Source organism: Canis lupus, chromosome 14 (assembly GCF_011100685.1).
Source record: "Canis lupus familiaris isolate Mischka breed German Shepherd chromosome 14, alternate assembly UU_Cfam_GSD_1.0, whole genome shotgun sequence".
NCBI lineage: Eukaryota > Metazoa > Chordata > Mammalia > Carnivora > Canidae > Canis > Canis lupus.
Genome location: NC_049235.1, coordinates 43751558 through 43895054, shown reverse-complemented (window position 1 = coordinate 43895054; position 143497 = coordinate 43751558). Strand labels below are relative to the sequence as shown.

General features: G+C 49.6%; 1 protein-coding gene and 1 long non-coding RNA gene across 9 annotated transcripts; one reads left to right on the top strand and one right to left on the bottom strand.

Annotated features, from left to right (window-relative positions):
- Positions 1 to 39773: 39773 nt before the first annotated feature.
- On the bottom strand, positions 39774 to 98878 carry ADCYAP1R1 (ADCYAP receptor type I). 7 transcript variants are annotated; one of them, XM_038557245.1, is made up of 18 exons: positions 98862 to 98878; positions 87164 to 87303; positions 85540 to 85645; positions 71047 to 71154; positions 68670 to 68690; positions 67652 to 67696; positions 65219 to 65331; positions 64477 to 64574; positions 63887 to 64019; positions 62827 to 62980; positions 62351 to 62411; positions 61709 to 61778; positions 57934 to 58025; positions 54987 to 55070; positions 50638 to 50721; positions 47386 to 47515; positions 46014 to 46055; positions 39774 to 44558 (listed from the first exon to the last, which is right to left on the bottom strand). In XM_038557245.1, exons 2-18 carry the CDS (start codon positions 87212 to 87214, stop codon positions 44370 to 44372), a joined length of 1581 nt encoding a protein of 526 aa, XP_038413173.1. In that variant the 5' UTR covers positions 87215 to 87303; positions 98862 to 98878; the 3' UTR covers positions 39774 to 44369. The 7 variants fall into 7 exon arrangements, with proteins under 7 accessions (XP_038413173.1, XP_038413171.1, XP_038413172.1 ...); XM_038557243.1 differs by lacking the exon at positions 98862 to 98878 and adding an exon at positions 98143 to 98216; XM_038557244.1 differs by lacking the exon at positions 98862 to 98878 and adding an exon at positions 93345 to 93471.
- Positions 98879 to 106606: 7728 nt separating this feature from the next.
- LOC111098817 lies at positions 106607 to 113028 on the top strand. Of its 2 annotated transcripts, XR_005369223.1 has the most exons (3): positions 106628 to 106737; positions 107145 to 107283; positions 110060 to 113028. It is a non-coding gene; the product is annotated as an uncharacterized LOC111098817 (long non-coding RNA). The 2 variants fall into 2 exon arrangements; XR_005369222.1 differs by lacking the exon at positions 107145 to 107283 and having other exon boundaries at positions 106607 to 106737.
- Positions 113029 to 143497: the final 30469 nt, after the last annotated feature.

Here is a 143497-nt window from a genome sequence, read left to right as displayed (position 1 = left end):
CATGACAGGAGGATCTTAGCCAGGTTTTGTCTGTTTACTTTAAAGGCTTGTTGATAAATTAACAAGTGCAGATTTACTGGGCCCTAGGCAGACATCTAAGAACTCAGACAGTATCGGGAAAGTCCCTGTACTCAGGCAGGCAGGAGAGCTGCTCCAGCATCTTGGCCTGGCATCCTGATGGAGGTACACTGGGAGAAATGGCAGTGTCTTCTGGTGCCAAGCCTGCCAGAGGCACTCAAAGACATCTGGTCACTCTTTTGAGAAGGCAGAGACTCAAAACAGCAGGGAAAATTAATTTAAAGGAGCAGGATGAGCAGCTCCATGCTGCTGATGGTTGATCTCAGCAGAATGCGTGTGTCCTCAAAGACAGGCAGAGTGCACCAAGAAATGGATCCAAGCTTCCTGTCAAACCATGATTCTGCATCTGGAGCAGACTGAAGAGTAAGCCTTTGGGGTCTGCTGGGAAGTCGCCAAAAGGGGAAGGAAACACACAGCAGTGTACCTAGTGGCGATGATCAATCGTACCAGTAGGAGCCAGTGTGGCCTCTGCCATCTTGGCTGCGCTCTGTGCAATCTTATCCCAGAGATCTGCGAGAGAGGGCTCCTGCCGCAGTGACCCCATCCATGTGCAGAGAGGCAACATGAGACCGAGGTTAGCACATTGTGCCATGCGAGAATTTGGTCCTAAAGTTAGAGTGGAGGTTGATCAATCTACATTATAGATGACTGACCCCACTCATCTGTCCACGTTCTGGGCCAGCCACTTGCTAAAAACTCTAGAGACAAGGAATAAAGAAGACTTAGCTCCCTGCCCCTGATGACTTGATGATGCAATGAACGGAACAAACGGATAAACACTTATTTACAATAGGTGGCATGTCTTATTTACAACAGAAGCATGAAAGAAAGTGCTATGGGAACTTAGAGGAGAAAGCAACTAACCATCTGTGGGGAAGCAACGATCAGGAAGGCTGCACAATGGAAGCGACAACTGAGTGGACTCCACATGAGATCAGTTCACCAGGTTGGGAGCAGTGTCACCCCCAGGAGTAGGAACAGCATATGCAAAGGCACAGCAAGTTTGGTAACAGGAGGAGGAGCCTTCAGCCTCTTGCTATGGTTTCAGAACTTTCCATATCAGGTGACCCACAGCTTTGATTATTGTTCCTCCCAAATGCATGATTTAGGTCACTCACAAGATTTGTTCTGTTAGTGCTGACTCTTATAATTGCTCATTTATGGGTCAGTGATGGAAATGAGCATGACAGTAGAAAAATAAAGTTTCTCTTGAACCTACAAAAGTACAAGGAAATCAACTTTCAAGATACAGAGCTAAAGTAGCCACTATTTAAAAAGCCCCTTCCACTCAACCCTTAGACACGTTAGAACTTAGGAAGTGTCTGTAGCCAAGCACAGGCCTGCTGACCGTCTCTCTTAGCACTACAAGAGCAAGGAGGTTATCAATAGCTAGGATTTTCTAGTTCCCCGTACAAATTTCCGGTCACCTTGGACAACCACCTTGGATTGTTTTGTCATGTCATTTTTCAGAAAAGGCTCACTGCTTGCTTATCCCTTCTTGAAATGAAAGGTGTTATGTTCCCTGCAAAATTCTATTTTTATTTTAAATGCTCAGTTGGGAACTTTAAACTTTGTTTTGCTAACTCATTTTTAACTGAAGCTGAACAATAGTGTATGATTCGAATTCTATAAATTTTTCTCTTAGCTTCAAAGACTTCCACCCCCAAGAGCTTGAACTCTGGCGCTTTATACATCCACGTGGTGTGAACGTGTTAGAGGGCTGATGGTAGACCTTGCCATCAGGACAGCATTTGCAGCTAAAATAATCCCACAGTCGCAACCGGGGCATCCGTGCCCTTCTGTCAGCACTTTTGCTGCCCTCACCAGCCATTCTGTTTCTCATGGTGACTCCACTAGGAAAGGAACTAACCATAGAAGTAGGAAACAGAAAGAGAGGCTCCCTGTGATATAAAAATACAATGAAGTTCCCCCTTGTGATGTCCCTGCATAAAGAATGCCAAATAATAGGGACTCCTGGGTGGCTCAGTGGTTGAGCATCTATCTTTGGCTCAGGGGGTGATCCTGGAGTTCTGAGATCGAGTCCCACATCGGGCTCCCTGCATGGAGCCTGCTTCTCCCTCTGCCTGTGTCTCTGCCTTTCTCTGTGTGTCTCTTGCGAATAAATAAAATAAAATAAAATAAAATAAAATAAAATAAAATAAAAGAATGGCAAAGAATAACATCTTTGCATATCCAGTGTGCCAAGTGCTAGGAATATCATGACAAAAAGACAAAGTCTGGGCCTCATGGAACATGCATTCCTATGGGGAAGACCCAAAACATATATCATCATGCCAGGCGCTTATAGGCAGACATGTCAACCTGGCTTCAAAGGCAGAGAAGGATGATGTAGGAGGGGCCTGTTCTTGCTCAGATGATCAGGGAAGGCTTCTTTTAGGAGATGATACTTGAGCAGAGATCTGTCTGGAAGGAAGAAGAATCCAGCAGAATATCCACAGGGAGTTGCAGCAAGGCAGCTGGAGTGGGAGGGTGAAGGTGAACTCCAGTTGCCATTAGCAATGGGTCCAGGCATCGCAAGCAGGTGTGGTGTGCCTGGTGGTCTCCTGACTGGGAGAACCCTCTGTCTATACCCCAGAAGTCCTTTGGCTGTAACAGTGGCTCCAGGAGCACTCAAAACACCAAAGGGAAAGGACCAAATCTGAGATCCTCATCCCAATACTCCAGGCAATGAAAGAAGAATCTACTCAAATTCAAAAGGGCCACATGAAGAATTTCTTTCCACACCAATGGATTTGAATTCATTTATTTCTATCAATATGTATAAAACATCTATATGGAAGTTGTATTGGTCAAATATTGTACTTCTCAGGATAAGTGGCTTCGTTTATATAAAGTTTTCTCTCTCTTCGTTTTTTATTTTCATGTTGGGGGAAATTTCTCCAACTTTATCTTTCAATTCTTTTGAAATTTTAGTTTTGGGAAATAAATGCTTAATTTCCAAGAGCACCTTCCTTTTTTAAAAAAAAAGATTTTATTTATTTATTCATAAGAGACAGAGAGAGAGAGAGAAAGAGAGAGAGAGAGAGAGAAGCAGGCTCCGCACAAGGAGCCCGATGTGGGACTCGATCCCAGGACCCCAGGATCATGCCCTGGGCCGAAGGTAGGTGCTAAACTGCCGAGCCACCTGGGGATCCCCCCAAGAGCACCTTCTTACTCCATCATTGTTCCTTTTTTCATAGCATACTGTACTAATTTTATGAATACAGAACCTTCTTGAACCTCTCCGAGGACATCAAGCAGAAGATTTCTCTTAATTTCTTGTGTTCTCTGGTTTAACCATTTTCTTCTAGGAGAATTATCCTATTTGATCTATTATGTTATTTATTTCCATGCTTGCTGGTTTTCTTTATACCCAGTGATAGCTGTTGGTAAACTGGGTGATGCTTTTTTTTTTTTTTTTGCTGCTGCTGCTGCTGTATATGTACATCTCCCTACCCACTCTGCCACTACTAGGTCTTTTCCAAGAATAGAAAAATCTGACTAAATTTTATATATAGGTGTAAGGCTTGTTGCTGGCAGATTTTTATTATCCCGAGAAGGTACCAAGCTGGTACTGGCATCCACATCGCAACCTTGATTCTCAGAGATTTTTACCCAATTTCTTGAGAGAGACATCTGATATGTAGGGATGGAGGGAGGGAAAAACCTAGACTATTTGTCTTCTGTGCAGAAGGAAAAAGGGGGTGTGGAACCATTCCAGGCATTCCTTCCAGTGTTTCTTAAATGCAAGCAGCACGCCCTTTTATTTAGAAACAACTGGATGCATTTGTCGTTGTGCTACTAACTAAGGGATCATTAGTACTAGCATTTATGGGGAGGAGCCAGGGACACCAAATGAACCACAGTACACAGGACTGTCCCATTTGATAAAATTTGATCAGCACAACATGTCAATAGTACTTCCAGGGAGAAAACATTAGACAGACTTTCTGTTAAATCCCCCCTCTCCTCAGCACCATTACCAGCTTTCCTTCGCACTCACGTCAACTCTTGTACTTGTTCATCATCACCTGATCCTGGAGGGTCTCCAGGTCTGTGGCCTGCAGACTGAAGCTCTCCGGTGTTATGGGCCCCCTTCTGGAAATTCTGAGCTATAGCACTCTTGCTCTAACCATCAAAGGGCTCCCGTATCTTCAGTATTCACAAATTTACTAAGACCACTTTTTGCTGCTAATCTTTTTCCTCTTTGCTATTATGGGGTTATTCCTATATTACCACTTCAATGAGTCCTCAAGAAAGGGAGAGAGAATGACTAGGCTTCCATTCAACATCATGCCTATTTTTTTGTTCTGTCAACATGAGTATCTTAATTCTCTTCTAAATATGAAAAGGATATTGGCACACTTCCCATTCGTTCTAACATCTTCCCTTCGCACCTTCTACCCTATAACTTGCACTTGACGGTCCTACTTTCATTACCATTTACGTTAATTTCTGCAACTGCAAACATCATCCATTCTTTGTCCATAAATTCTAAAAGTTGAAAATCAATAACTTTTCTTTAAATTTAAATATTATTTACAGCTGGCCTGCATATTATGTTTAATTCTATTTCCTATAGGCCCAATGTCCTAACCTTTGGACTTTCAACAACCTTTCTAGAAAAGAACTGAATGCATTACCCACCCCCTCACCCCCATTTTCTCTCTTTCTGATAGTTAATTTTATGTGTCACCTTGACTAGGCCATGGGAGTCCCAAATATTTGGTTATAAAAACTAGGGACACCTGGGTGGCTCAGCAGTTGAGCTTCTGCCTTTGGCTCGGGGCATGATCCTGGAGTTCCGGGATCAAGTCCTGCATCCGGCTCCCTGCAACCTGCTTCTCCCTCTGCCTGTGTCTCTACCTCTGTGTGTGTGTGTGTGTGTGTGTGTGTGTGTGTGTGTGTGTCTCATGAATAAATAAATAAAATCTTTAAAAAAAATTTTTTTAACTATTGTAGGTATGTCTATGAAGGTATTTCCAGGTGAATTTAGTATTTGAGTCAGTAGACTGAATAAAGTAGATCACTGTTCCCAGTATGGGGGGCCTCATCCAATCCCCTGGAAGCCTGAATAGAACAAAAGACAGGGTAAAGGAGAATATGTAGATAGATTTTAAAATTAATATTGAGTGCAAATAAAGTAAGAAAAAAGTTTTAAAAAGTAAAACATAATATTTCTAGCATATAATACTATAATAGAAATATTTTAATGGATGGGTAAAAACGGGTGAAGGTGAGTAGGCTTCCAGTTATGGATGAATAAGGCACAAGGAGGAAAGGTACAGCATAGACAATAGAGTCACTGATACTGCAATAGTGTTGCATGGTGACAGGTGGTAGCTATACTTGTGGTGAGCACAGAATAACATATAGAGCAGCTGAATCACCATGTTGTGCCCCTGAAACTAATGTAATGCTGTGTGTCAACTACACTCAAATAATAAGAAAAAAAAGTGAATAAAAAATAAAACAAAATGACAAACTCAAAACAACACTGCAGTAAATGGGAGTGTCAGGAAAGTAGATGGAAAGGACTCTGCTTGAACATACCAGAGTGGGTGCATACGGAGCAAGGAGAATGGGACTGGGGAGAAGGATGAATGGGTGGAAAACACAAAATCGGGGCAACTGAGTGGCTCAGTGCTGGAGCCTCTGCCTTTGGCTCAGGTCGTGATCCCGGGTTCCCAGGATCAAGTCCTACATTCAGCTCCCCACAGGGAGCCTGCTTTTCCCTCTGCCTATGTCTCTCTCTCTTTCTCTGTCTCTCATGACTAAATAAATAAATCCTAAAAAAAAAAAAAAAAAAAAAAGGAAAACACATAATGAAATGAAACAAGAGATGGATTGCATGGACCAATGACATTCATTGGCAGGAACTTAGGAGAATGATTAAGTCAATTCTGTTCACCTGAGGCTCTTACTTCCCATCTCTGCAGAGAGAACACAGGATGGGAGGGTGGGCAATTGTCGCCAACTCTTTCCCTCCAGGCCTCACCAGCCCCACTCATCAGTGCCCGCCCCCCCTTCAGGATCAGCTTGATCTATCCCCAGGGGAAGGCATTCCTCCTCCACCCTAGCCCCCAGAGCACACTCTCTGCCACACTTGCATTATCAGTCCTTATCACAGCATGTGTGACTGTCTGCAGCATCCTACACCCACCTGGCGTGGGGCTGCCCTGGGAGTCTCAGATTCCACTTAGGAATTTCCCAGAGACTTTCTAACATTTCTCGGTGGACTGGGAACTGTAATATTGCTTCCTTGAGCATCTGCACAATGCCTGACACATCTGTAGCTATAACTGAATTTGGGGTTTGTAGAGTAATTCAAAATACGTATCTTGGAAGGACAGATTAGTAATACTGTAGAGAAATGAAAATATATCTTTCTCTTAAAACTTTGACGCCAATGTGTTTAATAACTTTTGGAAAGTGATCTTTGAGAGGAAAGAGACAGATTTCCCATACAAAAGAATTCAAATAGTTTATGTAGAGACTCTGCCCAGAAGGAGTGGGAAAATAGCTCCCTATTTCTTCAGTGTGGGCTGCACATAGTGAGTTTGAGGAAAAGTAATTCTCCAGGAGTGAAATCTGACAGACACCACATCATCCAGGTGATCCAGGTCAACATCAACAGTCAGAAATTGTGTCGATAGTATGTACCTTTGAAATGATGTAATGAAGATGGCACTTTACTTCCGTGATCTTCCTCCCAAATCACCATAACTCCCATCTAATCATGAAAAAAAAAACATCAGATAAAGTCCAATAGCGGGCATCCACAAAAACACCTGACAACTACTCTTCAAAACTGCCAAGTCATCAAAAACAAAGAAAGTCAGAGAAATTGTCACACGAAAGAGGAGCCTAAAGAGATGTGATAACTAAATGTAATATGGTACCCTGGGTGGAATCCTGGAATAGAGAAAGGACAGTAAGTAAAAATGAAGGAAATATGAATAAATTGGGGACTTTAGTTAATAATAACATACCATTATTGGTTCATTCCTTATAACAAATATAACAACCTGATTTAAGATGTTAGTAATAGGGGAAACTAGGTGTGGGGTATATGGGAACTCTGTACTATATTGGTAATGTTTTCATTCCTCTAAAGCTGTTCTAAAAAATACAGTCTATTAAAAAGAAATCAGATTTGTAAAGAAAAGTAATTGCCAATACTGTTAAGAGCAGTGGCTTATGTGCTTTCCATTATTGTTAGCATTGCTGGCCCACAGAGCAAACCATAAGCTACTCCCTCCCCACCAACACCCCCCTCATCAAACTAGTTAAGCCCACATTTAATGAATATGACCACTCATCTGCAAAACAGACACAACCTAAAAAAAAAAAGAGTCAAGAGGAGATGAGTTAACCCTCTGGCTCATAGAAAGTAAAGCAGGATCAAGACTTGGAATTCTTCCCATCTCCAGTGAGTGTATGGGATGACTCTCTTCTCAGTGAAAAAGTCCTGGCTACTTTATTGTGCTAGTAGCAAAAAAGATATGGTCTTCAAGACAGAGAAATGATAGAGATAGACATGAGACACAGACACGACGTATTGTCAGGGATCTCCAGAGACAGTCATCTAATGTAATATTTTTCTAGGAAAATACGATTTTTTTCCAAGATAACATGTTTCAATAAAGTTAGAAGAGATCTGCCTATGAAAGCGGTTTATAAACTGTGACACTGTTCATATATCAATTATATTATTCCACCTTATTAACACCTTGATGTCATCAACGGAACCAATATATACTGATTTTCAGCCTCATGGCTAACAAATCCAGAGCTATCGCTGATAACAACTAAGAAATCTTAATGTGCAAAAACTGTACAGGGAAGCCCAAGGCAGGGTATATAGGAAGGGAGATGTCAGCAAGTTAATGGAGAGTGGTGCTGGACACTTAGGCAAAGGGGCCGTCCTTCCAAAGCAGATGTGAGAATTAAGCAAGAAAAGAAAAGCAGCTAAGTCAAAACAGAAGTGATCTTTTTCACTTGTTAAAAGTATTTGATTTTCTTTCTTTCTTTCTTTCTTTTTCTGGGTCATTTCCTGCAAGAGAATGGACTGTTAACACATGACTAGTGGTATTGATATTTTATGTCATCTCAATAGAAATACAGGGCTCTAATCATTAAATGCTTAATATAAGACTAGTGAATATAAGCAAAAACCTCTCTTCTCCCAATAGCTTTTGCAGAAGTTTTCTGCCAAAGAACAATCTTCACAGATAGCACGAACGAGCACGCAGTTCTTATGCAAGGGGAGTTTTATTCCGGCATCAAAAGCATTCAGCAAGAATGTTGAGAGCATCTTTGGATGCTCAGAAACAGAGATGAATTTTCTACTTGGAAATCTGACTGCTTTTGATCTACCCAGTTTCTACTTTGTTGTCTTTGTTTTCACTGCCGTGCGATGCTTGATGGTGTCGGGCAAGGATCGAAGGTGGGAGAAATGAAGTTTCGTGGAAACAAAATGATCATTCAGAGACTCTACTGTTGAATATTGCAAAACCCTCGGGGAAGGGTGCTGAAGGAAAGCCAGTGAGCAATCCTCATTTCCCCAGCCCGGTTAGTTCCTGTGTTCTTCTAGCACTCCCAACTTCCTTTAGGGAAAAAGCAGCATCCACTAAATGCCTCCTCACAGAGTCTGAAAGACCTAGTAAAGCGAATCCCAAAAGGTTAAATCTAGATGATTCCTACAATCAGAATGAATTGGTTTAATAACTTCAATTGCTGGGGTTTTGTCTTGTTTTTCTTTTTTTTTGAGCTAGCTGATTCCTTTTGTGAATGAAAAAGTCCATATCTGGACAGACTCTCTCTTCTCTCCACAGAGCCTTAGATCAGTTATTTCTTAAACTTTTGTGAGGCCAGGGGTCATCCCTTTAAGAATGTAATTAAAGCTACAGATGTCTTCACAGAGTGATGTGTGTACACATACATACACACTCACGCACACACAAATGTCAGGTAAGAACACCTGCTCTGAATAATTTTGCACGGCTCCTCACATTCCCACGGTTTTATACATGGAGTGCCTTCACAGGAGCTTCTGCAAGTTGTAGGAAAATTAAATGCATCCCCCAGAATCCTTGAAGGTATCATTCCTGGCAGGCACACAAGTGCAGGTTTGAGTCAAGGAATGATGCAAGGCATGAGCAAGCAAGGCAGCACAGCCTGGAGGGCAGAGCATGCCCCTCCATTCCCATGCTGGGTGACAGGATGTGGCTCTTTGAGCAAGTTACTTCAGCAGCTGGGAAAAGAAGATAAAATGGTACTACCTCATGGGATAGGTGCTGCCCACCACTGCCAAGGATTTGGCAAACTCTCAATAGAAGTAAGCTATGATTACTTATGCTTTATAACTCAAGCTATGCTCCCTTTATTACTTGCCTACTCTCTAGCCTCTTTCCTTTCTCAAATATTATGATGCAAAACCACAGAAAATTCATGAGAAGTAGAAGGGAATAAAGAATCCCATCCAAGAATAGCCCTGTCATAGATGGTCATCCTATATAATAGGATGTAGATGTAGATGTAGAGATGTAGATGTAGATGTAGGGATGTAGATGTAAATGTAGGATGTAGATGGTCCCTATAGGAATCTAGAGGACATCTACAATTCCTTGTCATCTAAACTACGGTGAACGGCCACAACAGGAAGTCTTGCTGTCTCATAAGCAGCCCCTCTACCTTGGGACAGGCCTGTTTATAAAGATACTTTCCCTTTTATGAAACTGAAATCTTGTCTTAAAGCTGTCAGAATCTCAGTATCCTTTTCCCTTCTACATGAGAAGTGTCCAGAAGGCAGGACATATTCATACATCTTCTACACATCCCGTATTCCATGCCCAGTGCCCAGCCCCCAAATGCTGCTCAGTTTTTAATTTAATTCATTGAGACTTTAAATATTTGGAAGCAGCTAACAAGGTACCTCCACCAGCCTGAAATGTCCCTTCTTGAAAGCTAAATTTCCCCAGTTTCTTTGAAATTCCTCATAGTACGTGGTCCCCACACTGTCATCATCTCAGTGGTCCTTCAGTTTAAGCACAATGTCCCAGGTGCAGTCTGACTAGGTCAGAGAGGAATATCACCATCCTTGTTCCATTCCCTTTATTCATTCATTCCTTCATTAACTCATTCATCAACCAATGCCTTTGATTCTTGTTCCTAGAAAATTCTTGGAGATTAAAAAGGGGAACTGTACCTAATACACAGCTCTAAACACTTGACCATTGATGGAGTACTGTATTTCCCTCTAGGAAAAAGCCATGTGAGTCCTTTCGAAATCTGTTTTGGCACTAATGTCAGCTCATGTGAACCATTTGCTGCTTCTTACTTTGTATACTGAGCTTTTTTAACATTCCTGATTGACCTAATCTTTCTCCAAAATTAATTCTTAAAAAGTTTTCTTTCTTCTCTCAGTTTTAAGTTTCTTATTCCTTCTGGCATAGCTTCCTGTTACTGTTAATCTTCCTGTTTCTTCTTTCCACTCAGGGACCAACATACATCTTTTCTTCCCTTTTGACCTATGTAGTTGCAGAACATGTCAATCACCACCAGAGGAACTTGGTTTGGTCTTCAGATACCAATAGCCAGCAACCACAAGGGTAGAGGAAATAAAAGAAGAAATATGTTTCCAAGTAGAGATTCAAAAAAACTACTTTCATACTTCTGCAAGCAAGTCAGCTACAAATGTCTGAAACTCTGTGATTCTCCCAAGGAACAGCCGACAGGTTTAATTTTAGCACAACCCTTGAAAGAGCTCAGGGAGCCCAGGATAACTAACTGGTTGTACTGTAAATCCATGATACAACAGGACAGGAGGAGTATGTGTCCCCTAATAAATATTGATATTAGCTCTCAGATTTTCATGTGATGACTATTTTCAAAGGAAAAGTCTTTTATCTGAAGGATCGGATTGACAGGTAATGATTTTGGAGGCTCTTTTATCAACAAAATGGGTGGAGAAACACTGGCATAATTAACTTTTTTAGCTGCTGATTTTTTTTTTTTTTTTAGGCCCGTATTCCACAACTGTCAATTCACTATTCTCTTTCTGAAGTAAGTTCCAATTCCCAAGAGGCCGAGGAAGGTTTACCAACTTCTAAAAGGTCAAACTGCTGACCAGTGGCAGATCCGAAGTCAGGCCTCCTGGGTAATCATGGCTGCATCAGAAAGATGCACAGGGTGTGGTGAGAGTGACCCTCTATGAGTTGGGGGAAGATCTATAAGGGGCAGAAGAAGGGGCCCATGTGAATACCCCAAAGAGATGAAAATGTCCTGTGACAGCATAACCACCTCTGAAGGAAAAGCCACCAAAGTTCTTCAAACCCTCAACCTGTTCCCACTTAAATGATTTCACAGAAAACAAATACAAAGCTGGGAGAAAAAAGGGTTTGCAACCAGGCTACCTGCATAGAAGAAAAGAGAGTTCAGGTAGTATTTCAACTCTTCTTCCTTAGAAAGTTTTGCCTGTAGAAGAGAAAGGAGGCTGGGGGAAGTGCCCAACCGGACTGGATTCTTAAGGTACATTTACCAATGCCAAGATGACTACTGGTATGAGGCAGTTTACCAAGGCAAACTGAGGAGATGCTTGGGCAAGAGACTTCTGAATGGAGCAAGAGAGCTCTAACCTGGGCACAAGAGAAAACCGCCCACATACAATAGTAAAAACAGAGGATGGTGGAAGACAAATCAAGATTAATATATAAAAAATGACATCTGGCAACTCTAGACAGCACATAAAAAATTCTAAATTCTTAATGTGATTATTCTTATGAAATCTTTGTGTAAACAACTAAGAGCATGAAATTCTCTCTTGAATTGAACAATGCAACAGTATACATTATCCCTTTAAAACGAAGTTTATTTTACTTTAACTGGCCCAAGCGAGATAATGCATACAAGTGCCTGTTGGTTAAAACTCTGTTCATTCACTTATTGATTCTATGAAGACCGACTGCTTAGCAACTATAGGCACTCTTGTGCTATAGGCGTGTAAGTAAACAGAACTACTTCTTGTTCTTGAAAAGCTTATTAGCTAGTGAGTTCCCCATAGTACATGCCATCAGAAAAAGATATAATTGAAGTCAAAGAGGAGAAAAGGATCACATGGAGAAAAGATCACAACAGAGCCAATATGAGAAAGACTGCAAGTCAGCCAAGCAAGAATTAAATGCAGTTCAGCGCAATAAAAATGGTTTTTGTTACCTAGTAGACCTTCTGGAAAAATTATTTAATCTGTGTGCCTCATTTTCATTCCCTGCAAAATAGGAATGATAATGCTTGTTCATAGAGTTGCTGCAAGCAATGAGTGAGGATATATATATATAAAGTATATGGGACATCATTAGTGCCCAACAAATGGTGATTTTTTTTAAATGAAAGAAACTTTCACATTCTGTCATATGTATCTATATTATTTGCATTTTGTAATAAGTATTATGAAAATAATCAAAAAGAAGGGGGGGAAAGGAAATGCTAAAATACATGTAGGAATTAATCAACAATAGAGTTGATTAAAAAGAAAAAAAAAAGAAATATGTAGCTGAACTGCTGATCCCAAACACTAGTACAGAATTAGAATTATCCAAGGCCATATTATTTTTCCTGGAGGTCACACACTATGGATTCAAGCTCCCACCCAATCAGGATGATTACTTATAGTGGAGTACAATGCGTGCTGGAACCCAGCACTCTGGCATGGTTGCCTGCCCCACCATGTACCTTAAGAATCCAGTCCAGCTGGCCACTTCCCCCAGCCTCCTTTCTTTTCTACAGGTAAAACTTTCTAGGGAAGAAGAGTTGAAACACTACCTGAACTCTCTTTTCTTCTACGCAGGGAGCCTGCCAATGTCAGATACTGAGAAGGGAAATCCAGGCCTACTTCGAGGGGATGGGGGGCAGCAAAACAGGAGTTCTCTGGGAAATCAAGCTGCATGAAGATCTTTCACACAGGAACCACATTGGATAAGAAATGTTCCCTTTTGTGATATCCACAGAAGTGGGCATTACGGGATGCCTGCGCCACATAAAGAGGAACAAGCTTCAGAAAACAGCCCTTCATCTCAACCAGTACAGATTGGCCCATGGGAGTCATTCAGACCTTTAGACATTTTGTACAAGCTGTGTGTTAGAGTTTTCCAAGTACTCTGTGCTCTGTAGTGGAAAGATCAGGTCTTGGGTTCAGACAGAGCTGACTTACTATCCTCCTTCTATCACTTATTAGTATGTAGTCAGTTGTAGCTTCCTTAATTACCCGCCTCTATATGACCTACTATAAAAATAAGGAGAATATTACTTGCCTTGCAAACATCTCGTAAACATCTCGTAATAAATAAGCGATCTTTCAGTCTGTGAAATCTCCTAATCTAATATCACTTAAATAGTAAATGCTTAATAAATGATGGCTATTACTAACTGGATTTCTGGATTATTACTTGATAAGTCAAGTTAATTAAAAATCTGCCCGGTCTTTACTTAAGTTTGTGTGGACTAAGAGGAAAATGGTATTTTGAAAAAATTTTATATGTGGTTATTTCATGGCCACAGAATAATAACCACTGACTATTACGAACTGCGGGCCTAACTTGTTTAGACTTCTTTATACAGATCTTATTCGTATTTCTTTTTTCACAAGGGCAAATAAATAAGTAGTAGCTCCCAAACAGTTCTTATGCATTTTATACTCTCAAAAGTTTGGGCAAATATAAATAAAAAAATAATGCAATACACTTATAGACAGATACAGTGCAAATGTAGTAATCTTGACAACTGGTAAATATTGAAGTGTATATGGATGTTTGCATTGATATTCTTTTAATTTTTCTGGACACTAAAAATTTTTTAAATAAAAAATTGGAGAAAACCTTACTGAAACATTAAAATTAATTTAGTTAAACTTTAAAATGTAATTTTCCATATTGAAAGGACATACTAAATGTTGGAAATATTTGCCCCGAATGTCCAAACCAAGGCATACTCTAAGAGCTTTACCAAAATTTTAACAAAAATAAAAGAAAACATCTTTTGGATATTCAAATAAAAAGACCAAGTCCCTGAAGGGAGAAAGAATAAAATTGTTATGTATGTTTATCAGTAATGTGACATGCCAGGAAATAATAGAGTAACAGTTTACATACTTAAAAAAATAAAGTATGAGCCAAAGATTTTGTATCTGGCCAAACTGACCTCAAGAATAGAAGACACAGGGTCCTGCTCCTGGCTAGCTCAGTTGGTAGAGCATGCAACTCTTTATCTTGATCTCGGGGTGTTAAGTTCAAGCCCTGTGTACGGCTTACTTTGTAAAAAAAAAAAAATAGAGGACATAGAAATTTTAACTTTTTATTTTGAAATCACTTCAGAGTTTCAGAAAAGTTGCAAAAAAATAGTACCAAGTTCTTGTACATTGTTCACCCAGGTTACTCTAATAGAATATGACTGTGTCCTTAGACACCAGAGAGGCACATGCACAGAGAAAAGGCCATGTGAAGACATAGCACGAGGCAACCATCTGCAAGCCTATGAGAGGTTTCTGGAGAAACCAATCCTGCTAGTACCCTAATCTTGAACTTCCAGCCTCCAGATCTCTGGGAAAATAAGGTCTTGTTTTTTGAGTCCATCCCACCTAGTATTTTGTTATGGCAGTCCTATCAGATAAATAGTGACATGGTCCAACTTCCAATTTTTCTATAGCCAGTCCTTTCTTCCAGCTTTTCCTTCAACTTAAGATATTTTACTATCTATCTGCCAGAATGTTCACCTCTTACATCCAAGGCTCTTGGGTTCCTTGGAATGGCCCACACACGAATTATTTGTTGTCTTTTTTCAATCCAGTATTTAAATCTTACATAAATTCCTTCATGTTTCTGACATGGAGAAGCATCTTCTCCAATTTCCAGTACTGCTGTATTTTTGCCCTATTTTATATTCAAATAGACATTTCGCTGAGAATCTGCAAATATGCTATTACCTAAACACACTTCCTTCTACAGCTCTCCAGGAAATCTGATGAACAGTCTTCCTAAGTGAATATTGGTTACAGTAACAGATTTGTTAAAGATTTCTTGATGTAGCAAGGTTATGCATTTAATAGTCTTTCTAGTTTATGAAAATCTTCTAACCTACCTGGTAATGAAGCAGCAGACAAACAACATCTGGGCAGATATTTATCTTGTTAAGTTAAACATGCACCTGGCCCCTTAATTATCAACTATAATTGACAACTTCATCATTGCAGAGCACTTTTCTGTCCATGCCACAGTGGTGCAAGTAATTAGGTAATAATTAATGATTCTTTAAGTGCATTATTTCCTAAGAGTTCAATTCGCACTGTATGTATATTTAAAGAGCAACAACTCTGTTTGTTTTGTCCATATAGACAAATGTTGGAATAAATGAGAATTGCCATGCTTATCATGGGTAACTCAAAGTATCATCTATAATCATTCCTAACCTTTTTTCTACTCCATAGAGTGCTTATTTTATTTTCATTGAGCCTTACCAAATAACCATAAAGTTTTAGAGCTAATTATAGAATCCAAATGAATACACATTCACAAAGATACTCATCCCCATGTTACACATAATAAGGAAACATGTAAATATATAAATGGCCAAAAGGATTAGTAAACTATGGTACATGAACTAAACAAAATATTACGCTAAATTTGAAAATAATAATTTTGAACATTATAAAAATGTGAAAAGTTATATTTTAAAATAACATAAAATTCTCTAATTACTAAATACTAGAAGGTAATAGGTACAATAAGAAGGCCCACAAGTGAAGATTCTCCCATTAAAGTAAATTTTTCTTCTGAAAAATATTTTATTTCCATTATTGACTAGGTAACACATGCCCATAGTACAATATTCAAAAGATAAAGAAGAATATTCATTGAAACGTTAATGTCTGTCTGAGACTTGTCTTCCATTCCTTACGAGTAATTTTTTCTAGGAAGTATTAAATTTTTCTAGTTTTTGTATATTATTCCAAAGACACTTTTTATAAGTGAACTTACTCACTTAGAAAAAAATGTAAATACATTTTTTCCCACACAAATAGTAGCAGTAATAGCACACACATTGTTCCACATCCTGCTTTTCTCTCTCAATATCTCTTGGAATAGTTCCATATCATTACATAGAAAGCTACCTAATTATTTTTAATGGTTATATTTCATTATATGAATTTATCACAATTTATTTAACCATCTTGTATTCATACGTTTAAGTTCATGCTAATCTTTTACTATTTGAAATAATGTTCTAGACAATAACCAGAGTGATACGCTTAAAATGAAAATGAGATCAGACTTCCAATTTGAAGATAGCAATATAAAATTTGAATTTTTTTCTTTCATTTCCTTGGAAGTCTTTGTAAAGTAAAAGAAGAATGAGAAACATAAACACAGAAACCATAAACATGTTCTTTGTAGTGAAGAAAAAGAAAAATCCCATACATGTTTATCCAGTTCATAGAAAGGAAATAAAAATCAAGTGAACTTATATACCAAACCCTATATCATAAGAAACACCTCACCTAGCATCACACTATTCTACCTCTTATAAAAGTGCTTCTGGGAAAATTGTACATATTTTAAAGATAAGCAATCACAGATGAATCCTTTTGGTAATGACAGAGTAGATGGTTTCAGATCAACTGTCCCACTAATACCACCTAGAAATACTCAAGAATATGTTTTTAAAATATGTATTTGAAGACACTAGAGAACTACAAAGGCACTGAGGACTTAAAGAAACGAGAAGGAATTTACAAAGAGGTGAGTTGGCATTAATTTCAAACTGCTTTTCTGATCAAGGAATGTGATGATTCACAAGTGGTTATGAAGAGACCATATGAGTAAGGATTTCCTGCATTCTTATGAGTCTTAAGGGAAATAATTGGAGGAGGAGCTCTAGTAAACATCCAAGGATTTCCTTTGAGAGCCCTAAAGGAACTAAACAGCAGGAATAGGGATGAACCAAAAGTAAAACATCCCTTATGAGACTGAAGCCCAGCTTCAAATTAATTCAATATCTGGATGGATTAAAATGATTGTATCCTACTCTAACTTCATACCAGAGATTTAATAAATGCTCTCTAGGCCTAGATAACATCATCCAGAGCATCTCCAAAGTGTTTTGTGTTCAATAAAGGAATTTAAGCTATTATCAAAAATTGTTAGATTTTTGAAATAAAATTAGATCAGGAAATAAAACTGATGGTTTCAAGCATGACAAAGAAAGAAACAAAGAGATATCAGCTCCAGAGCCACAGGTGATTCAATATTGTTTTTATCAGATATGGTCTTTAAAATAAGTGATTAGTAATGTTCAAGGAACTAGATGACAAGATAGTAAATTTCATTAGAGAATACAAACTGCACAATAAAAAATTTGAATTTAAAATGCAAAACTAAATGAATAAATAAATAAAAGAAAAGAAAAACTAAAATTAAAAACTCAACTGATGTGTCTAACAGCAATATATGCATATATATTATGTACATATATAAAACTCTAGATCTATAGCTAAAATAGATGGAGATAGAGATGGGGAGGGAGAGAAAAATTATTAACTGGCAGAAGATAAGAAGGAAATATCAAAAGTGAAGCCTGAAAAAGAAGGAAGGATGGAAGAAGAAAGATGTAAGACATGGCAAAAAAATATGTAGTATTGTAGTCCAGGAGGGAATGTAGAGAATAAATGGGATTGAAGCAATATTTGAAGTAATACCAGATAGAAATTCTCTACAACTGATGGACATCATGCTACAGGTTTGAGAAATATTATGAGCCACAAGCAAGAAAATATAAAGAAAAAACACACCTAGACTTACCATAGTAAAACTGCTAAAAATATATATATAAACAAACAAAAAATGTTTTGAAAGTAACTAGAAGAAAACAAAGACATTTCTTTCAAAGAAGCAAAATAAGAATGACAGATTACTTCTTAATTTACATAATGGAATACAGAAGACAATGGAATGACATCTTCAAGTTCTGAAAGAAAATAACTGCTAAATTTGAATTTATCCCCAGAAAAAAGTATCCTCAAAAGATAAAAAAGACAGTTCAAAAAAAAAAAAAAAAGTTCAGATAGTGAAAAACAGATAATTCATCAGCCAGTCTATAATAAACAGAATCCCAAAGATGTAAGGTAAGGAAATTAATCCCAGATTAATCATGGTAATGGAGAAAAAATAAAGAGAAAAAAAAAAAAGTCCATTTGAGAGTGAATCTAAATAAATATTGACTGTATAAAAATAATAATGGTTTATAGAGCTAATATGTATGTAAAGTTAAAATATATAACTCTAAGGTTTTTGCATTAACAGAAGAGTAGTAAATACTAATTTATGTTGCATTCTAATAAATCAGGATTGGCAGATGACATGATTGTGTACAGAAAATTTTTTAAAATACAGATAATATATAATGCTTAATAAATTAAACAAGGTTATTTTATGCAAAAACTCTTTAGATAAGCAAAAAAATGGAAAATAAAAATTTTTAATATTATGCCATTTTCAAAAATAATAAAAAGTTAAACACCAAAAATAATTTTGAGAAAGATGTTAGCTCTTCACAGAAAACTATAAAACATTACTGAAAAATATTTCTTTTTTTTAAGATTTTATTTATTTATTCATGAGAGACACAGAGAGAGCGAGAGAGGCAGAGACACAGGCAGAGGGAGAAGCAAGCTCCATGCAGGGAGCCCGATGTGGGACTCGATCCCGGGTCTCCAGGATCAGGCCCTGGGCTGAAGGCCGCGCTAAACTGCTAAGCCACCGGGCTGCTCCTGAAAAATATTTCTTAAAAAAACAAATGGATGAATATCACCATGTTCATTGACTGGATAACTTGATATTGTTGAAGATGTCATTACCCCCTATATGGATCATAGATGCAAAGGAACTTCAGTCAAAAGAATCCTAACCCGGGATCCCTGGGTGGCGCAGCGGTTTGGCGCCTGCCTTTGGCCCAGGGCGCGATCCTGGAGACCGGGGATCGAATCCCACGTCAGGCTCCCGGTGCATGGAGCCTGCTTCTCCCTCTGCCTATGTCTCTGCCTCTCTCTCTCTCTCTCTCTGTATGACTATCATAAAAAAAAAAAAAAAAAAAAAAAGAATCCTAACCCTGTTTTTGACAAGCTGATTCTAGAATTTATAAAGAAAAGTAAAAGCGGAAAAGAGGTCAAGACAATCCTGGAAAAAATAAAAAGAACAGTCGAAAGACACTACCAGATATCAAGATATAACAAAATCACTTAAAATAAAATCACAGTAATGTGATAACAGCACAAAGGGAGACAAATAGATCAATGAAATGAAACAGAAAGTCCAGACACATATATATGGACACCTGATTTATGATGGTTGGTGACTGTAGTCGGCTAAAATATGACCGCACAAAGATATCAAATCTTAGTCCCTAGAACCTGTGAATGTTATTTTACGTGGTAAAGTTTTTGCAGATGTGGTTAAGAACACTTAACTGAGGAAATGATCCTGATCATCCAGATGGTCCCTAAAAGCCATCATAAGTGTCCTTATAAGAGACAGGCACAGGGAGACTATACACACACACACACACACACACACACACACACACACAGAAGGTCATGTGAAGATGGAGACAAAGACTACGATGATGTGCCCACAAACAGGAATGCTGGCAGCCACCAGAAGCTAGAAAAGGCAAGGAAGGCATTCTCCCTTAGAGCCTCTGGAGGGAATGCCACCCTGCCAACACTTTGATCTCAGCCCAATGATACTGATTTTGAATTTCTGGCCTCCAAAACTGAGAATAAATTTCCCTCTTGGTGCCTGAACTCAACAAGTTTGTGGGAATTTGTTACAGTAACCATAGGAAATGAATACGGTGGTACCATGGAACGTTGGGGAAAGGATAGTCTAGGATGGTCTTGTCCATAAACAGTGCCAGGTCAACTGAATAGCCATATAGAAAAGAAATGAATGCAGCCCTTGACTTCACATAAACCACAAGTATAAACTTGAGACAAATAAAAAATTCAAGCGTAAATTATTTTTAAAAGAACATCAAAAAGATAACATAGGGAAACAGATTCATGAACTTGAGATAGACTAAGATTTCTTAACTAGAACCTCAACAGAACTAACCAAAGGAGAAAAGACTGTAAGCTGGGCTACATTAACACGAAGGACTTCTACTCATGAAATTATGCCACGAGAATGAAATTGGAAATGGGAGATGATATTATCCAATATATATAACTCTCAAGAGATTTGCATACAGAAAATATTTTTAAATCACTTCCAAATCAATAGAAAAAAAAAAAAAAACCTGTCAACTCAATAGGAAAACAGACAAGAGATTTGAGCAGGCGCTTGACAAAAGGGAATATCCAAATGTCCTAGTAAACTGATAAGATGCTCAATGTCATTATTTAACAGAGGAATAAATATTAAAACCATAGTGAAGTACATGGTTACATAGCCATGAGAATAGCTAAAATTTAAAAGATTGATAGCACCCCCTGTTGGTGAGGAAACAAAGCTGTTTTAAATTTCACGTAGTGCTGGGGGAAGTATAAAGTTATACAGGAGGCATCTTTGGAAAAGCATTTGGGGTCACCTCCTAAAGTGTAATATATACAGACCTTATGACCAACTGTCTAGGCACTGTGGTCCAGCCATGCTGACCCGTCAAATTAGTCGTCACTTCCTAACTGTAAAAAATCCTTACATGGGGCACCTGGGTGGCTCAGTCAGTTGAGCATCTGCCTTCCGCTCGGGGGGTGGTCCCAGGGTCCTAGGATCAAGCCCAGCATCAGGCTCTCCGCTCAGTCTGCTTCTCCCTCTGCCTCTCCCCCCTTGCTGGTGTGTGTGCTCTCTCTCTCACTCGCTCTCTCTCTCTTTCTCACTCACCGTTTATCAAAATAAATAATAAAATATGTTTTAAAAATCCTAACTTTTAAAATAAACATATATTAGTTGTGGAATATTATTTGCATTAATCTGCTACTGAATTGTTTACTATTTTGTACACCAATTTTCAAAATAAAGATTGAAATATAATTTTCATTTTTATCTTTGACAGGCTTGATATTAACATTTTTCACATCATAAAACAAACGTGGAAGATTTTCTTGCTTGCAAGTTCATCAAAGATAAGGTAAAATATTTCCATGAACCCATCTGGGTCTGGAGCCTTTTATGGAAAATGACAGTGCCTCTTTGGGAAATTTCTCTATTCCTTCTATTGTACTTGGGCTGTATAATTTCTAACTTTTTCTAGGAGGGGTTTTGTTACTTCATATTTTCCTAGAGTATCAACCAATTTCATGTAACAGCTCAAATGTATTTCCATGATATTGAGCAAAAATATTTGTGTTTTTCTGATTCTTTGAATTTCCTTATCTTTCCTAATATGTGATTTTATGTTTTCCTTCTTTAAAAATCAGAGTATGTAATTTTTCAAATAACAAACCCATGAGTTTATTTAGAATTTCCAAAATTTCGTGTTTTCCAATTTATTAGTTTCTGCTTTTAATTCTTCTTTTCTGTTTTTCTTGGATTTATTTTATGGTTTCCTAACTTTTAATACAATGCTTAATTCATTTGTTTTCATCATTTATTTTTTATGACCACAAGTGTTTGGGGTATGTGGATTTTTTCCCAATTCTTTTAGGATATTATTGGATTATACTATTTAAAAATAAATACACGTATGCAAAGTTTTCCAAGAAAGGGCATGAAATCCATGTTCTAGTTTCAAGGCTACTGGAAATATACAAAAGGTGGATGATTACAGACTTCCCATTACTCTTTGGAAATATGGCAAAGTCGTATAATGACAGTATAGCTTATAGTTAAGAATCTGAGCTGTGTCTTATAGCTCTAGGTTAAAATCTTGACCTTACTACCTACCTGCTATGTGACACTTGGGAGGTGACCTATCCTCTCACCGCTTCTCCGTCCCCATCTGAAAAAAAGCAAGGATTTAAAAACAAAATTTAAAAGGTACCTATTATATAAGGGTGTTGGGAGAACAAAAGGTAAAAAATCTTTATGAACAGCTTCGAAGAGTGCTTTAATATATAAGTTCAATTAATCTGTTCATTTGTTTAGTGAAATAGATGAATTTGGTTACTTCCAGTTAATTTCCGAAGGATCATGGCATACCAATATTTATTCGATAAAGATCTGGATAGGTATGCCCGGTTGACACCAGTGACTGAAATTGTGTCTTTTCATTCACTATTTCCAAGGCTCCAATGGCTCTCAACGACCCTGAGAATCAAGTATACAGTGTGTCCGCCTAAGGACAGAGTCTAAACTGCTGGGTGCAACTCTACACACTCGGGTCTCTAACCACATCTCCCCACCACACCTTCCCACCATAACAAAATCAATCTACTTCCTCAAAAAAACCATGTCCCCTCACCCCTGTGCTGCTTCCTCTGTCCCCTGGGTTTCTCAACCCAGCCCTAGAGCCTTTTGAGGCCTGGATAACCCTTTGCTGTGGGGGCTGTCCTGTGGGTTGTCGGATAGTTCAGCAGCACTCCTGGCCCCTACCCACTGGAGGCCAGTACCACCTACCCCTGATCTAATACCCCCCAAAATGTCTACAGGCCTTGCCAGAAGTCCCCTGTAGGGCAAACTCTAGGGGTGCCTAGTTCTAAGAACTGCTGCTCTATGGAGAATGCTTTTACCCCCATTTACTTGGCTACCTTCAACCCACCCTCCAGATTTCTGGCTAAATGTCCCTGCCGTGTCCCCAGGGTCAGCACCCCTGCTATACCCGGACAGCCGGGGGTGGGGGGTCAAGCAAACAGCCCCCGCGTTCCTTGCACAAAGATGAGAATGGGAAGGCTCGATGGGGGCCCAGCAGTGAGGCCCCATCAGGCAGCAGGTTGGATGGGGCCTGGAGGGGGGGCCCTAGAGTTAGACAGGAAATTGGCCGGCTTTCCAGTGAAATGATTGGGTTAGAAGCCTGGAATGGAGAAGGGGGGGGGGGTGCTCCGAAAAGAAGCATGGATTGGGGTGGACCAGGATGGAGAAGGAACTCATGGGTTCAGAGAGACTCTGACCTGGTGGGGCGGCCAGGTAGGGACGCTGGAGAGGGGACACTCGGAAGCAGTGGCCCTACCTTCTTTCTTGCCCGGAGTTAAATCTATGCCTTTGGAGAGGCCATCCAAAATTCTGGGGGGACCCCCAAATCCCCTCTCCCGCCCCGCTCAGCGCCCCCCCGCCAAACACGTGCGCACCTGCAGGCGCGCTCCTGTCCCCTGCCTGGAAATCACGCGTGCAAAAGCAGCTGCCGGAAGAAAGAATTTTTTTTATTAAGGTGGGGATGGGGTGAGAAGATGGAGAGAGAAGGGGGATCCCGAGGAGGACCGTGGCAGGTAGGAGAAGCCACCTCCAGACCCGGCCTTCTGGGCTGGGACCTGCGGAGCGCAGGCCGGCGCCGTCGTCTGGCGCCATCTAGTGGCTGGTTCTTGTAGCGACAGGAGCTCTGATCGGCGCTGAGGACCCCCGGGGCAGAGGGACTTGGGGAGCCAGAGAGGTAATGACTGGAAGGGCACATAGAAGCTGTTCTTCTGGGACCCAGGAATCATACATCCAGCTTGGAACAGGGCACCTGCACTCCATCCAGGCTGCCCGTGGGCGGCCCTCCTGGGAGGCTGGCTTCTCAGAGCCTGGTCATTCCCCTACAGTCCTCTCCAGATCCCAGGGCACCCCCCCAACACACACCTTTTTTTAATTTTTATTTATTTATTTATTTTTTATTTATTTTTTTGCCTGACCAGAGGATCCCTCACTTCTGGTTGATGACGTCCCTCGCTGATGTTTTTTTTTTTTCTTTTCTTCCCCTCCTAATTATTAGCAGTCTTTATTACTAGTGCCTGGATATAGTATTTCTTATTTGGAAATCCAACAAGCTTTTAATTAGAGAAGCAACAGGAAGAGATATTAAGCTGTATTAATGCATCTGAAAACCCAGCACAGTTAAAAGAAAGACAATCTCATAGATAACAGCACGGTTGAAAATTACAGGAACAGCTTCCAGTAAATAACTAAATGGAAAATCCCAGAGAGGGTCAATTGTTGTTAGTTAATATTTGTAGCAAAGTACGGCACTTAATAATGCGGCCGTTTCTTATCCTTATGGGAGGCAAATAACAAGAATTGGGATTTCCACTTTAGATCGTAATTCTAGCTCATTTTTAAGGGCCCAGATTTTGCAATAATGTATCCAGAGAAGATTTGTCATAGAAATAATCCCTTCATCAGCAATTCTCAGGAGGGTCTCTAAAAATGCTTTTCTTGCCAAGAAATTTCACAAAATGACCTTAGAGCAGGTCATAAAATAGACCTGGACAATAAAATGGGCACAGTCACTGCTCTCCCTGTATTTACTCCTTGAATCTGGGCTGGATTTGACTTGTTTTGTCTAATAAAATGCAGTGGAAAGCACTTAACCAATTCTGAGCCTGGAACTCAAGAGGCTTTGTGTACTTCAGCTCAATCTCTTGGAACCCTGCCAGCTGTCAAGCAAACAACCCCAAACCAGCCTGGTGGAACATGCAAGAACATATGGAGCACAGACAAGCCATTGTAGCAAGGCACTGAGACACGGGGGAGGGCCCAACCAAGATGAGCAAGCCATCCACGGACGCATGAGAGGACCCAGCGGAACCGCAAGAACCGCCCAGCTGATCCCAGCCCAAATTGTCGGTCTTCAGAATCATGTAATACAGCAAGAGATAACTGATATAAGTATTGTGGCTAAATTGCATATAGAGAATTTGTATTTCCCGACTGCATAGGAAATCATGATACAAAAAAAAGAAGAAGAAGAAGAAGAAGAAGAAGAAGAAGAAGAAGAAGAAGAAGAAGAAGAAAAGAAAAGAAGGATAGTGGGAGTACATTTGAGGAATAATCCAGATGGAATTAAGGACTTTGCTCCTTCTCATGTTGCCAGTCAGAGGACTCTTGATTTCCTTCTGGACTATCTAACTCTGACTGAAACTAACTCTATTCCATCATTAGTACATCCTAGTTAAGCAGAGATGGAATTTTAATGAACTCCAATTCCTGTTGTGACCACACTTGCCTAAATCCTCATTTATTTCATACCTAATTTATTGTAACAACTGATTTTTCTTACTCTAAATTTATTTCTACTCCAATTTATATTGTTGTCTACAATCAGACCAAGTGTTTTTTAATGTCTTTTTCTACATGTTGAACCCCTGCTCAAAATGCTTCAAAATCTATTTCCAGGCAGCCCGGGTGGCTTAGCGGTTTAGTGACACCTTCAGCCCAGGGCCTGATCCTGGAGACCCCGGATCGAGTCCCACATCAGGCTCCCTGCATGGAGCCTGCTTCTCCCTCTGCCTGTGTCTCTGCTTCTCTCTCTCTCTCTCTCTCTCTCTCTGTGTCTCTCATGAATAAATAAATAAATAAAATCTTTTAAAAAATCTGTTTCCTATTGCCCCAAAAGGTCTCTGAAAACAAAAGTAACAAAATAAATTTTTAAAACTTGAAAAATGATAAATTGGACTTCATAAAAATTTTTAAAAGTCTGTTCTAATGATGCTGTCAAGAAAATGAAGACAAGCCACAGACAAGGAGAAAATATTTGTAAAATACACATCTGGTTACTGATGTAGCGAAACACCGGGATACCTGCACCCCAATGTTCATAGTAGCAATGTCCACAATAGCCAAACTGTGGAAGGAGCCACCATGTCCTTTGACAGATAAAGGATAAAGAAGATGTGGTCTATACATACAATGGAATATTACTCAGCCATTAGAAAGGATGAATACCCACCATTTGCTTTGACATGGATGGAACTGGAGGGTATTATGCTGAGTGAAATAAGTCCATCGGAGAAGGACAATTATCATATGGTTTCACTCATATGGGAAATATAAGAAATAGTGAGGAATTATGAGGGAAAGGAGGGGAACTAAGTGGGAAAAATTAGAGAGGGAGACAAACCATGAGAGACCCCTGACTCTGTAAAACAAATAAAGGGCTGTGGAAGGGGAAATGGTTGGGGAGATGGGGTAACTGGGTGATGGGCACTGAGGAGGGCACTTCATAGAATGAGCACTGGGCGTTATACTATATCTTGCAATTTGAATTTAAATTAAAAAAAATTTAAAAAACACATATCTCTTTTATGAAGATTTTTTTCAAAAAAATTCCCAGAACTCAGGAGTAAGGAAACAACCCAGTTCTTTCAAAGAACAGGTTATATGAGCAGACATTTAACCAAAGGAATGATATGAGTAGCAAATAAACACATGAAAAGATATTCACCAGCATAATTCATTAAGAAAATACAGAATAGGGGATCCCTGGGTGGCTCAGCGGTTTAGCGCCTGCCTTTGGCCCAGGGCGCGATCCTGGAGACCCGGGATCGAATCCCACGTCGGGCTCCCGGTGCATGGAGCCTGCTTCTCCCTCTGCCTATGTCTCTGCCTCTCTCTGTGTGTGTGTGACTATCATAAATAAATAAAAATTTTAAAAAAAACAAACAAAAAAGAGAAAATACAGAATAAAACTGCAAGGAATATCACTACATGACTATAGAAAGGCTTTAAAAAAAAAAAAAAAAAAAAAAAAACTATCACTGGGCAGCCCAGGTGGCTCAGTGGTTTAGTGCCGCCTTCAGCCCAGGGTGTGATCCTGGAGACCTGGGATCGAGTCCCAAGTTGGACTTCCTGCATGGGGCCTGCTTCTCCCTCTGCATGTGTCTTTGCCTCTCTCTCTCTCTCTCTCTCTCTATGTGTGTTTCTCATGAAAAATAAATAATCTTAAAATAAACTATCACTATCAGGTGCTGATAAGGATGCAGAGCATCCATGTTCCTGCTGGATATGCAAAATGGCACAGTCCCTTTGGAAAACAGTTTGACAATTTCTTACAAATGGTAGGGAGAATTATGACCTAGCTTTCAGCATATTTGCACCTAAAAATTATACACAGCCTTTTAACATAGCTAATCACAAAAGCTAAAGTGAAATATAAAAAATGCTGAAGACAGATTAAGTATAAAACAATCTAGGATAGTATGTATTCACATAAAAGAAGTATAGCTTAAGTTGGATACAGTGAAGAAGCACTGAATTGCTACTATTTACATTTATCATTAATAATAGTGGTAGTTAAGCCTAAATTTACAGATCCTCCCAAATAGGTCTGATCAAATGTATTCAAAGCTACTTACAGCAATGCTTTTCTTTTCTAGTGGTGTTTCATTTTTTTTAACTAAAAAAAAAAAAACAGTTTTATTGAGATGCAATGCACATACCAAGCAATTCACCTATTTAAAGTGTATAATTCAATGATTTTAAGTGTATTCACAGATATTCGCAACTACTACCACAATTTTAGAATATTTTCATCAGGGATCCCTGGGTGGCGCAGCGGTTTGGCGCCTGCCTTTGGCCCAGGGCACGATCCTGGAGACCCGGGATCGAATCCCACATCGGGCTCCCGGTGCATGGAGCCTGCTTCTCCCTCTGCCTATGTCTCTGCCTCTCTCTGTGTGTGTGTGACTATCATAAATAAATAAAAATTAAAAAAAAAAAAGAATATTTTCATCATTTCAAACAAACAACAAACAAAACCCCTCTAAGCCTTTTCATTATTATGTTCACAATCCTCCCCCAGACCTAAGGAAGCATAATCTCCTTTATGTCTCCATGGATTTCCCTGTTCTGGACATTTCATATGAATGGACCCAGGTAATCTGTGGCCTTTTGTGATTGGCTTCTTTTACTTTCCACTGTATGGCTATACCACATTTTGTTTATTTTTTCACTAATTGATGGACATTTGGGTGGTTTCCACCTTCTGGCTGTTGTAGATACTGCTGCTAGAAACATTCATGTAGAAGGTTTTTTTAATATTTATTCTTTCTCAATATAGACATTTATAGCAATCAATTCTTCTCTAAGCCCTGCTTTCACTGCTTAATATCAGTTTTTGGTATCTTGTACCTTCATTTTCATTCATCTCGAAGTAGTTTCTGACTTCTTGTGATTTCTTCTTTGACCCGTAGGTTATGTAGGAGTATGTTGTTGAATTTCCACAAATTTGTGAGTCTCCCAGTTGTTTTCCTGTTACTGATGTCTGATTTCATTCCACTGTGTCTGGAGAACATGCTTCCTATTATTTCTATCCTTCTAAATGTATTGAGGTTTAGTTTATGGCCTAGCATATGGTCTGTCCCGTGTGCTTGAGAGAATTGTATATTCTCCTATGGGGTGCAGGGCTCTATACATGCTAGGTCTAATTTGATTTATACTCTTGTTCAAGGCTTGCTTTTCCTTATTGATCTTTTGTCTCCTTGATCTGTCCATTATTGAAAGTAGGGGTACTGAAGTCTCCAACTATTGCTATTGAACTATTTCTCTCTGCATTTCTCTCAGTTCCACTTCATACACCGTAGTGCTCTACTATTAGATGTGGATACATATATAATCATTATGTCTTCCTGATTGATATACCCTTGATGGATCTTTTTATCATTATAAAATCTTTATGTCTGTTGTCCGGTAGCCGTATAGCCACTCCAGCTTTCCTGTGGTAGCTGTCCACATGATATACTTTTGCTCATCCTTTTATTTCCTATCAATTTGTTGCTTAGAATCTAACAAAAACACATGGTTTTCATAAGTTATAAGGTAAAAACCCTCATAGTTAGCACCAGAACTTTCCTTAGCTGCTTCAGAAGCCCCTCTGTGTGGCATTCCAAACACAGTCTTGTCCTTGCCCCCCAAATTAATGACTATCTTGACTTTTCTAGTAATCTAGAAAATCAGATTAGTAATCTAGTAATTCCTAATTACTAGAAAATCTAGTAATTCTTTGACTTCTTTAAAGTTTTACAACACCAATGTGTAGCCATAGATGCTATGGTTTAGCCTCTCCTGGTTTGTTTTTGTTTTTGTTTTTTAATCTGTTAAGTTTCTTCTTCAAAGCTGTATGGTTTGGTTGAAGCTGGCCTATCTGAAATGAGAATGGAAATAGAATTCAGCCTTGTTTAAGAAGCTCTAGGAAGTCAAGAATCAGAGACTCAAACATCTTGCAGAACTGCAAAAGCATGTCTGCCGCGTGTATCCTAAATCCTGTTTGGACAGAGGCGAGAAGTGGAAATGTGGAACGTAAGATTCAAGGAAGAATCACAGAAATTAGGGACATGAGATTCTCAGTCCCCTCCTGCCCCCTGCTGTCTGCCTGAGGTAAAGCCTGTCGCCATGGGGAAGCACCAGCTGGAAGTGGGATGTGGAGGCTGGAAGATATGGGCTCTACCCTCCCCCACAAAACACAGACATATTGCTTAACCTTCAGAGGCAGAGGTCAAGAAAGTAGCCACCAAGCTGAGACCTAACACAGAGCAAGAGCCTGTGCTAGAAGACAGGAACCGAAGGGCAGGATGCCAAGTCCAGGGCCACTGTACATGATTTAGGACACTGAAGAGCACAGAGTTTCCAAGAATCAGATTGTCAATGAGCCTTTTAGTTAATCTCAAAAACTGGTAAATGGGGGTCAGGGATTACTAATCCCCAAGACCGTCTCCTGTCTCCCAAAACAACACTTACAGGAAATGAGCTGCAGAAGCCTAGCAGCACATGGAGGAGGAGAATCCTCCTGGACCTTGTCCTCCAGTGTAGCTCTGGAAAGCAAGGCAAGTGGGAAATCCCTCCAAGGTGCAGCTGAAGTCAGCTGGGAATGGTGAATTGTGGGTGGGAAGAGGAGGGCACAGAGAACCACAAGAATCTGGAAACACCATCCTTTCTGGGAGCAGCTAAGAACCTGTGCTGCCTTCAGTGGACATGAACAGCTATTTTCACCTGAGCCAGTCCAGCCCAAGTACTACTATCTCCTAAACCAGGTCTGGGCCATTTAACACTAGAAATACTGAGGACGGACTGGAATGGGTTGAAAAGCCCGGAGAGCCTCCTGGGAGGTGAGGAAAAGACTTGTATGATGAACTCTAAAACCAAAAGAAGAAAAGTTTGGGATGTTCCAGAAACACCCATGGCATATGATGGTGCTGGCCAGGAAGGAATGATGTGCCCAGCCCTCTGGGCACCACTGTGCTACCCTATGTCTCAGTCCTAGTGCCGCCATCAGGGACAGAGTCCTGGAGGACCTGGCCCTAAGAACAATCCTTCAGCGTGTGCTAATAAGAAAAACTCAGCTTAACAGAATCGGCTTTGGAAAATCAACTCAACAGAGTCAGGAAGCTGCTCTTGATCTATGCCAGTGCTAGGTGGCATTAGGTAACCTGAAGAAGTGTAGAGCAGCATCCTTCTTCAGAAAGACGGGAGAGCTTTCAAGGAAGGAAAAATCCGGTCTCAAAGTCTACTTTGGAAGTTTTGGGGGGCATTTTTGATAATCACAACAGTGAGAGCTGGAATACAACTGGCATCTATTGGGCAAGGGCCAAGAACAGTGGACATCCTGCGACATACAGGGCAGGTCCACACTCTGAAGAACTGTCCCACAGCCTGCAGTGCTTTATGCCCTAAGAGACCTTTGCGTAGGCAAAACATGCAGGATTTTACTTAAAACCTGGGCCAAAATAGGTTCACATTTAAACCTGGAAGGAGGGATCCCTGGATGGTGCAGCGGTTTGGCGCCTGCCTTTGACCCAGGGCGCGATCCTGGAGACCCGGGATCGAATCCCACGTCGGGCTCCCGGTACATGGAGCCTGCTTCTCCCTCTGCCTGTCTCTGCCTCTCTCTCTCTCTTTGACTATCAAAGATAAAAAAAAAAAAAAACCTGGAAGGAGAACACAACTGCTGTTTATACTTAAATGAAAAGTATTAGGGGAATACGTTGCATTCCTCAGGAAAGCAACTGCCCTGTTAATCAAGGGAGGATTAAACTCTTGTCAAAAACTCTACCAAAATTGGGGCACCTGGGTGGCCCAGTCAGTTAAGTGTCTGACTCTTGATTTCAGCTCAGGTCATGATCTCAGGGTCCTGGGATTGAGCCCCACGTCAGGCTCCACGTTCAGCTGGGAGTCTGCTTGAGGATTTCTCTCCCTCTGCCCCTTCCCCTGCTTATGTTGTCACTCTCTCTCCAGATAGAGAGATAGATAGGTAGGTACCTAGGTAGGTAGATAGATGATAGATAGATAAATAGATAGATAATAGAACAGCAAAAACAAAAAACAAACAATAAAACCTATATGTTCCTAATCTTAGATAATTGTTCCTAGTCTTAGATGATCATATCAATGACAATAGCTCTGCAAATGGCATTTGAGTCTTTGGCACACCTCTAAAAGTCTGTATTTGCAATGGCTGTATTTGTGGTGATATGATGTACAAGGAGAAGAATCTACTTCTTTATGTCTGAGAGCATTTACTTATTGAATATATATCATTAAGTTTAATGCCCCTTTCTTTCTTCTTTATATGGCAGTCAGACCATTATATTGCTTTTTAAACACTTAAGTAAATACATATGTATATACATATAGATACATATGTATACTATGAATTTCATTTTAGGAAAATAAAATGGGTGCATCAATCATAATGAGCTAATTATACCACAGAAATCAACAACCCTGTGTTAATCTCTGTGATTTAAAACAATCAAAATTTATTTCTGCCACAAATGGCATCACCACATTGATCTTCGCTCCAGCAGAGGAAACGAGAACATGACAAATCTCACACGGCTCTTGAATGCTTCAGTAGCAAAGTGGCCCAGTTCACTTCTGCTCACGATTCGTCGGCTAGTGCATGTCACATGGTCATGCCTGACTTCAAGGACTGGGGTGAAAGCCATCCAATTTCTTTCCCATAAAGAGAAGGATCAAAATTTTTAGGAAAGCCCTAATGGCCACCCAAAATTGTGATGAAAAAGGCATGTTGGATTTCATAAGATTAGTAACTGCTGCATTAGGAAGATCTCACCCCATGCAAATTGTAGAAGAAAAGAGAAAAGCTTTGGCTCTAAGGTCAGTCTGCCATCCCAGCGATCATGAGAGCCCTTATGAAAGAGGTGACATTTGGAAGGTGGGTGCCTTTTGGTTCTTGGGAACAGTGGTTAATACTTCAAAAATGGACTGGGAGCTGGAGAAAGAAATATGTTGAGCACCTACTCTGTGCAGGCATAAATTCCCCCCAGGCAGCCATTGAACAGGGGATCAGGAGTAAGGCAAGCAAGTATTAAAAATTTAGAAGTGTCCTCGAAGTCACTTATTTCCACAAATGTCCCTGGTTAACTCCTGTGCAGTAAAATTTGTTTTGTGTCCATCAGGCACAGGAGGATAAATAAAACACACCCCTGCCTGGGAGAGCTTCGACCTCCTAAGGCTACAGGTCTTGGGAGGTCTTATTATTTTTTTTTTTGAAGTCTTATTATTTTAGAACAAAGAACAGTGCAGTCTTAGGACGTTGGCTTGGAGAATAGAACTGGTAGCCAGTAGGGCCTGGGCTCCTTGAGAGGCTCACTTGCCTTGTCCTTGGGGCCATTTGTCAGGGGACCTTAGGTAGTCACCTCCAGCAATGGCAGAAACTTGCCTCCTACTGATTCACACCATCCCTGGTCCTCTAGGGAAACTCTTAGCTCTGAATGCAGAGACTAAATGAAATACTTCAGTGCCTTAAATGTGGAAAACCTAGAGAATATTCCAAGATCCCAAATACAGCATTTGTTTGGAAGTGCTTGGAAAATGCTTGGCAGCCATTGCCATGGTTTCAGATAACCACCCACAGCAGGAGCTGACATTGACTGAGGCTTGAACCATTGTGAGGAATTAGAACATCTGTCCCCATGGTTAAGTTTTGGGAAAATTGTCGGAGAGAGACTTGGTGATGTTGACCGATTAGCATATTTTATTTTCACTATAGAACTTCCCTGAATTTATCTAATTGTCCATCATTTGTTTTCTCATTTCTTTCCCTCCCACTAGAACGTAACAAGCTTTGCCACATTTGCTGCTGTGTCCTCAAGGCCTGGGAGACTGCCCAGTTCAGAAAAGACACTCAGTCGATGTGTTTGTGGAATCAACGATCCTCTCTAACGTGCTCAAATCTAACCTAACCTCCCAGGCACGTTTTCCTGATCCTGAGAACAGACATTGTCTTTCCTGGGCCTCTTTGATGGCACGTGTTTTTGTTTGGATTCTATAGAAGAGCCTGAAATGGAGACTCCTAAGCAATGGAGTCTCCAAATGGAGACTCCTATCTCCTTCTAAGATATTGAGAATCATAAGCAAATAACTTTTCTCCCTTGGGAGAAATTATAGGGGAATGAGGGAAGCCGGAAGGGGCAGGGGGGTGCTAGGCAGAGATGTCATTGCAGCTGAATCTGTCCCCTCCTGCCCCTCCTTGCAGGGAACTGTGGCATGGACACCGCACCATAGAGACTGGCCACCCAGAGACAAGGGCCCGGGCTGTCATACCCCTGCATCAGTTAGTTGCTGGCCACAGGCGGCACCAGATGGGGAATGTGGAGGGAGGGTGGTGTTACCACTTGGGCATCCCTCAGCAATCATTTGGAGAAGGGGACAGGTGGATACCATTAGCAGCCCACACCTGCCGCGGCTGGCCCCAGGTAGGCATCTATAGCATCTGCTAGGGCATATCTCCCTGTGTGCCTTCCTTCGGTGTATTTATTAACTTCCTTATGAGCAGCAAGCTCCTTGAGATCAGAATCCTTATCTCTTTCACCTTCGTGTCCTTGAGGGAGGTCATAGTAAACATCTCAGTGGAAATCTGAGGCCCGAATGAATGAGTAACTGAGTGTATTTGTGTTTACAATTGAGTGTGAAAATCCTTACGCCCATATTCTCTTCCTAAATGACACCAAACATATGTTTCTTATATTTATGTGATCTTCAGAAATAAACTTTCTGTGTGATCGGGGGGGGGGAAAAATGTAAGTTAATGCTTCACAACCGAAAATGTGAAGGGTTAAAACCTGCTGCCAAATCCTCTCTGGGCCACATTCTCTCCACAGGCGATTTAAGATAGAAGTTTTTCCTCTAGATGTTAATTATGGTAAACATTTTAGCTTGCTCTTGCCCCTCATTATTTCATTTATGAGTCATTGTGTGGAAGCAAGCTGGGTTGGATGAAAAATCCGGGCTGGGAAGGGCTCCTGCAACTTCCAGAAGGGAGCGCCGCGCTGCCTTGTTGGTAACTGAGTGACCAGCAGGGGGCAGTGCAGACCCACGCACTGATTTTTCCTCCCAAAGAACCCAAGATCAGAGAGCTTGTCTCTGGATGATTTTGGCGGAATTGGTTCTCAGTGCCTGGGATTTTTCTATTTGCTGTTACCTCACGTGCTCGTTCAGATTAGATGACAGGTTGGGTCATGACCTGTTTTAAGTATGTCCCTGGTCGAGATGCAGATAAATGAGGAGGCAAGGCCATTTACAGAGCCCAGGACACCCATTTTCTGCACTGTCTGTGCTTCCAAACATGTGGACCAGGGCCCAGTCTCAGATCCTATTGGTGTTGAGGGGCTCAGTGCAGCTTGGGTCTTACTCCTTCAGCCTTTCCAATGGTTCTGTGACCCTCTAATGCCCCTATTAAAACTCCTCATACTTGGAATACCCACAATAGCTTCTCTTCTCCTGACTCCTGGCTGATAGTGACATTAAAAGTTGACCCTTGGGTAACAGAACACTTCAAGTCTCCTTCCCAGTCTGCCCACCTGTCTTCTTCGTCTCCATTAATGGCACCCTGCCCCAGCCATTGCTCAACCCAAGAACCTGATCATCATCTTCCCTTAGCATGCCCAACCCAAGAGCAACTCCCGTTGGTTTGACCTCTATATGCCCCCAGTCATATCTCACCATGTCCACTGCTACACCTCCACTCCAAGCTAAATGATCATCCTTCCCATCTGGACAGTGGCAGCAGTCTCCAGATGAGCCTACAGTCCATTCTCTACAAGGTAGCCAGAGTGATTTGAACATACAAACCGCATGACCTAACTCTCCAGCTTAAAACTCTCCCAAGACTTTCCACTGAACTTGAGAAATATTCCAAATTTTTTATCATGGCCTATAAGATGCTACTTAACCTGGTCACTGCCTGCCTCTCAAACATCATGACCCTCCCCATGACTTACTGCACTCATTGTTTTGTCTTTTAAATTTCTCATTTCCATCACCTGGAGATTTCCCTTTCTTGCATTAGTTCTACTAATGCAAGATATATATATATTATGTATTTTTATATTATATATATATATATATATATATATATATATATATATATATCAATTCATCCAGAATTTCTATATATTTGAAATTGAAGTTTGCTTACCAGCCTTGTTGACCAGATATTTCATCCACACTGGTCTTTTTTCTGTTTCTAGAAACACCACTAAATCTGTGCCTACCCTCAGGATCTTTGCACTTTTCAGATCATTATTCTTTTGATCTTTCAATGACTATATCCTTGTCTTTTAGGTCTCAACTCAAGTGTCACCTTCTTGAGAGGCCTGTGTGGAGCACCGTGTTAAAATCTCTACCCCACTACCCTGTTTGGTTTTATATATTTTATTATTCATTTGCCTATATAATTTCTGCTTTTCTGATTAGAATATATTCCCTGCAAGAAAAAAAATCTTTTCCTTCACTCATGGTTTTATCCCAGGCATTTAAAGCACATAGAACTTAATAGATGTGCCATTAATATTTCTTGCATGAGTGTTCAAACTCAGTGTGACTTCAGAACAAAATTGTATGAGAAAATATCAGAGAAGCATTTAACTGGATTTGGAATCATAGGAAGCTTTTCAGAAGAAAGTGAAGAAGTCTTTGATAATACTACTTTCTCTGCTTCTAAAGTTTTGGGTTTGTTTTTTTTTTTTTCCGTCTTCTTGGGTATTTGTTCATTAATACTCAGGCTCAAGAGCAATTCTCTTGAAAAAGTTTACCAAATCCTTCCTCCAGCTATTATCAAGTTCCTCTAACAGTCAAGATACTCTATGTCACAAGAGACTGAAAGCCTGACACCATCTCACATGTTGGGGACTGGTGAACTGACCATGAGCACTTTGGGGATCTTGCTAAAGGGAAGTCAAGTTAAAGATACATTCAGTTCGGGTTACAACTAAGTAGTGTGCTGTTGCTTCATTATGTAATTAGATTATTACTAAGTCATCTAGGAATCCTCTTATATTTCATTGAACATTACATATAAAAACAGAGGACTAGAGATCATAGCATAATATGAAGATGTCTGGCATTGTGATTAGTTGTGAAGAAACAAAGTTTGACATATACGGAGCTAGGCATTTGTCTGTAAAAAATAATCTTCCAATCATCAGATATGTAAAAGTTTAAGTGGGGGATTCTTTTCTCATTGATAATGAGTCCAAGTCATCAGTAATAAAACACATATTTTGATGAATTATGTGACTGAATTATATTTCAGTTATCTGTATGGAGAATGACAGAAAAATAGTTAATCCAGTGAAGATATAATCAAAGATCAAATGGACCAAAAAATAGACAAAAGTGTCATAGAGTAATTAATACAAATATTATATAATTTTTTTTGGATTTTGAAATATTTGTGATAGTTGTCAACTTCTCTCATTCTAAAAGGAAAAATGTTTATATCTAAGTTTGAATTTAAATCTTTGCATTTTTTTTATTAAAGATGACCCAACCCTCCCCCAAATTATATGTGTTTCAGACCTTATAAATCCTAGATCTGTGTTTGTTCAAGTCAGATAAATTGGCCACACAAAGATTTGACTCTCAAGTAGGTGTAGTGTCTTGGAACTGTCTGTGGTGCTGGACCTGAAGTTCACTCAGTTCTCTCCATGGTACTTCTTGCACAAACCCCCACCTATGCCAATAGATTGTGCTTGGAGATGAAGGGTCGGGATTATCAACTGAAGTCATGGTTAATGAATACGAATGAGTGCTTTTGTCCCTGGAGAGAATGTCTAAAAAGAAAAAGGTTGAGAAGAAAACCACAGACGACTCCCAAGTGTCAGGGAAACCCAAAGGACAGGCACACCAAAAGGGTATCATCTCAAGAAAAACATTGAGCACCAAACCATGCCTAAATCTAGATCAAGAGCAGAGAGAGGGAACCCAGGGTAAAGAAAACAAGTAAAGAGAATAGAATAAACTGGGGGTAGGGACTGTCTGGAAAGGGAATAGGAGACAATGACTGAGAGGGGTGGCCTGAGAGAAAGCCCAGAGGGCCACAACAAAGACCCTTTCCATTGAGTTGGTGGGACTTCACTCCCCAGTCTCCATGTGAAAGTCTATATGAGTTGGAATAGATGTAAATGATGGTTTTGTACAAGTCTTCTAGCATCCCTAATATGTGTAGTTGACTCAATATTTTTTTGGTTTGCCTTTGCTTCTGCTTTGGAATGGGCACTCAGTTTCTTTGAAAGCTGGGGTTATTTGAACACTGAGAGGTCAGTGTCTAGCCTTCCTGAATGGGCTTCATCCAGCTTCACCTGCTGAGACTGGGCCCCCTAAGCATTTGGATGCTCCAAATGTGATCTGGAAGGCAACGGAATCTTAGAAGCCAGGCAATTTCCATAGGAAACATGAGAAATGCTCAAAAAAGGACCAGACCAGGGCTGGGTGGGCCAGCACCAATGCATGTTTATTACAGTGGCCTGGGAAGAAAAGCCAATTAAAGCTTATGCTGCTGATGTCTGTGCTTGTCCTCCCCCTCTTAGTAAGTTAATCATTGTCCAGGCCTAAGTTTCACAAAAAGGCACTGTGATGTCTACTCAGTGTCCTCAGTAGAATGTCCGGAACAGTGGTTCCTAAAGTATTGTCTCCAGACCAAAGCAGCTGCCGCAGCAGCAGCACCTGAGAACTTTTTAGAAATGGAAATTATTAGGCAGGCCCTACCTCAGACCTTCTGGATCAGAAATTTGAGTCCAGCAATCCGTGCTTTAATCACCCTCAGGTGATTCTGATGCATGGTAATGCTTGAGAACCACTGGATACCCAAGAGGAACTCCTCACACTATCCATAGCAAAGAGCATCCTCAGGAATAATCAGGGTTGAAGGCCTTCTTTTAAAAGGCTTGGGAGAAAAGAGGGCTGGAATGGTTGACAGATTTGGTGGAATGGATAGGACAGGATTAATAAGCGTTCATAGACTGAGTAGTTTGATGATCTTCACAGTTGCCAAGAAATTCAAGTCTAATACGGAATTCAAGGCTTCAGTTTGCTTTTGGCTCCTTATCTTTGCTTCTTGAATGTGACCTCCTTCTAAGAATGAAACCTATGGAACCTCAATTTATCATGGTCACACCAGTGAGGACACTTTTTCTAGACACTAGTCTTCTGCCCAAGTGATCAGCAGTCAGACATGCAAGATTGATTTTCACCCGTTGAGGGTGAGTTCCATTTTGGAAGCAGCTCAAAATATCTGCTAAGTGGGTCATATGACATAGCTGGTACTATCCTTTAGGGTTCGAACAAGAGGTGGACCTGGAGAGGAAAGAACAGGGGCAATCTTAGGAAGAAGAAACATCTGGGGAACAGCCCCACTAGATACCTGGTGCATTTGGCAAGTGGCCTAGCTGGTTGTAGGGCTCACATGTTTCCAGTTGGGATTGATCTTTTCATTGGCTTGACATCCTCATCGTGGCCCACCCGATCACTGGAGGGAGCTGGCTCTGCTTCAGGTGTAGACATCAGGCCTGCTGTAATGGGCATTTGTTATTCTAGGGCTTTTTAATACTATTGTTAAGTTTAGAAAATCTCCAGATTTAGGATCCTGACTTCCCCAAGAATCCAGAAAAGTCAAATTTCTGGCCTCCTTTGCAACCAAAACACAGCCAACCTAATGGACTCATGTGAGGCTTCGATTCAGAAATGAGAGACTTGAGGAAAGAGGCTGCATGTGGACTGATTTCCTGGTGAAGATGGCAGGCAAAGCTCTTTGCTCTCAAAACCGGTAACTATGAGGGTGGGTCCTTGGCACAGAAGAGACCTCACTGGGCTGGTGGCAGCAGCAGACAACAGCTTCACCACCAGTACTATAGCATGCTCTGCCTTGAGACATCTTTGCTGGTTTCTGCAGCCTCGAGAGAGTTCTAGGAGATGCCCAATATCTTCCCTCTAAACCCCATTTTGGATTTATCAGCCCAAATTATCTTCTGTTGCTAGCAACTGTAAATTCTGACTGCTTACAAATGGGCACTGGAGTTTATGACAGTCAGTAGAAACTCGAGGAAATGGAAGTTACTTGGAATTGGTGAACTGGTCTGGCATGGGCTAATGGCTCTGAATATCCAGGTTAGGGGGTGGGCTCTGGTAGCCAGTGATGCACCTGTGCTTATTTGGAATTATAGGCAAGCTCTAGGGTATCTGGTAGCTGTGCTCATAAAACAACATAAGGCCACAGGGAATCAAAACCATGGGGTGAGTTACTTTCGTTTCTGGGAACTCAAAACATCTAACAGACCTTGATTCCACTCAATTTGCATGATCCTTTCAGGTCCTTTTGAGGTCATGACTTTACTCTTCCAAGCCGGTTCGTTCTAAGCTCATTCATGCTTGTTCTCACACCTGTCCCTTGGAATCCAAAAGGCCACAGGACTGTGGGGACTGGATTACTATGGGTGGTCAGATTTCCTCCCCTTCCACCTCCTCTCCTCCCTGCCCATCACTTCTGCCAAGTTAACAGCCACCAGGAAAAATGGTAAGACATTTATTGAGTCATCTACAGCAGGTTGACATCCTTAAAATCCCGGACAAGGTTGTGAGCACAGCATTAATGGCGGCAGCGGGAGCAGTGAGGTCTTTGGGGTTTATCTTTATTGTGGGAGACGAAACACAGCGGGGAGCCTGGTTCCACAAGCAAGCCTGAAGCCACGTCTGGGATGCTGGAGACTGCCCCACTTCAGCCCTCACGAGGGCAAACCACAGAACACGAACATAAGACAAGACACAAATGACTAAGCACGAACACATCCCAGGACCTCACATTTAGGGAAAGCAGAAAGGGGCACATAGCCCACTTGAGGAATTTCCCAGATCCTTGAAGGATTCCCATGGAGGTGACATGGAAATCACCACCCACATGAAATCCTCCCCATCCTAACCCCAAGAGCAAAGTGAATCAGTTGACAGACATAAATCTGGAATTCCATGTCCATCACAGTCCACTGGCCTCCCCCTCACTCCCAGTGCTGGTGGTTTTACAACTGGAGCATAGGTTAACCCAGGATGGCTCAAAGCAGTTGACAAATAGCACAGAGTCCCTTTCAGAGGTCTTTGCCCCAGTAACCAGCCAATAATATAGTTTCCAAAGCCCTTTTACACACAAGGATGTCTCATTTCAACCTCATCCCTGGCCTATGGGGCAGACTGCAAATCATCTTCTCCCATTTCACAGATTAAGAAACAGAGGCTCCAAGAAGCAGGTGGGAAACCCCAGGCTAGAACACAGTTCGCCCCAAGCCACACTGACTCCATGGCTCTTCCTGTAATTTGGAGTCCTAACAACTTCTGCAGCCAGAGGCCCTTTCTTGTGCAAGAAGACTGTTTCCTGTATGGATGCTTTATTCTGGTTCACGTGCAGGGCTGGGCACATGCTGGCGGGCCCACTGCCTCATTCAGGTTTGTAAAGCACATTGGATCCCAGCACAGTACAGGCACCATGCTGAGTAAGCCTGCTGGTAAGTGAGTTCTCAGCAGCCCAATGGGGAGGTTTGACCTGTCGACCTCTGTTTTTCTTCCCAGATCTAGTGCTTTGTGAGTCTTCCTCAAGATATATGGGGAAGGGGTCAAGGCCAAACAGCAGGTCCCCCGCAAAGTTGGGAGAAGCCCAGGTTCTCCGCTCCGTGCTCAAAGCTTTTTTGACAGGCTTCCATGGTCACTGGGTTCAAGCAGGAATTTATGATGACAAAGCACTCACTGCTTTCACATTGGTGTGGCCTCAAGGGGGTCGAGGGTACTCACAGGATCACAAAGAAAGCCTCTTCTGGCTTTCCTTCCAGGAAGGGAAAGGGTCAAACGAAGGAGGTGAGTCAGCACACTTGGTGGGTGATGGTGTGTATTCCAAGCCTTGGCCCAGCTCCAGCTCCCTGGCCCTACTCCCCAAAGAAACTGGTTTGGGGGAGGCAGGAGAGTAAGAAAACGAATCACTGCACACCACTGGATGTGTCAAGGAGAGTCACAGAACTACCCACCGAGCTATACAATGTGGCCTGGCCTTAGGTATAGTAGGGGGTTAAGCAGTCCCCCCCCCCCCCACCCAGCACTGGGGACCACAAAGAAGCTACAGAACTGCCCGCCCTCCACTCTCCAAATCATACACTCTGTCCTGTCACAGGTTCCCTGACAGCCTCAGCATCCCTGACTTGCAATCCCATTTCCTCCAGGGTTGGAGTTTCTCCCCTAACAGGACCTGTCCCATGATGAGACATTCATAAAAGAGGTTGAAAAATCTCTTCGTTCCAAGAAAAACTCAGCCACTCCAGGTGACTGTTGCCCTTTAGGATTGCATAAAACAATGAAAAAACCCCTTCCTGGTAATGATCCTCTAGAGTCATGGAGTCGGATAACTGCTCCTCTGCAGCCTAACCATTCCCAAAGCCCTCAAACCCCTCCCCGCCCCACACTTCTTATCCTTTCCCAGACAGGCAGATACCACAATCTTTGCCTGGGACCCATGCCCAGTAAGTAGATGGCTGGTGTGTAGACATAGAATTCCAGGGACGCAATGGGCCACACAAATCACCTAGTCTTACTGCCCATTTTACAGATTTGAAAACAAAGACTCAGAGAGGTTGTATCCAGACCTTATGCTATCCCCCTCACTGCCTATGATGCTCAAGGCCAGCTGCCTAACCTTCTGGAACATTCAAAATACATTGGGTACATCTGTTCACAAGACTGGCAATTATTCGTTCAGATAGAAAAACAAACCAACAAACTAACAGGAACCTGGAACCTCTACAAGGATGCAACCCAGGGCTCAGGTGGCAGCACAGCACATGGAAATCAGGGCTGATTATGTTTTTGCTGTTTTGTGATGACATATATATAAAATCAAAGTCTCTTTTTTCCACAGTGAAGCAGATTTGCTGGTGGGGACGGGGATGAAGAAATTAGGTCCACTCGGGGGACTGCTCCTAGGATCTCGGGGTGGCTACTGTCCAAGCAGCCTTGGCACCCTGCCCGGGCTAGGGACACGGCTGGATCTGCACATCACGCCCAAGGCCCCTGTCCAATTGTCCCTGGCATAATCCCTCCCTCCAGCCCACTAGCTTCCACTGTGGTGTCCCAATGGAAGAGACAAGTGTTTCCTTTCTAAGAAAGGGAAAATAAACAACATTCTCCCCTCTCTCCACATATGTACAAATACATGCACTTCAGAACCTTTTAGGTGACACACATGACAATGACGCATGCCCTTTTATCTGCTTAGTTTTGAACTGGAGAATTATTGATGTACAGAGCTTGGAGAAGCTTTTAGAGGTCACTGCATCTCACAAATGAGAAACCGAGGCCCCAAACAGGGAGCTCTGTGTCCACAGTCTCAGCAGTATGAGCCCAACTGGGGCAGATTCTGGGTTTGCCAAAGACCCAAGGGGTCAACAATGCCTCACTGTCCAACAACACAAGGCTCATCCCTAAACCATGCAACCAAGTCCTTCTCCAGTCATCTTGGGGATCTCTCCAAAAACAGACCCCCCAAACCTCCCAGGCCTCTTCCCCTTTATAAAACCAAGCTAAGCAGCATTCCCTCTCCACCCAAGTTCCCCAAGCATTCCAGAATACGATCACGAAGCAAGTCCACAAACACACTTGGACAAGAACAACACCAAAAGTTGACATGGAATGAAGTGGGCCCCACACACGGGCCATGGCACTCTAGCATTTTGCTCCACCATCCCCCAACCTGGTTCTGCCCCATTTTGAATTCTTAGGCTGTGGCCAAGAACTGCGGCTGGAGAACCACGATGGGAGCTGGAGAGCTGCTGTGCCTTCCATCTGCAGCTTCTTCTAACAGGCCTGGTGGGTGTGGTTCCGTCTCCCAACACCCTAGGACACTCTGGCATCTGTGGTGATTCAATGTCAAGAAAACACAGAGGGAAGTCTTTGCAAAGGTCTCAGAGATATTTCAGTAGCTGAGCCAAAGCCCAAGAAGCTGGTGGCTGGGGCTCATTGTCCATGAGGGTGGGGGAAAGGGGAGTCTCATGCCCTGGACTCGGGCACATGGAGGTAAGGTGCTTTGGGATTTAGTGACATCACAGGAAGGCGGCTGGTTCATCCTAATCATGGCTTTGACTTAAGGAGGAACGAGAAGGAGGAGGGCATAGGGCTCCTTGTAGTAGGTATGGGTGGGGAGCAGTCTCTCTGAGGCATGTGTCTCTCACCTCCTGCAGCTGATGCTCGGGGATGGGACGGGTAGAAGGGAGGCTACCAGGTGAATCCCCACCCCCTTGAGTCCGGAGTGAAACAATGGAGCCAGTGAAGGTCTTCTTCCATGGGCCCCAAAACTCTTTCCATCTCCTTTCCAATCACATCCACATTTCTGGATCTTGGTAATTTTTCTTCCACCAGATGAAGAGCACCAGAACATTCCGGGACCCTCAGCCCCACACCCAAAATGAAGTCTCTGATTGGAAGAGCCCTGGAGCTGTCCACTGTCCTGATACCCAGGAGCGGGACATCTGGACACCAAGATGCTGGGTGAGGAGTACGAAGGAGTCTCAGCTCAAGTCTTGCTTCCACTGAAGGAAGCTCTGGGCACCCACACTGGGCCTCTGGCAGACCTCAGGGACCAGGCCAGGCCTGAGGAGGGCCTCAGGTGGCAAGCAGACTCAAGGAGTCCACACTGAAAGTCAGACACTGTGGGGGCTGTCAGGAAGGCCCCACCCCAAGCCTCTCAAAGCAAGGTCGTCAGCCTTAGCCCACAAGGCCTCATTCAGGGGTCAAGAAGATCACTAAGGCTGGTGGAAACAGGGTAGGGTGAAGCTGGGGACTTGCTTGAGGTGAGCAGGGACAGTGGGTAAAGGGGTAGGGATGAGACAACTTCTCAAAATTTGTGGAGTATTTACATGTCTGGGATCAGGGCCAAGAGGCCCATGGTGGGTGGGGCCAGTGCCAAACGGGTAGGGCCAATACCCATCTGCGCCCGGCATCCTTCTCCCACCTCGGGGAGCCCAGCCTTCAGCCCAGGGCCTGCCCGAAGTGAGAAAAGAAGCACAATGTGCGTGGGCTGGCGCCTGCCCGCAGCCCCAGCCTGTGTACGGAGGAGAGGAGGAAGGGAGGGTGGGCTCAGGTGGCCAGGTTGTCAGCCGGGAGGCCCGACATGCGGATCTGGGAGCTGCTCTTGCTCAGGATGGAGAGCTGGGTGCCCCCGTTCACCCCGCTGCTGGCCAGGGATGGGTGTCGGTGCTTGAAGTCCACGGCAAAGTAGCGGTTCACCTTCCAGCTCCTCCACTTACGCTTGATCTCCGCCTGCACCTGCAGGGAGCAACTTAGATGGTCACTTCTAGACAGACATCTTCTGCAACCTCGTCTACCTTGAGGCCCCTCCCAGGCTGGCATCGCCACCTCCTGCACTACCGTCTGACCCAAACGGCAGCTTGGAGCCCTCAGGGCCACCAATGCGAAAGGAACTCCGCTGAGGAGCCGACCGTAGTAGTCCTTCGCCCAAGTCACCGTCTGAGCAAGGCCCTCTCATGGCTTCTTGCTCTCTGTGGGCCTCTGGGCCGGGGCCTTGGAGCTCCACAGTCAGGGACTGGCTCTCAGGCTCTTTCAGGGGATCGTACAAAGCAGGCCCTTGGGGCCGACAGGTCAGGGCAAAGAGCCCATTGTCTCAGACCATTAACAGAGGGCTGCACGGCGGAATAACCTGGAGAGCTCGACAAACCCAGATGCCCAGACATATCGCAGGACAGTTATATCAGAGTCCCTGGGGTAAGGCATCCGTACGTTGTACAGCTTCCCCGGGGGATTCCAATACGCGCCCAGGGTCAGGGCCCACTGAATAATGTGCTCTCTGGGCGAACACACCCCCATGTTGCTCTTAGCACGGGATGTACGGGGCAGGGCTAGTTTCAGGCTCCAGGACACCCCCTCAGGCTGGCATCTCCGTGTGGCGCACCGACTGCACGACCGCGAGTGAGCGGTCCCAGCTTCCAGCCCTCCGGTTCCAGCTCCTGCTTCCCCCGCTCCCCCAGGTCTCTTGGCAAGCTCCACATAACTCCCATTCCCTGCCTCCCCCAGCCACCCCCTGCAGGGCTCTGTTGTTTCTCCTCATCTGACCTTTCTAGAGTTGTCTTGGCGATCTCTAGACCCAGTCTTCTTATTTCTCAGATGCAGAAAGGGAAGGAGTCTGCCAAGGTCATGCAGCTGAGACCCAAGCACGGGTGCGTGATCCCTGCCCACTCTCCATACTGGTCCCACCCAAGGAGCCCCTACCCTGGCCTAGGACCTCTGTTCTGGGCTCTAATCAAGAGCATCACCCTAACACACTGGAGCAGGAGGCCCTAAGACTACAGCTCTGGAAATGGAACACTACGAGAAGGCTCCAGGCCTCTCTGGGAGGGGGCTCTCCAGGTCTACAGGGGATGGGTTTGGGCAGGCCAGCAGGCATGCCGGGGACGGTGCTGACTTTGGGGCAGCTATGTCCCACACTGCAAGCCCTGCCAGGCACAGCTGTGCTCAGCAGGTGATGCCTTTACAGGCACAGTTGATGCCTTGCACAGCAGGCAAAGGGGGACAGATTCTGGCACAGGGTGCAGGCTGCCAGGAGACCCTAGCACCGCTGCCCTCCCCCTCCACTGGGTGCTGGGGGGAGCCTGGCATGGCCCTGGTTCAGAGAATCAGCTCTGGTGGGCAGCAGGCTCCGCCCCTGTCTGCTCCCCAGCAATCCCCACCTCCATTACTAAGAAGCCAGAGGGTCAGGAATCTTACCTCCCCATTCAGAAAACAGTAGAGAACAGCCACCACAAAGCCCTGGGGAGAGAGAGTAAAAATAACCTGAGAGTGCTAGCAAGGGACCTTGTGCACAGGGAGCGGAGGAGGCGGCGGAAATGGGGAATGACACCAGGCGGCAGAAAAATACAATGCCCTGGATGGGGGGCCACCTGCCCGTGGAACCTGTGGTTAAGATGGGAGAAGTTCTGCTGCACCAAGATGGCCACACCCATGAGGCCAAGTGACTGCCCCTGGCTTTGGATCTCACAGTCCCTAGGTCAAATCCTTCCCATTGCCGAAGGCCAGCTCTACCCACCTGCTGCAAGAAGCCTTTCCTGGATGTTCCCAGGGATGTTCTCTGGGCTCCCTAACCAGCTTGCAGGGCCCTGAGGGTGGCACCATTCCAGGACAGAACAGACGTGTGTCTATCCCCACTACCTCCCCCATTGCAGCCTTCCTTGGCCAGATACCCATATACACAGCACGCAAAACACCACATGAGTAATTGCTCGACACAAAGTAGGCAGCTAGCTACTCTACGTGGAGTCTTCACGTGTACTCCTGGCACTTAGAGTTCCTGTGCCGAGACGGGAACGCTGGGCTCTGCCTCCGGGCTGGGGCTGCAGCCACACAACTCCCGGCCACGCCAGGCTAAGAACCCTAACCGGTAAAATGGCCTTGAGTTAGAATGGGGTGGGGAGAGGTTAAGTCAGATACACAGAGTCACCTTCTGACCATCAAGACGCTGGGTCCGACAGCTGGGTTAGAGAGAGGTGCTCTATCAGGGGGACACTCAAGGTTGTCACTGCTACCTTCACGGATCCACTTGTGCAGCCTTCTATTAATTTACTCCAAATCCTTAAAGCAACTCACTCACATCCACTTACGCCTTCAGGCATGGGTGCATGGTCCCCCCTACTTGCTATTTCCTGGATCATTTACATCTCTGCTCATCCACCTGTTCGGCTCTCTGTGGCCAGGTCCGGTGCTGGGGACCCCAATTTGGGTAACACAGAGCTCCAGCGCCCCTAAGAGGCATGGTTCGGCAGGCTGGAGTCGGGATGTGGACACACAGGTCCCTGGAGAGCATCCTGCTCACACCCCAGGCTGAAGGTGAGAGATGGGGAGCCCAGGGGAGGCCTTGCTGAGAACACCCAGGTGCGGCAACAGGCAGATAGCAGTGTGTGTTCTCATAGGAGCCCACAGGGTAGACAGAAGGATCTCTCCCGGCTCCCTTTTCTCCTAGTGCTATTTCAGAGATGGAAACACAAGGCTGGATCTAGGTTAAAGAAGTCAGAACCACCAGCAGGTTAGGGGCCGGGCCCTGGCTCCCCCTGAGTCCCCCACCTGCCATCCCCACCACACGTACCTGGAAGGAGCCCAGCCCCAGCTCAAACACAAGTCTCTCCCTCTTGCTGACATTCTCCGGGGAGAAGGCGAATACCGTGTAGTGGATTCCAAATAGCGGGATGAGCAGCAGAGTAGACCGGGCTAGCCGTCTGTCAGGAGAGAGCAAGATATTGCTCTTGGGGCCGCCAGGTCTTGATGCCGGAGCCTTGGAAGGCAGAGACCCTAGTCCCAGCTCCCCATTCTACCCCAGAGCTGGAGCTCCTGTCCACAGACCCTCTCAGGATCCTCTCCCAGTGCGTGCGGCCCGGAAGAGATGGTGGCAACACAGCAGGGCTTCCAGAACTCCCTGGGAAGTTCTGGGGGGAGAGGGGGACACAGCATCCCTCTAGGCCCTATCCGTATCCTGCACAACCACTAAATATGCACGTGTGAGTGTGTGGTTTACAGACACCCCTCGTGGGTGGGAGGTACAAAACCCTTGGGAAAAGTGAAATCAGGACAAATAGAGGGATGGGATCCGGAAGGTTTGAGTGACATGCTGGGCCCTCAAGCAAAGCAAACCCTCTCTTGCTCTGGATGGAAGTTCCATGTCCCTGTTTCAGGGACACGGAGGCAGTGGGCTTTTCTGAGTCTGGGGTTGCCAGGGACGCTCATGGAGAGTGATGGGGAAGTGCGGGTGAGGGAGAGGTGGGGGGCACAGTGGGTGGACCACAGAAGGAGAGACTCGGGAGGGATCTGGGGAAGGGTTTTCTGACTCTGGGAATCAACAAACACCAGCTAAGCCAGAGGAACCTACTACCTGGGAAAGTCAAGAGAGAGGCGGCAATCTGCTTGGAGCTTGCAGGGCTACGGAGAGACAGGGCCAAAGGGACCTCCATGCCTCCTGAGGCTCCTCTTCTGGGATTCCTCTGCTTGCCCCTGGCTACTAAGCCCAGTGAGGTGGGGCTCTGCTCTGAGGGACCAGGGCACAGAAGCCATGATATGACATCCCAAGGATCCACATGGCATGTACTCATGGGTCCTACTCTATCAGAAGGGGTGTTCCCAGAGGGTCTCCAAGACTGGGACCCCATCTTTGCCCACCCAGCAGACTGGCTCCCTCTGGAGTTCCTGGAAGAGCCAGCCCTGCCCTTGAAGGTATGGTCTGCCCCCTGGGCAATCAGAGTGGGGGTGTGAAGTGGGTTCCCGACTCTCTCAGTTCCTGTCCATGGGGGTGTGGGATGGCTCTGTGATTTAGGACCTTTACACATGTGCCCTGCCCTCTTCTCCACTCCAGCCTTTCGGGGAGACAACATTCTGTTGAATGTAGGGGCCCTGGATTTCAGGAGAAGGTGAATCCATAGAGTCTGAGGGAGGCCCTTGGCATCTCAGCTTCGACAAAGAGAAAAGGAAAGTGAGAGGGGGGAAGGAAGAAAAGCAGAGGAGGAGACACAGAGGAAGGGGGAGGAGTAGCCTGAGAAAACCTTCAGGTGGACCAAGGCTCAGCCCTGGAAGCAAGAAGCTCCACGAGTGCCAGTGCCCGCCCCCTCTGCCCCTGCTCGCAGGCAGCCAGCTGTGCAGGACCCGGGTGCCCTGGACCAGAACTGGCACCAACAGGATGTGAGTTGGTCCCACTCTGCACCCAGGTGTGGTCCTTGAGTGGTCTGTGCCCTGCCAGTCTCTGGCTCCTTGAAGGTGGGCCTGGACTGCCCTTACCAGTTGCCCTCCCTGGCCAGCACACGCCAGGCTGGGAGCTCACACGCAGAAGGTGCCTGCCTGGGAAGGGATAAATGGACACGCGGGCCTGAACGTGCCCCAGGGCCCAGGCCCTGCTCATCTGTGTCCCCCGTGGCCAGCACCAGAGGCAGCAGGGAGTGACAGCTGAAGAACGAAAGTTCAAAAGGCAGCAGAAGCGGCAACTGGCCTAGAAATGCAGGCACGTGGGCACCTGGAGGCCCCTGTAGACCCTGCCCAGAGGGGGTTACCTTACAAGGGTAAGTGAAGGGGATCAGGAGGAAAGGCAGCCCTGGGATGCACCTGTGGCCCCTGCCCTCCTCCCCACTCCCTTCCTCCATGGGCCTGTTTGCAGGACTCATCCCTGCAGTTTGAAAGTTCTCAGAAACCAAAAGGCCAAACCTCTCCAGCTTTCATGGGGCAGTGGATGGATGCGTTCAGTGTGTGAGAAGCAGGGTCCTTCTAGACATGAGCTCAGGCCTTCCCTGTCCCTGGCCAGGTGGCAAATGGCAGCAAGGGCAACACTTTTCACTCATGGATGGCCTTACTGGAGCCCTGGAATGGCTGGGGACTTCGGCCAGGGACCCAGGGCATCCCAGTGACCCCTTTGGTAGATGGGGGTGGGGGGGCACAGATGAGGAGGCCGTGAGGACCCAAAGTTCTGGAACCTCTGTACTTCAGAGCTGACCAGAGGCCATGAAATGGGGACACATGGTGTGTCTTGGAAACCCTTTGAGGACAAAGAATCACCCTATGATCTGATTAGGCCACAGAGACAGCAACACCGGCCTCAGCCTCTGTCCTCTTGCCCCAAGGAGGCATCAATGGGCAGAAGAGTCCTAAAACACCCAAAGGAGAGCTTCCAACAGTCAGTCACCCAAATTATGTTGGGCTCCCCCCTTCAAAGGATTTCCAAATGAAATGAAGACCGATCTTCAGTTAGAGATGCCTTGGGGCCTTAATGCTTAGGTCTCCCTGGGTTCAGTTATGGGACCTTGAGGGAGTACTTCACCTCTCTGTGTTCAGTCTTCTCGTCTGTAAAATGAGGTTATTACAAGGATCCCCCTCACAGGGTCATTGAGGGGATGAAGCCACTTGGCACATGAAGTGTGAGTGAGGTTCCTTAGAGTAAGGGTCCTGTCCCGCGCAGGGGGACAATCTATAGGAACTCAAGTTCTAGGGCTCTTAGAAACAATTGGATAGTTGCAAAGCCTGAAGCCCAGAGAAGTGAGGGATTCAGGGCAAACCACACATCATGGCAGCAGCAAGGATGCTTCCGAGGCTTCCAAGCCTCAGTGCCGGGCAAGCCCTGCTGCTCCCGCCTGGGCCCACAGATCCACCCCACGACCACCCAACTCCCCCCCGATGGCTTCAGGTTGCAGAGAACTCACAAGACACACAGACGTCAACATGCAACAGCACAGAAGGGCTGGGCAGGAGGCACAGGCTTGCTCTCCGCCCTCGTCCAGCCGGGCCAGGGTACGAGCTCCGGGCAGCAGCAGCATGCGGCCCCCTCCCCTCCAGGATTCCCGGCCACAGCCACGCCACGCACACTTACAGAGTTATGGTGGACAGTTCTGACATCTTGCAGGAGTGCTGCTGAGCCCGCTGTGGCTTGCAGTAGCATTTCTGCACGCAGCTGCTGGGTGTGACAAGATCAGCACTTCTGTCAGCTGGGGGCATCGGGCAATGGAGAAACTGAGGTGGACCTAGAGCGACACGGCTCAGGGGAGGAGAGGGGAGCCCCCAGTGTGGAGACAGGGTTGGGGCGGTGACGTGGAAGAGAATGAGGAAGCCAGGGGCCAAGACACGGTCAGCTCTGGACACAGAAACGCATGCCCATACGTGTACAGGTGTGTGCATGGACACACACGCACACAACAAGCACCACACTGGGTCCACAGCAGGTAAGGGGAGATGGAGAGCACATGTGTTCTGAAGGTGGGGGCAGGCCTGGGTCTCAAGCAGGGGCCCGGACGCTGTCTGCTGAGTCAGCTCCAGGCTCAGAGCGTGGGCCTGCCGGAGGTCACTCAGCAAGACGGGCAGCTGGAAACGCACGCCGTGGGCCTCACGCTGCCTACGCCGGGCCGACCCAGCCTGAATCAGGCCAGTTCTGGGCTTGGGCGTCCACCAGCCTTTGTCCTCTATACCTCTCACTCTTCCTGCCTGGACCTCCTCCTCTCTGTGTTCCCAGGCAGCTCCCAGTGGGCACAAAGGGGCGACAGAGGTGGGATGGATGGAACAGAGTGTTACTTAATCTACATCCGCATCACCCCATACGACAGCCACTCCGCATTGGCAGCTGAGTTAAAATGAAATCAAATCAGAAATCCCCTTTCCTCGGTTACCCTAGCCACACTGCAATGGCTCAAGAGCCACATGGAGCCAGTGGTTCCCATACCAGGTGGCACAGCCTCGGGCATGTCCGTCCCTGCTGAGAGTCCTACGGCACAGCGCTGGGCTGGACTTCCTGATAAAGTTCAACAGGCAGGGGCTGCAGGCTGGGAGGGTGCCTTTTGGGCACTGCCCTCGTGCCTGCAGTAACAGGTCATCTTAAAGGAGGCATCCGCAGGTGGGCCCTGGGTGCCAGGCTCCCTCTACATCCCGCTGGGTGAGGAGGCACAGAGCTTCCACCTCGGAGATGTCAGACTAAACGTCCATCTGTTCTAGCTTCTCATGGTCCTGCTTACGCTTGGGTGGGGACAAGCCCACATGTAGGCTTTTCCTTCTCCGATACACATATAGGACCCGGATCAAGAGCCATGTCAGCTCGTCAGACTGCAAAAGAGTGGCCTCCTCCGCGAACCCTCCTCGGGCACCACGTGGCACCGAGCCCCTAGGACCCGCCGATGATCTCTGAGGGGATCCAATGCACATGAGAACAGACACACACGAAAACACCAGACCTTGGGCATTCACTGATTCGTAATTTGTGATTCCACCTCTTTGAAGGTCAGTCTGAAGGTCCTTGACATGTGGAGACAGGTCATTTTGCTGAGGCAAGAATATGAATGACACACTTAAAAAGATGAAGCAAGCTGAGGTCCACCCAGGACCCTTGCCTCTGTCAGGTGCGTGGTTCTCATTTAATAAACCGCACCTCTCGGGACGCCTGGGTGGCTCAGCGGTTGAGCGGCTGCCTTTGGCTCAGGTCGTGATCCTGGGGTCCTGGGATCGGGTCCCGCATCGGGCTCCTCGCAGGGAGCTTGCTTCTCCCTCTGCCTGTGTCCCTGCCTCTCTCTGTGTGTCTCTCATGAATAAATAAATAGAATCTTTTAAGTAAATACATTAATTGATTACAAAACAAAAGGCACCTCTCAGTTCATACCACATGGTGGGGTGGCCGCTACTGGCCCACTTTGCAGATGAGAGGTGTGAGGGGAGAGGTGTGAGGGACAGCATGATGCTCTGCTGCCCAGACCAGCAGCATCAGCACCACCTGTGAGCTTCTTAGAGATGCAGAATCGTAGGCATCACCCCAGCCCTGCTGGCTCACAATCTGCATTTTTACAAGATCCCTACATGATCCACAGACAACTCAGAGCTTGAGAAGCACTGTCGCGAGGAAGTCACGTATTTGAGAAGTTTCTTCATGTGTGCTCAGGGAATGTCAAAGGTCGGTTTCTCATATATATATATGATATATATATATATCTATGATATGATATGATATGATATGATATGATATGATATGATATGATATATATATATATATGAAGAGACAGATGGACACACATAAGTAGGTTTTTCTCACAACTTAAAAGAGCTTAATTGGGTATACAGGAAAGGGAGCCATTCTAGTCTCCAAATTTATCTCTACCTGGCCCAGACTGAAAGGTTGGCTACTTTCTCCTGCAGTCAGGGGCCTGATCCCTCAACTGCGGTGCCCAGGAGCCCGAGAGCCCAAACCTCAGATGCCACCCCCTACGTGCCAGGCTTAAGCCCTCACCCTGAATTCTAAATCCTCAGCTGCTGTCCTCGGAGACCACTCTTCCTTGCGCTTCCAAGTTGTTGTCCCTGCCCTTCCTGGGCCCTGGCCACAGTAAATACTGACTCCTATGATTTCTTCACAGTATGCTAAAGGCCACTTAGTGGCAGGGGAGCTGGGAGGTCAGACCCCTGGGTACAGATGGGGGCAGAACAAAGGGGGGAGGGGGGCTGATGCTGGGGAGGGCTCTCGGGAGAAGGCTCTAGGGACAAAGGTAAGTGCCCTCCTTTCCAGACACTCCACTTCTCCCAATACATCAATGACTCTATGCAAAAGGACCCACTGAAAAGAATACAAGAGGGTAGCAGAAAAGCCAGAGACAGGCATGAGAAAGAAGAGATGCCATAACCTCAAAAAAGACACTACAATTAGTTAAATTTTTAAAAGGGTGGGGGTGGGGGGAATTGAACCAAGAGAAAGACATAACGCCAGACTGGCTGGGGAGCTCAGCTCTGATTTGGATTTAAGGGAAGATAAGAAACTAAGGCAAGGCTGCTGGGTGGGAATGGTTCGGAAGGCTGGAGGTCCCCACAGCAGGTACACGGCCCACACCACCATCTGGACACCGGGGGAGCCCCGGTCCGCAGGCCTGGTTCCGCCAAGGCTTTGCTGGGTATCTGCAGGAAGGTCAAAGCCACGTCCAGGTCTCAGGGCTCTTGTATAACCCAGGGTGGCAGGACATGGTTTCTTCGGCCCTGCTTTGGCCACAGGCTAAATTCCGTGGATGCTTTGGCGCCTTTGGTGTGCAGAGCTGCCTTTGGGCATGTAGAGCCCCAGGGAACATCCAACCCAATGCTAGACAGAGACCCCTGCGGGGGAGCCCTAGGAGGGCAGCACCCATCTATTCCGCCCTGCTCCTAGTGACTTGGTGGCACTGGGTCACTCGGCAGGCCCACAGAAGGTCTCAGCCTGAACTGAACATTCTCCATCCGATCCCTTGTGAAGCTAAGATGCTGTATACCCCCCAGAACCCTGGCCCAGCGCCCAGGGAAGCACTGCACAGCGCACGGCTACTCCAGCCAGAAGCTCAGCTCAGCAGATCTCGGAGCTTCCCTGCCCACTCCTCACCACTGAGGACAAGCTCACCCTCTGTGCCCCGTCCCCAGCCTCTGGGGGTCAGGGCTCGTGAGCTCAAGGCTTTGTCTACACACTGACTTGCTGGCTGGTCTCAGGTGGTACCACTTTCCTTCTCTGAGCCTCAGTTTCACCATCTGCAAAATGGGAGTAACCGTTCCCTGCTGCTGATCCCTAAGAGAAATTGTGAGGACACGGGTGCTGCCAGACAGGGGAGGGGTGCTCTGGAAGTGGAAGATGGAGCCCCGTGGGAGTTGGAAGCTTCCTGACTGCACTTTTGCCACGAAGGAGTCCGTCTTTGGAGGTGGTGCGGTCGCTCAGACACTGGGTGTCACAGCCCTGCCAACATCACAATGTCTGTTCTCTTCTCCCTCTTTTACCCCAAGGGGCCATGCAGATCTGCTCTGCAAGGTCCCCAAGGGCTTCCCTCCCCCACCCCAGACCCGAGAGGCAGCTTCCAAAGCCCATCCTGCAATGCGGAGGCTGCCAGGAGGAAAGCCAGCAACTGAAGGTGGTCTCAGCACAACTGGTGCCCTCGCGGAACCTCACCCTCCCCTTTCTGAGCCAGCTGGCTTGTCACAGAGCTAAGGGCAGGGAAGGGCAGACTAACCCTGGCCCCCCCCTCAGGCTGAGCCCTAACCCCCACCCCAGACCAAATGGAGCCAGAGCACATGCTAAGCCCCGACCCAGGCCCACACTCCACGCCTGGCCATTGCCCAAGTCCTGATGCCAGCTCCTCAGAGTGAGTGTGGGTGGCTCAGGGCCACTGCCCCCTGCAGGGGTCCAAGCCCCAATAGAAGCGATGTCTCAAACCCTTATCATCTGAGCAGCTGGAACCAACCTACAGGAAAGGGAGTGAATGCTGGTCTGAGGGCACAGGCAGGGGGTCCTCTCGGGCTTTCTTGGGGACTCCCAGGCTTAAATTTGTTCTGGAAACAGAGGAAAAAACCAGAAAGCTGTTGTGGGCAGATCGGAAGGGGCTTCTCAGCCCCACATATAACTCTGGTGGCCCAAGGGGACTTGGGCACAGTCCTGAAATCTCTTCTCCCACCAGGTCCTGCCCCTTCCCATCCCCCCCATAATCTCCCCTCCTACAGCAGACACCTCCCTCCCAACCCAAAGCACTCGACAGGGCTGGATCCTATGGGGCCTCTTCTTCCAGGAAGCTTTGTTTATATGCTTATTTAACACCATCTTTCATCTGTAACTTCCTTGGCGACAGGAAAGACGGTGCAGTCAAGCTCAGAGCCAAGGGCCTGCTGTACCGAAGCTATGGCTTCACTAATTCCTCCTGGATTCATTTCACTTCACTGACAACTAGTTCCCTCAGTTGCAAAATGAGGATTATACTGAACAGTTGGTTACTCAGCCCACCAGATTCACTGGATGTTTACGAGCACGAAATGTCTGTGGACTGGGTGGCAAGTGTTGCTAGAAGCTCTGCAGTCCCCAGCAGCACGGTCACTTTGATTATCCCTCACTTCCCACCAACAGGTCGCCCTGACCCTGCAAACGCTCAAATATGTTGCTATGTTTACTGGAATCGAAATGGTCCCGTATCCCGCATCAGCGCTCCCCCTGGCTTACAGACCACATCTGACTTTTTCATCTCTGGGGCTTGAGACTAGCACAGGTTTTCTCTAAGAAGAAGATGTACAGAGGTAGCAAGGGGATTTTTTTTTTATATGACAGAAGCAAACCAACTAGCTGGTTCTTTAAATACTTGTACTTAAATGTATAAAGCACCTTGACAAATAGTCGTCTATGCCTTAGGAAGGCCGGACAGGACTCCAGTCTGTGGTAACTTGAAAGCCCCACCACCTGCTTCCCTCCCGCCAGACCCCAGGGCTTCTTGCTGCCTGGGACAAGATGTCTGAGCTGAAGTGTGTGTCGGGGTCACTGAAGGGGTGGCATCGGGGCCTTTTTTAGGCTGCAGCTGGGTCCCTGTATACATCCCTGCACAGGCCAGGTGAGGGGAAGCAGGGAGAGCCTCCCAGAGAAGAGATCCCAGGAACCACAAAGAAAGAAACACTTCCTACCAGGAAGCAGAGAGAGGGGGTGGGGAGATCCAAGGCATGAGCTTAAAGGAGAGAAGAGGCCACCTTCACTACGGCTAGCTTCAGATCTCTGAAACAACTGTGTGGGAGCCAAAAGGCCTCTGAGCAGTCCACCCTGGGCCAGACACAAGGGCAGGAGTGCTGACGTCAGACAGGGAGGTGAAGGGAGCAGGAAGGCCCTGTTTTGTGGGTCCTGGAGACTAAGGCAGGGATGATCCCTTGAGGGCAGTTAGTTGCAGGGAGCCAACCCCACTGGCCCCCCAGTGCAAGGCCTCAGAGACTTTATGACTTACATGTATGAACAATTTTTGACGACAAAACACATACATACAAACACGGGTTGGTAAAAAACTTGCAAAAACATGGGGGAAAAAAGACAGTAAATGGATAGCAAAAAAATAGGTGGGGGGTCCCTTCCAATGTAATGTAATCCTCTTAAATTCAGGGAAAACAAGGCTGACCATCTCAGGCCCTGTGCAGATCCTCTGCTCCCACAGGAAGGACTTCCACAAGGGGAGGTGCCCAAGTTAACATACAGATCAAGGGCAAACTCCGCCTCCCTGAGGAAGCCCCAAGGAGCAGAAGAATCTCAACTGTCCTGCCTCTCTTTCCACCCAGCACAATGGTCAGGTGGGGAGAACCCTCTGCTGCAGTCTCTCTGCTGTTCCACTTGTCCACTGGCAGCCATCAAGGTTCTGAGCCCTGGGCTGGGGTCTCTGATGAAGGCAGGACCTATCCCCCACTGATGCCATGAGAAGACCTTGGCTCCTTCTAACCTGCCCTCTTCTTAAAAAACTGAGGAGGCAATACATATGGATTCTACTGCCCATGGATAGACCCCAGGGACTGCTCTCCAAAGTCCTATGCCTCTCTAGCCCTTCCAGCCAACCACAGGGGACTCGACCTTCCTCCCCATCATCAGAACACACACCCAGCTGGCCATTCTCCTGATTATGAAGCAAGAGGAGTGAAACAGGAAGTTCTTAGTCTGATTCAGAACAGGTGGAGGACTGGAGGAGGGGTGACAGAGCAAGTGGGACAAGCTGTTAGGGACATGACTGCAAAAACACTTGTAGGAAACAAGCCAAATGGCCATGAAAGTGGAGAAAACCCTATGCTCAATGGTGTAAAGGTTGCCTGCAAATCCCCTCAATCTCAAACATATCACCTGTCCCTCTGCTCAGGGAGAAGGGAATTGCAGGAGGAAGACCAGACCTAGAGATAGAGTGGCCCTGAAAGAAGGTGGAGAAGAGAAATGATTCCCCCCTTCCAATATCCGGACCAGCAAGAATGTCCACCTGGCTCGCTAGTAGGGGCTGAGCAACTTGTACATGCTTGGCTGGTGGTGGGACATCAGGCAACAGTGCATCCAGTGGCATTCACAAACTTCCCACAGAAGCAAGATCCCCCAAGGAAATCCAACTGCTAAACAACTAAGACCCTAATTACTCTAAGGAATCAAGTGTTTCCCATCTTGATTTTCCTAAAGTGACAGAAGATCTGACCATCTCATCTTCTCGCTCTCTTCCCTGACATGTAATCATGCAGATCAGCAACTGGGTTGACTGGAGGATGGGCAGACAACTACATTTTAAAGGCACTTTAATCAGAAAGAAATCTTGCAAATGCCCCTGCTAGTTTACCCTGTCAGCAAAACCTAGGCCCTCTCCTATGACCTGAGTGCAGGGCCCACACAGCTGCTGGAAGTGACTATGGCATTCACAATGGTACTTACAAGTAGATGCTGGACTCATTGCCTCCCATGTCCGGAGACTGAAGTTTCTGCACAAGGATGACAATGATGCCAATGAAGAGCACGAAGTTAACCTGAAGAGCAAAGAAAAAGTAGATAGAAATGATTCTGGGCAAGGACTTTCCATACCCCTGCCTCGGCATAGACTGTTCTTGCCCCAACAGGACCCTCCCCAATCCAGTCCAAATCCCAATAATCCAAGATGGCGGCATCAGAACACTCATTTGCCTCCCCACTTACTATTGCTAGAATGACAGAAAAGATAGAAGAAAAAGAATGTCATAGGGGTACTGAGGAACAGGAAAAATTATCATGAGTGAGCTGGAAAAGTAGGCAATTTCTGTAAGAGCAAATAGGATCAGGGTGTTGGAAAACAATGCCAAACAGATAGAGAAGAGGCTCCTGCAGAGGTGAGAACTGTCCTCTGGAGAAACTCCAAGTTCAGAGTAATGGAACACGGGGAACCAGAATGGACAACCAAAAGCATTATTAATTAAAGGACTGTCTGGGAATGGCAATAACAGCATTTACCTTCAGAGAAAGATCAGGGAACAAAATCTCTCTAAACAGTGAGAAAAGGGGAGGATGGGGAACAAATAAATAGAAACAAGGTGCAAAGAGAAAACCACAGGGCAATACCCTCTGAGTGTAGCCAAAGCAGCGCCTGGAGAAAAAAAAAAATGTAGAGCTTGACACTAACATGTGAAAAAAATACTAAATACTGAAGATAAAATAATTAAGCATTCAAATCAAAAGCTAGGGGGAGAGTACCACAAATTTAACTTACACAAGAAGGAAATTAATAAAGATAAAAATTCATTATAAAGAAATAGAAAAAGTAGACTTGATCAATTAAAAACTTTATTTTGGGGGTCTGGTTTTGTTTGTTTGTTTCCACATGTTCTACAAAGGCAGAGTTCTCTCAGTCTTCTTCTCCAATACAAGCCCAGTGCCTGAACACCACCAGAAATTCTGCACAGTACATACTGCTCACTGTGTAGGTTAGTCGATTCAAAAGGAGAAAATAAAATTAAACATATTTAGGGATACGAAGGAGGACAAGACAACAGATGTACAGGATATTTTAAAACATAAGAGAAAAATCAAACAAAATTGGAAAACAGAAATAAACAAAATCAAATCAAGAAGCCGTAGAAAATCTGAGTAGAGCAACGACCTCAGAAGAAAGTTAAAGAGTTATCAAAGATGTATGCATTAAAAGGCATCAGGCCCAGACAACTTTACAGACCAGTTTCATAACACCTTTAGGGAAGATGTCATTTATAGCCTACTTCATTATTTAAGAGCACGTAAAAAGAAGACCCCACAAATTACTTATTAGGCTAACAAAACTCTGCTACAAATCCCAGACAATAAAAGAAGTATACAAATAGATACACACACACCCAAAAACAGAGAACTTACACAGAACAATGCAAAAACTATAAATAAAATATTAACAAATAGAATTTTTTTAGTACATTAAAAGAACAAACAGGTCATGGCCAAAAAAAAGTTTTATATGAGAAATGAAAACAACAACAACGAACAAAACTTTAAAAAACTCAGATCTGCTAATATTTCTTACATTAACAGATTAAAAAGAATAAGCTGCCCTTATCCCCCATAAGATTGGTGAATAGTTCAATCATCAAAATATCAACAAAGACATGAGAAATGAGCATTATTGTATTCTGCTCATTTGATATCTATGAAAATGTTAAAGGTACATACCCTTTGTCCTGGAAATTCCACTCTTAGAGATTTATTCTAAAGACATATTCATGTGCATGAATATATCTATTATAGCATTGTTCATAAGAAGAAAATTTGGAATATTATAAAAGCTCATCACTAAGGGAAGGGATCATTCCAATAAATGTTTCCAAAACATTTGATTTCATAATTTTGAAAAAATATACACTAAAATGAGCCGAGAATAGAAACTCTCTTAATTTAATGAAGACTAACTAAAACTAAATAGCAAACACCATCCTAGTCAAAATCAAGGAATCAACGGTATAAAGACTGGAAAGAGTGAAACTATTTTCATATAAAGATTATGTCATTTTCTGGGATCCCTGGGTGGCGCAGCGGTTTGGCGCCTGCCTTTGGCCCAGGGCGCGATCCTGGAGACCCGGGATCGAATCCCACGTCAGGCTCCCGGTGCATGGAGCCTGCTTCTCCCTCTGCCTGTGTCTCTGCCTCTCTCTCTCTCTCTGTGACTATCATAAATAAATAAAATTAAAAAAAAAAAGAAAAAAAAAAAAAAGATTATGTCATTTTCTACCTAGAAAACCATAAGAACCAACTGAAAAGCAACAAGAACTACTAAGGGAGTTTAGAAAGGTAACCAAGAAAAAATACACAGAAACGAACAGTTTCCCGAAGCACCAGCCGTAACCCACTAGAACACAGAATGACGGCATGAGTCCCAGACACAATACAAACCCAAACGGAAAATACCCTAAAGGTAAACTGAAGACAACTGAAAAGCTGTACAAAATGACTCTATGGAAAAGGCTGCATAAATGGAGAATCGGGCCATGTTCTTGGAGAGGAAGACTCCATATTTTAAGAAAATCACTTCTCCAAATTAATTCATAAAATTAATGCCATTTCTCTAAAAATCTCAACCACACTTTTTTTTTTTTTTGCAGCCTGATAAGGCTATTTGACAGTTCACCTCAAAGTGTGAATATACAATAAAATCTTGAAGAAAAAAAGAATGAAGAATATTAACATAACAAATACCAAAACCTGCTACCAGGTTATAGCAACCAGCACAAGGGGGCATTCACCGTGGAAACAGTCCAATAGATTAGTAACGTAGCATAGAATACAAGTAGAGTACACAGAATGTTCATGATAAAGTGACATTTCAACATAACTGGGAAACAGTGGTCTATTTAATAAAAAGAACTGGGAGGGTGGAATGTCTATCCACTGGTAGGGAAAAAAAAAAAAACTAAAGAAGATTAGGTAACATTTCAGATCAGACAAAGAAATAAAGCTTTAGCTTTATTCAGATTCAGAACATATATATAATAATCCACCCCATAAAAATGTTATAAAACAACTACAAATACTTAGGATGGGAAAAGGCTTCCATAATAAGAAAGAAATTTCAGAATTTAGGAAGACAAACCGTGACAGTTTGTCAAAAATTATGCAGACTTGGAAATATACTTACAACATGTTTACGAGATAAAGCATTACTACCTTTCAAACAATTAGAAAGACAAGTGAGCAAAGCAAGCAAAAGAGAAAATGAGCGAGAGAAATACAGGTAATGACCAGAATAAAAACAAATTGCCAATAAGTGGGGAAAAAAATACCTCACTGCACTAGCAATATGGAGAAATTCACATTAAAACAATGAGCTACCATTATCCCCTAGGAGCCTGTGCAAAAATTTAAATGATTTACGTTACAAGCACAGACAATGATGAGAGGTACTCTTTCCAACCCAGCAATGCCATTTCTAGAGATTTAGTCTAAAGGAATGCTCGTGCTCAAAATTACACACAGAATTGCTCCTAGTAGCATCCTTTATTACGAGAAAAAAAAAAAGAGAAAATATAAATGTCTAACACTAGTGGACTAGCACACAACTTGTATACCCATGTTGCAGAATATAATGCAGCCACGAAAAAGGTAGAAGCCAGTTTGTGCAGTAACTTCTGAATCTGTTCCCTTTTCCTGCTTTCAGCCCAGGCTCACGTCTCTTTCCCAGCCTTGTCCCAAGGATACTCACCATTATGGAGCCGACCACAGGCCCTTTGATCACCCACCACAGAGCTGTGTTGTCATTCATATCCCAGCAGCTGAAAGACAGACAGACAGAAAGAAGAGAGTTTAAGCTCAGGGCTGGGATGCCTGCAAGCCAATGACCCCGGCCCCATTTGGCACTTTTCCCTTGCAGCTCTCTGAGGAGGGGCTGGCTGGAACAAGAGTTTTCAGGCATCCTGCAGACCCAAGCCCAGTTTCGTTTCTTCTAGTGCCTTGGTCTTTCCCTCTGCTCCCCATCAAGGCAGCAAGTGGAGCCCAAGAGTAAGAATCACCAATGGGCTCCTGAGCAAATGGCCATGTTTCCCCTTCAGGCTTGTGAGGGTGGGGAGGTGACCTCAACCTCAATATTCTTACTCTCTCCCCCAAAAGAAAAAGAGACACTCAGAGCTGAGCCCAGAAGTGGAAAGGGACTCTGAAACCTTGCACGTTGTCACTAAGTTCTGGCTGAGCTGTGACTGGGCGGATCCATGACAGTGGGATCAGGGTGAAGTCAGGACCGAGGATGGGGGTACAGTCTGGCAGTTAATGTGAAGTCAGGGCAGCCACTGAGACCCATCTGTAAGAACCTACTCAGGGCTCTGGCCCTGGCTCTTGAGCATGTACTCACCCTGTGTCATCAAAGTAGAGCCTCAGCATTGCCCACACAGACACACACACAGTTGGGGTCCCTGGGAAGACAAGAAAAGGAGCCTGATGATAACAGGAAAGCCAAGAGGCCCTGGGGTCCCCTCAGATTTGGGGCTCCCAGGGGCCATTATCGCCACTCAAACAGGGGGTCCTAATCATGGGGCAGGTCTCCCTTTCAGACCTGGAGTCTTGGGGACCCTAACTGTCCCTCACAGTGAGGCCTCTGGGGGTCCATGTATCCCCCAGTCCCTTGGCTATCTCACTTCTCGGAAGAACTTCAGCTGATATCACCTTCCAACTTCTATGGGCTTTCTATGGGCAGGAAGAATAAGAAAGGAACCAAGAACCAGACATCAGCTGCAGGGACAATGACAGCACCTCCCTCCTCTGACAGCGGGACCAGAACATACCTGGCCGTGAGGCCTGAGCCTGTCCAGGCCACAGCCAGCGACCTACCCCAGCCTATAATGGTGTACCAGTAGAAGTATCTCCTCTCGGGGAAGAAGGTCTCCACTAGCAGGGTGAAGAGGTACAGACCCTCGATGAACAGCCAGAAGTAGTTCGACACGACACAGTAGTGGAAGAAAACCATGATGGCCTTGCATTCCACCTGCAAAGAGGGTGGGGAGACTGAGGGAAGCATGAAGACCCCTCTGCTGGCCCCTACTCGGCCCTGAAAAATCGAGGCCAGCAGAACCAAGGAGAATCCTGAGGGCCCTTCAGCTCCAGCATGCTTGCGCTCAAACATCCCATGGATTGAAAGACTCAACATTCCTGGATTTGAAGAGTTAAAAACGGCAGCATCCTAGGATTCTGAGTTGCCCATGGAGGCAACTCTACAGTTGTCGGGAAAGGATGGGGGTGGGGTGAGCACAGGGCCCTCTACCTCCCCAGGCTCATTCACCCCCCAGTTTCCTGCTCCTTCTCCAGCCCCTCAGAGAGGGGAGTAAGGGGAGTAGACGACCCCACAGGAGACTCCTTAGTCAAATGAAGGTTTTAGACATCAATGCGGAGATTCCTGGTCCCCAGAAATCTCCAACAGCTCCCCCCGCCCCCACCATGTGTGCCCTCCTGGGTCAAAGTCCTGTGCTCTGGGCTGTTCTTTCCATTTTATTCCATCAAAACCTATCATGTCTGCTTACCTCCAAAGGTCTAAGAACTGGGGAGACGGTCTGGAGAGACCCAAGCCAAGCAGCCCCTCAGCTCTGTCACAGGTTCATTAAATGACCAGGGGCCAGGCAAGCCTCGCTCTAAGCCTAGTTTCCTTTGCAGACAAGCGAGAGAGGCGTTCCCTCTCCACGTTCTGCATCTGCTCTGCCAAGCGCACACACAGACTGAGAGGCAGGAAATGACACCAAGCAATGGTCTCGCTGGTTACTAGCAACCTCATGGCCATTCCTGGATTTCTGCGTTCACTGGGGACAATGCCTTAGCCTGCAGGAAAACACCTGGCTGGCGAGGTGTCACAGCAAGGGACCCCTGGAAGGCCTTTCCTACCGGGGTTCAGCTCACTCACGGTGGAGACAAAGCAGTGGTTGCTGTCCTGCTCCGCGTAGAGGATCCAGTCTTTGATGAAGACAGAGATGGCCCTCAGCATGAAGGACACGAACAGGTTCATGTGGATGAAATTGCGGGTGCAATGTAGCTTCCTAGGCCAGCAGGTGGGGGGCAGGGGGAGGAAGAGGCTTGAGGTGAGGAACCCCACAGCATCCCACCCCTCCTCTCCAAGGGCTGCTCTGGGCCAACTCCAGGCTCTGTCTCGGGTGGGTCCCCACCTTCCCACCTCCTTCCCAGGCCTTTGTTGCCAGACTCCACTATTCCAGGAGGCCAGACTTTCCCTTCCTGTGACCAGGAAGATAGAAGTGGGGAACGGAGGTCTCCTGCCCAGCATCTACCTCACTGCGTGGCCCCGGACATGTCAGGTGCCCTTTCTCAGATCAAGTTCCCCTTCTGTTATTGTAGGGGTGGGTGACATGCCTTCTAAGGGGCCTCCAAGGCTGACATTCAGAGGAGAGGGCAAGGGTAGGTGGGACAGGGCACGGGCTCCAAGCTAGGGTGGGCTGCCTTAGCTCAAATGCTGCTGGTGGGGAAGAGAGGGATCCTTACCGGAAACGACACAGGATGACCATGGCAGTGGTGAGGGTGACAAGGGATGTGCTATAGCCAACTGTGTACAAAGCCTTGACTGACAGGTAGTAATAATCCTGGAGGAAAGCACAAAACATCCAGGGCCCCACATGGGGCTTACCCCAGCCCCCAGCTCCCCGAGGCCAGGGCCTGCCCACCCCAGGGGTCCAGCACCCAGCCCCTCCTTCCTTTCTTCTCCTCTTGCTGATCTCACGTCTTGGTCTTGCTCTCCCTGTCAGTGCCTCTACTACCCTGCTCCCTCCACCCCACCCCCCATGAGCTTCTTACTGCCCCCTCAGTGTCTGTGCTCTGCAGAGGCTTAGTAAATGCTTGCTGAGTGCAGGGGCACTGACCAATCAGGACAGACACCAGCCTCAGCCCGGTGAAGTATCCAGGAGGCCCTCCCTGCTGGGCCTGGCCTCAACTTTCTCATTTCTGGGCCACAGAAAAGACAAGCGTCTTGGAAGGATACCCAGGGAGGTAGGGGACATGTGGTGGGGGCTGGAGGAACTTGGGCAGCAAAGCAGGTGCTTCTTGGCCCAGAATGAGTGAATGAAGTGTGTGTGTCTGGCTTGCCCCCTGTGTGTCTGGCTTGGGTATACAGCAGGTGCTCATTTGCTGCCTAGGATCCTAGAGTCCCAACAGAAGCCAAGGCCTTTGGTGGGGACATGCTGTCACGGGCCTCTTAAGCCTCACCCCCATGGTGGGGGCAGACACTCACCTGGTCCCCAGGCTCATATTCATCGTATTCATCAAACCCACACGCGTCTACATAGTGAGGGAACGGCTCTGACCACCCGTCCTCAGTGCAGTTCCGGCTCACCACCCTCATGTCTGCGGTAGAACAAAATCTCAGTGAGGCACAGGAAAGACTTAAGAGGACCCTGAAACTCTTACTTGAAAATTACTTCTTAAGTGGGAATTGCTAGAAACCCATATGCCCAACTGGGAAGCATAGTGACTACAGGTTCACGAAATTTTCCACTGTCTTAGGGGAAAACAGTCCGTGCCGGTGACCTCAAGCTCAGCCTTTACACAAAGGACACCGGGGAGGACAAGGCACCGCTGATCTCTTAACAAGGGCTGAGGGGACCGAGTCTCCCTCTCTTCTGGAACTGGCAAATGCTCACCAAGGAAAGGCCTGAGCCCCTCCCCTGGCTCTGGCTCTGCACTTGCCAGACGTCAGTGAGCAGAAAAGAATGATGTGAGATCACCACTGCAGACTCCAGCCCCCAGATCCTGGCCCAGGAATCACCTGAGGTGACCACGGAGCAGGAGTGCCCGTCGTCGTACCCCCGGGAGCTCTGCGCCTTCCAGCAGCTGCAAGATCCCCCACCAAGGGGATACATGGCTTGCTTGATTAACAAGGACCAGACCTCCATTAACCTAGCGCCAGATCTTATTAAGATGTGCATTTAGGTTTAAAAAAAAAAAAAAAAACTTTTGTCTTCCCAGGTTTAGAGGTCTGTTTCCTGTCACTAATGTACTTTAATTTCCTTTTGATAGACTTTAAAGGCCATTTTGTAGGACACCAAAGGGGAGGGAGTCCTTTACTGTCTGCAGAGTGGAATCTAGATTGGTTTTTGCCCCGCCTGGGGCCTTTTAGCCTTTAATGATTGCTCATTTCATCTTCCCCTCTCCTGACTGTCTATAAGGGTGAACCACAGACGTCCCGTGGAGGGGAAAGGCAAGCAGCCCCCCTGCCCCCGGCCCAGGCTGACCCCTGTTCGCAGACTGGCTTCCTGGGAGGTCACCTGGCATAGTAGGACATTTGGGAATGGTTCGCTCTTTCTCAGGATTCAGGGCCCAGGAAATTGTGTACAACGGGACACATCTGCAGGAAAGGGGCTCCTCCAGCACCCACGTTGCTGGAAGGTTCCTCTAGCTCCAACCAAGGCCACCTCTGGGGAGGTCAGGAAGGAGGCAAGGGCAGAGGCCAAGACAGGAAACCCTTCTACTTTCCCAATCTTGCATCCTCGCCTTGAGTTGGAAGATCCCAGGCCAATTCTTTTTTACCAAGAGAGTCAGAAACACACTTCCTGGAACTCTGGGAAGAAGCAGAGGGTGAGTGACCCTGCCACAGAAGACAGCTCTGCCCAGAGTGGGAGACTACTGGTCTCCATCACTTCTCCAATTCAGAGTCCTGTGACATAGGACACAGAGGACACCTGGCAGGCCCAGGGAGAGGAGTCGCTTTGTCCCACATTTTGATGCCAAATTCTTCCTGTTTCCAGCAAATCCACATAAGGCTGTTACTGGCACCCTCATTCCAAATCCCTCTGAAAATCTGCATGCCCCAGGGGGAAATCATGGCTTTGGCCAAGACCCTTCCCGTTCCTGAGCCTCATCTCCTCTCTGCTTTGCCCACATCAGAGTGGTGGGAAGAGGAAAGGGAAGCTGCTTTGAAAAGCAATTTTTAAAAAAGGGTCCTAGAGGTGAAAGCCATTTCCTTTCTTTTATTTTCCCCCTTTCTCCGTTTCTTTTTGTAAGACAGAGTGGGCATAGAGGCGTATAAATCTTTTTGTTCAGAACTATTCCACGAATTTGCCACTGTATTGTTCTGATGGAAATCTCCAGAAGATGGAGTACTCTCTAGACTGTCAAAACCTTGCAGTGACTGCGCCCACTTCACTAGACTCTTTTGCCCCAATGATTTCATAGGCGCATAGGATTTTAGGGCACTGGTTCTCAAAACTGGTTCTCCCCCCAGGCTAGCCCATCAGCATCCCTGGGAAGACTGGCTAGACACGCACATTCTCAGGCCCGACCTCAGAGACTCTGGGGGTGGGGTCCAGGAATCCAAGTTTTAACAAGCCCTCTAGGTGACGGTGGTCACAGTGGGAAGCCTGAGAACCACCACTGGCACCCATGGGAGTCCCAAACTATCTGGGACCACCTAACCGAGGGGATCTGTGCTTGGAGCCCACAGTGTGACTTCGGGAGATCTGTGCACACAATATTCTATCTGAACACGTGAGTGCAAGTTTCTGCAGAGAAAATCCTCGGCTCTTCCAGAGAAGGAAAAGGACCTGCCAACGATCACATAGCCACAGAAAGGATGCCAGCCCGGGAACGGGGGTGCTCCCCAACTTCACGTGTCGGTGGATGCCCTCCCTCTGGCCAGCCTGTGGTGGGACCTGGTTTATGCCCTCACCTGAGAGATCCAAGGAGTTAGTGTCAGGGAAATCGAACTCTCGATCTGCAAAGCACAGAAGTGGGCAGGAGTCAGTACACAGCCATCAGCATGCCAGAGCTGTGCAAGGTTTACTCTCTACCCTGGAAGGCCAAGGCCATCCCCGGTCCTGAGGATAGGGGTGGGGGTCTAGGCCAAAAGGCTGCAGCACCCAGGGCAGCCACACACATCTCTGACACACTGTGCCTTCGGGCATCAATCCCTCTTGCTTTGTACTTCTGTGATGCTAATGATGGCCCATGACTCAGTTCTCCCCACTGGGCCACAGGAAGTGGAAATGGGATAGCGTCAGGAAGGTGGAAGGGCCTACGGACAGGAGAGAGGAATGGAAAAAGATGACTAGGCCTTTTCCAGAAAGAGGCAGGAAGAGGAACATGGGTCTTGGACTTGGGTTTCTTCTTGGTCCACACGCCTCCATCTCAGCCCCAAACCTGTCTCATCCAAGGGAGCCCAGGACTTCGTCCGCAGACATTTTTTCCCTCTCTCCTGACTCTTTATTCCGCCTTCATCCTTTTCTTATGATGAGCCCCCTGCTAGCAACGAACCCTCATTTCCTTTCCAGTTCTCAAAATCTTGTTTCCAACACGTAGCTGACATGCCACCTCCCGACCTTTTCATTACCCTGGCTGCACGCTGCAGTTAGGTCTCTCTTGCTCTCAATGCCAAGGCCAAGGCCACTGAGCATGTTGGTATCTATGTGGGTTCACACACACATTCAGGCCTGTATGATGCCCTCCACGGGTGTATCTCATCCTCCCAGATCAGCCCATGAGCACCTCAAGGCCAAGGGCTGTGTCCCCCATCTGCCTGTGTCCCCCACCTCCCCGGATGGCTAAGGGCAGGTGGTAAAGGGAGAATCTGGTCCCGGAGGAGCCTCTCATTCCACCCGCACCATTCCCAGCAGTCAGAACTGGGTTCCCACTGGATGGACACATGGACAGATGATCAGCAGCCTTGTCCTCTCCAAGGTTCCTCTTACCAATGGTTTCTAGCTCCCACACTGAAAAAGAGAAAGAGAGAGAACACAGAGGTGAACGAGGGAGCTAAAGTTGGGTCTGCTCTCACTGGGGCCCCCCACCATTCCCCACTCCCAAACTCTGCTGGGGACCCAGGGGTGTGAGGACTATAGGCTGGGGGTGGACCAGACACCGGAGACTTCTACGTCTCCCTCCAGAATGGGACCCAGTTAAGGAGAGATGAGCCAATGCATCTGCGAGGGGGAGGGCAGATCAACGTCCCTGTGTCTTCAGAAGCCTGCAAAAGCAATGACCGCAGCAAACAGATTCGGCCCCTGGTGCCAGGAAATAGAATGAGAAATGCCATTCTCAACTTTCTAAGTAGGTAAGGTGAATCTCACTAATCCAGCTTTGTGAACACAGATGCTAAAGGGCCTGCCTTAATGAGCCATTAAGAATCAGGTGTAAATAAGCCATTCATGTTCGTGGTGCAGTTGCCAGAGGGAGGGACGGAGTGTGAAGGAAAGCCTTTCTTAAAATCTTAGTTCACTGCTGATTCATTTTGCCTCTTTTTGTTGTTGTTGAAAAGCAGCAGTCTTGCCACGGTACCTGCCCCAAAGCAGACGAGCAAGAAACCTCAGGTAAATGATGAATGAGGGGAGTACATGAATGGAGGAAATGAGGAAGGCGGTTTCCATAGGAATGCGGCAGCGAGGTGGCTGAGTCACCGGCTGCCACCGCACCTGATGCCCTCCATACACACTGTACCCCACACCCCAGCACTTCCCCAGTTCGCCTCCTCTTCCAGATTCACTTCCTGTCTGGCGCTGGGGCACGCCCAGGCCCCCAGGTGTCAGGATGGGAGAGCCTCAAGCCACCCTCCTTTTGGGTTGGCAGGTCCAGTCCAGAGATGGGAGGTGTGGCTAAAAGCCCAGAAGGGGAAGTGAGGGGAGGGGAGACAGGGCAGCTGCTTTCCCTGGTCTTTGCGTAGGGCCATGCACCACCACCCCCCAATACGGCTACTATCCCCTCTGCCAATTCCCACAAGCACCTGCCCCTCCAGGCAGAGTCACGGGTGCTGGGGTTCCAGAAGACAAAGAGAAGGTGTCTCTGTCTCTCTCAGACAAGTGGGAGGATGGAGATAGGCAGGACTCATAGTGGAGTGGAGCTCAGAAGCGCTCCAGTTCCAGAAGGACACTGGCCTAAGGCTTAGGCAGGTGAAATAGGAAGCTGAGGACCAGGTCGCAAGGTGCTGTGTATGACCACACAAGTGAGTCAGATGCCTCTAATCCCCTCAAGAGCCCCTGCCCTCCACCCTCCTCTCAACAAGGCCCCAGCCCAAGGCTCAGCAGTGAGTGGACCAGCTCTTAGGACATCACCTGCCTGGAGCCCAGCCCCACCGAACTTGGTGTCCTGCTTCCCTCAACAGCCACAAGGAGTGGGGTGGAGGAGCAGGAGCTAGCTCTAGACCCTTCCCAGAGGCAGGGCGGATGGGCTGGAGAGCAGCCTTAAGACTCTACAAGGTCCCAGCTGAAAGGTGGGGACTGGCCTAGAGAGCCCAGCAGACTCATACCCAAAGAAGAGATCTGCATGAAGCCCTCTTCCTCAGACCCCTCCCCTTGAAGATGCAGTCACTTAAGACCCTGTCCTTGTCACAGAGCACTGCCCGCCTCCTTCTGGCCCTTCCTCTCCATGTTCCTACATCCTGAGTTAGGAACCTCAGCCACTGCCCACCTCTAGGACTCTCAGATTGTCTGGGGCCCCTGATAATTTCCACAAGCTCAACAATGGCCAAGACCTCAAATACAGACATGTCCGAAACTGAGCTCTTTGTGATACCATACCTAGTATCTAAGTGGGTATGTGGGTATGGACAGGAGTGTCTTGTGTCTAGCTGACTGAGGGCGACTCATTGTGTGTCCATATCTGGGTGTGTCTCTGGCCCTCTGAGCATCCCTGTGTGGTGATAGTGACACCAGCTAACACTATTGACCGTTAGCATGTGCCAAGGCCTGGGCTACCACGTGTGTTCTTCCACTTAATTCCCCAGTCACGATGCCACATTGCCATTTGACAGAGCAGAGAATGCGGGCAAGGGACAGAGGGGGAATTGCCTTGTTCAAGGTCCAGCCTGGGTAAGTGATGGATGTGGACACCTCCAAGAGCACAGCCTGGCCTCACACACAATGACAGCACAATGTGGCACATTTCCACGTCAACCTGTGTGTACTAGGGTCTGTAGCTTCATGCTCTCACTAGCATGGGAACTCTGGAACAGGGAATACTGGCTTGTAGGATGCCCCAGTCCTTGGTACCTGTGTCCCAGAAAAGCCTGGGCCTCAAGCGTAAGGAGCAGGCTAGACCAATCACGGCCTAGGGAGACCCCAGGGAGAAACTCACCTTGGTCTGGGTTGAAGATTCGGAAGAGTTCAGGGCAGCTGACCAGGACCATCTCACCCACGCGGGCAGGCTTCCAACACGTGAGGTTGTCCCACATTCCAGGGCAGCCTGTGCAGAAGAGCACCACCACGGTGAGAGGCGGCCCAGCCCCACACATGCACACACACACCACACACATACCCTTGGGAGCCATGCCCTTGCAGGGGGAGGGAACAGTGTCACGGAGGGAAAGTGAGGCTCACTGTGTGAGGCAGGGCTCAGCCTCATCCCTGGAAGACCCCTCACAGAGGAGCTGAGTCATTCCAGGAGCTCCCAAGGTGGAGAGGGAGCGCTCACCTGATTTTACACCTCACACCACCCCACGGTGCTGGCAGGATTGCAGGGCAGGGAGAAGCAGACCAATATGGGATCACTAAGCATGAGATGCTGGGGGTCTGTGTAGCACCCCACACCAGCTCCCCCTAGTCCTTCCAGCCGCCACCATCACTAAGGGGTCCAGCTTCGACTCGGCCTCCTCGGTGGTCCCTCCCTGTCCCTGAGGGCAGGGCCAGGAGCCGGCTGGCTTAAGGGTGCTGCTCCAGGGCTGCACCTGCCTTCCGGATAGTGAGGTTCTGAGACTTGGGAGAGGAGCGGCCACTGGCCAGCCAGACAGGGAAGAGGGGAAAGCCAGCCAGGCAGAGGCCTGCGCAGCCACGGCCCAGGACTGTGAAGGGACACGGCGCCCAGAGACAGAAAAGGCCAGGGTGGTGGTGGCACAGACCCAGCTCAGGTGAATGCTGAGGGCTGGCTGAGGGGTGGGACAGACGGGGTGGGGGGGGGGGGGGGTGGGACAGACTGGGGGGTCCTTAGGAATCATCAAGACACAGCGCCTTGCTGGACATGCACTGCTGGGAGCAAGAGAAAGATGACAAGCTTGCCGGCCAGGTATTAATTTGGGGGCTCAGCGGAGCCTCCTGTCCCTCTGCCTACCTTCCACTCTCTCCTTCCAGCCCTCGCCAGCTCTCCGGGGAGCTCTCTGTACTCCCCACAGCCACTTCCTCACCTGCCTTCACACCCCACCCCTTCCTCTGACTAGCCCTCCTCTCTGCTGAAATGCCTCTGGCCACCAGCTTTGGCCACCACAAGGCATGTCTTGCCCACCCTGACTAAATGCAGTGCTGGTGGCTGTCCGGCCCCTGGGGCCTCACCCCCTCTCACCTGGGACAAGATCACCGGCTCATGGACTTAGGGACAGAGCTACACTCAGACAACCCCCAATCCTGAGACCCGCACTCCCTGAAAACAGCCTCCCGTGGCTGGAGAGCCCCACATGAAAGGCCCAAGGGAATCCCAACCCAGCCCATCCAGGGCTCAGTTCGGCATCTCTCACTAAAACCTGACTTCCCGTCTCGGCTGGACACTTAGACTTGAAGCCACCACAGCCCCTCTGGCCAACCTAGCAGTCTTGCAGCTTTAGCAAGCACCCTTGGCCCACGTGATTAACTAAACCTTTCTTTGTAGATCTATAGATGATGCATTCTTTCCTCGAAAAGGACACAGCCCCTTCCGCACCAGGCACCAGACCCTCCTGTACCACCTCTGCGCGTCCCAGTAGTGTCTGTAGGTGGCATCTGTAGCGTGCACGTAATCAAGTAATGTTACAGACCACTGCACTCCCTTAACTAACTCACTGCCTACAACCCTTTTAAAAAGTCTCTGGGGCGGGCAGGAACCTCGGACTCGGCCTTGGGGCAAGTTTGCGTTCTCTCTGGGTAGCCAGCCTTCTGAATAAAGCCTGTACTCTTTTCCAAACAAAACTCATCTCTTGGGGTGCCTGGGTGGCTCATTCGGTTAAGGGTCTGCCTTTGGCTCAGGTCATGATCCTGGGGTCCTGGGATGGAGCCCTGTGTTGGGCTCTCTGCTCAGCGGGGAGTCTGCTTGTCCCTGTCCATCTCCCTCTTCTTCAACCCTTCCTCCTCCTTGTACTCTGCCTCTCTCTCTAATTAAGTCTTTATTGTTTATAGAATAAAATATTATAAAAACTTTTGTTTTATTTAGACACTAAATAAAAACAAACATTTGTCCCTGGAGAATTGGCTTTTCAAACAAAGGGCAGCCAAAGTTGGGTTTTGGTAACAGACTGCCCTTACTATGTCTCCTTCTCCTTGTCCATATCCGACTGGTCACTATGTCCTGCTGGTTTGACCTCCAAACACTTGTGGAATCCATGGCCTATTCTCTATCCTCCCACCCCTGTCTAGTTAAGGGGTAAGCCATCCTCTCACCGGGACCATGGTCACCTCACTCAACCCCACAGGCTATGATGATGATCTTTTCAAAAGGAAGATCTGGTCAGGTCATACGGCCCACCCCCAGCAGAGCATATCTGTCAGAGGACCTATCACCTCAAGTCCTTAATGTGGCCCCCAAGACCCAGCCCTGGCCACCCCCCTCCGGCACATGGGGAGGGGATGAGGCCTTGGGACAGCGGTTCCCCCAGGGGAAGGGCATGAAGTGAGAAGGGCATGGAGATGGGAGCCCCAGGGAACCCCACATTTACCAGGTGGGCAGAGGAAGTATACACAGTGAATGTAATTCCTAAGAGGGGGGCAAAGGCTGAGGAGGGAGGCAGCTGTGTGGAGGGTCCAACAGCTGAGTAGTTTCAGGAAAGGCCCCACACCCTGCTGAGGGGTCTGTACGAGGGCTTTGGAGAGGGCTTCCTTACCAGATAAGGGACAGTCAGCGGGTGACCGACACTGTCCCACCTCAGAGCTGTCATGAGGATTAATGAATTCATACACGTAAAGCCCTTGGAACTCCAGGCTCCCTCAATGCATATTCACTGCTGTTATTAGCATTAATTTCATTATTTCAATTAGGTGTCCCTGAGAATCATTCCCCTGAGAGAGGCCCAGGCAAGGAGATGAAGCAGAGCCCTGCAAGGTGAGGACAGATCCAGTGGAGTGCCACCAACAGGTCACAGAGGACGCCTGGGCAGGCGCTAAGCAGGGCCAGAGGACCTAGGGCGGCCTTGTGGGCTCCCAGGCGCTCTGCTGGGGCCCGTGACTGACTAATGGGCCGCGTCTGGACAAGAAGGCATCCAGAGCTTCCAAATGCGGAAGACCCGCTCTCTCAGAATTCAGACCCGGCTATTTTGGAATTCCTACCCAGTCACACCGGCCCAGTCTCCTGGAATGACCAAGTTCCGGAGCTGGAAGCACCACAGTAAACTCTGAGGGTAACACACCAGGAAGATAAGGACACCGGGACCAGAGCCATAGCCCGTCATGGCTGAGTCCCGTTCACCCCACACAGCAGGACTCCAGCGGGCACGTGGCTGCTTATGACAGCACGTCCCTGAAAGAGGCGCAACAGCACACCTTTGGCTGTCATGGTCCACGCTGATCTGATCGTGGGTCTGGCCCAGGCCCTGGAAGCCCCAGCCAACAGACGCTCCCTTCATGTGCAACACTGGGCTCCCGCCAGCTGACATTCCTGAGGTCTCAGGGCCCCTGAGATACAGGGAGCATGGCCAGGAGGGCTGAGGCAGGGATGCCATGAGGGGAGATGGGGCCCCCCGGTTGGAGGTCAGAGGTGTAGAGGCGTGGTGGGGAATCCACTCTCTTGACAACTACTTACTGAACCCCTGCGGCGCCTACCACACCCACCAGGCCCAGGGCCACAATGGTGTAGAAAACAAATCTAAGAAGTTTGCCAGTGAGGGCAGAGGAAGCAGAAGGGCACCTGCATGTCCCTTCAGCACCTGCATGGCAGCCTTAAGCCTTGAATTCTGCGGACTTCTGCCAAGGGCTCACTTCATGACGCTGGTAAGTCTCTACCCACTCCACCCTGACTCCGTTTCCCTGTGTGCACTGTGAGGGCGGGGTGTCTCTGAGGGTATGCTCAACTCTGGGTGACCAGAGCTCCAATTTGGAACAGAGATTCACTCAGGACCTGCGGGTGCCCAGAAGGGTGGCTGGGGAATCTGGGGCTGCCCACCCTGGCCCCAGGGCCAGGACAAACATCTCCCAAGGGCTACCTGCCAAGGTGCCCCACCTTACCCCACCGCCTACCACACTATGGAAGCCCTCCTTAGGTTCCCAGCCTCGTTCCCCTCCAGGGACTAAGGTTCCTAGGGGCAATTCCTACAGCACCAAGGCAGGTGGAAAGACTAGAACTAAAATCCATAACTGGAGGGTCCAATCCCAGGGTCTGGGTTTAGGGGACTGTAATATTAAGATATAATAAGAATTATATATTTGGTCTTAGTCCCAGCTTCCAGGCAACACTCCTAAACTAAACCCATGGAATTTCCTGACAAGGGTGAAGGGAGTGTCTTTAGTTATTCAAAAGCCTCTTTCAATCACACCTGAGTTTATGCTAAGGAGGTGACTCTTGGGTGACCCTGGCTGGTTGCTAGGGGGAACCAACCACATGACTAGAAGGTGGGGACTTTCAACCCCACCCACCAACCTCATGGGAGGGGAGAGGAACTAGAAATTGGGCTAATCACCAATGGCTAATGATTTAGTCAATCATACCTACACAGCAGGATTTCCATAAAAACCCTTAACAGTGGGGTTCAAAGAGCTTCTGGGTTGGCACACACACCCACATGCTAGCAGAGTGGTGCAAAGGGACAGAGGCTCCTGCACTTGGGATCCTTTCAGACCTCACTCCATGAACCCCTTCATCTGGCTGTCATTTATATCCTTTATAGTAAACTGGTAAACTATGGTGTTTTCCAGAGTCCTGTGAGCCATTATAGCAAATCACTGAAACTTAGGAAGAGGGAAGTCATGGGAACCTCCGATTTGTAGTCAAGTCGGACAGAAGTGTGGATAACATAGGGACCCATGATTTGCGATTGGCATGTGGAGTTGGGGAGGTGACAGTCTTCAGACTAAGCTCTTAGCCAGTAGGGTCTGTGCTAACTCCAGGTAGTTAGTGTCAGAAGTGAATTAAATTGTAGGGACACCGATCGGTGTCCACAGAAAACTGGAGAATGGCTTGGTGTGGAAAGCCACACATTCAATGTCAGAAATGCTGTGAGTAGAGACATGGTTTTCCTTTAGGGGACAATGTCCCTGATCCCATCAGGAGCTCACAGCTCTCTGCCCACCCCTCTGGCCTGCATCACTGCGGTCACAAGAGACTCAGGCAGCCACCTCGAGGCTTTCCAGAATGCCCCACTCACACTTGCACAGCTCTCACCTCTCAGCCTGTTCCTGATGGAGGTGGTGTGGGTTCTATCCCCTCTCCCCTCCTCAATGGGGCCTGCTCTGAATCCCTCCAGTAACCCTCTCCGGGCAGATGAGGAGGATACCATCTGGGCTCTAGAAAAAGCCTTGGGTTTCTCTGAGGACAGCAACTCGTTTTCCTTCCACCCCCACAGAACACATCCAGCTTCTCTACCCCCATCTGTTCCAGACTCTAGTCCCAACAAACCTTAGTTCTGTTGGGACTGGAGGATCTCAAGACACCTTTTCTCCTTCTACCCCCCCCCCCTTTTATCTTATTTTTCTTCTCACTCTCCCTTCCCCTCCCTCTTATTCACTCACTTACTCAAGAAGTTCTGTATCTATAATATGAGTCAGATGCTGCTGAGCAATACAGAGTGAATAAGCGGCCCGGTCTCTGCCTGCACAGAGTTTATAGTCTGGTGGTCAAATAAAAGAGTTTGCATTTTATGCTAAATGGTAGGAGCAGCCCTTAGATTAGGAATTGCCTTCCTGTTGCCACTGCAACAAAGCAAACTCAGTGGCTTAAATGTCACAATTTCTTACCTTGCAGATCTGGAGGTCAGAAAGTCCCAGACTGACCACACTGGGCTAAATAAAATCAATACATCTGCAGGGCTGCATTTGTTTTTGTTTTAGTTTTCTTTTTCTGGAGGCTCTAGCGTGAATCCATTTCCTTATCTTTTCCAGATTCAAGACATTCCTTGCCCGGCGGCCCCCTTTCACCATCTTGAGAGACAGTAGATAGCATCCTCAACTCTCTCCTCTGACCCGCCTGCCTTCTTCCTTCCCTTATAAGGACCCTTGTGATTATATTGGATCCACTTGAATAATCTAGGGTACTCTCCCCATCTTAAAATCCTTCACTTAATTACGTCTGCCAAGTACCTTTTGCCATGTAAGGTAACACACTCACAGGCTTTGGGGATTAGGGTGTGGACATCGCTGGCAGGGGCACCCTTTTGCCTCCCATAGATGCGGTTTAAGACAAGGAGTCATATGACCTGATTCAGCTGAGTGGGAAGGTAATCCATTTCAAAAGCAACCAATCGAACACGGGACCTATTAGGATATGGGCCTAAGTCCAGGGGAAGGTGGAGGGACTCTATTTGGAGCCAGGACAGGCAAGATGGAAAGGCATTCTGTGTTGGGGAGTCTGGATGTGGGACTGAAGGGCCTGGTGACAGACCAGCTGTGGCTGGCAAGCTCACCCTTATCACGTGACTGGGTTCTCCCCGAGGGTAAGTGGAGGTGATGAACTGCTCTCAAAGGCATCCCTCACAGGCTCCATGCTCTTTTTCTCTCTCCTCTCTCTGTGGCACCCTTGGAGGCCACATGTTGAGGGTGACAGTGTTTTAAGGCAGAAGGAGCCTGGGGCTCTGAAGGACCCCTGCAGAGTCAAGCTCCGCCTCCTGACTCTGCCAACAGCTGGCCTGTGAGCTGTGCTTGCAATAAAGGCTGTAGCACCCAGGCTCCAAAATGTTAAGGGTTTTGTTGTTGTTGTTACCGCAGTGAAATCTAGGCTACCCTGACTAATGCAGTGGAAGAGCTACCGAAGACGACACCTGGATTTCTAGCTTGGGTGTCTCTATGGCCAGAGGCGTTAGCCATTCTCCACAGTGGAAAGAAATGGATGAGAAGTAAATGGTGGAGGGTATTAGGCAGGCTAGAGCTCAACAGTTTTGTTTGGAGTGTGTTCAGTTTGAGATGGTGCCAAGAGCCAAGTGGAGGCAGATTTCAAGCAGGCGGTCAGATAAAAGTCCAGAGTGCAGACGGGGGAAGTCAGAGCAAGAGAATAAGGAGTGGTCAGCACAGGGTGCTAGGGAGGACCACGGACCTGGGTGATGCGCCTAGTGGGAGGGCGTGCATTAGAGAAGTGAGGAGGGGCATCTGGGTGGCTCAGTGGTTGACCATGTGCCTTCGGCTCAGGTCATGATCCCGGGGTCCTAGGATGGAGTCCCACATTGGGCTCCCCCTGGGGAGCCTGCTTCTCCCTCTGCCTATGTCTCTGCCTCTCTCTCTCTCTCTGTCTCTGTCTCTCATGAATAATAAAACCCATTAAAAAAAAAAAAAAGAGGAAGAAGAAGAGTGGAGTAAGAAGAAGAGTGGAGTAGAGGGCCTGGTCCCAACAGAAGAATAAACGCAGCATTTAGAAGACAGGGTGGCAAAGAAGACTGAGGAGTAGTGGCCAGGAACCCAGGGAAAACCAGGGCAGATTAGCAACAGAGCAACCAGGAAAGCAAGCTTCAAGGAGGCTGTGGTCAAGTGCACCAGCCACCGGTCCCCTCTTCTCCTCCCCCTGGGAGAAAGGTAAAAAATCAGAATGGCTCCTATGCCCTGGGAGAGCTCTCTGCTTTGACACCCCCAAGCCTCCCTATTCACCTCTCCTCCAGTTCTCCAATTCTACACAAAGTCTGCCTGTGCCCTCCTAGCTCAGTCTGCCCCCTGACCCCCACCCCAAGGCTTGAAAGCCTCTAGGGAACCTGGGCAGGGGGCTCCATCACAGCTGGGATCCTGCTCAGGGGAGAGCGCTGTGCACACTCTGGGGGGATCTGGGTTGGGGGGGCTGCTCTCACTAAGACACTAGACACAAAGCAGCCACGGAGACGTGGTGCCTCGTGACAGCAGGAGGGGGAAAGACCACTTGGGCGCACTGAACAGAGAGAGAACACAAGGGCCATTAGCCTCGACTGGAACAAAATAAGGAGCTAATCGCAGGTTGTCATGGTGATGATTTTGTCCAGTTCCACGCAGTGTTCAAAACCCATGAGACCAGGGGCACCAAAGGGACTCAGACAAAGACACAGTGCTCCCTTGGAGGATGCTTGGGTATTGTTAAAACAAGCCCCTCATTTTAGCACACAGTTCCAGGGTAAAAAATGATTCGATTTACCTCACAGCCAATATTTCTGATCCATAAAATGGGGACCAGCTGTGAGCTCAGTGCTGGGAGTGGAGGGGGGAGGAATGAAGATGCAGTCCTCCCCTCTGGAAGTCAGGGGTTCTCAAAGTGGGGACCGCAGGCCAGGGACAGCACAGGAACCTGCCAGAGATGCAGACGCATTCAGGCCCCACCCAGACCCACTGAGTCAGAAACTCTGGGGTTGGGGTCCAGTAATTCTGCGTTTTGACAAGCCTTCCAGGAGGTTCTGATGCAGGCTCGAGTCTGAGAACTATGGGACCAAGGGAAAACCAGTCTGGACAGAAACGGAACCGACTGTCAGAAGTGAGGGTCCCCGCAGACCCCAGCCTTTCCCATGCTGAGCGCCTGTTCAGTCTCAGAGTGGCTGGGAGGTGCTGTCAAGAAGCTGATCTTGCCCTGGGGCTGGGGAGCCAGGGCACCAGCCCTTAGGTGGTGCCCTCCTCCAGGCCTCTCCTCTCGTGGTGAGAGTGGAGGTGGGGCTGGGGCGAAGCGCTCTGCCCCCGACAGGCTTCTGAGGTTGCAGCAGAATAGCAATGAGCAGGCTTCCGCATCTTCCCTCCTGCTCCAGCCAAAGCCACCGCGGGCCTCTTTCATCTTCTCCAAAGCAGGGGGACCCCCAAGGAGGACCACACCCAAGCAGCCCCACTTACATGCAGGGAAGGCCTCCAGGCGGCCGGAAGCCCCGCAGCCCTGCAAAGAGGAGGTGCTGGCCGGACTCGCTCGGGCTGAGCAGAGGACAAAGCAGGCTGTGCCTGTGACCCGGGTGGGCCCGGCAACTCTTTTAAGAGTAGAGCCCCCGTTCCCACGCATTGGAGTCCTTTCTCCTTCTCTCTGGGCACAAGAGCACCGCCACACAAAGGGCAGCCCCCAGTTGGATGGCAGACCTGGGCCCTGTCCCAGAGCTGGCTCCAGCCCTCCATGTGACCCAGCCAGTGACTGCCACCTCTAGCCTCAACCTCTCTCTGTGTCCCATGACAGAGCTGGACTCCATGTGGTCCCAAGTCCCACTGAGCATTCAGGGGTCTGGGACGAGGTACAAAACCACTTAACAGATCTCCTCAAAACAGTCTCAATAAACATCTTTAAAACACCCCGAGGATGTTGTGAACAAAAAACCATGCAGGCAGCTTTCGCTCTTCTGGCCTTGCCTGGCTTCTCTACCCTCTTCAGCTGACTGTGGAACTCTGGTCCCACCCTGTCACCCTCACATCTCTCTGCCCCTTGGCTTCCACTCTGAAGGCTGCTCTGTGCATTACCATCCCAGTTCTCTTTAAGGTGTCCCAGGGACAGAAAAGGGGTTGACAGGAAGCAGGTGCCTTCCAGGGAGCCCCCTACTGCCCCAGACACACACACACACACACACACACACACACACACACACACACTGTAGGATGGACACACCTCATCTCTAGTAGATTAGTATCCTCATTCCAACACACTCGCTTTAGAATTTAAAAGAATGAAGGAAATATACGAAATGCATAGAAATACATTTTTCAAATATAGCAAAGCATGACTGTGAGTTCACAACTCACAGTTACTGGAACAGGGTGACAGATTTTCTTTTTCCATTTTCAAGTACACTTCGGGGCAACAGCTGACCTCTGGCCAGAGTTCTGTGCATGGTGCATATGCTTAGGGACAGAAAGGGGGGAGGTGCAAAGAAGGGGTGCAGTGGGAGGGCTGGCCTCTTGGTTCACCCGAGCACAACACCATGCCAACTGCCAATTCTCCATTACATTCACATTTGGCTCTCGGCTAAGAATGAGCTCCCAGCCTGGCTTAGCTGTGCTCAGGGGGCTGCTCTCTGGTCCAAGAGGGCATGAGCATCCAGTGGATGCGATCCTCTGGCCACAACAACGGCTCTCAAACTTGGATATGCTTTAGAATCATCTGAAGGCTTTTAACACATACCTCCAACAAGCCCCCTACACACACCAAATGCTAATCACGTTGGTGTGAGAAGGGCCTGGCCATCAGCATCTGTTAAGTGCTCCTGGGGGTTCTAATGCCCTGCACAGCGCAAGGAGATCAACTGCTGCCTGGCTTTCTCAAGCAGGTGTAATACGAAGCCAGGAAGCCTAGCTCAACTGCAATGACAAGGTTGCCCCCAGGACCTGAGGCTCGGATACAGCACGTGAGCAAAATTAAGACCCTAGCAAACTCTCCCCATCTGCTGACCGCAAGATCAGTGCTCTACCAGAACTTCAGCATTGGAGAGATGCCCAATGCCCCCCCCGAGGGGTTCTTCCAACCTCAGCTTGTAGGGCAAAGTCCCTGCTGACCAGAGGCCTGAAGTGAGCCAGGCTGGACACTTCTGAGCCTCCCCTTGCCAGGCCCTGTCTCCTTCCACAGCACCGGAGCTGAGGCCTAGAGGGTCACTAGAGGCTGAGGCCTCCTGCTATCCTGGCCCTTAGAAACACTGATGCCCTTTAGCCAAGTGAAGTGCAGGCCTCGGGGGGCACACTGAAGGCTGTCCTCTCCTACTTCTCTCTCCAGCTTCATTCCTCTGCCAAGTGACATTTCACTGCACAAGGGGGGTGGGAGCAGTTTGGCTTATCTCTCGGCTCCTCCTCTGAGCCACAACACAGTGTAGCAGTTAACGGCAAGGACTGCGGAACTGCCAAATGCACATCCTGGCTCCTCCCTCCCTGGCCCTGTGACCTACCAGGTAAGGGGCTAGCAACCTAACTTCTGTGAGTCTGCGTAGCCTCAGCTGTAAAATGGGAGGAAAAACTCTACCCAGCCCATAGGTCGGTGAGGTTACATGCAACTCCGTGTGGGAAGATTCGGAAGCTGTCCTTGGTGTTCAAGTGTGAGCTGTCACAGTCCCCACCCACTGAACTCACTGCTCCCTTCCTATCTTTATCAGGGGTCATCCCCCACCTGGAGCTCTCTCTCCCCTTCCCATGCTTCTCCATCTGCCCTCTGCAGCCTGGATCTGGTTCCCAACCCCTCCTCCGGTCTTCCAGAAAGCCCTTCCAGATTGTTCCAAACTGTACTGATCTGTTTCCTGTAGAGATCTCCACACTTCCACAGAACTCAGATCGAGTAGAAGAGGAGACCCTGGAGGCACTCCATACCAGAAGATGACAACTCTAAGTAACTATCATGTTTTTGTTGAGTACTTAGCAAATGCCACATAGAACCCTTAGCATTTCCCATGATTGGCATTTAATGCAATAATGCTAGGTAGTAGATATCATCTTTTCCTCCATTTTTCAGACAGAAAAATGAAGGCATTAAGTGCCCTTTGCAACATCACATGGCTGGTGAGGGGGGTAGAGCTTTAGTGGATCGTATCCTTTTTCCAAGGCAGCAGATCCCAATGGTTGAGGGCACAGAGTGCCCAACTATAAGTTTCACCTCTGGATCTTACTGGTCTCCAAGCAAGGTACATAATCTCCGTGGGCCTCAGTTTCCTCGCTATAGAATAGGGGTAATAACAGACCCAACCCTCTAAGTTTCTGGAGAAAAAAAGCACTAGCACATTGACTGGCACATGGTAAGTCTATATAAGTACTGGCTACTAACATGATCCATCCCACCTGCTCATTTTAATAGAGAAGGTTCTGAGGCACAGAGAAAGAAAGAGCTGTGGAGGTGGTGATCCAGCTGGGCCCTCAGTCTCTTCTTTGCCACCTGATGGCTGCCTTTTGACTCTACTTAATAACATCTCAGCTTCGTCTATAGAGCCCCATCCTATGACTCATGGCAGGACAATAGGGAGAGGTAAGAGAATCTTGAGGCAGACTGTAGGAGGGTGTAGACTCCTCTCTGCTCTGGTCACTCAGAGTCAGAGGAAAGCTCGCTTCCGGAAGACCCCTCCACACCCTGCCTCTTGCATGCCCAGCCTGAATGCCCCTTCCTCCTTGAAGCCCTCCCTGATCCCACCACCTCCACTCACCCTGCACAGCATAAAGTACTTTCTCCTTCCACTGAATTCCCAAAGCACCAGCTCCACCTCTCCCCCCTGGCATGACCTCTGTGAACTGCATCTGGGCCTATCAGAGTCTCTCTGCAGTCCCCTACCTGTGGCCTTGCCCTACTCAATCCAGGCCAGACACTAAGATTCCAATTTGTCATATGAGTGAGCGAGCGAATGAGTGGGTGAGTGAATGAGTGAGAGTGAATGAATGGGTAAGTGAGTGAATGAGTGAGTGCATGTATGAGTGAATGAATGAATGGGTGAGTGAATAAATGAATGAGTGGGTCCGCAGATGAGGGAATTTCTTCCACAGGCCTGGGATTCCTCACCCAAGTCCAGGTTTGAGGGTGACCTGTGGTCAGCCCTGACTCACAGGGCCCCTGGGACCCTAGGCCAGACCTCTCTGTAGCCCACTCCCACCCACCCTCATTCAGGGTTCCAGATACAGGGAGTTACCCATTCCCCTCCCCCACCTCTTCCTGCTAGGGTTCCTTCAGCTGAGAATGTTCTCCCCACCTCCCCACTCATCCATCCCCCAGCTCTCACCTGCCATCAAGCGCCTGCTTGTCCGTAAGCCTCGCTCAGGGGTTTCAGCCTAGCTTCTCATCGGAATTGCCTGGGGAGCCTTTAAAACTCATGACTACAGCGGACCGCGGTTCTGATTTAATTGGTTTGGATTGTGGCTTGGGTAAATTTTTCTAAAAGCTCCTGATGATTCTGATGTGCAGCCAGGTTTAAGAACCAAGGATCTAGTTTGAATACCACCTTTTCCATGAATCGTTGCCCACCTTCCCCACAGAGAACTCCTTTCTTCCTGTCTGGAGCATCACCTGGGGGTGAGGCCCCCCAACTCAGCACTGGCCTGCCCCCTCCTGGGAGGGTGTGCATCCTGATATCCATCTTGCTCATGCTTCTTTGAGGGCACCCCTGTGGCCAGGCCCTCATGCCCTCCCCCAACCCAGGGTTCCCCAAATCACTGTGCAATTAACCTGCATGCAGCTCACCAGGCCTGGTCCCCACCCCACCTCTACTCTTCCCTCCTGGATGCTTCTCATTGCTCAACACCAAGTACATCAGAGACTTGCAATGCAGGAACAAAAGGAACAATTCCTGGGGCTGGGAGGCAGGACACCTCAGCCTCACGCCCACTCCCACCCCCATGTGGCCTAACAAGTCATTGCCCCCAGGGCTCCCCTTGTCCCATCCCTGAGACCAGATGCTTGGACCAGATATTCTTTTGGTCTCCTGCAACTGTGTACCCACCTGGGCCCCCTGCTTCAGCTGCCCTGGGTGACAGGGCCTAGAATCCACTTTCGGCTTCAGTTAGGGCTGAGCCAGAGCCTGCCCTGGAGGGAAAGGCCAGCCTGGCCAGGAGCAGCTTCATTACCAGTTAATGTTCACTGACTGCACAGGGAGCTCAGCCCGGAGGGACCATTACATTTAACTGGGCTGCCGATTAATCAAGGATTTAAACAGATGGTGCTCAGAAGAGCTCCTCATAAATGAGGAGGATCCAGAGGGAAAAGTAGAGCCCTCTAGTCTGGGCAGAGAGCCCCACCCTCCAGCAACATAGGCACAGGTGAGGCTCCAAAGCCTCCAGGGATGCCCCCAGCCCCGAATCCCCAGGCCCTCTTCTGCCCCGTGGGCCTGCATCCCATCTGCACCACGAGTGCAGAGAGGAGTCGGCAGGAGAGGGCTACACAGACCCCTGGATCCCAGCCAGGAGCCATCCCATGCCCTCGGGACACTTGGAAAAGGTGGGAGGAATTGGGGGTTGTCTCTGGGATTGGGGGTGTTCCAGGCATCTAATGGGGAGAGCTATGACTGCTGAGTGTCCTGCTGTGCATGGCCCCATACAACACCAGGAGGCAGCACCCCCCACTACATCACTGCTAACAGCAGCCCCAGGAAAAGCTCTGTACCCAGCAGGCGTAGGAGTGGGGTTCCTGCTGTAGCCTCATTCCCTGGCTTCTGGCAGAGCGAGTAGAGGAAGAGGGGAATGACCCCACACTGCCTGCTTTGGGTTGACCAGGTGCTCTCCGGCTCGGCCACTGGCAACAGCTGTGTCCCTGCTGCCACCAAGCCCAGGCTGCTTGCTAATAAGCTCACTAACAGCCGCTCCTCAGGGCAGACACCAGCCCGATCCCAGCCCCCGTGGGATCAGAGGCGGCCACATCCAGCCACCCAGAACTGCCTCCTCCAGAGTGAGACATCCTGGGCAGGCTGTCCCCGAGGAAGGCCACCCCGGGGCCACTGCCCAGAGCAGATCCAGGACTCCCATCACCCCAGAGGGTTTTCGGAAGGGCCCAGGCACCTATACCCTCCACCACCCTATACAAAATGGCCAGAGGCTGGGACACCAGTTTCTGAAGGCTGGCCTGGATGTGCTGGGGACGCCATGACCTCCACGCCACCCTACTCACCTGAGAAGGAGTCGTTCAAGCCCAACAGGTCATTGGCCCTCTGGATCTTCTCCAGGCACATGGCTTGCTCCTTCTTGAAGATGCAGTCAGAGTGCATGGTGGTGGCCTGCGAGGGACACACAGGATGGACAGGAGGAGCAAGCAGGAGGCTCACCTGCAAGCCCTGCTACCTAAGCCCCCGGGGAAGTGTGTGGGGGCTTGGGGGGGCAGAAGCGGGAAGAAGATAGTGCCAGAAAGATTTCAGGGCCAGCAGGGGCCCTGACTCCACTTTGCCATGGATACCACAGGGGCTCTTGTCCTTCCCTAGTTCAACGTGCGGCCTTCACTGGATTCCACCCCTCCCTGGGTCTCCGTTTCCACGTGTTTAATAATAGTAGCAAACACACGCACAGCATTGTGCTACTGTGTGCACGCATTACTCTGTCACATACATACACCGTCTAAGAGCTCTAGAAAGTGGGTACTGGGCTCATTCTCCATCTGACAGACGTGAACCTAAACACGGAGACATTAAGTAACTTTCTCAAAGTCACACAGCTTAGAGACTGTACAGCCAGGATCCGAACCTAGGCAGTCTGGCTCTAGAGGCCATGAGGCTACTACTACTGGACTTCGGGGGAGGAGCAAGGAGGGGATGGGAGAGAGAAGGGGCTAGGAGAGCTCATCCTCTCTCTCCTCTGGGGGCTCAGGAAGGAGGTGCACCCCCAGTGGCTGTGGGCAAATGAGCAGTGGTTGCATTCAGTGGGACCTACTACTGCTCCCATTCACTCCTGCCCCCACGTTACAAAAGCGGAAACCAAGACTCATTAAGATCAAATGTTCCTGCCCAAGGTCACACAACCAGTTAGTGGCAGGTGTGGATTTAAGCCCATGTGTTGCTACCATGACAGCTGTGTTCTAATGCTGTCACTTTCAAGTAAAACCCTGGGGCAGGGATGGTTCCTCAAGGGGTGCCCACAAGTACGGAGGCAGGCACAGGCATCTGAGCTGCTAAGGACAGTGCTGAGGGATCCGATCTAGTTTTGACTATTCACAGCTGTGCAGGCTTCCAGGGAGAGGGCTGAGCTTCTCTGGGGTCATGAGTAAGGCCATTATGGAGACAGGACTGGCATCCAGGCCTCTGAAGACAGCTGCATCGACTGCTGGTCTAAATTCCCAGGTTGAGGGGCAGAGGCCAAGGCCTAGGAACCCTCCTCCCCCACCCTTCCCTTCTTAGGGAAGACGCATTAGCAAAGAGCAAGCTTCTGAGCTCTAACCTGGCCGAGACTTATGGGCTAGGGATTGGGATCAAAAAGCTTTCTGCAGCTGTAACTAAGGCCCCTGCATACAGTCGAGCAGGTTGTACACTGCACAACTCTAAAGGTTGCCACATCTGCTTCATCATAATACATTAGTAAATTGTGTCATAATTTCTAGGCAAGTCAGTACAAGATCTTGAAGAAGGGGTACCCTTTGTACCTCACACAAAGGTACTGAATGGCTCGGTGGGGGTTCAGGCAGAGATAACAGCCAGCTGACCCGAGCTTGGCGAAGGACACACAACAGACACAGGTTCTCTGGGGTGTGAGCTCAGGTGAGCCTGGGGCTCCAGTTGGTCATGGAGGGGAGGGTCCTGGGCCCTTACCACAGGCAGCAGGAGGAAAGCAGCCAGGGAGGCCTGCAAGATGCTGGCCATGACGCTTCTCAATCCGGAAGGAGACTCAGGGCAGCACTGCTTGCCTCCCACTCAGAGCAGCCACTGGTTAACCCCAAGGTGTCTACGGCCTAGAGAGAAAGGAAAGCATGAGTCCTGCGGGTCCCGCGGCAGAGGAGGGGCACCTGACACCCTCCTCACCTGCAGCAAGGCTCTGGCCTACAAGGGTAAGCCCCTCCCTGCCGTTGTCTATGCCTTCTTTATTCTTCTATCAAACAGGCATTTCCTGAGCACTTACACAGTGCTGGGCAGTGGGGATGCGGTGGGGAACACACGGGCTCAGGCCCCCATCAGACCACCAGAAGGGTCTGCATGGCTTCTCCTCTGTAGCAAACAACTGTGTCCCCATATCTCCCTCCACTGCCACAGAGTCCTAGCTGGCACAAGCATGCCCACCTCAAGAGGACATTTCTTAGTCCCTTCTGCTCGCAGGTGTGGGCCTGTGATGAAGTTCCCACCTACAGAATATGGGTGGGAGTGACATGCATCACTTCTGTACCATGTGTCCCTCAGGCAGCACACACTCCCCGCTTCTGCTCTTTCACCCTTCCTAAGTGCTAGACCTGGCTGTGACAGTGCCACCAAGGCAACACCCATGGAGTGGAGAGTAACAAACACACCAAAGGGAACCAAATCCCAGTGAGCACCCCACCAGCCTGGAAGGCCTGCCTCGCTCCGGACCACTACATAAGAAAGAACTGCGCTTCTACTACGCGCTCACCACTTCATGCCAGCTGCCGAGCCCCGCCTGCTAACAGACGTAACCTTTCACCCTCTCTCAGGCCACCTGGGCTGCAGGACAAAGCCTCCACCACCGTGACATACAAGACAGTGACTGCCAAAGAGCATGCTCCAAGTGGGGAGGTCCTGGTGGGGACCAGACCGAGTAAAGGGAGCCCAATGGGGAGGATGTGCAAGCCCTGGCACATTCCCAGGGGTAGAGCCTGGTCTGCTTCTAAAATCGATCATTAATGTGTATTCCCTTCAACCCAGCAATTCCACATCTGGGTCTTTATCGAGAAATATTTGCACTGGTCAAGGGGGAAGAAAAAAAAGCATATGCAACCATATTCACTGCAGCATCACCTAAAATAGCATCAACAGCAGAAAATGAAGCAACAAAGCATCCATCAAGCAGGCACTGTTAATAGGCCCCGGCAGCCATGCAAGGAAATACCACACGGTAATTTAAAAAATAGTATTTTTATTACTATTAAATTATTATTAAAACGATTCAGTAGGTCGGTGTCAGGGCCACCACCATAGGTGCCTGATTCAGAGACCCATGGAGGGCTGCATCCCAACCATTAGTCTCTGCATAACCCCCTCGGGGGGCAGAGCTGCCATTACCCTGGTTCCTCTGCGCCCCTGGCTCTCTGCCTACCCACGTGTCCTCCCCCTCTCTCCTAGCTTCTCCAAGCTCAATCTGGTGACAAGCAAGGACCCAAAAAAGAGGGAAAAAAATGTGCCGCAGGAAAGCTCAACAAAAGGGGTCCTATCTTATCCACCTGTTGCTCTATCCACCGAGGGCCCACTCAGAAACACTGAGGGAGGCTTCGGGTATCCCCAAGAAATGCTCGGAGAAGTCCAAGGCGTCCTGAGGATGCCAGTGCAGGATCTCCCCTGTGGGGCAGGAAGGACTGGGCAGGCTGGGGAAACACCCCTAGGACCAGCTGGGCTGGACTCCCAGGCTTTGATTTTTATACCCACTCCCAGGACCCTCCACATGACACCCCACCTGGACTGGTCATGCATGTCTTAGCCAAGAGGGAGGTGACTCCCCATCTCAGCACCCTCCAAGCCAGCAGGACCTGGACAAGAGCCAGAGAAGGGAAATGGGTGCACAGCCTGTGTCACTAAATGGACACAGTGCTCCTTCCTCAGAGGCCACCTCCCTCATACTCCCAGCAAGGCGCCACCATAAACAGGACCAGCTGCTATTTGTCTCTTGGGGGGGGGGGGGCGGGGAGACCTCTGCCCTGGGACACAGAGCAAGGCTCCTGGAGGAGGACACCTGACAAGAGCACTTAGAAATGACATCAAGAGCTCCGGGCTCTCAGCGACACTCTGAGATGGCAACAGCACTACCTGCCTCCCTCAGGACGGGGTCCCCCAAATGGAGACTTGCTGCCCCGTCCCCAAGCCCCAACCCCGGTCCGAAGATGTGCTCTGACCTCTTAGCCCACACTCAGCTCGGACCACCCATCAGAATCACTGAGGGGCATTTAAAAATATCCCTGCCCAACTGAGTCAGTGTCTCCTGGGCTGAGGCCCCGAAGATCAACGCCGGTTCTGGCTCTCCAGGTAACGCTCACATAGGGTAGGATTTTAAGGTGCCTGTTTTGACCTTTATTAGAACTGAGAGGGCTGGACCGGAAGAGCAAGCAACTCCCACAACTCTGGGTGCTCTAGGGGCAAGTGGGCGGCAGCACGCAAGCAGAGAATGGATTTGTGTTTGAGAGCTCGCTGGTTTTTGATGATATCCTCTCTCTCTCTCTCTCTCTCTCTCTCTCTCACACACACACACACACACACACACACACACACACACAGAAGCAGGTCCACAGAGAAGAGCGTAAACACATGTCAACCCCACAGAGACAAAGAGAGACATCCATCCCCAGGGCACCCACTTGAGGCATCAGTACACTGCCATGCACGAGATACCCAAAGGTGAAGATTCCTTCAGGGGCTGACAGGCAACTCTACGTGCATTTGCACACGCACACGCTCTCCCTCGCAGAAATGCAGAAGCACCCCCAGGACACAGCGTAAAGGTAGGTACAGGATGCAAGCACCCAGCAGGGCAGAGGCTCACGTACATTTACCAGATCCTGGATCTACAGGAGTAACACGCACACATGAGTACGCAAAGGCATTCAGATGCACAGAGGCAATTAGATATATTTGGATCCTGGCACAGATGCTCACACACACATACGCACACGCTCGCACACTCCCAGGGGCACGCCGGACTTGCAGGGTGCTCCTGCCCGCTCTCCGCAGGCCAGCGCCTCGGCACTGATTAGAAACCAGCCGGAGCCGAGGCCCCACGGCCCCACCATCCCCCAGCTCTGCTTTGTCACTAGGCTGCTCAGGCAATGATGTGAAGCAGCCCAGTGACGCAGGGTGGAGGGGCTGGGGTGCTCTCATCACAGGGCCTCATCTGGATCTGGACCCGGCTTCCCCATTCCCACTCTCGCCCTCTTTTCTTTTAATTGAGATATAACTGACACACGTAGCATTCTATTAGTCCCAGATACGCGACGTAACGAGTGGATGTTCATCTGTGCCATCGCCACGGTTAAGTCTCGTTCACATCGTCACCACACAGATGTAACATTTCTCTTGTGATGAGAACTCTTAAGATCTAATCGTTCTTAGCCCACTAGTGTCCTCTCCCCACCCCTCCCCAGGCCACCCCCTGCCCAACCGGACTCCCCAGTGAGAGAGAGAGTGTGGGAGAGCTCCAGGGCCTTGATCTCCCCCATGCCCCCCACCCCCAGCTGGGGACCTCAGGGATCATCTTCTCTAGCTTCTCCAAGATGACAGTGTCCCCAGCCCCTTCTGGCATTTCTGCCCCTCATCCGCCCCCCATCCACGCCCTCACACCTCCCTACACCCTTATTGGACTACGCTCAGAGTTTACAGTTGGAGGCCACTTGCCCCAAACCTGCTCCTCTTGTGGGCCACATGCATGGTGCCCCTGCCCCCTGAGATCCCGCCCCCTGAGATGTGTCCCTCCCCGACACCTGCCAGTCCTGTCAGCTGCTCCTCCTCCCCCACCCCATCCTGGCCACCTCCCCTCTGCACTCCCCCAACCTGCCAGGGACCATGGCACAGGACAAGGCTAGGCCTGGCCACTGTGGTCTGGGGTGGGACTCTCCCCTCCCTGAGGATGAACACTGGACTCTTTCGGCCCCGCCACACAGCTGGCTCAGGACAAGCGGGTCACCGATATTCCAGGCTCGCTCTCTCGGGTGCAGGCTCTGCTGGGGCAACTGGCTTCTGCAACTGATCTGAGAACAATTAAACCCTACTCCCTGGCATTTATGGTGGCAGACGTGGGGACCACTTTGCTAGAGTTTTAAGACTTAGGACTTCAGGAAAATCAGGTTTTCTGTGCCTCGATTTGACTGTAAAATGGAAATAATAGTAATACTATCTCAGAAATACTACGGTGAGACACCAAATTCATGTAAGTAAACTACAGAGTCTATCGCATAGCCTGGTTCCAACAGTAGGGCCACACTGGTATTAACCGTCACTAATTTCTTACTACCTGTGTTCAGGTTTTTGCACTTCTCGCTGTCACCTCTATCCCCATAGCCCTGTGTCACTTGCAAAATGGGAGCAGCAGGGCTGCTACACCTTTATTTGCTAATGACTAACATTTATTAAACGCCCAGTATGTGCGAGGGACTCTTCCAAGCAATCAATTTGCATTAACTCATTTCACCTGCCCCAAACCTTAAAGTAGTTGCTAGCATTATCCTTATTCTATAGCTAAGGTGACTAAGGCACAGAGAAACTAAGTGACTTCTCCAAAGTCACACAGCAAATATGCAGTAGAGCTGGGAGGGAACCCAAGCTGGCTGGTTCCAAAGCTCGAACACTCCATCCTACACTCCTGCCATTCTCCGTCTTTGGCAAAGGGAAGATCAGCGCAGAATGCACTGTATGTTGTTCGTGATCCTTCCCACACCTTTAGGGGATTGGTCAGCTCCCCCCTGCACGTATTTCTACATCTGAAATATCTTCCTTAGGAAGAGTTCATTATAGACACACCATTTCACACCAGGAGACGGGCTTTAAAGGCCATCTTTCATTACTACTGTGCTCCCTGTGGGGAAACTGAGCCCAGAGAGGGTGAGATTCTTCCCAAGGTCACACAGCAGAGAGTACTGGAGCCCTGCCTGGCGGGAATGCACGTGTGACAGGTATGTGGTCTACAGGGGAGTCTGCTCCCCCGTCCACACTCGGGAGGCCCTCTTCGGGCCCCACCAGCGTGGTGGACTGACAGCAACCAACGGGAACAGACTGGAGCAGCCGCCGCGTGCTCGGTGAGCCACTGCGCCAAGCACACAGGAAGAGAGTGTCATCAGTCAGCACACGGGAGCCAGCGGTGACTCACCGGGCTCCCCACTTTCCCCATGGGAGTGGGAGGGGACTCAGAGACCCTGCAGCCACTCCCCGCTGCCCCACGACTGCACCTGCAGGACCCTTTCTGCTGCACTCCGGCTGAGGGTGGCCCAGCTCCGGGGACCGGGCGCCCACCCCGCTCAGCGGCTGGCCCAGGGCCCTCAGGGAAAAGCTCTGATTTCCTTCCACCATGTCCTTCGGGGCCAGCCCTTGCCTTCTACACACCCCCACGGTGGGAGGGCAGCACCTCACCCTCCTGCTCCATTGGGCCACACAGATCTAGGCCCTTCTTCTGCCCTCATGGGGCTGGGGCCCATCTGGGCTACCCACTACTGAACTCCCCTGGCTGCTCAGCACCCCTCCCTTCACCTCACCGGGCACTGCCAAGCCTGACACGAGACAGCTGACCCACAGGAAGTGGATCACTGGCCTCCCTTGCTCACCACATACTCCCTTTTTTAGTGCACCTGAGCAGGATCTGCCCCCCACTTCCTTTTCTCCCTCCCAGGGCAGGAAACCAGGAAGGGAAGACCAAAGGATAAAAATGTTACCTACCCCGACACCCTGCCCCCACCCCCCATGCCAAGTTCACCCTTCAAAGGGAGGAAACTACACTCGCTTCTGGAGAAGGAACAGGGAACCTCTAAAGCCTCTTTCCTCCTCAGTAGGGTCAGAGCTGATGAGGGCCACAGCCCGATGCCTGGGTAATGGGCATCCTCTCGATTGCAGGGCATCCTCTCGATTAATCATTACTGTTGATGCTCCTCTGGGTGTTCAAACCTTCCCCTTTCAGAGCCTGGCCTCTGAGGTCCTGTGCACAGTAAGTGACACAACCCAGGTCCCTGGAAGGGTCCCCCACGATCCCACCCACACCCTCCACTTGACACGTGGGAAACCTGGGCTCAGGGCAGGGAAGGGCTGGGCTGGAACGCACACATGCACATTGGGAGTGTTATCCCATCTCACTTACGAGGGTGTGAGGCCCCAAGGAACCAGGAGACTTTCCCAAAGTCACGCTGCAAAGCCCTTCCACACTGAGGAGTCCAGGCACATCTGCTGTCCTGGAAGGGATGCTGGAAGTTCTCTGCCAGGGAGAGACCCACCCCCCACGAAGTGGGATTGAGAGGGGAGGAGAGGGGGAGGAGGAAGCAGAAGATAATAATGGGGGTGGAGGGAGAGTCCGGATAGCAGGCAGGGGCCCGGTGGAAGGCAGTGGGAGGCGTGGAGGGAGAGGGTGGACAGGGAGGGAATGGAAGCCAGGAGCAGACCCCTGTTTGTTGACAGTCCAGGGAGCACCTCCCAGGCAGGGAGGGACTATGAGTGCCTCTCTATCTGCCTTTCCTTGTCACCCCCCCAGGCCCTCCTGAGTGGGCATGAGCCCCTGGAAGGGGGAGCCAGCTCTGATTCGCACATGACCCCAGCATACAGTGGGAGCCCAGAGACCTCCCCAGGGATCTCTGACAAGTGCCTGGAGAATGGGCTTGGGAGGGTGACTGGGGGTGCTCAGGGGCTCAGCAAGATGTCAGGGGGGTGGGAGGTTGATGCCAGTCTGCGGGTGCTGGAGACACTGCAGCCTTGGTCCCTGGGATAAGACAGGCGCACTGAAGGCCCCTAAGCTGGGGAGTGAAGTGAGAAGCTTCCCACTGAGGCAATACTCAGACGGCTGGCAAGCCGAGCAGAAGGGGAAAAACCCACATGGAGGCCATTCTCCGGATTCAGGGTGGAGGTGATGGAGGGGAATCCCTGGGCAGGGAATGGAAGGAAGGGAACAGAATCCAGAGACTCATGGAAAAGGGGAGAGGAAGGACTCCCTGGCCCATCTCGGGGCAAATGGCAGGAAGGAAATGTCAAAAGGGAACAGGAGGGAGGGGAAGAAACCAAAGGCAAGACCTGGTTCACTACACAGCCTTCAATCAGAAGCTGGGCCGCGTGGAGGAGCCTACAAAGGAGCTTTTTTTTTCCTCCGCCAAGCCTTTGCAGTGCCCATTTGTCGGGGGGAGAAGGGGAAGGTTGAGGATGGTGAAGGCAACGTATGGCACTGGATGGAGAGCATCCAGGTATCCTCAAGGTCAAGCCCACCTCCCATCACCACCTCTAGGAAGCCCGCCCTGGCTGCCTCTACCTCCACTGATTTCACCCTTGTCTGAGAACCATCAGCCCTAGATAAGGAGACCCTCCCTCCTGCCTGGGCCATTTCAGGTCTCATCCTGCTCACTGTGAGCTTCAAATCTTGTTGGAAACATGGGGCTTGTCCAGGTGTCACTGCATCTCCCTCCTGGTAGAGGCGGGCAGGGACCCGGACACAGAGGGTCAATGGAAAAGGGGACTCAGGACCTATGTGGTGAGCTAAAGCGACACACCATCATTTCATCTTCATGAATGCTGTCTCCAGGTGTCCTTAGATTTATCACACGTACACAGCAAAGACCTGTCTGGGGTGCGGTGCTGAGGCCGGGCAGGGAGCCTCTCCTGGCACTGACCCATTAAGCAGATGGACACTCGGGGCTCCAGGCAGAGTGGAGGGAAGCATCCACGGCCCCCTAGGGCAGCTCGGCCTCCCAGGACTAAGCCCTTCCTCCTTTAATCTTTTAAATCACTTTTCTTCTCTGACCTTAGGCCAGAGGTTGGCAAACACTTCCAGCAGGTCCGAGCCAGCCTGTCCCCTATTTTTGTACAGCCAGGGAGCCAAGAAGGGTTTGTACATTTTTAAATGGTCAGGAAAAATTAAGACTCACATTTCGTGGCACATAAAAAATTGTATGAAATTCAAATTTCAGCATCCCTAAGCAGAGTTTATCAGAACACAGCCACGCTCATCTGTTTACGTGTCACCTACGGTTGCTTTTCTGCTACAACAGCAGAACGAAGCAGCTGCCACAGGGTGCACGGCCAGCGAAGCCTATTTACTATCTAGCCCCTTCCCGAAAAAGTTTGTCAACCCTCAGTCTAATCTCATGCAACACGTGCACTTTCTCCATTTGATTCCGTGTGCATCCAGACTTTCATTAAGGAAGACTTTTGTGATCTTCCTGTGGCCAATGTCCGAGTCCCCAGGTATGCAAGATCTGTGTGAGACAGTGTGTCCCAAAGTCCATATGTCTTTCTGCTGTTGCATGTCCTGCCCCAGCCCGGTGACAGGTGTCACTGGAAACCTACATGCCTCCTAGGCAGTGTGTCACTACCTCTTTGTGTGTCACTGTGGGGGTGGCTGTCACCATGTGCCTCTGACGGCATCCAGGGCTTAGTACAAATGTCGCCGCCAAGGAGTTTCTAAGCCTGTATGTTGCCAGGCAGCTGGACCACTAGGCCCAGCACGTTCAGTCCCTGGACTCAGATTGCTCTGTCCAGGGGCGGCCAAGGTTTCCCATGCCTTTGGCCCTACCAGGGTAGAGAGCCCCCAACAGCCCTATCTGGGGCATCAGACCTCTGCTCACATACCTCGTAAGACAGAAACTCACTGTCACCCCCAGGTACTGGCTCCATGCTGGGTGGCTCTCAGGGAAGTGAGGCCTTCCTGGCACTGAGCTGGGCTCCCGCTCTGCGCTTGGCACACCTTGGTTCTGCCCTCTGGCAGACAGCACAAAGTGTCCTCCACTTAACTGGTGCCAGCCCTTGGTCAATGAAGACTTCATCCCTGGGAGGATAGAGACCCAGGACACTCAATCTGAGGCCACCTCCCTAGGAAGAAAGCCACCTTGTGGCCTTAGCTCCTGTTTTTCCTAGCCCCTTAGCTGCACATACTGATTTGTAAATACCTTTTTTTTTTTTTTTAATTTATGATAGTCACACAGAGAGAGAGAGAGAGAGGCAGAGACACAGGCAGAGGGTGCAGGCTCCATACACCGGGAGCCCGACGTGGGATTTGATCCCGGGTCTCCAGGATCGTGCCCTGGGCCAAAGGCAGGCGCCAAACCGCTGCGCCACCCAGGGATCCCTGTAAATACCTATTTTATGTGTTTGTGTATTCAACACAAATTGAGGAGTGTCCCAAAGTAGAAGAGTGACAGGGAGGGGTGGCCACATAAAAAAAAGGGGGGGGGGGCGAGGGGGTCCCAAAGTGTTTCTCCAATCAACCTCCTGCCAGCCTGAACTTTACACAAAAGAGGACTTTAATGGATGTTCAGCCTGGTTAGTCCTCAGAATGCAGGGAAGGGTCCCTCGAGAGGCTCCCCACTGACACCTGTCCTCACTGCACACAGGGACAAACAGACTAGAGGGAGCCGGGCCCAGATACAGACCCACCAATGAATCATCCATAGAGGAAGGGACCAGGACTGCATCCCTGGTCACCCTACCCACCTGTTGATGGATTGGTTGGAAGATTTGGCCAAGAGCCCACCCCAGTGTGTTGTTTCCAATGGGTATGTTCCAATTTCGGTTTGTATCCAGACTGGCACCTCTGCTTGCCCTCCCCAAGGTCAGCGGGGAGCAGGAGCCCCAGATTCAGCTGGGGACTCTGCCAACCCCACCCTCAGCCAGCACCGAACTGAGATTGGGGTCTCCTGAGAAAATCTGGGTGCTGCTGCCCACCCCCAAGCTCATAAATAGTTTTTCATCCCATTCACTAGTTCACATCCACTCAAAGCCTCGAGCCTGACCTGATGCTTGTCTCTCTCTGCCTAACAGCAGTCCCAAGGCAAGTGACCCTCCACTGATGGTGTGTAGCCCCATCCCACTCCCCAGGCACCCCACACACTGGGCTGTGCAACAGAAAAGCTAACTGCTGTGTGTTTCCTTCCTTTCTTTCTCTTTTTTTTTTTTTTTTCTCTCTTTTTTAGCGGGGAGAGGGGATGCTTTGTGGGACGCTATAGGGCCAGGGTAAAGTCAGGGACACTGACCACACTAAAAGCATAGAAATGGTCTGGAGAATTCGCAGGGGCCCACCAGCCCTCCCCCAGCGGCTTCCAAAAGGGGCCTGAACTCCTTCCAGTGGTGAGGCTCCACTCCCCAGCTCCGTGTGACATGCAATCAGCTTCTGGCCAGGCTCCCTCCTGAGCGGCTAGCTTCACCCCCCTCCCCGGCCCTGGCCTCTTCGGAGGCCCTCAAAGCGCCAACGTCCCGCCCAGGATGTGGCCCCCGCCTCCCGCAGCTGCAGCAGGAGCCTGTGCCTTTAAGGCGGCCGGCAGGGGTCTCGGGCTGGCCCTCTTGGGCCCAGGGAGGCCGGAGCTCCCCCCCCCCCCCCCCCCCCCCCGGCCCCCCTAGGGCGTCTCCTGCGAGACCACCACCCGCGCCCAGGCGTCAAGACCCCATCCCCTCTGCGCCGCGGGAAACCGAGAGACGACGCTCTTTTGGACAATCCCGAATGTGTCACTATGGGGGGGCCATTCTAGGCTGGCCCCTGCCCCCACCCCCCCTGCACGGCGCCTGCCCACCCCTCAGCCCCCCTGGGGACTGCGGTAGCCAGCAGCCAGGGCCCCTCCAGCGCTGCCTTCCCCATCCGCGTAGGCGCGTCCGTCTGCCTTGGGAGTAGGGAGACGGGTCCCTCTGGGTCCCCCTGGGTCCCTCGGTCTGGGTCCCCCTGGGTCCCCCTGGGTCCCCCCGGCCGCAGTGCCGGTCCTGCCCCAGGTTCTCCCTCTGGCGCGGGGAGGGGCTGCAGGGAGCTGCTGCCCCAGGTACTACCCCAGATAGGGGGGGGGGGGGTCGGGCTGTCGCGCAGGAAGGGAGCAGCAGCGGGAGGGGCCGCGGGGGTCGCCGAGGGGAGGAAGGGGCCGCTGCCCCCCGCGGGGACGAGGGTTCTGCATCGGGAGGGGCGGCCGGGCGGCCCTTACCTGCTCGCACCGGGCCTCGCGGCGGGCTGCGGGCTGCGGGCTGCGGGCTGCGGGCTGCGGGCGGACTCCGGCGGGAGGCCCGGGCTGGAGCGAGGGCGCCGAGGAGCGCGCGCCGAGCCCGGGTCCCCGCGTCCGCGTGTCCGCCGGCGGCCGGTGTCCGGGCCCCTGCGCCGCGGCGTGTGCGTGTGCGTGTGCGCACGCGGGGACCGCGCTCGCCGGAGCTGGAGCCGCCGCCGCCGCCAGTCACCGCCCGGGCCCGGGCGCGGCGCCCCCGCCCGCCCCCCGCGCCCCCCGCGCCCCGCGCCCCGCGCCCCGCGCCCCGCGGGCTCGGTCCTGCGGGAGAGGCGCCGCCAAGCCAGGCCGGGCCGGAGCGAGGCGAGCGACCACCGCCTCCGCCGCGCTCCTCGCAGGGTGGGGTGCGGGTGGGGGTGTGGACCAATGGGCGCCCGGGGGAGGGGTTAGCGGGGGGTGCGGGGGAGCGGGACCCCGCCCGCCGCGCTCCCCCGGCCGCCCCGACACCGCCGAGCTGCGGGCGACCCCGGCGGCGGTGCGGAGGCGAGCGCGCGCCCCAAAGGGTCCGGGCTGGGCCGGGGCTCGCTGCCCCCCTTCCCAGCCTCCCCGAGCCAGAAAGCCCTCCTCTGCCCCCTTCCGCGTCCTCAGGAGTCCCTGCGGGTCCGTGGGTCTAGTCTGCGCTTCCTCCTCCGGGAAGCCTTCCTCACCCGGCAAGTCCCAGAGTCCGCTTGGCTTACTCTGGGCCCCCACAGCCCAGGGCCTGGGAAGATCGGCCAGCTTTGCCTCCCCCCCTCCGGGGATGTCCTCAAATGTGACCCCTGGAGAACACCTCTGTGGCCAGAAAGGAGCGGGGGTGAGGGTGGGGACGGGGGCGGGGGGGGGGGGGGGGTTGCTTACAACTTATCCTGCTCTGAAGTCAGACCGTCTGTGCTCCAGGCCCCGCGGGGTCAGGGCAAGCTCTGGGCCGGTGCGCTTGGGCTGGTGACTTGACCTCTCCGAGCCTCAGCTTCTTAACCCCGTGTGGGTGGAATCATAACGCCCACGCCCTCCCAGTATTAAATAAGAATGGTGCATATCCCCCCTAGTAGGCCTTCGCTGATTTTATTATTTAAGTCGCTAATGAATAAATCGCTATTACTACTGTTACTGCGGTCCGACTCAGCCTCTTCCTAGGACAGGTGGGTAAATTGAAGCTTAATGAGGGGAACCGAGCCGGTCAAGGGCAGGTAGCCAGTCAGTAGTAGAGCCAGAGCCTCACTGAAGACAGTTAGTGCTCCCAGGCAAAGCACTTAACCGCTGCCCACCTACACCCACAACCTCTGCTTCCGCCTGCCCCTGCTCTTGGTTTCTGGTCACACCCCAGACGTGAGCATCCCGAGAGCTCCCTCCAAACCCCGATCCACAGTTCTGCAACCAGGCTGTCCTTCCCCGTTCAAGTAAGCTATTGTCCAGCCTTCTATGGGCCAAGCCTTGGGTGTGGCCACTCTATCAAGGAAGCTTCAAGAAGGAGGAAGGAAGAACAGATGAATCTTTTCTTGGGGATTCCAGTCCAACTGAGAAGAGAAATCCATAATGGAGATTTATAGGAGGTGTCTGAGGCCCCAGAAAGATGCAGGGAGTGCCTAGGTCCACCCAGAGACTTGGTGATGTCTCCTCACTGCACAGCAAACGCTAGCCCCGGCTGGTACACCACACTTGGTCTGCGTGAATCACATTCCTTTCAGTCCAGGAAAACTTCCTGGAGGAGGAGAATGCCAGTCCTTCTCTGTGTCAATAAAGAGTGGGACCTCTCTAGAGAGAAGAGGGCCAGGTGCTGTGCTAGAGTCAGACAGACAGACAGAACCTCCCCGTGGGCCTGGCTACACCCCTGCCTGGCTTGCTCCTCTAACCCTTGGGAGCCTGCTTCCTTCCTCTCCAGTGAAGTTCAAATAAGATGCTGTGTCTGAAAGTGCTCTGTGAACTGTGAAATGTCAGGAGAGGGAAAGGAAGTCTGCTGGGAGTCTCAGAGTCTGGGGAAGCAGGAGGGAAGCAGGACGCTGGGGACCCGGGAGTGTGAGGAAGGGTGGAAACCAAGAGTCACCTATGGCAGCCCAGCTCAGCCTGGAAATGTCAATGGCCAGGGCCCTGGAAGAGGTCCCCTTGGCTCTGAGATCCTTCGTTCTGTTCCAGGTGCATTTGCTTTGTGATCCCTAGTGCTTAGGGTTCTGTACCCCCTGCCATCTATTCTGTGTCCCCACATGTACGTCTTGGTGTGGGCAGTGCACACTTCTGTTCATTGGTCCTAGAGGGGGTATCTCCCTAATTCTCTCCAGAGCGCTGTATGGGCCAGCCAGCCTTGTGGATGGACTCTGATGCCAGCCCTGCCTAGGAGCATCAGCCTGCGTGAGGATCCGGGAGGTTGTCCAGTCCCCTTCCCTGTGAATCAAGTGCCTGACCCCAGAGGGATGAGAGGACTAGGCTGAGGACACACAGGCAACTTTCTCATCAGGTTGGGGACCCAAGCCTGTGTCCCGGTGTTCAGTTTAGTGGTGTTCTACTTGGTGGGCCGCCTCCATCGTGCTGGAGACCCAGGCTGGGCTCTCACAACCTGGGCTCTGCTCCTCCAGGCAGAGGCTCTGGTCTCTCCAAACAAACCTGGTTGTCCTTGAACAGCAGCTACACCAATCCTGTTCCCCCAGAGGGACCTTCCCGAGGACAGACAGGGCCAGAGTCTCCCCCTTCCCCCGAGCCAGCCAGCGCATTCTCATCCTACCTGCCTGCCTTTGGGAAGATCGGAGACTGAGGGCCCACCTTGGGAATGGTCTCCTCCCAAAGGACCCCTTGAGTTGCCTCCTCTCTCCTAGGGAGGGAGGCTGGGGGGGTCTTCCCCACAACCTTTTCCCTACCCTGAGGTGCTCACTGCCTCAGCTCCCTTCCACATTCCAGCCAGCCAGGCGGGCAGCAGCTGAAAAATACAAGTGGTAATTCAATTTTCCGAGACATGGCTGAGGGAGATGGATGCCAGGCTGCCCTACCCGGCATTCATCTCTCCTGAGCAGTGGTGCCCTCCATGACTCCTGGCCCCCCAGCCCAGCCCAGCCCAGCCCAGCCCAGCCCTTCTGCTGCTCAGTCAAGGAGAACAGCACATTGGAGGACACGGAGGCACTTTCGTTAGAGCTGGCTGACATTTGCTGAATGCTCACTTCATTCTTGGGCCAGGGCTTCTCAACTCTCCCTGGGGAGCTTTAAAAATATACCCATGCCCAGGTCTCACCACCCGGAATCACTAGACGGTTGGCCCGTGGTAAGGCCTGGGCAAAATTATTTTCTTTAAAGCCCATTCTAAAGTGTGGTGAAGGTTAAGATCCACCGTCACGGGGCCTCGGCTAAATGCTTTACATGTGAGCGTCCCAAGGTGGCATCCTTGTATGTCCAGAACCGGTTACCTGTGCACTGCAGTACTGTCCCTCGGCCTGCTAGGCAGCCAGCAACTATATAAATACTTTAGTTTTCTACGATCTCTAAGGCATGGAAAGGATGGGGAGTAACTGCCTTATGTGCATTAACCCATTTGACTCGTATGTGGGGAATGGGCCTTGAATGCCCAGCTCTACTAGAGTATGTGTTTCTTTCTCTGGAATAAAAAATGCTGATCCTGGCTCAGTCCTCATTCAGGCCAGTGGGAGCCAGAGGCCCAGATTATACAGCTTTGGGGAAAGTTTGATTCTGAAGGCCCCCAATCAGCTCCTGCTCCTGTGCTGGACCCAGACAGCCCCAGGTGCCCCTAGGGATGCCCAGTGGAAGGCCTGGAAGCACAGCAGGGCAGGGGCAGGGAGGTTTTTGGAGTGCTCAGCCCATGCAAGTGTGCAAGCCACGCCCATTGTCCCATGAAGGTCCCCTCTCCCATGGATACACACATCCTCTCCCATGGATACTCCAGGGACATTGCAGGCATCAGGGCTGGGGCTCCCCTGAGACAGTAGCCATTCCACATGCACATCCCGGAGGTCGATACACTCTCCTCCCCGGCCCTCCCCTCTGAGGTCCACATCCTCATCCATGAATCATGCCATGTTACCCCATGGATGCTGGTCCTCAGGACCCTCTGGATTCTCTGAGAAGCCAAGGCAATGAACACAAGGCTGCCTAGGTCCATGGTTTTCAAACTGTGCTCCAGGAGCTCTGGAAATCCTGCCTCCCCACCAACCTGGAGTACAGGAAGAAAGAAGACTCACCTTCAGAGCTGAGGAGTCCCAAGTTGTTCTGCCCTGCCTCCACACCAGGGCGTGGCAATGGATAAGGATGAGCAAGAAGAGAACTGTCTGGAGTAGGGGCAGGTAGGGCCAGGGGACAACGGGGCCTGGAGCTCTGAATTCTAGGTAGATGTGACTGGTTAGCACCCCATTTCACAGACAGGGTAAATGAGGTTCGGGCAACAGAACGACAGGCTCGTAGTACAAGGCTAACGAGTAGCAGAATTGGGCCTCATCCCAGGTCTCTGGACTACTGTGCTCTCTCCCCTGAACCATAATAACTCTTAGAAAGGGAGTTGGAAAATGTGGGTGTGTTGGAAGACCAGTGGCCAAAGAAGTAATCCCATAAAGCTCAGAGCGAAAGTGAGAGGTAGTCTCCCTCCTCCATGTTCACAAATACTCGAATGCAGCGTAGTGCTCAGATTATGCATACTCCTGAATACTTGTGACACATATGCCTATGCATCTCCTTTTTTTTGGTTTTAAGATTTTATTTATTCATTTACACACAGGCACACAGTGAGAGGCAGAGACAGAGGCAGAGGGAGAAGCAGGCTCCCTGCAGGGAGCCAGATGCAGGACTCAATCCCAGGACCCTGGAATCACGACCTGAGCCCAAGGCACAAGCTCCACCGCTAAGCCACCCAGATGTCCCCACCTATGCATTTCCATCCAAAATCTGTGCCCAGAGGGGCATTCACATGGGGTCCAAGCATGTGCGCACGCACACACAAAGGCCCCATCCACAGATACGTGGTATGAAAGTACATCTTCCCTACCAAGACAGAGATGTTTTCTCTCCTGCAGAATTGCACGCGGGCAGTGGGCCTCTGGGTGGAGGCATAGCTTCTTAGCTGTCAGACGGGGACATCTCTCACTCGCCTTCCCTACTCCCTTCCCTGAGAGCTCAGTTGTTTACCCATGGGAGCTGAATACCCTGCAGGGCACCGGTTGAAGGAGAATAGCACGATCTATTCTCATCTCCAACTCCTCTCTATCCACAGGGCTTTCTTTTCTTATCCCTACACCCATCCCCTCCTCCCTCTTTGGCACAGTCTGGAGTTGGTGTAATATTCTGCAGCAGAAGGGACCCCTCCCGGGCATCCCACAAATGGGCCATACTGCGTGTGTTCCAGAGCCCCATCATGCATGCCCTGCCCTCTCTGATTGCTAGGGGCTCAGGCACTGCCCTCATTCTGGCTCTGGCTCCTCCTGGGATGGATACCCGCTCCCCTCTGCTCGCTCTCCCCACCCCCCTGTAGCTCCCACAGTCAAAGCCAGGTTCTACTTGCACTTGCTCCAGTTTTCTCAGAGCCTGACTTGGCTGCCTTGGAAATCACAGTGCACCCAGCCCGCCACAAGTCCCTGGCTTTAACATGGGGCCTCGGCAAGCACGGAGGTGTGGAAATTACAGATAATTCATGTGGGAGGCAGCAGCAGGCATGAGGCGTGGATACAGCCGTTCCCAGAAAAGCAGCTCAGGATAATAGGGGCCTGCGACAGGCTGAGCCCTGACTCGGTGTTGTGCGAGCAATGCTGATAATTATGTTAAAAGTAGGGCAAATAGAACGTTCTTTGACGACCAACTTTGGGAGCAGGTTGGCAGCTGATGAAACAACCCTTTGCCTTGGCAGATGGGAGCATTGTCTGCAAGGAATTCACTGGAGCCTTGGGGGCTCTAGGCCCTGAGCAGGGACAGGGAAGCTGGCTGCAGGTGGCAGGATGGGGTTGACCCAAGGCTTCGCCTACATTCAAGGGTAGGGTCTGTCTATCAGGCTTCTATTGTCATGTAACAAGTTACCACAAGGGCTTCAAACAAATCACAGTGGTTATCTCAGTTTTCTTGGGGCAGGAACATAGGCAGGATCCTCTGCTTAAGATACCACAAGATTACAGTCAAAGTGTCAGCCAGGCCTGGGGTCTGGTCTGAGGCTCAGCGTCTTCTCCCAAGGTTATAGGCAGTCTGTTCATCATGGCTGTGGGGCAAGGGCCCTCAGCTTCTAGAAGGCTCCCACCATCCCTGCCGTGTAGCCCTCTCTACAACATGGCAGGTTGCTTCTTCCGGCCAACAGGAGAGAGACTCTGCCTCGGTCTTTGACTTCTAGACCCTCTTATAATGGGCTCACATGATTAGCTCAGGCCCTCCCAGGCTAATATCCCTTTTGGCAAATTTAAATTCAACTTATTAGGGGACTTTAACAACCTCAGCAAAATCCCTTCCCCTTTGCCACATAAGTAGCCTAACCAGAAAAATAAAAATTCCATTATATTTATAGGTCCGGCTCACATTCAAGAGGAGGGGTTTGTATGGGCATGTACACAGGAAGCAGAAATCTCAGGGACCTTACAAGTCTGTCTACCATAGTCCCCATGACTTAGAGCCGGAACGTGAGGAATGGGGTCAGAACAGCCCTTGACCAAAGCTCCTTGAGCTCAGAGCCTGTGTCGGTCCTGTTCCATCTCTGGTGCTTGGCATGAAATCAGTACTCAGGAATTTTTTATTTTTTATTTTTTATTTTTTATTTTTTGGTTGGACAAGCAAGTCACCAACTCCTAACTCTGTTGTACAGGTGTGGAAACCAGGGCCCAGAGAGAACAAAGGACTGTTCCAAGTCATCCAAGGCAACAGAGGACGAAGGTGAACCACTGATGAGCACTTCTACTTGTTGAGCATTTACTATATGCCAGGCACCCTGTTCACTTATTTCATTAGCTCTTTGAGTCATCATAAAGCTGAAGGATTAGGGATTAGGATTACCCCAGGATTATAGATGAAGACAACAAGCCTCAGGGAGGCGAAGTAACTTGCTCAAAGACGCTAATAGCATAATCATAAAGCCAGAACTCATGCTCACTTGTCTTGATCCCACTGTCCCTGATGTACCCCTGTCTACACTCCCTAGCCTGTGTCTATAGGCAGGACAGACTGAGAACACCATCAGGAGGCCAGGTGTGCGTGGATGGTCAAGGATGCTTGGCCTCCTCCCCCCACTGACCACTCCTCACCACTCCCCCTTCCTTCTCAGAGGGATTTAGTCCTCACAGTGTCACTCACTTTCACTCTGGGCCACCCACAGCCTGACAAGGTGGTAGGGAGGGTTGCTAATTACTCAGAATTAGCCATGATGATTGGTCCTGTCATGAGAGGATTGTCTCTTTTAGTTCTTTCCTTTGTGTTCAGAGGACACTTCTCTGGAAAGGAAGGGACTCATCTGCATGACCAAGGAGGAGAGGACACAAGGGAATCTGGCCAGGGTGAGCAAAGGGGACTTTTATGGCCGTAGAGACAAGCACCTCCATGAGCCTACCCCCTCCCACCAGGTCCCCCATGAGAAGCCTTTTTCCAGCCTTGGAACATAGAGAACATGGGTCCTCCACATTGCAAGAAGAGACCTGGCTTACTCCCCAGACAGACACATGCATCACCCCCTCGCCTTCCGATAAGTTTCTGGTCAAATGTCCCTGCCCACCCCCCGCTCCCCCTCAGTGTGACAGCACTCTCGTTCCATCACTCTCTACCCTCTTACCCTGCATTACAACACAGTGGATAAGCATAGATTTTTGGAGGCAAACTGCTGGGTTCAAGTCCCAGCTCTGCCACTTGGACAAATTATGCAACCTTCTGTGCCTCAATTCTCTCATCTCTAAAGTGGGACTAAAGAATAGCACCTACTTTTTCACAGTGTTATAAAATCTAAATAAGATATGTCAAGCATTAGGACAGCGTCTAGCACAGGGTAAGTACAATAAAGTATTAATTCTTTGTTTGCTTTCTTTCTTTTTTTTTTTTTTTTTTTTTTTTTGCTTTCTTTCTTTATAGCACTTTGTACAACGTGGTATTATTTGTCTATTTGTTCAATATTTGTCTCCCCCAAGAGAGTGGGAGCTGCTCAAGGGCAGGCTCCTCCTTTGCTCGTTACTCTGTTTCAGCACCTAGAGGGCTTGAAGAGTTGTTTGTGGAATCCAGGAGGGAGTCCCACCTTCCTTCTTCCCAGGCGGCAGTTTCATTGATCTCCATGCTCTTGGAGAATAAAATGCAGCTCCCAGGCCCTCATCATCTTCTAACCTCTGTCACCCTGGCTCATGATCCCACTCTGGCACCACAGAGCCCTCTGTAACACCAAAGCCAAATCCTAGAATACAATTCAGTGGTCTGAGACCGTGTCATAAAATTTTGCAATTCTAGAATTCATAGATTCCTAGAATGGACTCTAGGATTTGGAGAATTCCAGAACGGAGCTCTGGAATCTCAGAATGTCATCTGAGAATGGCTGATAGGACCTAGGAATCTTGGAAAGGAGGGCCAGAATTTCAGAAGAGACTCTTGGAATCGGGTCATTGGGAGAACGTGGTGAGCCCAGCTGGCTTTGCTTCCCTGGCTCCTTTGCAGCGACGAAAACACAAGTGGTGCCGGTGCTCAGAAGAGGAGGGGCAGGGCCAGGGGCCAGGGCGGTGGTGGGAAAGGGCTCCCCTGTGAGGGTTGCTAGGCACTGGCTCTGCTTGAGACAATGAGGCTGGCGGGGTAGGTAGAGCCGAGGGCTGCATCCTAATCAGGATGCAGGGGGGAGAACGGGAGGGAGAGGTTTGGGGCGGAGTATGGGGGGGGGGGCGGGCATGGCCAGCCCTAATCCCATTACAACTGGCCATCCAGCTGCCAGGGCTGGCTAGGCACCAGGCCCGGCTGTGCCCTCTCCTCCAATTGCAGGCTCAGGCTGCGGAGGGCTTTGGATTCAGAATGTTCTCCATCTTTTTCTGCAGTCTATCCCCCAGCGCAGGAGTATGGCTGCATTTTGAGCCCCAGAGGACTAAGAGCTGAAAGGGCAATGGTGGCAAGGGGACTGGAGGGTGCAGGAATCCCTCAAGGAAATGGATTGACCCCGAATAATGGTGGCACTTTGTAAGAAATTTTGCATATAAGAGGTTCAATTAATGGACACCTGATGATCTTCTACCCTGAGAACTGGCTCAGTCCCAGTCAGCACTTTGACCCATCTGGACACTGACCCTTGACCGTGTCTCAAATTAGTCTCTAATCCCAGTCTCAGAGGAAACCTCTGCCCTGACCACAGACTGACTTGTAACCCCTTGCCCTAATCCAAGACCAATCCCTGATCCCCCCTGTGGATTCCTCCTTAATGAGCACACAGATCTCTGAAAATAGGCTTTACCTCAAAGAACCCAAATGACTAGTAGGATTCTTTAAAATGGTAAGATAGAGCCCCCTGAGACACATTGGCTTTTGGAAACTCACAATTATGAAGGCCTGAGCTGAACTCCCGCTCAAAGTCCAGACTCTCGGAAGGGTCTTCTGTCCAGAGGTAGCTCTGCTCCACCCTAGGCTCTTTCCAGTATGAGAAAGAGAATGTGGAAGGAGGCCAATGGACCAGGGTTTAACCTGACCCAGACAGTGAAGATGGAGACACTGACTGTGGCAAGAGAGTTGGGTGGAGTGATGGAGGAGCTGGTCCTGGTGGTGGTGGAGGTAGAGTGGCCATAGGGATGCTGACCTTGATGATGGCCAATATCGGTGAATGTCTGTAAGCCTGGCAGTGGCCACCTACACAAACGGGTCTCCCAACTTCCCTTCCTCAACTGCACTCTTTCCTCTTCTCTGTCACCCCCTGTCTTGTCTTCAGCATGGCTGGTTTTAGCGTCTTGCAAGAGGTCATTGTTTTTCCTTAGAGAGCCTGGCACTTTTCAAGGAGGAACTCTATACCAGCTCAAGTAACAAATAAATTTGAGTCTTTGTTTATTCCCTGCACTTCTTTCAGCATCTCCAAGGTGGAGGAACAACAGTCTTCTTCTAGAAAGAGCCTTCCCCCTTAGGCATATAACTCGTCTCTCTCTCTCTCTCTCTCTCTCACATAGACACACACACACACACACACACACACACACACACACACACCCCGCTCAGTCCCAGGAAGGTCAAGGGAGTCCTGCCTGGAAGAAATGGATGGACCCACAGACCTCTCAACTGCAATCATCTGAACAGAGGAGGGAGAGACTGTAGGCCACAGTGGGGGTGCTGTGCCAGCTACACCTCACAGGGCCAGTGGAGCCAGGATGGCAGGGAAAGATGCTCTACCCCCTCCACAACTTTCCTTGTCCAGTGCTTCATCCAAATCTCCCCCACTGGGACTCATTCTCTTTCAGTGACAGGTGGGAATATGCCCTGCAGAGCACTCTTGACTGATGGGAAGAGGCCTGCCTGCTAATCTGGGTCACAGCACTGCTTCTAACTGACGCTTCAGTCACATAACCCCACATTCATTTCTCAAGGAGGACAATACCGGGGCTTTTTGGTTAGGATATTGCCAGGCTGTTTTTTGCAATGCAAATCATTTGGCGTCTTGAGGCCAGTTCTAAATGCTAAGGGCACTGCCCAGTCATTGTGACGTTAAAAACATTCCTATGTAGGGTGCCTGGGTGGCTCAGTCGGTTAAGAGTCTGCCTTCAGCTCAGGTCATGATCCCAGGGTCCTGGGAACCTGCCTCTCCCTCTCTTGCTGCCCTTCCTTCCTGCTCATGTTCTCTCTCTCTCTCTCTCTCTCTCTCTCTCTCAAATAAAATCTTTATATAAAATTCCTATCCATTTCCAGCACTGCCCACTCTCTACCCCCTTGAGAATCATTTTGGGAAATTGTCTATGCAGGGTTTGCAAGGGGAATGGCCTCAAAACTGTTTTGCCAACATTAGCCCACCACCCACCTCCAGGCTTTCTGAGAGAAGGCAAGAAGTTTCAATGAAAACTACTGAGGATATACGTGGGGGGTGACTGAGTGCTGGTAAGAAGCATTATGTTCGCCAGAAACCCCTTTGTGGGCCTACCCATCCAATAGTAGTGACAATAGCTATCGCCACTATTACAAGGAGATAGTCCCACACCTCTAAGCTTGCTTAAGCAAAGAAGTCTTCTTTTTGCCACTCAGTCGCTGTGGTCTTATTTCTAATTTTTGGTTGCCACAGTTTTCCTAGATGTAAAATGTGAAGAATAGCATATTATTATGCCATAAGGTTGTCCCAAGTATCAAATGTGTTTAAATAGTTGGTGTCCAGGATGGTGTCTGGTGTGAGTGAGTCCTCTGCAAGCACTAGCTAGTACTACTTCTACTTCCCTGCCCCTCCCCAGCACTGTCATTACTGATCCCCATGGGGCCTGGCATTCCGTAGATACTCCATCTGTGTTTGCTGAGCTAGACTGCTTGTGGGTGTGGAGCGGAGCGAGAGGTATACACCATCACCAGGTGGGCGGGCACAGGCTCCAGCTTTCCCATGCTCACCATACATGCTACTCAGAACCTCAGTCTCCTGGACAGGCTAAGGGGCCTCTAAGCAAGCCCTTCTGAGAATATCTGGTAGGGAGAACTAGAGTGGGGAGTTATTCTGGTACTTCCTTCCCATTTTGCCCCACTTAAAGTTGAACATGTTGCCAGGATTCCCCCCCACACACCCCTTGCCCTAAATGGCTGCCTTTCTGGTGGGCTTGACTTATGATAACCTTGGGTCAGGTGGAGAATCCCCCCTCATGTCAATTGACTCAAGTGGGACATCTCCCCAGAGTCCATATCCATATGTCCAATAGCCTACTTGACATCTCAGCCCAGCATTTCCAACACTAAATGCAAGATACTGACCCAGTCTTCACCCCTTCCTGGTGCCCTATCTCCACAGATGGTGCCACATTCATCTCCTTGATAAGCCAAAAACCTGGGAATCACTCTTCATACTTCTACAATCCTCAATGTTCACCAGAGCAACCACCATTTAGGAAAGATATCCTGTGGGCTAGGCACCATGCCAGGCACCGTACAGGCAGTGCAATGGTCCTAACTTCTTGGAGCCTACAGTCAGCTGGGTACACACAACCTAAGCAATGATCACACTAACAATATAATACAACCTGCAATGCCAAAATAAAAGAATAGGGTGCCCTAAGCCTAGGGACTGGGTGATCTGATCTCATTCAAGGGGTCAGGGGAGTTTTTCAGGGCAACTGTCAGTTTTTCTTCCATCTGCGGGACAAATACAGGGAAACAGGAGAAGGTAGGAGGTGATGGGAAGGGGAGAATGCTGCAGCAGTGAAAGTAGCAAAGGCCATGAGTAGAGATGAAGCTGTCTGTGCTCAACCCCCGGGACTTGGACCAGTGTGGCTGGAGGATGGACAGCAAGGGAGGGAGGCTTTGATTTGAGGCCAGAGGGCAGATCAGATCATGAGAGTCTTGGGGCTGATGAAGGGTCAAGAAAGACCCTGGGGCTTTATCCTAAGAGCAGTAAGAAGCTGCTAAACAGATGATCAGGTCTCCTTTGCATTGAAATGATATCACACCAGGATGCAAAGGACAAACCAGGCTGGAGGAGGTGAGGAGATGAGGAGGCTGTGGCAGGAGATGTGGAAGGAGATTATGGTTTGTACTAAGGGGATGGTGGGAGAGGTAGAAAGAAGTGGGGGGACTGGACACCATTTGAGGAGATGAAGTCAGTAGGATTGTGTTTCCCTGATTCTCTTATGGCTGAGTATGAGCCTGTGACTACATCCTGCCCGATGGGACATGTGCAGAAGTGATGTGAACAACATTCAGTTTGTACCCCCAAAGGGAGAGGCATGACCTCCTCTTCCCCTTTGCCCTTTCCCACTGGCTGCAACGGGAACATGATGGTCAGGATGAGAACACCATGTTGGACAAGGAGAAGAAGGCTGCTTACGAAGGAGAGCAAATGCACCCGATTGAGGAGGAACCCTGGGACCCCGCTGGTTATGGAGCTGCCACACCATCCTGAATGGTCCATACAAATTCTTATGAGAGAAAGAGGGAAACTAGAGAAACTTCTATGCTCTCTGGACGCTGGGGCACCACTAATTTATGTCTCTCTGTCCGAGGTGCTGAATCAGATCTCCATGGAGCGGCAATTAGACACTAAGCAAATGGACAAAGGAGGCAGGTCCGCCCTCAGGTTTCCGGCTTGCACTGCTGGGTGGAGCCCCGAGGGAGAAACAGGCTTCACTGCGGAGTGAGATGGGGTGTACAGATGATGAACCTGACTCAGGCAAACTGAGCTGGAGGCATCCTAAGAGGAGACAAGAAGAGGTGCAAAGGGGATAGGTAGGAAGCTTCAAGGGCAGGTGGCAGCTGGAAGAAAGGGAAACCAGAGGAGGACTCGGCAGTTCCCAACCCTGACTGCACAAGAGTGGGTGACAAATTCTGATAGCCAGGCCCATCTCTGAGATTCTGACTTAGTCGGTCTGGGACAGGGCGGGCAAGCAGCATTTGCTAAAAGCTCCCTCACGGTGGTCCTCACGGCGCAGGGTGCGGTGGAGGAAGCACAGGTGTGGCCATAACTGAAACCACAGGCATGGATGAGACACCTCGGGAAGGAGTATGGGGTGGGAAGGGAACCAACCTGCAGTCCCTCCCACACTCCTAGGCCCGTGGAGAGGAGAGCAGGTGACCCAGAGCAGCCACCCAGCTACCTCCATCACGGTCCTTGCAAGAACGCAGTAAGGAGAGCCAAACAGGAAACACGATGGTCCTCTCAGGAGTGACAGGGCTTTAGAGAAACAAAATAGGTTCCTTTCCCTTTTTCTCTCCCTCCATCCCTCTCTACTTCCCGGGGCTCCCCGCATGTCACTCGTCACTCATGAGTTCTTCAGGAAGCTGCTCTGGCCTTCACCGGCCCTGGAAGCTGATCTGGCCGGAGCCTACTACTGAGGGGCTCCGCCTTCCCTCCTGGGAACCAGCCCCCCCTGCCCAGGACAACTGCAGCCGCTGTCGCCACAGCCCCCTGTCCTCTCTGCAAGTGCCAGGCCAGCCTGTACTGTGAGCACGTGCATACTCACGAGTGAACCCTCGGGACATCTATCACTTCTTCTCTCTCTAGCCATTCTGTTTTTCTGGACTTCAAAATGCTCATCTGTAAAACAGAATAGCTATAGGGTACTCAATCCCACAAAGTGGTAAGGTTTTTTTGGTGGGGACCCAAGCGGGTGCTAATGAAACTGTATGAATTTATGAAACACCTTTAATCTTGTTCAGGTCAAGTACCAGGAAGAGCTAGGGAGGGAGGCAGAGACAAAAAAGACCCATAAATCCCTGCTGCTCTTGGGGGCACTTACAGAAGAACGTGCCTGACATAAGTGAAAGCCTAAAAGGAAAAAACCTTATAGCATTTGGTTCAGGAGGAGCCCAGGGTTTATGAGAGCAGAGGTCAACGGCAGGGTACAGGTAGGCTCCCCCGAAGAGGGCCCTACCCTCAGAATTTCCTTGAGAGCAATCATTTTCTTCCCTCCACTGGGTCCCCAAAGCTCATGACCAATGTCTGTTTTGGGAGGTCGAAGTGGAAGGTGACGAGGGTCAGCTGAGCCGGTTTGAACGTCCACACTGCCACACTCTGATTATGTGACACTGGGAGAGTTAGGAAGCACTTATCCCTTCTGAGCCTGTGTCTTCATCACTTAGCATAAAATCTAGAACACAGCAGTACTTAATAATAACTATTAGCTACTTTTGCTGTTAAGATTTTACCAGATTCAGATGGTTGTGAGCTATTATGGAAAATGCCTGACCCGGGGAATGCACTCATTGCGGACTGGTTCCCTTTCTTCCTTCAAGTTTATAATCAAATAAAGCTTTAGTGTGTTGCAAGTGTAGAATGTGAGGACTGCCAATTCTTTGTAAGGGTGAGGTTCCTGCCAGTGTTATGGGCTGACGGGGGTAAGGGTTTTGAGAACCAGCACCTATCGTGACCATCTACAAAGCAGGAAATCAGTTATCCTGCCGGGGGTTACTTTGGCCAGGAGCAGATGTGAAAGGTCAGACACGGGGTCAGGAAATAATAGCCACAGCCTGTGGGCGGGGGAGCCCCTGGGCAAGAGGTCAGTGGTGATGGGGAGGGGTGAGGGTGGGGTGGCAAAGGAATGCCTACCAGAGAATGTTTCCTGGATGAGTGGATAGATAAATGGATAGAGGGGCACCTGAGTGGCTCAGTGGTTGAACATCTGCCTTCAGCTCAGATCATGATCCCAGGGTCCTGGGATCGAGTCCCACATCAGGTTCCCCGCAGGTACTTGTTTTTCCCTCTGCCTGTGTCTCTGCCTCTCTTTCTCTGTGTCTCTCATGAACAAATAAATAAAATCTTTAAAAAAAAAAGGAGAGAACTAGAAGACATGATGGAGTTGGATAATCCGATGCTGAGCCCCTACCCTGAGGCTCACAGATCTTCCTGCCCCATCTGTGACTGCTGTTGCTCCCCTGGGCCAGGATGGCCCAGTCTGTCCTGTGGGGTTGCTCTCCCAATGTCCAGCATGCGGCCACCTCCCAGAGCCCTGAGTTGGAGGGCTTTCCCAGGGCTGGCTGCAACCTCAGCCCACAGTCCCCACACTGGGACATGTCAGCAGAGCCCGAGCACTTGAAGGAGTCCTCCATGTATCCTACTCCAAAACCCTGCTCTTCCCACCTTCTCCTTTTATTCCTTCTCTTTCTGCTCCCCCAAATGATAAGTTAAGGCCCCAAATTGAGGCCATGTCTTGCATTCTGCACTCCCTACCTTTCTTCCCCCGGCACCTTGCCTGCCTTCTCAGGGACCCAGTGGTGAAGTGCCCTTGGTGGAATCTTGGGATTCTCGAAGGAGAAGATGCCCACCAGAGTGCAGCATTCCTGAGGTCCTCGGTGGCAGGATGGCTTCCAAAGATCCCAGCCGGTGAGCTTGCTTGCTGGGCGGCAGGCTGGGCCTGGTCTCAGTGGTAGCCAAGGGAGGTAAGGGGGCATAGCTGCTGCCTGGTGGATTTGGGGCTCTGGGAACACTCAGTGTGGCTGAGGCTTCAGAAAGTTCTGGCACATGGATGGAGCTCTACTAACATTTGTGGCATGAATTATACCCAGAAGGGAGTTTAAACACCATTCATCCAACCCCCTCATTTTGAGATGAAACCATGCAGGCATGGAGAGTAGACCATGGATGCCTCTGTCCCCGAGTTAGTCTATTCTCTTCCCACATTACACTCAGAGTCACAAAGCTCAGCTGGCCATCAACAAATCCACTCTAGGTGTTAGCTTCTGACAATGCCCTGAAGGCTCCCTCCTGCCAAAGACACCCCGGAGACCAGAGACCGGTGACCGAATGGCCAGCCTTACAGCTCCAAAGGTATGAACTGTGGGTGGCCAAATCTCAGACATAGGCCCTCCTTGTCAGCGTCACCCCCCTTCCTGACACCCCCCCGCCCCCCCGCCACCAGCCCCTGTGAGTGTGAGCAACACCGGAATATCCCAACCACTCAGGAGAAACTAACACAATCGGATTGCAGAAATCCATGAAAAAGAATGGATTTTCTTACTGTGCTCTGAGGCTTTAATTTCCTGTGTTTGCCCCCAAAGGGCTTTTTCATCGACAAAGCACTTGGTTCTGTGGGCAGTGCGGTCGAGGAGAAGCTGCTGATGGAGAGATTAGCGGTGGGGGCCAGGCGGGGGCTGGTGCGCTGGGATGACAGCCCCGAGAAAGCGGTAGGAGAGCCGAGACCAGGCCTGGGCTAGGGGCAGGGGTACCCCAAACGGCCAAGAATGAGCAGAGAACAGAAGCCAGGCTGGGCTGCAGTCAGGTACCAGGTGGCAGAGAGCAAGTTGCCAAACCAGAAACAAGTGCTCTTGAGAACAGATTCCTGGAGACAGATCTTCCTAATCAGCTCAGAGAAACAGTGGAAGTTAGGGATGAGGGCCAGCTGGAAGCTTCTAGAGTGAGGCAGGACCCAAGAAGCTCAGAGCAGAGTTGCTACCTATCCTTCCCCATGTGTCACGAACTCCAAACTGTCCAAGCCCTGAGATGAATTTGTGGGCTGTTGCCTTTCCTAGGCGAAGGGAGAAGGAAAAGCCTGGGGAAGCTGGGGCTGATGGGTTTGGGGGGAGAGGTCGGGGAGGGAGAAGCATGTTCTGTCTTCAGCCAAAAGAAATACCTGTCCCAGGGGGTTTGCTCTGCTTGGCTACAAAGACCTGTAGGCCCACTTTGAGGCAGTTAAGATTGCAGTCAGGTATCAGGAAGGACTTCCTGACTATCAAATGAAATAAGCTGCCTGGGTCTCCCTTCCCACACCCCTGGGCCCTCCTCTCACCTTAGCTGGGGCCCTTTGACATGGCCCTTCCTTGCCTGATCTTCTGGGAAACAGAGATGCCTAGTTCTGGGGACTCGGCATGAATCTGGGCAGCCTGCAAGGCTCCAGCCCAGACGTCCTTCCTTGGACCCCGAGTTCTCCTGCAATCTTGCTCCCACCAGCCAGAGCTCACAGGCTGTTCAATGAGCCTGAAAACTGACCCCACCCTCCTTCCCAAGACCTCTCCTTCTGCCTCGTTTTCCTTTTGCACCACTGGCTTCTCTCTCAGCCACCCGTTCGGCTTCCTACCCCATGGCTCACCCTCTAAATGTTGGTGTGCTCTGCGTCTCCATCCTGAGCAACCCTCTCTTCAACATCTGTACTCTCTCTGGGTGATAAAATCACCCCCGTGTCCTTAAATGCGGCCTGCAACTGACCCCCAAGTGTCTATCTCCACCCCAAATGCCCCCCTACAAACCCCACCGCCTTCTTGCTGTCTCTAGTTGGATGCGTACAGTCATCTTGAAGCTGGCAGGGCCAGCATGGAACCCTTGGGCTTCCTGCTCTGGCTTCCTCATCTCCATGAATGGCATCACCCCCACTTGCTGCTGCTCAAAGCAAAGCCTAGTGAGCTTTTTTTTTTATCCCCTAAAGATTTTATTTTTGTTTATTCATGAGAGACACAGAAAGAGAAGCAGCGACATAGGCAGAGGGAGAGGGAGAAGCAAGCTCCCCGCAGGGAGCCCGATGCAGGACTGGATCCCCAGACCCAGGGATCACACCCTGAGCCAAAGGCAGACGCTCTACCGCTGAGCCACCCAGGTGTCCCCTAGTGAGCATTCTTGATTCCTTCTCTTCCCTTCCCGCTTTGCTGTGCCCACCCACTAGAGTCCCGTGGAGCCCCATGGGGGTCCTGAATCACCTCACGTCTGTCCAACTCCATCCCTTCCACCATAACCCAGCCATCATCCTCATGGGGCCTGCTTAAGCACCCAGATTCCAGAACCAGCTCTACCCTTCCTCCTTGTGTGGCCTTGGGCAACTTACTTAACTGCTCTGGGCCACAGCTTCCTTGCATTAAACGGGAGATAATATCTTCCTCAGGAAGCTGTTGTGGGAAGGAAGTCGGTGATGTGTGTAGAACAGTGCTGGGCACCTAGGAAGCCGTCCCGTCACACTATCGCCGGCCACCTCAGCACCATCCAATAGCATAACGGAGCTACAAATGCAAGCCGTGTGTCTAACTTAAATTTTTCCAGTAGCCGCGTTGAAAAGAAATGAAAAGAGGCAAGTGAAAAGAAGCAAACATTTCATTAAATGTTTCATTTTAAAGAAACATTTTATCTCACCCAGTGTATCAAAAATATTAAGATTTTAACATGCAGTCAATATAAAATATGGATATTTTACATCACTTGCAGTATACCTCGTCTAGAACGCAGTAGGCGGTTTACACCCACGGCACATCTCACCTGAGACTAGTCACATCTGAACGTTCAGGAGCCCCCCAAGGCCAGGGGCCACCACACTGGCCAGCGCAGGTCTAAGCAGTCTCGACGCTTCCATTCCAGAGTTTCTTAACCTCTGCACCACTGACATTTCGGGCACGTGGTGGAAACAGAATTTGAACCCAGAGTATATATAGAAAGAGCTAGATGTGAGTACAGTGTGACCCTGGGTTATTCAAAATGAGCAGCAGGCCCTGGGGAGCACCAACATTTAGCCAGGGCTTCAGAACCCCTCCCACCGCTGACATTCGGGACCAGATAATCGCTTGTTGTGGGGCTGTCCTGCACATGGTAAGACGCTTACCAGTGTCCCTGGCCTCTACCACAAAGTACCCGTGGCACCCACCCCTACCCCCAGTCAGAACAGTCAATTATCCCGGGGTGGAGGGGGTCACTCCCGGTTGAGAATCACTGTTCTTGAGTGTCCTCTCTTTGGACTCCTCTACTGGCTTCTCACTGCACAAAGTCCAAACTCCTCACCACAGTTGGCTGAGTCCCCAGATTTGGCCTCTGTCCGCTAAGTGCTTCTCCTACTCTCTCCTCAGCATCCACCACGCTCCCGTCTTCTAGCCTCCTGGAAGTCTATGAACAGGCCAAATTCTTTCCCTCCGTGGGGCCTTCGCCGGGCTGTTCCCTCCACTTGCCATGCTTTTTCCCTTGACCTTTACTCTGCTGATTCCTTGTCACTCAGGCCTCAGCTTAAGGCTCAGAGGAGCCTGCCAGACTCATCCACCTGTCCCCCATCTATCATGGCCCTTCACTCACTATCGCGCTGCCTGACGTAAGCCTCTGCCTGCCACCTGGTTTGTTTGTTTGTTTGTTTAGGTTACTATTGACTGCCTCTCCCCTGCAAAACATAAGCTCCAGGACCTTGTCCATCTTGGGCATCCCTGTGCTCCCAACATCCAGAACGGTGCCCGGCAATGAGCAGGTGCTCTCACTTAGTAGTTGTTGAAGGAACCGATCCCCTTTCTGCCCTGGCATCCAGCCTCAGCCCACAGGCACCAAAGCCTCCCCACCTCCTGTGCCACCAATCTCCCTTGATCCTCCAGTGGGTCGGCCAGAGTTGCTGCCTCTCCAATTTCTGCTTGGCAGGCCTCTATGGACAGCAATTCGAATCTGCTCCGTTCAACAACAGTCTGTGGGGGTAGCCTCTGAGGGACTGGAATCTGTGCACTGCGGGGCCATGTCTGCCCAGAGAGGGTGCATTTTCCAGTCCACACAGAGAGGCCAAGGTGGCTGACGACATCCTTGTCTCTGTGGCCATCTGATGCTGCCAGCAGCCCAGTCTCAGCAGAACTCCCCACCATAGCAGTCCCTTCTCATGTCCCAGGCCTGGTGAGCATCTGGGAGCCCAGCCTAGAGGGGGAATGCTTGGATCTTTCCTCCAGACCTGGGAATACCCTGGAGGCCGGACATCACCCCTTTCCCCGGTCCTTGTCCTAGGAGCTCTCCCTACGTCTCAGCCCTCTACATGCAGCAGTAGCAGTACCCAGGATCTATCCTCTCTGCACACCCCCTTGGTCCCCCTCCCAGGGCCAGCTCTAGCTTCCACATCTCTCAGGACAGGGGTGGAATGCACTAAGGGCCTTAGCTCATGAGTGACTATAATTTAAGAAAGAACTGCCTAGCTACCAGAGCCTGCAAATCCTGGGAGTGGCAGAGGGAGAGGCTAGCAGAGCAAAGCAGCCTGGATAAGGATCCTCAGCTGGGGCATGGAGTGAAGAGCAGAGGGTGGTTTTAGGATCTTGGAGCAAATGATCCTAGAGACTTTGCCTAATAAACACCCTTGAGAGATGCACCCTCCCAAAGATTGTTCGGGGCCCATTGCACAGGCTCCTGGCATCATGGCTGGGCCCTTGTCTCAGGCCATTAGAGTCTGGAGGGCTAGAGATCCCTCCCTCCTCCCCCACCCCGTTCCTCTGATATATAGAGAAACTGAGGTCCAGGGCTGTGAGATTCCACATGGAGGGTTCTGAAAGCAGGGTCACAGAGAGGGCAGTGTTAAGGCGGGGCGGGGGGGGGGGGGCAGTGGCAGTCATGGCCTCTGAGCTTCTTTCCCAGGACCCCTGGCTCCAACACTCCCTCCTCCTGACCCCACTCAGCTCTTATCTGATTTGCTTCCCGTGACAGCTGGGGAGGCTGGGTCTCGCCCCGGCTCCTGCCATCAGCCATCTCTGTGTGGCACTAAAGATGTGCGCAGGAGCCAGGCCTCGGCGGCGAGCTTGGCAGGCACTCGGCGTTGCCTGGGAGACCACGAAGGAGGAAGCTGCTCCACACCGCGACCGAGGGCCAGATGGCTGGTGGTCCCCGAGGTGCCTCTCCTGGGGGCCACTGCCTTGTAGGCCTCTTGCTGGGGTCCTCTGGACACCCACAAGGCAGATTGGGAAAACTGAGGTGCCGAGGGAGGCCCTGACTTGTTGACACACTGAGGGCAAGGAACCGAGGACAGAGCCAGGGCCCGGGAGCTGCAACACAGGCACACACAGCCAGGGGGGCATATGGTCTCCGTGGCCGGGTCCCCCACCAGGCCCCTCTGGAAAGACCTCAGGCTCCAGAAAGGCCACTACTACACCTCGCTCTCCGGAGGAGCTGGAATGTGCAGCCACAGGGGAGGAGGAAACCCAGGCCTGTTGCACTGGAAGCAAGAAGCAAACACTGTCGGCCCAGAGCTGGGCTCTCTGCTGGGCTCTGGTTGGGGAGCCAGAGAAGGGGTGCTGAGGTGGGGGCCGTGGGGGCTTGGAGCTGGGGCGGCCCACCCCCTTCCTTCAATACAGTAGAAGAAATCAGAGTGTGTGTTGGGTGGGAAACGAGTGCAAGGCATCCAGAAAGGCTGTCCAGGAGGGGAAGGAGAGCCTAGAAGGAGGGGAAACTTGAAGCCAGGTGGAGCAGGTCTGGGGCCTCCCTTGGACCTCCAGGGACCCATGGGGTGGGGGACCCATCATCCTCAAGGTGGATATGGCTGCTTTACCCACTCCTCAGCCCGGCTGTGTTCCGTTCACAAGGCTTCCAGCCCAGCACTTAGAGATGGAGCCGAAGAGCTTGGCCATGACCTGCGCATCGAGATCCCAAGGCGGGTCTCCCAAGTGGGAGAAGCGTGCATGCCTGGCTCGGCATCTAAGGCCGGGGCTGTCAGGGCTGTGGGATGGGGAACCATGGACATCTTCCCAGCGAAGGAGAGGGAGCTCCAAGCACAGATCTTGACTGGTCTCCTCTCGTGAAGCAAGGGGATTGGCTGGATGCTTTTCAGCATTGACATTAGGCCTGAATGAGGTGGGGAGACGGCCAGGTGGGCTCTTGGGGTTCACGTAACCGAGCGACATTGCCCCGCAGCCCTCTTCTCCACGGCACAAATGACAGTCCCCACCTGCTCGGGGTTGTCACCCAGGCAGCCAGGCAACCAAGCGGCATCTGCTCCCTGAGAGCTGCCTGCAGCCCCGGGCCTCCCGCCCCAGCCCCCGCCTGCTGCCTGAGCTGTCAGCCTGACTACCAAACAGGCTGATTATCCCCATCTGGGGAAAACAAAACATGTCAGCAGTCGTGCCTGAGAAGAGGCCTGTCTTATTAGTGAGAAGTAATCTGAGGAAAACTCCTTGCTCTGATCTGCAATAGGAAGTGAATGAGCGCCTGTAGCTTTCTCAGCCTGGCTTTCTCCCGCCAGCAGGCTGGCTTCCGCCAACATCACCTCCTCGGAGAAGCCTTCCGGGCCTAGGCTGACCCTGCCCAGGCTCCCACCAGGCTCCACTGGACCTTCTCCTGGCCTATGGTGAATTTGCAGTCAACACTCCCCTGTGTGGTGCTAGAGCTTTGGTCAATATTTCAAAAGTGAACCATGGGTTGTACCATTTGTTGCTATGTGAAAATTTTGGAAATAGCCCTTTCTGATTCCTCCAGGGGGAATTCTGTTCCTGCTTGAATGGGGTGACCCAGGTAGGAGGTAGGGATGTAGCGGGGTTTCAGATCCGCTTGCCTATGATTTCCCGCCCAGCACTTGCCTGTGGGGCCCTTCCACATGGGATGCTCTTCAACCTAACTGGCATACCCGAATTTCTTCTATCCTAGCTGTCCTTCAAGCCCCAGCCGAACCGAACCAAACCCAACCCCAGCCCTCCCTAGCTCAAAGAGCCCTCAGCCCGCAGGCCAGCCTTTCTACTTCTACCCGGCACAGTGTTCATCTGAGCATACATCTTCACCCCTCTCCCCGCACCCTGGGAGCTCCCGGGAGCAGGAGTGATGTCAGCCTTGTCCATCGACCCAGGACCCAGCCCAGGGGCCAGACACAGTGAACATCTGGGAAATGTGCTAAGTGATGAAAATGCACATTTCCTCTGCCCCAGCCTGGCCTCTCTACCTGCTTCCATCTGTGTTAGCTGCCAGCTGCTACTTCCACCTTCTTCCCAAATTCTAGGGAGGATCCTTGTGTGATATGTCACCCAGGGTCCTCCTGCTATCCTCTTGTTGACGGGGCCGAGCGCAGGGAACAAACTTTCTCTGAATGCCTCCAACATGCCAGGCCAAGTGATTGCTATTTACGCCTTCGTCTGATCTAACTCTCAGCGCCACGGTGTGTTTGGTGTAATGTCCCTCACTTCACAGATGCAGAAATGGAGGCTCAGAGAAGACACAGCCCCGTCCCAGGTCCTTGGCAGCAGCACAAGGATCTGAGCTCCCAGCCTCGTGCTCCCAGCTCCCAGGCTGTCCTCTACAATAGGTTGCTCCATTCAAGCAGGGTTCCAATGATCAAGCCTCAGGCAAGAAGTGATGCCCATGGGAGAGTTTATACCCCAACCCCCACCACCCCCCAGGGCGGGCACTCTTCCAGAGCCCATTTTAACCCAAGGCATATATCATCATTATCACCGGCTAACTGCTCAGGGGCATTCGCCATATGCTAGGTGCAGTGCTAGGTGTTTAGCAAATGGATACATGCCAAATTTCACGACTCTTTGAGATTTGTAATTTATAATCTCCACGTTGCAGATGAGGAAACTGAGGCACAGACAGGTTAGCAAAGTTGCCTAAGGTCATGGCTATCAACAGATAGAGTCAATATTCTCAACAGCATTCAAGCTGGAGCCAGAGGGTATACGGATCACATGCCTCTGCCCTACAGCTAGCCAGGAAGATGCCCCCAGGGGAATCTAACCTGCAGCCTACCCCCCCCACCACCACCATGGGGCACACAACAGAAGGCCAGCTGTCATCTCCGGCCTGGCTGCAGCATCTGACAGTGGGCCAGAGTCCTCTCTCCTCCATGCCCATCTGGACTGTGAGCTCCTCAAGGGCAGGGGCCAGGTTGACCCTCTTTTATTAAATATTCCCACAGGGCAACAGAGACCAGGGTTGAACGAAAGGAAGCATGATTTTACATATGCATTTACGATGCTTACTGGCCTGTTTCCAAAGCAGATGTAAGGTGGCTTACAATATTGAGATGCACAATTAGGACAACACAATTATTCTTTAAAACAGAGCTGTTGGCATCCCATCAGCAGTCTGAGAAGATGGAGTCCTATCAGGCGGCTGGGAGGTCCCAAGCTGGGATGCAGGAATCTGGATTCCTGTCCCTTTGCTCCACCACAAACAACCTTATATAAGTTATACCTCCTTCTTACACCTCAACATACCCATCTGTAAAACAGGTAGGCCGAGTATATCATGCAGAGTGATGCTGGTGGGCAGTTTTTCAAATTGTGCTACCCGGCACCCTAGGGGTTAATCAAAGCCACTCCTGGTGGTGGCCGCTGGGGGTGGGCTTCAAGGTTAGGAGTCAATAGGTGGCCCCAGCCCACCACCCCCACTGCAGTCAGAGTGACTACCCTCATGTGTTTTAGTCATTGAGCTGCTGCTAAAGGTGTTTGAAACCCCACACCAGACAAGACATTCTCTAAAAGTCCTTCCAGATTCCAAGTCCTCCCCCTCCCCCCATGTTGCTGGCCCACCTACCCAAACCGAGCCTCTGTTCTGGGCAGAACTGGGCATCCTTGATCTCCAGGGGTATTTGAGCCCAGTGGGTGAGATACATATAGGCACCCCTTGTCAGGGGCTGCAGTTGAGAGGCTCACACCCCACAGGGGTTGCAAAAAACAGAAGCGAGGGTTCCTTTTCTCTCTAGACAGGGGCATATCTGGTGCTTCTAAGACCCAAGACCTGTGCGCTGGTGTGGGGGCCATGGACTTCAGGACCCTCTTGACCCCTCTTGAGCCCAGCTCTGCACGGCCTCTGTGCTGCAGGGAAGTGCCGAGGACAAGGTCTCCTCGCAGAGATCACATCAGATGGGCAGGCGGGTGGCCCAGATAAGCTCCTGTCTACCAGCAGGGACTGGATGTTCCAGCCACCGCAGCTTCAGGGAATGACTCAGCCACTCCTAGAGCGCCCGGTGCCCCCTGCATGGACCTCAGAGTCTGTGCTATCAGCTCTCTGACATCCAGGTGCTCACTGCCTCCCTCGGTCACGGGCATGGCTGTGGGCACTGATGTCTGCTCACCGTGGCGGGGTGGGTGGCAGAGAGCCATCCACGCTCCCTGCAGTGGCCCTCAGGCCAACTTGCTAGTGTACTTTGTCACCTTAAAGTCTGGTCCCTCCCCCCGTGTCTAACCCCCAAGCCCTGCCATGGGTTATTCATGGAATAGATCTGAAGAGCAGCATGCAATTCAGGTTCTGTCCACGTGGTACTCCTGCACCCCTGGAAAGGGAGTCCTGAGTCCTGGGAGCAGGGTGCAGGAATTGGTAATAAGCTCAGGCCTGTAATAGTCTAGGCCTCTGGCTCTGACATGGGGAGGAAGACAGGAAAGGGAGTAGGCAGGCCAAGAAGACAAATGGTCAAGATATAGGACAAATGGGAAGGGTAGAGACGCCAGATGGTCAGCTCCTCCATCCCATGAGCACAAGATGGAGGGCCTCCGTGGGGTCTTGGGGAGGCAGAGTAGTACAACCCCAAATTGCTTCCAAGATAGCTTGCAGACCCCCTCTTACCCCATGGGCACCAGCAACAGCAGACCTGACTTGACTTCTGGGCTCTGAGCTTTTCCATCAGCTGACCCCACGCTGTGACTCTGGAGGCCCCATGACCTCCTGCTAGCCTCTTGCCTCACCACACTGCCCTCTGTGACACCAGACACCTATGACCATGCCCCTTGTCTTCCTAGAGTCCACCCATCACCATCTTCCTCTGCCTCCTTTTAAACGATGATGGTCCCCAGGATTGGGTTCTGACCCTCTTCTTACTCTTAGCAGAAACTCCCAGGCAACCCTCAGGATGGGGTCATAGCACAGTGTCTGTGGGAAGAGGTGCAGATGTTCTCTCCAGGCTCTGCTATTCACAGCCACCCGACTGAGCACCATACTCTACTCCCATCTATCTGCCAGTGGGCCCCCATCGCTCATTTGTGCCCCTACCTACCCAACCATCCAATGGACTGACTCCACACTGCTGCTTCACAGATGCTTGGTACTCAGCCAGTCCAAAGTCAAGTTCCTCATTGTGTTCTCAGTCTTTGCAAATGGCACCCCATCCCCCTAATTGCCCAAACCAGAAACCTAGGTAGAAGTTAGCCTTTTCCGCGTAGATGAATCCCATCCCCATCTGATCCACCCCAGGCTATCCCACATCTGCATTACAAAGGTGTTTAGTCTCTCCTTTCCAACCACTGGGAATAGTCCAAACCCGGGCACCACTGCCTTTTACCAGTTATGATAGTCTCCCAACTAGTCACCAAGCTTCTACTCTCATCCACTCTCCAGCCAGGGGAAGAATGAGTTTCGCCACCTGCTAATCTAACCAAGCCATTCCCTTGCTCCAGAATCCTCAATGGCTCCCTATTTCCCACTGTGTCATGTCCAATGCCCGTAGCCCAACTCTCTCTGCATCTGGCTTCCAGGTCTATGGTTTCTCTTTCCTGGCTTACTGGCCACTCAACCCTTTCCTGGCCCAACTAGGTGGTGTTTTCCTTCACCTCCCCCATCTTGTCATCTTTCATCGCTTACTCTGCCCCAGCTAGGGGAAGACAAGAAGACCTCCACCCGAGGGCTCTTCCTCCTCAGTCCCCCTGTCCAAGTCCTGAAGAACCAGCTTTATCCACTCCTCTCACAGGAACCTCCCCAACTGCCTCAACCTCTACTGACCTCCCTTTTCTGAACTTCTCTGCCTAGCTGGCCAAGCAAGCGCTACCCTCCAGCCAGACCTCCACCTCAACCAGAGCTCTTCTCTGGCTGACCTGGGCTGAGTCTGGTCCCCACCAACCACAGGCTTCCTGAGGGCAGGATCCAGGTCTTCCTTCCCAGTTTTTCCAATAGGCCAAACAAATGAAGACCAGGATGCAGGGGAGGGAGTGCCAAGCAGGGCCTCCGGGCATGCCACACATGTCCTCCACTCGTCCTTTTTATTTTTCTTGCAGAAAAACTTCAGGACCCAGTGGTCATAGGTGAGTTTTGCATCATGTCTTTTTGTGGGGGAGGGGTTTAGGAGCCTCTATCTTGCAGCAGGGAGGTCGGGGTCTAGGACCCTGATGCCTCCCCTGACATTTACCCCCTCCCCAGGCATCCACCAGGCCTCGGGGCCTTGCTTCCTGAGGTCCTGGCCCTGAGAACACCCTCAGACTCAGAAGCTACTCTCTTCCTCGCTGCCCTCCCTTCTCGTGAACTGGAGGCTGAAAGCTCTAGGCCATTTTCATCCAATTTTCTCCTCAAATAGACAGGTGATTGAGGCCTGAAGATTCGGTGTCTGCTGTTCAGAATCAGCAAGTGTGTAGGACAAATAATGACAGGGACCAAGCAGGAACACTGCCTCCTCCTGTCCCCACCTCTCAACACCCCTAACCCCCTCCCCAGAGCCCAAGTCAGGGGGAGCCCCCAGACGGCCACGTGACCCTGGGTAAAACACCCATCTTCCTCTGGCTTCTGTCCCTTCCTAATGGGGGTCAATGTCTTCTTCAGAGGATTGGACGGAGATTTTAAATGTTTTTAAAAGCCAAGGAAGAGGCCAGTAATTGTAAACGGTTGCTGTTCTTGTCTGATATCAGCTTGGCTTCTTGGCAGGTTGTCGGAGCCAGCGTCATTCTCCCCCTCTCAGCGGGTAAAAACACAGGTGTGCACAAGGTCGGTGTTTGCCGATTGCTGCCTCCATTCACCGAACCCCAAGTAATAATAACACATATTTACGGAGACTGTGTGATGTCCCAGGCTCAGGCCTCTCCTTGGATTATGTCGTCCAAAACTCATAACCCCTCCATGAAATGGTCCTATTATTATCCCCAGGTTACGGATGGGCAAACTGAGGCAGACAGAGTTTAAGCAGCTGGCCCATAGAGACACTTAGTGAGCAGCACAGGGTCACACTCCCTCACTACTGCGTCCCCTGACTCTAAGGACTGAAGGAGAGAGTCTGTTTGGCTCTGGTCAACCATGCCCAGGGGGCTGGATTGGAGCCCCTCGTCCCCCACAGGAACTCCACCCATTTTCAGAGGAGATAGGCCAGATTCAGGAACCAGGACCCAGCAGGTAGATTCTTCTTTGTGGGGCCAAGAACCATCTCAGATTCTCCATCCCTGCTCTGAAAGCAAACCCGTCTTTTGCTCTCTTTCCTTCCACTGTCTCCATCCCCACTCTTTTCCTCTCTTGTCCTCTTCCACCTGCTGCTGCCTCTGGCCCTCTCCAAATCTCTGCCTACCTGCCCCTACCTCCCCAAAGCGGCTCCCGGGGCCCAGACAAGGGCAGGATGGGAGGAGTGTGGGGCTGAGCCACTCATTGCTCAACCGGCTGCAGGGGCAGGGCCAGTAGGCCAGCGGTGTGTCACCTCCCACCAGAAGGTCATTATCTTAAGTACCCTCCCCCGTGCCCCCCCATTTCCTGCTGTGAGGCAAAAATGAACTCAGCAGGCTGGAGCTGACACCCACACCCAGACTCCCACCCCTTCTCTCTCCCCTCTCTTCCTGTCCCCCCTTCTTCCTGGATGCATTCAGTCATTCACTCGCCAAACATTGGTCAAATACCGATTCTGTGCCAGGTAAGAGGCCCAGGGCTGAGGTCCAGAGAGGAGCAGGACACAGCCCAAGCCCTGGGCCTCAAAGAAGGGGGCGGGTGCATGGTGCATGTTTCCCCACAGTATGGGAAGGGCTAGACCAGGGCCAGGAGCAGGGGAGCCTGTGGGGGCCCAGGTAATGGGGCTGTTTTCTGGGAGTTAGGACAAAATGTCAAGGGCTGATTCCTAGATATTTCTTGGTTAACCTGACTGGCCCCAGTTCTTCTGAAAATCAGAGTGACTTCCCAAATGGAAGGAGGAGCTGAGACTCCTGGTAATAAGCCCATCCTGCTACACAGTCTCAGCCCTGCCCCCAGAGCCCTGTCCCCAGCCAGCCGGGAGGTCAGGGGCATGCCTCCCCAGCACTCTGATTACAGAGGAAAGGAAGCACAGGGTCCCCAGAACTTGAGCCCCTTCTCGGGTGGAAGGCCTGCACCCACTCTCCTTGTCTCAAAGCAAATTCTCCCTCGACCCAAGACCAGCAGCTCACTCTTGCTGGGTTCCCATCCTCCTCCAGGCACTGACTTGGCCCTCTTGGATCCTCACCATTCCTCTGTGGCAGTTCCCCATCTGCAGGACCTTGTGCTGGGTGCGAGTGGGGTCAGGAGATGGAAGACAAGGAGGAGGAAAAAGTCCAGGGACCCAGCAGGTGTCAAGTCCTCCCCCTGCATCACATTCCCCACCCTCAGGTGGTGCTGGGGAAGAAGGAGGATGGCAGGGCAGGAGCGGGGCATTCACAGGGCAGAGGGACAGGGGCGACTTCAGAGACGGGAGGGCATCTCCAGCAAGCAGCAGAGGCCCTGAAGGCTCTGAGGGGGACATGAGCTCAGAATCCTCGAGCAACTGGGGAGTGGCTTTGCTCTTCTGCTTGGGGCCCAGGTAGGAGCCAGAAGACAAGAGGACCTGGCTGCCCCTGGTCAGCAGGAATACAGCCTTATGCAAAAGTACGTAGCCTCTCTATTCTACAGAGGAGGGCAGCTAAGACCAACGGAGTCTTGAACAAGGTCTTGAACAAGGTCACACAGCAGGCAAGTGACCCAGGTATAAGACATCCGACACCAATCAAGTTCCTTGGGATGGTCCAGTTGATGAGAGGCCCCTGTGGCTGGGCGGTGGACAGTGGGGTGGGCATTGCCTCCCATGAAGAGTGCCATTTCCTTCCCTGACTACTAGAATAAAGACAGCGCCCACCCAGGTATTGCAGAAGAAGGGCCAGCTTTACCCACCTGCCAGGCTCAGAATAGGAAGCCAGCTCATAATGGTGCCAACTCTCCCTTCCCACCTCCCTCCTGCCCCTTCTGCCGCTCCCACACCCAGGAGGGGTCAGAAACAGGCTAGTAAGCTGGATAAGGGCCAGAGGAGGGAAGAAGCACAAAGAAACCCACCGTGGGCTCCTTCCCACTATAGACCCAAGGCAGGCGTGGGCAAAGGGCTGTTAAATCAATATCAGAGTTATAATTAACACCTTCTCTATAGCCTAAGAGTGAGCAGAAAAGACATGGGATCTGCCCAAGTTCTCATCTCATAAAGCAAAAGACAGATTCCCCAATAGCATTTTTCAGGGGTCTCTGGAATACAAAAATAAAATTGTTTTTTTAATTGACACAAACTCTGCTTCTTGGACACATATGTGTAAAGCACCAAGACGTGTCTATCCCAGGATAGGCTACGATGATTATAATCCCCAGGTCCTCTCAATCCCATCTGACCTTGATGTGGGGCAAGGTGCTCGCCATGGGGCTCAGCAGCACACACAGTCTTGGGTGGTCCTGTTTATCCGCCCTGGGTTCCTCCCGCTGCAGCCTTCCCGCAAACCCGCTCAGTATCCTTGGCCAGACAGGTCCCAGTCCTGTCTGGGTCCCAGTGTCCCTATCTGGCACAGGATGAGGCAAATGAGATGATTTCTAAAGGCTTGGTCTATTTTAACTGTTTAGGTGAGAGCAGGGGTCCTCTCTTCTTGATCCTGAGAAGTCCTGTGTCTGCGTGGGCACAGGACTACAGTGAGGATAAAGGTAAAAATCAGGAAGTTTCCCAGAATCAGGATTTCTGGCTCCTCCAGAGCCACTGAGCCAGCATGTCCACATGGCAACAGTCAACTGGAGTGAGTAGGCACAGTGCCCGTCATCCAGAAAAAAAAGCTCTCCATTTGGCTACGGTCCCTACCACTCCCCATCGCCCCCATTCCCAACGCCAGCTGCCATTTAGCACTGGCCATGTGCTGTTGTTTTAGTAGAAAACTATTTCTTTGTCACTGTCAAAGTGGAAAAGTGAACTGGAGGGACATGTGTTATAAGAAATGAATAGCAAAGGGAGACTATTGCCTTGGAAAAGTGTTTAACCATCAAAGGCCTGGTCCCGTGCTCTCGTGTGGCTGCCCAGACGGAGGCTTGGAGTGGTTGAGCTCGTGTCTCAGGCCACCCAAAGGACTCCCTGGCCCTGTCACTCCCTGTCCGCTGCCTCAACAGGACCAAGGAGTCAGCACGAGTGCCCCAGCCGGGGGACATTTCTCCGGGCAGCTCTCCCTCACCTTTCTCCCTCACCCACACTAAGACAGTTTACTCAGAACTTCATGTGGCAGCAGGGGGAAGCCCATGTCTCCCTCAAGAGGAGAAAGGCTTGCATTATGCCAAAGGCAGCCTGGAGCCAGGTCAGACAGGGGGCGTGGAGGCCCACAGGGCCTTCCTAGGCCAGGGCCTTTCTCTGGACCCCCAGCCTTTGTCGTCTGCACATCCCCACTTAGAGAACCAGCTGATGGCGGGATACATTCACCCCACTCAGGCCCTCTCCCTGCTTCCCTCTGCTGGAGTTGCCATGACAACCAGAGTTCACCGTCTATGCCAAAAACACCACAAAAACAACAACAAAAACTCCACCCTCCGCTAGAAGGAGAGGAGGCGATGGCCAGGAGTCTGGCGAAATAGGGAGGAAGGCACATGGTTCGATGCCCCTCTCTTCTCCCACAGACCCCCCCGAAACAAGTGCATAGCTGGGAAGAGTGGGGCAGGGTAATGGTCTGAAGGGATGTTTCCCCTTCCTTCATCTTCCGCATGCCCGCTCTCCGCCTCCACCTGTCCCTGCAGCTTTTCCACAGTACCCATGGGGCCCGCCAGGTAGAAGGCAGAGGGAGCAGTATGGGTGCCCTGAAGACTAGCTGCGGCTCTGGGATGTACGTTCAGAATGAGCCCAGGCTCCCTATCTCTCCCTATCTCTGCCTGGCCCATGCTGTGTGACTTCAGGCAAAGGCACTTCCCTCTCTGGTGCCCTGAATCTGTCCTTAACTCCCATTATTAAAAGCCACCTTGGGGGATCCCTGGGTGGCGGAGCGGTTTGGCGCCTGCCTTTGGCCCAGGGCGCGATCCTGGAGACCCGGGATTGAGTCCCACGTCCGGCTCCCAGTGCATGGAGCCTGCTTCTCCCTCTGCCTGTGTCTCTGCCTCTCTCTCTCTGTGTGTGACTATCATAAAAATAAAAATAAAAAAAGCCACCTTGGGAAGGAGTCAGGATCTCACTCATCCTGAGGTAGACGTGACTGACATGGCTGTAAGCCCAGGCTGGGCATTGGGGAGCATCTTCCAGCAGCCACGCTAACCCAACAGTGCTCTCCCATGGCACATGGGACCGCAGGAATGGTCCCCACTGGAGCTTAAGGACATCTTACCCTTGGTGCCATCCCTTTAAGATGGACCAGGTTAGGATGCAGTGGTTGGCCCCAGAAGGGGCCCTGAAGATCTAAGGAATGACGGGGAATGGGAGGAGGGCAGAGGCCAGGCTTATAGACGTGGTATTTGTACCTATGAGCACAAGAGAAGTACAGTCAGTAGGAGCCTGACCGTCAGCTCGCCACGTGTCCTTCAGCAAACCCCCCGCCTCCTGGGCCTTGGCCTCCTCAGAATCAGGACAGGACTGCCACGGAGAGCACAGTTTCGTGATGTCCCACAGGCCTGGGAGTTCGACAGGGCCGGACATCTCCCTTTCACTTCTGACCTCCAGGCACTCAATATTGGGGTGTGGAAGGAAGAAAGGACTAGAAGGACGGTGGGCAAGAAGGTGGTGAGCAGAGGCTGGCACGGTCCTGCCCCCTGCCCCCTGCCCCCTGCCCCCTGCAGATGGCCAGGATCCCAGCTGCCCAGGCAGGCAAAAGGGCTGCGTCTGCCCGTGGGATCCTGCAGCACCTGCCGCCTGTGCTAGAGCAGGGAGGTCCCTGGACCTTGGAGGCTTACGCCCACTCCCGATGCCAGAGTTGGGGAGACTCACAGGCAACCAATTGCCATTCCACGCAGCATCTGCAAGGATGGAGGGCTCCCGAAGAAGCTGCCGGTGGGAGGAACAAGGCAAGTAAGTGTGAGGTGGGCACGTTTACACCTGAGTTTGAGGTAGCTGAGAAGAAAAGTCTTCACAGAGAAGGTGACCACAGCCCAAGGCCACAAGCAGCCACTTGCTGGCAGAGAGAACCTTATGAGCAAAAGCCTGGAACATGGGACCAGCCAGGGGCACAGGGAACCCAATGGAGGGGTGTGTGCATGCACGTGTGCATGTGTGTAGTTGGCAGAGAAGTAGGCAGAGGCCAGCCCTGGCCGTCCCACAGGACAGGGCGGAGCGGAAGGGTCAGCAGGAGGCAGGGAGACCAGCAAGGAGGCTACGGTCCAGAGAGCAGAGGACAGCGCGCTCTCCAGCAGCCCTGACACCAGTCTATGCCCAGACATCCCTGAGCACCTGCCTAGGGATAAGAAGCACCACTTTGTAAGGCTTATGTGCACCAGGCACCGTTCCAAGTGCTTGACACACATCACCTGGCTTCATCTTACAGCAGTCCGATGAGCTAGTGTTGTTTTCACACACAATCTGTAGATGAGGGAAGGGAGCCCTGGACCCATGAAGGTCTCTGATTTCCAGCCCCAGGCAGCCCAGCTCCAGAGCCTCTGCTCTTGACCATCCCAGGCTCCTGCCTCATCACCACCAGAGCAGGCAGGTGTAGGGGCCAAATAGAATCTGGTCCCCACAGGACACCAGGCCAGAGGAAATGAAGCCTGATCTGGGGCGGGCAGGATGGTGGGGATAGAGAGGGGGGTAGGAAACACTGCGGGGTGATGTTTAGTTTAAAGGTGGCAAGAGGGAGGAGGAGGGAGGCAGGAAGCGGTGACTGGGGTGGGATGGGGATGGGGTTGAGACACTGGCCAGGGACTCTGATCACCCTGAAGTGGCCTCGCTGCTCCCCAGCTGCCATCCTGCCTCAGGAGCTACTCGCCGAGGAGGAGCTCCTCATGGTGACTCAGCCACCCTGGGCACCCAGGCTTGGATCTGCTTCCCAGCGCACCCCCTCCCCACCCTCCACCCCACCCCCCACTCCCCAGGTCTCTGTTCCAGCACAGCTGCAGTCCAAGGAAACTGCAGAGGAGGGAAACCCGCACTCACTTCGGAGGGGTGAAGCTTTGTGACCCCCCTCCTTCTCTCGGCCGACCCCACCCCCATAGACCTGGGTGCCACTGAGGCAAGCACAGAGTGATTTACGAGCTCTCCTCCAGGGGTGTCTCCCAAACAGCAGGCTCCTGAAGATGCCCGATACAGGTATCCTCCTCAGACAAAAGACAGACACCCACTCTGACCACGGCCAACTTCACTGGGCCCTGGATTGATTCATTAGCAATGTAACAAGTACAAGAGCAAGGGGCACCACATCAAGCTTGGGAAGGTGGGGTGGGGCGCAGTCATGGAAGGCTTCCTGGAGGCAGTAACATTGACGCTGACGCTTAATAAACAAGAGATCAGAGAAAGGAGAAGAGGCAGGAAGAAGAGAGAAGACAGGTGAGACAGGGGAAGGAGCAAGGAACAGATAGGCCCAACTCCAAGGCCCGGCTGGCATGGAGAGAACACGTCATGTGATATTTGGAGCATAGAGTACTCGGGGTTAGAAGCAGGGGGTGGGCCTGCCGACGTTGTTGTCTGGGGACAGACAATAAAACTCACAGGCCAAGTGAAGGGTTAGGTTATCTCAGGACAGTGAGAACCCCCTGGGCGTGATCAGGTTGAGAGAGGTCGGCCCGAGCCCCACCGGTGGAAAGGAGAGATGCCAGGGGTGTTGCAGTCTGGGGGAGAAATGATGCGTGGCCCTGACAGGTCCTGGTGGGGATGAAGAGATGTGGACGGGCTCACGAGCTGACAGTGTGTGATGGTTGACCCTCTTGGGGGCAAGTGGAAGGACCCAGTTCCCGGACTACAGGGGAATGGGGGGGTGCATTCACTCCTGCAGGACACAGGAGGAAGAGAAGGTGTGGAGGGAGCTGTGCTGCCCTTGAGGGGCCTGGGGACCCACTGCGGAGAAAGTGCCAGGACACAGCTGAATGCTTGGGTCTGGGCTCAGGGGAGACAGCTGGGCCTGAGAGCAGAAGCGGGGCAGCCGGCATGTAGATGTGCCAGGAGGTGATGCAGCCCCGCCACGGTGCCCGCACGAGTAAGCCCCGTGGGTTGCCCCCACTCCCACTAAGACTGACTAAAATGACAGAAAAAGACAAGACACCGGAGAAGAGACAACAGGACACACGAGCCGGATCTGCCTTGTGCCTGGAAAGACTCTGGAAGGAGAGCTGCCCGGCTCCTCTGCGAGCAGGAGTGAGGCTGGAAATGGAAGGAGCAGCGTGAAAGCAGTTAGAGCCGCCCTCTCCCTCCTGCTGCAAGGTCCCTCCCCACTTAAGCTGAGGAAGGAACGCTTCCTCTCCAGAGAGAGGAAAGTGGTGACACTGGGTCAGTGAAGTGGAGGCTGGGGACAAAGCATCATACCTAAGTGGGGATTGAATACAGAATCGTAGACCTCCACCTGCTATTCCACCCTCAGAAGGCTACAGACCCCCCAGTAGAAATTAGAGATCTCCTCTCAGGCAGAAAAACTACCCAGCTCAGGAGAAAAGACGGCATTTGGGAGATGGTAGCATTTGGGCTCATCACCAGGTCACCTCTGGGGAAGCCTATCCAAGGACAAACCGTGTCTATGTGCACACAACTTCCTGTCAGATTGTTGGTGCTTCTGCCTTAAATAAGATTTGCTGCCAAGGCTCCCCGGACATCTTAGAAAGGCCTCCGATAGGAAAGCCTTGAGACAGGGAAAGAGAAGCAAGAAAGTGTTTTGGCAGGCAGAGAAAGAAACTCAGATGAAACAGAGACAAGTAGGAGGGAAAAACTAAAAATATCCTCAGAAAATTAATAAAATGTATTGCATACCTGGGGGAGGGGAAGTGAACAGAATGCTATTTTTTTTAAAGATATTATTCATTTATTCATGAGAGACACAGAGTGAGAGAGAGAGAGAGAGAGAGAGAGAGACAGGCAGAGGGAGAAGCAGGCTCCATGCAGGGAGCCCAACATGGGACTCGATCCTGGGTCTCCAAGATCATGCCCTGGGCCGAAGGCAGGCTCTAAACTGCTGAGCCACCCAGAGATCCCCCCTGCTTTTTTAAGATTTTATTCATTTATTCATGAGAGACACACAGAGAGAAAGAGAGAGACAGAATGCTATTTTTTAAAGAAATATTCAGAGAATATCAGGAATGGATGCATTACTTTGTTGAATGCTTTTTCAGCATCTATTGAGAGGATCATATGGTCCTTAGCCTTTCTCTTATTAATGTGGTGTATCACATTGATTGATTTGTAGGTATTGAGCCACCCTTGCAGCCCAGGAATAAATCCCACTGGATAGTGGTGAATGATTCTCTTAATATACTGTTGGATTCGATTAGCTAGTATTTTGTTGAGAATTTTTACATCCATGTTCATGGTATTGTCTTTTTTTTAGTGGAGTCTTTGGTTTGGGTGTCAGGGTCATGCTGGCCTCATAGAATCAGTTTGGAAAATTTCTTTCCATTTCTATTTTTTGGAAGAGTTTGAGAAGAATAGGTATTAACTCTTCTTTAAATATGTGGTAGAGGGGTGTGTGGGTGGCTCAGTCACTTAAGCATCTGCCTTGGGCTCAGGTCATGATCTCAGGGCCCTGGGATCCAGCCCCGTGTCAGGCTCCCCACTCAGCAGGGAGTCTGCTTGTGCCTCTGTCCTCCTCCCGACTCATGCTCTCTCTCTCTTTTCCCTCTCCCTCAATAAATAAATACAATCTTTATAAATACATTAAAAAATAAGTATTTGGTAGGATTCTCCTGCGAAGCCATCCATCCCTGGGCTTTTGTTTGTTGGTACTTTCGTTTGTTCCGTCATGAATATCTATTTGTGATGAAAACCTCAACAAAGTAGGGATAGAAGGAGCATATCGCAACATCATAAAGGCCATACATGAAAGATCTACAGCTGATCTCATCCTCAGTGGGGAAAAATAGAGCTTTTCCTCTACAGAGATATCTACTCTCACCACTGCTTTTTAACATAGTACTGGAAATCCTAGCCTCAGCAATCAGACAACGAAAAGAAATAAAAGGCATCCAAATCAGCAAGAAAGAAGGCAAACTTTGACTATTTGCAGATGACATGATACTCTATATAGAAAACCCAAGATTCCACCAAAAAAGTGCTAGAACTGATAAACGAATTCAGGAAAGTCACAAGATATAAAAATCAACGTACAGAAATCTGTTGCTTTTCTTTTTTTTTTTTTTTTTTCTGTTGCTTTTCTATACACCAATGATGAAGCAGCGGAAAGAGAAATCAAGGAATTGATTCCATGTATAATTGCACCGAAAACCGTAAGATAACCTAGAAATAAATACAACCAAAGGGAGAAAAGATTCGTACTCTGAAAACTATCAAGCACTTATGAAAGAAATTGAAGATGACACAAAGAAATGGAAAAGCATTCCATGCTCATGGATTAGAAGAAAAAATATTGTTAAAATGTCTACACTATCCAAAGCAATCTACACATTTAAGGCAATCCCTATCAAAATACCAACAACATTTTTCACAGAGCTGGAACAAACAACCCTAAAATTTGTATGGAACCACAAAAGACCCTGAATAGCCAAAACAATCTTGAAAAAGAATAGTAAAACTGGAGGCATCATAATTCCGGACTTCAAGTTATATTACAAAGCTGTAATCATCAAAACATAATGGTACTGGCACAAAAACAGACACAGAGATCAGTAGAACAGAATAGAAAACCCAGAAATAGACTCACAACTATATGGTCAACTAATCTTTAACAAAGCAGGAAAGACTATCCAATGAAGAAAAGACAGTCTTTTTAACAAATGGTATTGGAAAAACTGGAGAGCCACACACAAAAGAATGAAACTGGACCACTTTCTTTCACCATACACAAAAATAAATCAAAATAGATGAAAGACCTAAAGTGAGACAGAAAACCATCAAAATCCTAGGAAAAAGCACAGACAGTAACCTTTTTGACCCTAGCTGTAGCAATTTCTTATTAGACATGTCTCCAGAGGCCAGGGAAACAAAAGCAAAAATAAACTATTGAGACTTCAAGATAAAAAAAGAAGGAAACAATCAACAAAACTGAAAGGCAACCTTCAGAATGGGAGAGGATATTTGCAAATGACATATCTGATAAAGGGTTATTAGTATCCAAAATCTATAAATCTATAAAGATCTTATCAAACTTAATGCCCAAAAAACAAATAATCCAGTTAAGAAATGGGCAGAAGACATGAATAGACATTTCTCCAAAGAGGACAGATGACTAAAGATACATGAAAAGGTGCTCAACATCACTCATCATCAGGGAAATACAAATCAAAACCATGATGAGATACCACGTCACACCTAAAATGAACAACACAAGAAACAACAGGTGTTGGCAAAAATAAAGAGAAAGGAGAACCCACTTACACTACTGGAGGGAATGCAAACTGGGGCAGCCATTCTGGAGAACAGTAAGGAGGCTCTTCAAAAAAGGTAACAATGCGGGGGGGGGGGATCCCTGGGTGGCTCAGCAGTTTAGCGCCTGCCTTCAGCCCAGGGCACGATCCTGGAGTCCCAGGATTGGGTCCCACATCAGGCTCTTTGCAAGGAGCCTGTTTCTCCTTCTGCCTGTGTCTCTGCCTCTGTGTGTGTGTGTGTGTGTCTCATGAATAAATAAATAAATAAATAAAATCTTTAAAAAAGAAAAGTTAAAAATAGAACAATCTTATAATCCAGCAATTAGGTATTTACTCAAGGGATACAAAAATATAGATTCGAGGTGGGTATATTCAATGTTTTTTTGCAGCATTATCAACAATAGCAAATTATGGAAAGAACTCAAATGTCGATCAACTGATGAATGGGTAAAGAAGACATCATATATATATATATGATATATCAATGATATATGATATATTATATATATGATATATCAATGATATATGATATATCATATATATGATATATATATATATCATGGCATATCACTCAGCCATAAAAATAAATGAAATCTTGCCATTTGCAACATGGTTGGAGCTAGAGAGTATTACGCTAAGTGAAATAAGTCAGTCAGAGAAAGACAAATACCATAAGATTTCACTCATATGTGGAATTTAAGAAACAAAACAGATGAACATAGGGCAGGGAAAAGAGGCAAACTACAAAACAGACTCTTAACTATAAAGAAAAAACAGGATTACTGGAGGGGTGGTAGGCCGAGGAGGGGGGATGGGCTAAATAGGTATGGGTATTAAGGAGGGCACTTATAATGAGCACTGGGTATTGAAAAAAATATTCAAAGAATAATCGAAAGGACTTGGAAAGTAAAAAGAAAAATGTTCTAGCTGAAATTTTATTTTATTTTTTTATAGCTGAAATTTTAAAATCAATTGAAGGACTGAAAGATTATGTTGAAAACATCTTTTGGAAAACAGAACAAAGTGGCAAGTCAGAAAGTAGGAGAAAATAGGTAAGAAATTAGAGGTTCAAATTAGATGTCCAAAAGGTAAGAAATAAGAGGTTCAAATGTCCCACTAATATGAATTTTGAAAAGTACAAACAGAGAGAATAGAGGGTAGAAATTTTCCCAAGGGATGAAGCAAGAAGATTTTCTAGAACTGAAGGACATGAGTGTCAACTTGGAAGGCACTCATGAGCACCCAGCAGCAATGAGTCATAGACAATCTATACCAAAGCACATTATCATGAAATCCAGAGCATCAGAGACAAAGAAAAAACCTGAAAAGGAGAAATGGGAAGGACAGGTCATGTATAAAGGATAAGAACTTAGGATGGCATCAGACTTCTCAACAACAAAAGGGGAAAATAGAAAACAACTGAGCAATCAAAAATCTCTTGAGATTTCAAAATCTTTGAGAGAAATTTATCTGTAAGCTAGAATTCCATACCTTGCCAAACTATCCATTGCATAAGTAAAATGCAGGCTCTTTTTAAAAAACACATACTTGGAATAGGTAAAATAAATACATACTCAGACATGAAACGATTCACAAAACTTACCTCCTTTTACAATTCTTAGAAAATCGCTGGAGAATGTGCTACACCAAAACAAGGAAGTTAGCCAAGAAATAGGAAGGGTCTGGGTCCAGGACACAGTGAGGTCAACTAACAAGAAAGAGAGGTAACTCCTCAGGTAGATGGGGAAGGACGGTTCTAGAATGACAGGTGGGGAAAAGACGTGATTTGTGTGTACAGGTAATCTAAGGAGGTTGATCGAATTGAGAGCAGTTTTAGGTTTTGTTGGAGAGTTTCGGAAGAATCATGGCAGGTACATGAAAACTCAGCAACCAACTAACAAACAATAACTTCAGAAAAAAATATTCATCCTATGGATCCCACTTCTGAAATATCTCTCAGCTATTTCCCCTCTGCCCCTCCTAGATTCCAGAATACTTGAAAATATTAAAAATTAATTCTAACTAAGCTTGTATAATCATTTCACAATGCCTACTTACATCAAATCATTATATGACACACCTAAAACTAATATAATGGGATATATCACTTAATACCTCAATACATTTTTAAATTAAAAAAAAATCCATGAAGAACAAAACATTGCACTTTTAAATCCTGCAGGATCTGCCCTTGGCCCTGCAGGACCCCGAGAATGAGTGCCTCACTTACCTCCCCCTGGTCCCAGCGCTGAGGCGAAGGTCCCTTCCTAGCCCAGTAGGGTCAGACTCTGCAGGAAGTGGTTCCAGACAGAGGTGCTCCCTGGGGACAGCCCCACAGGTCATTCTGCTGTGCAGTTTGAGCACCCTTGTTCTGATGGAAGTAACAAGTGTAGGTCTGAGGGTTGCAGAGGGGAGGGATGCAGAGGGTTGCAGAGGGGACGAGAAGGGATGCCATGTGCTCCCTTAACAAGAGTCCACTCCTGTGGAGAGTTGTGTGCACACAGGCAGTGCCCCCTGGCAGATTTTGCCTTTCTACCTCCTTCCCTTTGGGGCTTTCCCTTTAGAATTCGGAAATTCAACAGGACTAAACAATGCAATAAATTAGCTTGCTCAGTTTTTGATAACCCTGTCACTCCTCTCCAGGTGGTTGGAGTCCCTCTTTCTGCTCATCCAAATCCTCAGCAGACTCCAGCCCCAGTGCAGCCCCTCTTCCCCCTCCAGGAAGCCTGTGAAACCCCTTCGGTTCTGGGCTCTGTCCTGCTGTTTATTCCACAAGCACACGCTTGACAACCTGCTATATGACAGGCTGATTGTAGCGATACCAGGACTGAATTGTTTTTCACTACGCTTGGGGAACTTGAAAATAATACCAGCACATAGGTAAAGTGAAATTGTACTTAAAGGTTAGAAGGAAAGGCACAGTCTCTGCCCTGCGCTCGGCAAGGCCACATCACCTCTAGGTTCTAATCACCTTGAATCCTTTTGGGTATGTCGTCCAGTATGAAGCTCCATTTAAAAAAAAAAAATGTATATATATATATATATATATATATATGCACAATATTTTTTGATATTTCAATTGTGGGCATTAGCTCCTGACTTCCTGCCATGGTAAATAAGGACTTAAATCTCCCATCGATCCCCTACTTCCTTTCCTTCCATCCTCCCATATGGTGATTTCCAATCTTTCATTGAACAAAAGCGTCGCTGAGCCCAGTTGTACGTTACAACTGCACTCTTTTTGTGTGAGCCTATTGTCCCCCAGAGTTAACTACTGCCTTTTTTTATTTGCCTGATGTCCCGGATCTATTGTTAATTTGTTCAGGTGTTCCAATCTCTGCCACTCACCTATCAGTAGTAGCTTCCATTCAATCAAACACCTCAGGCTCATCCTCTTGTTTGAATCTGGACATGTTGCTTGCTGGGCCTGATACTCGATGGTTCCCTTAGGGCACTCACCCCTCACCTTCATGCTGAGACATGCCTTCACTGTACTTCCTGTGTTCAAGTCCTCATTTCTGGAATCTTATTTCTTTCTCTCCCTAGGCTTGTTGTTCCCCTGTTTTGGTGGTGTGCATCCTCCAGTGGCTTCCTGAGAATGGGGGCACAGGAGGTAAGAAATGAAAACATTATTGATCTCGATGACTGAGTTTGGGGCGGCTCTTCAATTGTGCACCCCGGGCAAGTGCCTCATTCTCCTCATCCTATTTCTGGCCCTGGTGAGTGTCAGCATTGCTCCTTCTATCCCTGTCAGGGCTGGAACTGTGGGGGCATAATCATTTCAGAGGCACAACATGAGATACACTGCTCAGGTGAGGCAGTCCTAGGCATCCAGAGAACTTCCAGAGAGGACCTAACAGCATCCTGACTTTGCTGGCTCCCTCTGCTTCCCGGGAGGGGCAGCCTTGGGATGAGTGGAGTGGCCCTGGTACTCCTGCTGTGTGCTGGGAAACTTCTGTGAAGGGACAAATGACATCCGTGAAACCTCTTTCTGGAAAAGCCATCCAAACAGTCCCCTGATAACAAAACCCTTCAATCTTCTGAGGGAGTAAATCAAATGCCTGTTCATTACTTGAATAGCTAATGCTCATTATGGTTCACCCTGGTTTTAGGGACATTTGTGATGCAGTGGAGCTGAATGTTGCATGATAGCTAATTATCACTCACCACGTGCCAGATGCTGTGCTGAGGCTTTGGGCGGCTTACTCAGTGCACGCTCATGCCACCTCATGAGATAGATACCATTGTCATCACCATCTTATAGATAAGGAAACTGATGCCCAGAGAGGTCGGGTGACTGCCCGGAGGTCACACAGCTGGAAGAGGGTGGACCTGGAATTGACACCCTATCATCCTGACCCCCATGCTAGGAAGCAGCCCCTCATTCCAACTCTACTAGCAGAAATGTCCAGAGCCCAGACTGGAGCCAGGAAGCCAGGATGTCAGGATGGAGTCACCGCATGAGCCTGGGCAAACACCCCCTCTCACCTGCTGTCTCTGGACCTCGATTTCCTCCTCTGAGCAGAGGAGTGGGGCAGCTGTGTTGGCTGTTCTGGCCCTCGTATGCAAGGATCCTGTGGGCCCATGTTCCCAGCAGTCGCATGTCCTGTGGGTGTTTGCTCTGACAATGCCATAGAGGAGAGTGACCTGCAGGTCAGCAGGTCAGCGGGTTTGGCTCCAAAGTCTGAAGGAAAGGATAGTGATGGGGTTCTGGGCTGACGTCTCAGAAGCTACCCTGTCCCTTTCTTCAGGACCTCCTGATAAGGGGATTCAGCAGCTATCCTAAGCCCCAGAGATTGCCTTCCCCTTGCCCAAGGATGTCCTGGCTCAGCAGGGGTAGAGGCTGGGGGGAGGAGAAGGAGCAGGTCTTGGGGAGTGGCTGGGGTGGACTTAGAGAGAGCAGGCTCATGAGAGGTGCCTGGGGTGACCAGGCCAGGAAGGGATGGTGCTCTAAGCATCTCCCATGTATTCAGGAGAGAGGAGCCCTCAGAAAATGCTGAAGGTGTGCCTTGCTCTCAGGCAGGAAGGAAAAGAGAGAAGAGCCCTCTGAGGTCCCCACCAGCCAGCGACAAGGGGTGGTAGAGAGGAGTGGTTCAGGGAGCTCAAGCACAGCAAAGCCTCTTACAGGGAAGCAGGGCCAGTCTACAGAGTTCAGACCCACCAAAGGTCGGGCACAGGAGCTCTGAGGTGTGAGGAGCCAAGCAAGTGGTCAAGAGGAAGAAGTAGCCCAACCTCCAGGAGATGGAGTGTGAACCATGTCCCCCAGAGCCCAAGGGAAACTCAGAAGCTGTGGGGAGCCACAGTTGGGGCTGAGCTGCCAGTGAGATCAGTATCTAGTGGTTCTTCCTGGAGTGCTTCCTGCCTCTGATGACCAGATGCTAGGTCAGTAACAGCCCAGGGTCCTGCCCTTGACCTATGATCTGGGCCATGTGGTCTCTACATCTATCCTGCTTCTCCCTGTGAGTGTTGAGGGTGGGGGCATGGCACAGATGGGCAGGGCTGACTTCAAGTGGCCTCTGCTGAGTGGATGGAAGAGGACCTGGAGCCTAAGCGGCTCTAATGGCTTCTGGGGTCTCACTGTGATGCCACTACCCTTCCCCACCAGGGGAACACACCATGGCCACCATGTTCCACATGACACTGCAAATCAAGAGGCCTGCACTCTGCCACCAGCGCTTCGTTGCCCTGCTGGGAGACCAGGTAGGGTCAGCAAACAGACAATCAACTCAATGGGTCTTGGTGCATCAAAAGCCACGACTCTGTGGGGTTCATTGGTGACTATAGAGACTGAAGCAGCCCTCTGTCCTGAGCAAGGTCAAGGAGGCTTATCAGGAGCAGTCCTCCATGCTCCCAACTCCAGGGGATCTCATGACCTCCCTTACTTTTTACAATGGGATAGCACTGATTCCCTCCCCCTTGGCTGCCCTCGCTCAGTTCAGGAACACTTGCTCCTCACACAACAGCTCAGGATGCCAGTCACTAGGCAACGTGAGAGATTCAAGAAGTGACTGGCCCTGTAGAAATGGACCAGGTCAGGAACACAGACCCAGCTCCCTTGGATCTGTAGCTTCCCCAGCATGGCCAAGTCCCAGCCCCTGGGCCTGCCTCCCGTTTCCCTCCTTCCTGGCCCCCCTCCCCTTCCCAGAACATCTTGGTCCCCAATTACTCAGAGCTGCGGGAGGCCTGCCAGAGAAGAAATGAGAGCTACACATCAGCTATTCTATATTTACCACCTGACGGCTGAGGAGGATCTATCTTCTGCACAATTAAATGAAAAGAGTTTTAATATCGGCAGGCAAAGGACTCAAGCATCAATGGAGAATTAGGTTAGAGCCAGCAATTGGATTAGCGCCCAGCTGCAAGTGAAATGAGGATTCGGACATGGGAGGGTCATCCCTCTCCCGGTGACAGGGCCTTCCTTGGTCGGGGGGGTGGGGATGGGTGGGTGGCCAGGAAGGCTGGTTTCCTGAGAACTGCCTGAACCGCAACCCACGGGACCAAAGACCAGGAGGGGCAGCCCTTCCTAGAATGCTCCATAAAGAGGAAGCCCTTGGCCACTTGGCCAGGTGTGGTAGATGAGGGGAAACGAGGGTCACCACACCTCCCTCCTAAGAATTAGCCTCACCGGAGTCCCCTACTCGTCTCCCCCCGCCCCTCCTGCCATCTCCCGCTCCCTGCCTAGGCCAAGCCAAGTCTCCCTCCCAGGCAGCTGCTGCAGCCACCCTGCCG

Bases quoted from the DNA above. Each gene is read 5' to 3' on its own strand.
- ADCYAP1R1 (XM_038557245.1), bottom strand. From the start codon at position 87,214: ATGGCCAGCATCTTGCAGGCCTCCCTGGCTGCTTTCCTCCTGCTGCCT. The intron at 71,155-85,539 runs GTGAGTAGGGTG...TCTTCTGCACAG, and splicing joins CTTGAACGACTCCTTCTCAG to GCTGCCCTGGAATGTGGGAC. The intron at 67,697-68,669 runs GTAAGAGGAACC...TGTGCTTTGCAG, and splicing joins GTGGGAGCTAGAAACCATTG to ATCGAGAGTTCGATTTCCCT.